The 144,179-nt window shown below is 29.4% G+C and overlaps 7 protein-coding genes across 11 annotated transcripts in view; 3 read left to right on the forward strand and 4 right to left on the reverse strand.

Moving 5' to 3' along the window:
- Nucleotides 1-30,104: 30,104 nt before the first annotated feature.
- Nucleotides 30,105-50,552, forward strand: LOC113388251. The gene is made up of 6 exons (XM_026625650.1): nucleotides 30,105-30,120; nucleotides 42,053-42,142; nucleotides 45,781-46,024; nucleotides 47,936-48,021; nucleotides 48,509-48,734; nucleotides 50,255-50,552. The coding sequence occupies exons 1-6, from the start codon at nucleotides 30,105-30,107 to the stop codon at nucleotides 50,550-50,552; spliced, it is 960 nt and encodes a 319-aa protein (XP_026481435.1).
- Nucleotides 50,553-51,381: 829 nt separating this feature from the next.
- LOC113388252 (mitochondrial thiamine pyrophosphate carrier-like) lies at nucleotides 51,382-52,615 on the reverse strand. The gene is made up of 2 exons (XM_026625651.1): nucleotides 52,482-52,615; nucleotides 51,382-51,589 (listed from the first exon to the last, which is right to left on the reverse strand). Exons 1-2 carry the CDS (start codon nucleotides 52,613-52,615, stop codon nucleotides 51,382-51,384), a joined length of 342 nt encoding a protein of 113 aa, XP_026481436.1.
- Nucleotides 52,616-54,164: 1,549 nt separating this feature from the next.
- On the reverse strand, nucleotides 54,165-56,720 carry LOC113388254 (mitochondrial thiamine pyrophosphate carrier-like). The gene is made up of 3 exons (XM_026625652.1): nucleotides 56,155-56,720; nucleotides 54,417-54,575; nucleotides 54,165-54,321 (listed from the first exon to the last, which is right to left on the reverse strand). The coding sequence occupies exons 1-3, from the start codon at nucleotides 56,718-56,720 to the stop codon at nucleotides 54,165-54,167; spliced, it is 882 nt and encodes a 293-aa protein (XP_026481437.1).
- Nucleotides 56,721-58,900: 2,180 nt separating this feature from the next.
- Nucleotides 58,901-60,215, reverse strand: LOC113388255 (mitochondrial thiamine pyrophosphate carrier-like). The gene is made up of 2 exons (XM_026625653.1): nucleotides 59,435-60,215; nucleotides 58,901-59,090 (listed from the first exon to the last, which is right to left on the reverse strand). Exons 1-2 carry the CDS (start codon nucleotides 60,181-60,183, stop codon nucleotides 58,916-58,918), a joined length of 924 nt encoding a protein of 307 aa, XP_026481438.1. The 5' UTR covers nucleotides 60,184-60,215; the 3' UTR covers nucleotides 58,901-58,915.
- An 824-nt stretch (nucleotides 60,216-61,039) lies between these two features.
- Nucleotides 61,040-67,089, forward strand: LOC113388256 (DNA repair protein REV1). The gene is made up of 13 exons (XM_026625654.1): nucleotides 61,040-61,142; nucleotides 62,125-62,364; nucleotides 62,483-62,645; nucleotides 62,706-63,142; nucleotides 63,218-63,409; nucleotides 63,579-63,823; nucleotides 64,053-64,327; nucleotides 64,414-64,736; nucleotides 65,002-65,652; nucleotides 65,745-65,903; nucleotides 65,963-66,083; nucleotides 66,520-66,745; nucleotides 66,930-67,089. Exons 1-13 carry the CDS (start codon nucleotides 61,095-61,097, stop codon nucleotides 67,087-67,089), a joined length of 3,240 nt encoding a protein of 1,079 aa, XP_026481439.1. The 5' UTR covers nucleotides 61,040-61,094.
- Nucleotides 67,090-67,873: 784 nt separating this feature from the next.
- On the reverse strand, nucleotides 67,874-108,808 carry LOC113387643 (protein bric-a-brac 1). The gene is made up of 13 exons (XM_026624999.1): nucleotides 108,481-108,808; nucleotides 97,541-97,814; nucleotides 93,946-94,110; nucleotides 77,726-78,052; nucleotides 74,265-74,534; nucleotides 72,788-72,902; nucleotides 72,276-72,548; nucleotides 70,525-70,748; nucleotides 70,267-70,444; nucleotides 68,982-69,158; nucleotides 68,463-68,565; nucleotides 68,236-68,386; nucleotides 67,874-68,014 (listed from the first exon to the last, which is right to left on the reverse strand). Exons 1-13 carry the CDS (start codon nucleotides 108,495-108,497, stop codon nucleotides 67,937-67,939), a joined length of 2,352 nt encoding a protein of 783 aa, XP_026480784.1. The 5' UTR covers nucleotides 108,498-108,808; the 3' UTR covers nucleotides 67,874-67,936.
- A 26,933-nt stretch (nucleotides 108,809-135,741) lies between these two features.
- The window catches only part of LOC113387746 (longitudinals lacking protein, isoforms A/B/D/L-like), a 207,223-nt gene continuing 198,785 nt past the window's right edge, over nucleotides 135,742-144,179 (forward strand). For 4 of the 5 annotated variants that reach the window (XM_026625123.1, XM_026625121.1, XM_026625122.1 and 1 more), the window contains exons 1-5: nucleotides 135,743-135,894; nucleotides 136,961-137,385; nucleotides 137,462-137,627; nucleotides 137,703-138,047; nucleotides 138,123-138,218. In XM_026625123.1, the coding sequence (XP_026480908.1) occupies nucleotides 136,969-137,385; nucleotides 137,462-137,627; nucleotides 137,703-138,047; nucleotides 138,123-138,218 (1,024 nt within the window). In that variant the 5' untranslated portion in view covers nucleotides 135,743-135,894; nucleotides 136,961-136,968. Of the gene's footprint in view, nucleotides 135,895-136,960; nucleotides 137,386-137,461; nucleotides 137,628-137,702; nucleotides 138,048-138,122; nucleotides 138,219-144,179 lie in introns of all 5 variants that reach the window. The other variant, XM_026625119.1, reaches the window with a different exon arrangement.

The raw sequence follows: 144,179 nt of genomic DNA on the forward strand, positions 1-144,179 counted from the left end.
TGGAAACAAAATCTTAATATATCTTAAATAAGGTGACCACACGTCCCGGTTTGCCCGGCTCCTGTCCCGGGTTTTTCTAAAAGGAATATTTGTCCCGGATTTAGATCTTTTGTTCCGGTTTTTCTAAAATTAAATTTCAAATTAACAAAAATTACGAAAACAAACGAACAAGTGTAGTTTTTTTCAAATTAATTATGAAGAAAATTGAATAGAATTTTAAACAAGGCTCAAAAAAAAACAAGTTACATGAACGTCCCGATATGTGCAAATAATCGACATAATCAATAACAAAAACTTAATTTATGAGTGATTAAAAGTATTCCGAGTGGATTTATTACACATAATTGAAAACGAACGAGCCGTAGGACTTTAATGGTTTAGTATATTCATTAAGACCAAGTACTCTCTCGTTATGCTAAGTAAATCGTCAAATTTTAATTTTAAAAAACGTCAAAAAAACTACTCATTTTCTCATACTTTGATGAATTTTCAAAATTAAACTACTTGTCGTAAGACCGTAATATTTCAGTAAGTTCTATAAGACCATGATATATATCGACACAAAAAGTTTCATAATATAGAAACAAAAGTCCGCAATTTTGATTAATAAAAATGATTTATATAAAAACCCTTTTTTCATTGTATCCTTGTAAAGCATTTTTTATTTTAAAGACACCACCCCCCCATCCCGGATTAGCATAACTAAAAATTGCCGTCCTGGTTTTGACTTAAAAAATATGGTCACTTTACATTAAATCAAACGAGAGGTGACTCGAAAAACCTATAGAAAAAAACAATTTGAAAAACTGTTTCAAAAGTTGTCAAAGTTGAGTAGACATTACAAAAAGCTATTAGATCACCTTAATCGATACATATTAGGTACAATAACAAAAAAAGTAACGACTAAAAAATTAAAGAAAACTTGGATATCTGATTCAATGTGCATCCTCAATAAAAACCAAGCAAAATCTCATAGATTGGATAAAAAATATTCTCATAATTTATAAAATTAAAATTTTTAAAAAAATATGAGTACGAAAACAAGGATGTAATAGGTTTAACGTTTAAGCGTTTATGAAGACATTTATAACAATTTTGAACTTTCGCTGTAATCATTGATATTCCGACCTTTTAGCAATTTATAGGACCCAGAGCAAAGCATACATCACATAAGAAATCTATATTCAGAGCCCTTATTCGGTCGCATGGGCACAACCGCAATAAATTCGTATCGCAAAGGATACGATCCGGTTTCATAATAATAAACATTTTTCTTTAACATCTTCGAAGACAATTTATTTCTGTAAACCCACAGCATTTTCTCTATGGCGTAGGCTTTGAGTTCCGTACAATTCTGGCGTGTGGGAATCAAATGACCGAACGAGAACAATTTTGGTCATGTTATTATTCTGGAAGAATAATTTCACTCTCAATTGACGGCGGTAGAATGAGAGTTAGTGTACAATTGTCTTAATTTTTTTTTTTATAATGGCATACATATTTTTAAATTTAATTATTGTTTATTTTTAAATCTAATTATTGTATATATTTTTAAATCGAATTATTGTTTATTTAAATATGCAATCTCATGCTCAATAAAAATATTTAAGAAATATTCTGAAAACATAAAAAATATAACTAATTGAAAGCAAGTCGAGCATTCTTGAAAGCTGAAATAGTTTGACCATATACATTTAATTTTTCCAACATAAATTATATTAATTGATAGCTTTATATTAGTGATAGTAAACAATTGATTGAATCTTTATTATTAATCAGAATATTATCAGAATATATTAATCAGAATGCAACGAAAAAGAATATTCGTTATTATGTAGCCAAAAAAAGTTAATTGTTAAAGTTGTTATTAACTTTTCATAGAGTAAGTTATAGCAATTGCAAATAAAATGAAAATTTTTGTATATCTTTACGTTTCAGAGGTTTCTGAACATTTTTGCTTAGAAAAAATGGATGTATGTGTCTGTGTGTATGTTTGCATACAATTTTTTGTCCACGGATCATCCGATTGGAATTATTCAGAAAACATTTGATTCTTACTGATGGGAAAACGTGCTGATTAGTGATCACAGTTAGATTTTCTGCTAGATTTTAATACTAATTCAATATTTGTATTAAGTATTTTATATATTACTTGCTTTAGCCGATATTATATATTTTTCTATATATTTATTATATATATTCATAAAATATCTATAAAACAGAAGATAATTATTATATATGTTAAATATTTTAACAATTTTAATTATTTACGAACTATATGAAGTGTATTTATATAAATTTTGATTTAGATTTTTATTTGAATTTAGATACCTGAGAATACTATGAAAATAATAAACTATGTTAAAATACTTCAGAGTTAATAATTTCAGTTAGAAAGGTGTTGGCTAATTATAAATAAAGATTTATAGCAATCATCCCAAAAGCCACTTTTTAACTTGTTGATACAAGTTCAATCATCAGAAACATGTAATTTCGCAAAATATATAGCAATAATAAATATTTATTATTAATAATATTTAATATTTAGTATACATATGCTGTCGGTCTACAAACCTAAACTATGTCGTTATTAGGTCTTGTTTAAACTAGTAGAGATCTGTGTTAATTGAATGGTAGGTGTCATAGAAACCGCGGCATCACATTGAGGACCGAATTTAGAACAGTTGTCACGAGACAGGAGTTCAGAACATACTAATTAAAAAATTAAATAGTTTATTATTTACATGTTTTCACATTAAATAGTTTATTACTTATTCACATGTATTTATATTATGTTTTATATGATATATTTATTGTTATTGAGCATTTACAATGTGATTTTTATAAACAGTTCGTTATTGTATTAGTCTGTTCATCAAACCTGATCTTTTCCTTTTCGTTTATTTAGTTTATTTCGTAAGTTGTAGATTATATACCTATAGTTAAGAGCTAATAATATTTATAAAAAAATACCCAAAATAATTTAAACCAAACATTAAAACTTTTCAATATATATGTATAATAAAGGAAACATTAAAAAGGACCAATTCAAAGGATCGATATGAGACTGGCACGGATTAAGTAGAAAAAAAGAATATAATTGTAACAATCAAAGATTGAAGATCTTCAATTTGAATCAGCAAGGACATTGCTTTGAAACAGCACTTAAAATTAATATGAGCTAAATAAATATGATAAATGATTGAGTGATAAATAATGATATTATAATATCAATATCGATCATTTAAATCCCAGTGTTTTATAAAGTATTTTAAATCCCTGGCTTCATCACAAAATTTTTTTCACACGGAAACAATTCGTTGTTGTGTGGTGTCTATTGAACCGCACACCCATGCCTATTATAGTCAATCTTGTATTTTCAACGTCGGAATATTAGCAAAAACATTATGTCTATATGAATATCGATAGCATATCAAATGTTCAAAATTTATAAGATGATTAAATATATTAACAAAGTTATACGTTTTTGCAAAATGTAGTCAAAAATGGAAGATGAAATTAATATAGTACTATGGAGTCAGTGAAAAATTAGATCATAAGGTAAACGGTTATATAAAGTTCATTCAGATAAAGATGAAAGAGAAAATCGCCACTTGATATAAGTCATAAATTTTCCGGATGAATATTTAAATGACTTAGTTATTACTTATAACAAAAAAGTTACGTTTACATTATTACCAATAAAATATTGATAATATTATTTATAACGAATGGAAAAACAACTATTGAGTTGTTTTTCCAACATGTCACTATAGTATACAATGTCGCCATTATGGATGACAATGGTAAATTCCACAAATTTACTAAATGTCCTTAACTAGACAATTGTAAATATACGAGTGAATAGAAAAAAAACTTAATTGTCAAAAACATAAGTCATTTCCGACATAAATTAACTAAATTATTTCTTTAAATGATTTATATTTTTTCTACTCAATATCTATACAATATATTCTATATTATGTAATCTATATTATATAATCACTAAATAGTAGCACAAAATTGCACTGGTCATTTAATTCGATACTGTTTTACATATTATATCTTGCAACATTTTTTCTATTTAAAGTCGTTTGAAATATAGATCTGATATAATAGGGATAAATTATATTATCAATCATTGATTTAAAGCATTAGATTACGATTTAACTTCCTCTAACTATGCGCTGATCCCTTAGATTTAAAGGATTTAGTACTTTGGCAAACTCTACCATAAACTTATGTAGAATAAGCTTACGTGGATTAATTGTGATTGATTGCTCATACCTTTAACCCAATTCAGATATAATTCAGATATATATTATGTTAATTTTCTGCTTTTTGTAATAGAAATATGTGAAAGGTATAAATAATTTCGTAAAATTAAATAATGAAATAATTATACAAAATTAAATATCAAATCTATCATATGATTTTCTACATTTTTATAAAATTAACTTGTAACTTTCACTTTTTGAGACAATACTGTCAAAGAATTTAAATTTCAACTTCTCTAAATGCTATATGAATTTTATAATCTTTATAGTATAATACGATACTTTAAAAAGATGCACATCCAACCAATTGGATTTCTATTGGAATAGCATGTTTATTTGCTCTTGGTATTTTGCAGTTTTAATATATTTTGCTATATTACTTTTTGATAATAATAGTTCTCAACTTTCTTCCAGTTACTGATATTTAATTTAAATTATTCGATTTTATCGCAACTACATGGATCTACTTTTCTGTTTGTTTTATTTTTCATGGCAATTTATACAATAACTACATTTAGCTACAATTGAAATTGAAAAATAAAACTACAAAAGAAACTAGTTAGTATTGGTATTTTGCCTTGAGGTAAGTTACATGAACTTCCCGATATGTGTAAATAATCGACTTAATCAATAAAAAATAAATTAATTTTTGAGTTATTAAAAGTATTCCGAGTGGATTTATTACACATATTTAAAAGCGAACAAACTCGGAGTATTTTCTAAAAGCAAATATTCAAAAATCAATAATTTTTTTATAATTGAACCAGTTTCCATAGAAATTTAATGGTTTAGTATGTTCATTAAGACAAAGTACTCTATCGTTATACCAAAATCGTCTAATTTTAATTCTAACAAACGTCAAAAAAACTACTCATTTTCTCAAACTTTGATAAATTTTTAAAATTAAACTACTTGTAAAGCCGTCATATTTCAGTAAGTTCTATAAGCCCATGATATATATCGCCAAAAAAAGTTCCATAAAAATCGGCTTATTTTTTTTTTTTCAACGGAAAACTGACAAACGATAGTCCTCATCGAGATACATCGAATGGCTTTTAAATTTTTGAAATCGGTCCAAAAAACGTCGATTTACGGTAAAAAATCTGTTCACACACACACACCACATACTTTTTAACTTCCCGTAGGGTAAGTTATTGTAATGGGCCGAAAATCGGAATTGAAAATTTTTACATTTCTCGACGTTTTGAAGGTTTCTGAACGTTTTGGCATACCTCAGAAAAAATGGATGTGTGTGTGTGTGTGTGTGTGTGTATGTATGTATGGATACAAATTTTCGTCCACGTTTTCGGGCGTACGGATCAACCGATTTGAATGGTTTAAAAAACATTCGATTCCTATTAATAAGGAGAAGAGCTGATTAGTTTTTGGCAAAAACAGGTCCAGCAGTTACGGAGATAAGGAGCAAAGAGTGCAGAAAATAGAAATCGAGTTTTTGAGAGAACGGAGCATCCGATTTGAATGATCTAAAAAACATTCCATTAGTAATGATTGGGAGAAAGGGTTATTAGTTTCGCGCAAAGGCAGGCCCAGCCATTTCGGAGATACAGAGCTAAATGTACAAAAAATGGCAGTTTTTGTGAGAACTAAACGTCCGATTCAATTGATTCAAAGAACTTTCTGCTTGTCTTAACAAAATAATTGATTTTGGAAAAAAAAATTTGTACCATTTTTTTTTTTTTTTTTAAATTTTTTGTATATCGAAAATAATTCAGATTTTATTTTTAATTCTGACTATAGTTCTAATATACTTTAAACAAATAATTTCAACTCTGCAATTCAGTTTATATAATTATTATAAATATTAGACAATAATACAATATTTATAATAATCTATTTGAAAACATTCAATATTCCTCGAACGTTTCGTTACGGTACGGGAAGTTCCAGCAATTTGCCTTAAGGCACGATGCCACCCACCCCACTAGTTCCAAATTTGGTCAGAATTCAAATCGATACAGAATGGCTTGAAACGTCAAAAAAACATAAAATTAGCAAATCGGATTTTTTGATGAAAACATAAACTTCTCCTTCGGGAAGTTAAAAATCATAGGCTAAAGTAGTGGCCTAGTATTGGTCTTCTAGACCATTGACTATTGACCATTTTCTGTAAATCTGTATCAATAATATTACAATATTTTAGATTGTATATTAGTTTACGATTGTTAAACTTTAACTATTATTAGTTAGAATAAAGATTTGTTTTTAATCATCAAATAGGTTTATAATTCACTATCAAATATTTTTTGAAAAATAGTTCACTTTTACATTATAATATTATATACAATCATAATTATTTATTTTTGATATCAACTATTAACTATTAACGATTTACTTCAAAACTATTTCGAATGATTTGATTTTATTATGTGGAATTTGGAACATTAATTAGGCAATCTATAAATTAACAGGGTTTTGATCAACATGTTCTTTCACCCTTAATAGTTAATAAGATTTTACAAATTATGTCAATATTGTCATTTACTTGAATTTGTCTGCTCTTGATATTGTACTCTATTTTAGATACTGATGCTTCGTTCCCACGGATCAGAAAAATAAAGTGAACGTTCATAATCCTGATGCACCGCAACAATACGTGTACGACGAAGTTGTCTCTTATGATAATGGAATCGTAATGATAGAAAATCCGCTTGATTAGTCACAGTAACGATTCAATTCAAGCACTCGGCCACTGCCCGCCGATTGAATCGGTATCGATACTATCGATTTAATTCCGATCTTCGAGAATGGAATGAAATCTTGGCTTTTCGTACCGCAAAAGCATGGAAAATGCTTCGAGTCGTTGTTCCACAAGTGTTATTCATCACGCTTGATCGTGAACTAAAATTTCTGAGCGGGCAGTACAGAAAACCAACGATGCTCAAGTATATATTTCATAAAATTTCATAAAATCGTGCCTCAAGGCAAATTGCTGGAACTTCCCGTACCAAAAATTCAAATTTTTTGAAAACTTTGACAAAAAAGATGAGATTTTTGATTTCTAAATTTTTTATATATGTACTTTGAATTTTTCTGAACCTATTGATTTTTTTTAACTTCTCGTAGGGCAAGTTATAGTAATCGCAAAAAAATCAAAAATGAAAATTTTTATATATCTTTACGTTTCAGAGGTTTCTGAACATTTTGGCATACCTTAGAAAAAATGGATGTATGTGTGTGTGTGTGTGTGTGTGTGTGTGTATGTATGTATGTATGTATGTATGTATGTATGTATGTATGTATGTATGTATGTATGTATGTATGTATGTACGTGTGTGTATGTATGTGCGGATACAAATTTTTGTCGACGATTTCGGGAACACGGATCAACCGATTTGAATAATTCAAAAAACATTTGATTCGTATTGATAAGGAGACGTGCTGATTAGTTTTTGGTGAAGGCAGGTCTAGCCGTTCCGAAGATACGGGGCAAAAAGTGCCGAAAACGGTAACTCAGTTTTTAAGAGAATGGAGCATCCGATTTGAATAATTCAAAAAACATTTCACTTGTATTGATAAGATGAAGAATCGATAAAATTTTCATGAAGGTAGGTCTAGCGGTTTCGGAGATATGGAGGAAAAAGTAAAAAAATGAGCCATTTGGCGGTCAAAAATGACCATTAGACATATGCACATCAAATTATCAGATATTTTATAGAGATTTTAACAATAAGTATACATTTTGTTAACATTCCTATGGGTTCCGTACCAATGTTTATGCGTTAGACAGCAGCGCGGCGCTTACGCGCTTTATATTTTGTCCCTATGCAGTTAAAGCAGTACGATTGCTTTGAAAAAAAAAGTTCAGATCTTTCACAATATGTCAAAATAAAGAAAAATTTATTTTTTTCAAAAAAAAAAAAATAATAATTTTTTTTTTTTTTAATTTTTTTTTCAAAAAAAAGTAATTTTTTGTCCAATTTATAGTTTCTCAAAAATCTTATTTTTTCAAAGTAATTTTTTTTCAAAAATGTTAATCGTTTTTAAAAAAATAATAATTTTTGGTACGGGAAGTTCCAGCAATTTGCCTTGAGGCACGATGCCTTAATTGCCTTAAGACAGAATTCCACTTACAGCTAGTTTTTCAAAGCAATCGTGCTGCGTGTCTGTTTTAGAGAAGAAATATCGAAGCGCATAAGCGCCGCATCGCATTCTTACGGATAAACATTGGTACGGAACCCATAGAAATATAAAAAAAATTCATACATATTAATAAAATCTTTATAAAATATCTGATAATTTGATGTGCTTATGCCTAATGATCATTTTTGACCGCCAAATAGCTTTTTTTACTTTTTTCTCTCGATCAGTGAAGCCGCTAGACCTGCCATCGCAAAAATTTAAACGGTATTTCATTTAGTTAATACAAATACAATGTTTTTTGAATTATTCAAATCGGACGCTCCGTAAAAAACTGAATTACCATTTTTGGCTCTTTTTGCCCCGTATCTTCTAAATGGCTAAACCTGCATTTATCAAAAACTAATCAGCACGTCTCCTTATCAATACGAATCGAATGTTTTTTTAATTATTCAAATCGGTTAATCCATGTTCCCGAAATCGTCACACACATACATCAATTTTTTCTAAGGAATGCCAAAATGTTCAGAAACCTCTCAAACGTATATATAAATATTTTCATTTTCGATTTTTTTGCGATTACTATAACTTACCCCACGGAAAGTTGATTAACATTCTGATAATATTTTTCATTTTGAAAATAATATTCAAACAAAATAGCTAAAATATCGTACTAAAAACTAGTTGAATATACTTTATAAAAATAAATTTCAGTTACTTTTCAATGAACTTCATATACAGCAACCTGGTAAGGTTATTTAAAAGCTGTTCCTCAATTTTACTGGTATGTACACTTGATATAAAAGATCATATACTTTTTAATGAATTTCAGGTATAGGTACTATTCGTATATAGCAAGCTGGTGAGGATATTTCAAAGCTATTCTTCGAATCTATGATAACATTGATAATAAATATTTTCTCAAGTTTTTAAATTTGAAGTTATATTCATGTTTAGCAATATTATAATCTCTTTCTTAACTAAATTACCTTATGTACGAGTATATTATATTCACTCAATTGTTGTTGAATATTTAATTCATTTTAACCTCTAAATGCTATATTTGCTCTAACCACATTTAATTTTCTCTATAATACATCAATGTTGCCTTATCGAACTATATTTAACATGTAATCGGTGATTATTTTATATTTCTTTTTTTTTTAATAGAAATACCTATTTTATATCTAAATACCAAACAAAACTAATGAATTCCTACTGTGGACACACAGTAGTAGTATTGTAGTATTATAAAAAATTTAACATTTAACAGCAAAATAAGAGAGCAAACGAATAGATGAATTCTCAAAGTCAATGAAATAAAGTTAAGAAAACCAATCAGCAATAAAGGGAGACCGGTGTTGGTTATACTAAAGCATATTCAGTTTAAGGTAATACTCAGTCTTTTTTACGATCCATAATACTGTCTCTATAAAATATAAAATAGATAATTTATATTGTTTATTATTAGTTAATTCAATTTTTTAACCGCACATCGGTGCTTGTTGCTCGAACTCCGAAATGATTCAATATTCTTCATCTTAATACTTTCTTAATTAATAATACCTTTTCTGGTAATTAAAAAATAATTACTTAATCCTCAATATCTTAGCCTCTAAATCTAATATTATTAACGTGTATAATTATATGCTATGCACTTTTACAAATATATTTTTATAATCCAACACAATATTATTTTATTACAATTCAAAAATTAATGGTTATACAAATATTTGACAAATTTTATCGCATCATTAGTAGTTTCTTTTAAACCACAAGCAAGTATTTATAAATGTTTAACTAATTGCCAATGCTTCATAATTAGAGAAATAAAGCAAATTAAGAATACAAATTGCTTTAGATCCCGGAGATGAAATCATCATCAAATCAGTAGAAGTACCTATACCTACTACTAATTTCCAGTGTTCCGTAAAAGTGTTCTTAGCAATTCCACGTAGCAGAATGATTAGTAATTATTGTTATTTCTCATACAATTATAAGTTCTTTTGACATAGTAGCACACAAGAATGCTTTGTCGGAAGCCTTGCGCGCTTCAAGATTAATTCAGGGTGCTTGAACGTACCTACGCAGGTCTAATATCACGAGAACAAATCAAGGAAATGGTTTTCTACCTACGAGTAAATAAGTTTTGTTACAAAAGTAATAAATGACGCTTATGTATGTCATTAATGTCTTTTATATTTGTAATGACTATATTTTATTTGGAGAAATTAAAACAAACGCTGCCAAGTTGTCAGAAAGCTGTTGGAATCAACTTGGCAATTTGAATGGATTCAAAAGCTTTTTGTTCCAAATCTGTGTTAATATTTCTGCTATAATTCAAAATGTGTAAAATTGAAAATAACATAGTTCAAACCATATAATTTCTAAAGAAAAGTGTTGAAGCTTATCTGTAATATACAATCTTTTAAATTCTGTATTATAAATTCAATTTAAAAATATAACAAATATTAATCAATTATCAATAAATCAAATTTCTTCATTCAAAATCCCGTAATATGCAAATGCATTTTCTTGCCCCTATAATTGTTATAGGGGCAAGAAAGAGGCAATTATTATTGTTCAATCCTTTATCATGTACAAATGATTGAACAGTAAATTGGATACATATCCAATACCCGCATTTTTATTTGTATGAAAACCAATCCATAGCAGGGAAAAATTAGTATTTAAAAAAAAATTTCATAATTTCAATGGATTCAATTCCATGGATTTTCTCTAAAAATTGTGTTAATATCTAATATATCTACTAAAAAATATCTGAAATTGATAGTTAAGCAATAGGACTTCAAAGTATTTAGAATGTGTTGGTGCTTTAATAAACCTCACGCAACTTAATTTTAGACATCGCTCTCAAATATTGTCAATTTAGCTTATAGGAATCCTTATGTATTTCTGATCGCTGAATAAAACAGAGTTAAAAAAAACTTAATTTTAAAACTATAATATTCACAAAATTATTGACAAATATTTTTCGATCATTAATAATCAATTTCCTCTTATAGCAATATTTCGATCATTAATAATCAATTGCCTCTTATAGCGATATAAATGTTATATCAGATACCCACATTTTTATTACTTGCATTTTTTATTAGTTACATTGTTATAACAACAAATGAAAAGCAATAAAAAATTAGACATTAACAAAATCATTTATATTTATGGAAACTTTCATAATTGTGTTTATTTTGATCATTCATTTAACAAATATATGTATATACATATCAAAAACGTTTTTATTTATTACTTTCCTTTCTAATCGCTCGTAATTAGCCATCATTACTGACCACAAGTTTTTGAAGATGTATAATTAAAAATAATTATTTTCTTGAGAGATTTCTCAATGCTTTGGAAATTTACTGGTATTTAGATATTATTATATCCGATAAGAATATAAATTTAACTAAATTTTTTGTTTCATGTAACAAGAATGTATTTTTGAATAAAAAACTTAGCTACTATACACTATGCTCTTAATAAAAATGTAAAACAAGCATCAATCTACATCTACACAAACAGCAGCAAAATCATTCAGACATGTTATTTGAATAAATAAGAAAATTCGAATCAAAGAAAACATATGATATAGATGTTTTGCCAGACATGAATTTTTTTTTCAGACACGAAATTTCTCGACAAAAAATTTAATATTTAGCAAATAATGCGCTTGGGTATTACGAATTTTTATCTCATTTCGTAAATGATTAGGTTTCTGAAAATTAGTAACTGTAAAATTATGTTCTGTAAAAACGACTTGAATAAGTTGAAGATTTTTCTTGTTTGGTGAATTTAAAAATGAAGAAAGAGTTACTAAAGTAAGTTACTAAAGTAAAGTACTTAAAATATTAAAAATGTATAAGAAGCATTAAAAAGATTGTAATATTTATCATGCATTTTGGTCAAAATAATATATGCATATGAATATATCTCTCTTTAATCATTCCTACAAAAATGTTGCTGCATCACTGTTGTGATTCACCAATACTCATTTCTATATTGTACATTTTCAGAACTATTCTAGGAAATGACAGTTTTTGTCCGGATTCCCATCTCGTTTATTTCTTCTGCGGTAGATGCGATGATGATCATTATTTGACCCATGAAGGTTGAATAGAGCCATATGGGCAAGAAAACATAATATGATAGTGTTATTTTTTCATGTTTTATGCATCTCATTATTAACATCCATGCGTTAAATTCTCATGTGTACACAATTTTTATGGCATAATTCATTTAAAAGACTGTTAAATTTTTCGTAAAAAAAATCTGGGCTTTTTATGGAAAAATATAATGCCTCGATAATATGGCTTTGAAAAGCGAGCTATTTACCAACTTATTCCAGTAAATAATCTTCATCTGATATTTAATATTAACTAATGGGGTGCATTGCATCGTGCCTTAAGGCAAATTGGTAGAACTTCCCGTACCGTAATTAAAAATCTTGGTACGGAACTCAACAAAAATTACACAAAACGTGTACACATTATTGACCGCCAAATGACATTTTTTAACTTATTTTTATTGAGAGTCCATAACCGCTGGAACTGCCTTCCCAAAAATTTAATCAGTTCTTCATCTTGTCAATACAAGTAAAATGTTTTTTCAATTATTAAAATCGGACGCTCCGCTCTCTTAAAAACTGAGTTACCGTTTTTGGCACATTTTGCCCAGTATTTTAGGAACGGCTAGACCTGCCTTTGACAAAAACTAATCAGCACGTCTCCTTATCATTACGAATCAAATGTTTCTTGAATTATTCAAATCGGTTGATCGGTGCTCCCGAAATAGTCGACGCAAATTGGTATCCGCACTCACACACACACACACACACATACACACACGCATACATGATTTTTTTCGAAGGTCTGCCAAAATATTCAGAAACTTTTGAAACGTAAAGATATATAAAAATTTTCATTTTTGATTTTTTGCGATTACTATAACTTACCCTACGGGAAGTTAAAAATCTTCAAAATAAAGATTTTATATCAATAATATTTCCATTGTATTTGACTTGATATCTTTATTTTGAACAAAATAATTCAAAGTCAAAGTCAGTCAAAGGGAATTTAACCTTCAACTCCGGCCTTCTTTCTCTGACATTTCCGAATTTCAGTCATTATTTTCTGTCCCGAAACTACTTCAAGTAATATTTCCCAAGAGTTTATCTTCATGACAGAATGCATTATTACATGATTTGAAAAAGAATCCGCTAAACAGAATACTTGAGAAGATACGAACACCGTGGGACGCCGACAGTATATTGAGATAAAAACAAAAGGATGCGAGGCTATTTCACTTTCTTATGTTACCGCCTGGTTTGCAATGAAACTGCCATCGGAAATTGTTTCAACCACTATTATTTACAACTTCCAACTGAAAATTGTGAGAAAGGATCAATGGGTTTAGTTGTGCAGAACACAGAACTATCTGTCTGTAGAATGAGTAAAGAAAATATTTATGGTAAGGATTTATATTTGAAAAAATATTGAACAATATTTTTCTTTATTATGAAAAAAAAATAAATAGATTAGTTCTGCAGAACACAGAACTGCATCATGGAAGACTGGGTACATTTGTGTCACTTTTTTCTGATCAGCCATAATTTTGATAATTTACCAGTTGGCTGAGAAAAAAGTAAATTGAATGGTAATTTGTACATTTATCTATGTGTAAATATTAAAATACTGTCCTTAAATACAATGGATTAGTCATAAAACCAAATCATACAAGAAAAGAGCGACATCCCAAAGACGGTTTTGACAGACATAAAAATGAAAAAACTAGTGTGGTGCATGGCATCGTGCCTTGAGGCAAATTGCTGGAACTTCCCGTAAAAATTTACACAAAATGTGTACACATTATTAAAATCTCTATAAAATTTCGGATAATTTGATGTACTTATGTCCAATAAACATTTTGGACCGTCAAATGGCATTTTTTTAACTTATTTTTATTGAGAGTCTATAACCGCTGGACCTGCCTTCAAAAAAATTTAATGAGTTGAAAGTTTTTCGAATTATTAAAATCGGTTGATCGGTATTCCCGAAATCGTCGACGAAAATTTGTATCCGCACACACACACACACACATACATCCATTTTTTCTAAGGTATGCCAAAATGTTCAAAAACCTTTGAAACGTAAAGATATATAAAAAAATTCATTTTCGATTTTTTTGCGAATAATATAACTTACCCTACGGGAAGTTAACAATAGGCATAAACACCAAAATGTTTTATAACGACCATCATTGTCAGAAATATATTGTAATATAACCATTTAAACAAAGCTTATAAATATTAACAGTATGTAACAAAATATATATTTTTTATACAAATATAACAAGAAATCTTGATCAAGCACAGACTAAACAAGTACAAATATACTTAAAAATCAACAATAATTTAGTAACTTAATCAAAATCAAACATTTTTCATTTTTAATCTCTGGATTCGTTCGAAACTTTCGCCATTGTAACTGAATTTGATCGATTTTAATTCAATCCAATGCAAAAATATATATTTGATTAAATAAAGTGGATATTACATGATTGGCACATAAGTTCGCTACTCTAAGCTTTTATACTTTTAGACTATTGTTTGTTATATAACACAGTACATTTACATACTCGATCAATTTCTTGTTCAAATATTTAATATGTATGTCATGTTACTCTAATATAAAATCGAATAGGCTAATGCATTTTTCAACTTAAATTATATACTTATAAATTTTTAATAAATTTGTGTCTTTTAATATTATGTTTCAAAATATTTAAATCGAAAGTTTTAGTTTTTGAAAAAAAAAAAGATCACTCGATAAAATATATAAGATAAAAAATGAGCTTTTAACTAATAATCATCGACTCACAATTTTGAACCAAATAAAACATTGTTGACATAATCTATATCAACGCATTGAGCCAACAATTCGGATTAAAATAGAAGAAAACAAAAAAGATTTGCAGACAATTTCGAATAAAAATTCCGAATACTTACTTATAAATGAATAAAATTAATCTATTAGTCAGGGCTCGCGTGTATGTAAGCCGTTAGGAACGACAGGACTTGATTCAGAGGTCCAGGGTTCGATACTTCGAGCAGCCTGTTGTCAGGCAGCAGTGACAACGATTTTCACTTGGAAATATAGATAGCAATATGTTTCCAAGTGAGAATAGCCCTTAATCAAATATAGATGGATTAACCACTGGGTTACCATCTAAGTATACGAAGTAAGGAGAAGTTTTAGCTTAACAGCTTATAAGAATCAAAGTTCTGATTGCTGTTAAAAATATATATGAAAAAAAATCTATTAGTCTAATCAAACTAGGAACAAGAATACATGCGTAGAAAACCATTCGTTTTAATGATATTTTATTTTAGATGACCAGCGAAAAAATCTAAGATCCTATATCGACAGCAACTGCAAAGTTTCTTTGCTATCCTTTAGTCGTTGTTGAACTTATTTATGAAGCAATTTTCAAGATTGATCAGATTAACATCAAGGTCAAGGAAGTATAAAGTCATTGCGGAAATGAATACAGATACCAAATTAAATTCAACAATAAAATTTATCATGTTGAATCATTTTCCCATTTAGGATGACAATCGGTTCTCGACAAAACATTTATACATCGTTTTATAAATACTTAATGGGACATTTTCACAACTACATGGTAAAATGTGCATGGTAAAACTCACACGAATATTTAAGAGTTAAAGCTATTATATTATCATAATTCGCAGTGTCGCGCCTGAACGTCCATACGAAATTTTCGCAAGGTTTTATAGAGAAATAGCCGGTAAGATTTTTACTCAAAGCCCAATTACAGTAATATTAATTTTACCAAAAATCGATTTTAAATGTCTCATTTATTTCTGAGAAAGGTGTGGAATAATATGTTATCAATTTATGTTATATTTTCGTTTGTGTTGCATTTCCGTCACAAGATAAGGGACGCAAACGCACGTGGTGTAATAAATATCACTGAAAATTGATAAAATAGTAACATTTATTTGCATTCATCTGTATCTATTTATATATCATTACGTTTTAAATAGAATATTATTTATACGATAATTTTATCAAATACTTTAATTACTTAGATTACAACAGGTCATGATCAGTCACACTTTTAAAAGTGACTACTTCATTTTATCAAAACTATTATAGCATATACCAAATTTTGGAATCCGAGTACTAATATCAAATGCAAATTACACATATGTACTTAGTTGTGCAATTTCAACCGCCACAATAGGTTATAATTAAAGTCAATCAATTTAAAATTTCCTATTCGTATTCGTACTCTATAAGTCACAATTTAAATAATCACGACATATAACAATAAACACAATTCAGGAATACTTAGAAAATATTATAATTACTTAGATTATTAAATTGAAATTAACAAGATTTACAAATTGCTAGCTGTTTTGTAATTTGAATTACTTATATACAATCTAAACAAACTTTTAAATTGCACGTAATTATTTTAAAAATACTTCACAAAACAAACTTAATAATTTTAACTTTTAACGCCAGATTTTGAATCTGGCTAATGTTATTAATATAACTAACAAAACTTTTGAATTGCACATCATTATTGAGAAAACAATTCTCAAAATAAAAAATAATTCTAATTTTATTTTGAGAACAAGATCTCCGAAAAATCAATTGGTTAATAATATTAGTATATTTTACAAAAATTTCGACAAGATCTTCTTCCATTAGATGTAGAATTGAATAACCGTGAGCTCGGTCGTCTGTCTCATTGTCAGACCAGACAAAATTGGAATTAGCTTTTAAAGAGCCCATTATGCTATATAAATATAGAATAATGTCACTAAATGACCTGCGATTACCGACATCCTGACAACCGTCAAATGGTGAGCAGAAACGTTTTGCTCCGAAGCAAATTATATATATTTGTTAAGTAGAGGCATTTCTGTTAAGGGCAAGGCGTTTGATTTATTAATAAAGGACCAGTCAATCTAAATTTCACCTAACATTTATACAAAATTTAATTAAAATTATTTAGTTCTTACCACTAGCAAACGTTTTATAGTTATTTTTATATTAATATAGTTATATATTAAATTGTAGATATTATATTTATTGAAGTAACTAGATTATTGAGAGTTGGTATAGTTGTTAAAACTATGGACTACCAATGAAAAGTTTGATACCCGCTTCGGACAGCCTGATTTCAAGCAGTAGTGAGAAAATATGCATACCTATGTGTTTCCAAGTAAAAATAGCCCTTCTTGACATTGCTGCATCAATAAAAACTTCAACAAATAGAGATAGGCGACTATTGAGTTGGAAAGAGCCATAGCTAAGTCAAATGATTACAAAAATTTATTGCAAATATAAAATGTTGCATTAGATACAAATTGAATCAAACTAGTCTCGTGTAAAATATTTAGATAAATTTATGCTTAAATCTGATTATTATTAAATTGTATAAAATCCAATTGTTAAACTGTCTTTTATGCATGAAGACCATTTATTTAAATCTGCGCGTTTATAGCAGCCCATATAAAACGCACCTAACGTCACACATGACAAGAGCTAGAGTACGCCCAGGCAAAAAAAACGGCCTAGGATGGATTTCATAGTTGTTTCTGGTCCGCTTGTTTCAAATCCCTTCATTCCCGTTGACGTGCCATTTGAATTGCAAATATATAATGAATATTGCAGATGTTTCAGCACAGTGGCGTAAATATCCCCGTAATTCAAAGACAAGCGTAATTCAATAAGAATAATGAATGAAATAATGCGATATAGGGGAGACTGGGTGCGGTTGTGTTAGGGTGCGGTAGTGACAGTCGTCATGACAGCTAAATTATTCTGATTATGAGATAGGGTCCAAAGCGAGAAATATAAAGTATGTTTGTTCGAACAAGTTTCCATTATTTGCTTTCAGTCAGTGCCTTGATCTTTAGACAGCATTGCATTTAAAGAGTCAACTGTTATTGTATACAGATAGATTACTTTGTTTGTTATTTTGTGGTAAGTTGAACATTAGTAGTTATTTACTAGCAATTAGTTTTTGCTTAGATAATTTAGCTCAGTCATAATAATGATTTGTTTTCGAAAGTGTGCGTTGGGTTTGGTTGTGACAAATTTTGGGTACGGCTGTGATATGTATTTCTTGTCCTTTTTGGGTGGAGATTAAACAGATAAAAAAATCTAACTTAACTAAGACAAAATACGAAACAGTAAAAAAAAGGAAAATTCAATACCAAATTAAAAAATTTCACAAAGAATTCTTGTTTACTTTGTTTAAAAAATTATGTTTTGGTATCTATTCTTATATTTTATTCATAAGCTTTGTTTAAATGTTTATATTGTGTGTTGTATTACATATTATTGTTATTAACGGCAATAAAAGTCGTTATAATTATAAAGTCGTTATAAATCATTTTGGTGTTTATAGTTATTATTTTTTAACGTATATTTATACCTATCACAAACGTCCCTCAGGTGTGGACAGTTGTCTAATTAGCAACGTTTCTTGGCTAATTTGACTTTATGACAAATCCATCGAATTTAGAAATAGCTTTTCAATATTGATCATTAATGATAACCTCCGTATCGAGTCTCTTCTAATATGTTCGTTTTTAGAATTGTTAATGCTTATCAAAAGTATGATTAAAATTTTATAAGATTTGATGTTTTAACTAGTGGTGTATGGCATCGTGCCTTAAGGCAAATTGCAGGAACTTCCCGTACCGTAACGAAATGTTTGAGGAATATTAAATGTTTTCAAATAGAATATTATAAATATTGTAACATTGTCTGATATTTATAAGAATTATGTAAACCAAATTGTAAAGTTCAAATTATTTTGTTTAAAGTATATTAGAACTAGACGGAATTAAAATTAAAATCTGAATTATTTTCCTTAAACAAAAAAAATTTGAAAAAAAAACGAAAAAAAATTAAAACAATTTTTTTTTTCAAAGCAATTAGTTTGTTAAAACAAGCAGAAAGTCCTTTGAGTCATTCAAATCGAACGGTTGTTTCTCTCAAAAACTGCCATTTTTGCACATTTAGCTCTGTATCTTCGAAATGGCTGGACATGCCTTTGCCAAAATCTAATCAGCACATCTCCCTATCAATAGGAATCGAATGTTTTTTGAACCATTCAAATCGGTTGATCCGTGCGCCCGAAAACGTGGACGAAAAAATGCTGACATACAAAACACACACACGCACATCCATTTTTTCTGAAGTATGCCAAAATGTTCAAAAACCTTCAAAACGTGAAGATATGCAAAAATATTCATTTTCGATTTTCAGCCCATTACTACAACTACCCTATGGGAAGTAAAAAAAATGTTGCATTAAATAACTATTAATTTTCAATTTCTTAAAAACTTGTATAATTTACTTTTACAAAATATCTGTTTTAGTTATGGCTTCATCACTTGAAAGTTTTAAATTCATATTTATGTAGTGTATTAATGTTTTTATTTATTTTCAATAGTTACAGTACTTGTCAAATTATAATATATAATAGAGATTTTAATATATGCAAAATCAGGTTCCAAAAATGGTATGTATTAAAATAGTACTGTGCTATAAGAAGTGATTTCAAAGGTTGATGTAATAAAAGCAGTTTCATGTCTCCCATGAAGGGAGCAGTAAAAGCGACGGATTGGCGTTTCTGATTTTAATATTATAGGAAACTCCCTCAGAACATGTAAACCTTAAAGTCACGAATTAAACATGCATTTTATTTAATTGTGTCTATAAACAACTTGACATGCGATGAAACAATAAAAATTAACACAGAAAGCGACACATCGCGCGTGCTCGTAATTTCTAACGGTACAGAAATTAGCTTTTCGTTCGCGTCCGAAGTTCTGAATTCTCATTCCTAGGTTAACCCTTCGCTAAACTTCCTGGTTGCTAAATCATATTGGGAATTGCCTTGCTAAGCACGGTTAGAGAGGAAATAAATTTAATGGAAGGTGGGTATGTGGGAGAGGAAAACCGTCATATAAGATAGGTAATGTCAATTTAGATTAATATTACTTGGGTTGGCAGAGTAGATAATAAGAGATTTTATATTTATCGGGATATGATGTCAATAAAAATTGATGATTATTTAGTCAAACTAATCAAAATTGTGTAAAATTATGCTAAACTTTATAGTGGACTTAGGGTTGTCCGTGGCTCACTGTGAAAAGCTTTGATCTTGTAACCACAAGGTTCCAGACTAGGTATTGAGGGACCTGATATCAAACACTGGTGATTTAAGTTTTATAGATCTATAAATATGTTCAAGGAAAAACAAAGCCTTCTTCCGCTGCATCATATTGAATATATGTCATCAGTATTTTGTAGAAATTTTAATACATAAAATATATTTAAAACACAGATGCAGCAACCGTTGAGTGTCTTTTGAGACTTTGGCATATTAAATTCTGTAAATTATATATGTTTACAAAAAAGAGTGTGCGTAAGGTTCATGCGCGATTGAAGTAAAACTTATTTGCTACTGTACAAGATGGCCTATTTAAGTAAAAATAAATACATCATATAACAATTTTGAATAATATTTCTTAGTAATATGGTAATACTGGTGATGCACATATTTATTAGTGTCAACCATTATACACATTTACATAATGTGTATAAGTATGGCCTTATAGTTCGAATATGACATGATCGGTTTGTCATTGTAATTACCATTTAGAAATGAACCTTCATTAGAGAAATGAAGTAATTGCTGATTAATAACTTCTATAACATTTGTTCACATAGTTAAACAACGCCTAAACAAATATTGTTTTCACAATTTATTATATAATTATTGTGTTTGAAGAACTTCATGTAAATAAAATTAGCAAACATTCATTGACTGCTTGTATTTTTTTTTTACTTTTTCGCTGGCGATATAATCTCATTCTTTGAACAGCTGTAATATCTGTCTTGCCTAAAAAATATTTTCCATTTTAATGACTTCGAAGTTTAATAGAAACTACGAATAATATAGAAATGATTTCTAATCAATAAACTTACGTTTAGTACAAATGTTTAATTGTTTTATTATTTTCAATATTTTAATGTTAATTGTTTATTTACCTATCTATGTCGATTTCCTTGTTGTACAACGTTGACGCCGCTACGCATACAACGACAGATCTCTATTCACATACGCGACGATTAATCACAATCGACCCGTATAAAAATGATATCATCGAGAGCAAATAACGAATCATTGGCACTCGACTCTTATCTTATCTGCCGTAACGCACTTCCGTTGCATTTGTACGGATTTACACCCTAGTTGCGCCTAAAGAAGTTTTACTTCAAAAAGTTATTGAACAAAACCTAATCAATCAAATTTAAAATAAAGGACATTGTCTAATATTTTTAAGAATTATGTAAACTGAATTGCAAAGTAAAAATTATTAATTTGAAGTATATAAATGAGTTTTAGAACTTTAGCTAGAATTAAAATTAAAATCCGAATTATTTTCGATAATTTAAAAAAAAAATCTTTTCCAAAAATCGTTTTCTCAACACAACCAAAAAGTTTTTTTGAATCATTCAAAATCAATTTATTTCTCTCAAAAACAGCCATTTTTTGCACATTTAACTCAGTACCTCCGAGCTAATCACAACTTCTCCCCGTCATTACAAATTGAATGTTTTTTGGATCATTCAAATAGGATGCACCGTTCTCTCAAAAACTCGATTTCTATTTTCTGCACTCTTTGCTTCATATCTCTGAAACCGCTGGAAATGCCTTTGTCAAAAACTAAACAGCACATTTCCATATCAATAGAAATCTAATGTTTTTTTAAACCTACATACATACATACTTACACACACACATCCATTTTTTCAGAGGTATGCCAAAATGTTTAGAAGCCTTCAATACGTGAAAAATTCAAAAATTTTCAATTTTTGAACGATTATAGTAACTAACCCTACGGTAAGTTAATAAAATAAATGATTAGGAAACAAAGAGGTTTTATATTCTTCAACCAAATAATTCCAAAACAGATAAAAATCAGGTTCCGTGCACCAACCTAGTGCACTAGTTTCAATCTAAGTTCTTAACTTCAAATGCAAACATGTACCATAAAGAATATACATCTGGATTATTGGAGCAGCAAATTGCTCTCATTTATAGTTCAGGGTACAAATCAATTCTCCTAGATTATTGCGCCGTCGACGTAACGAGGTCTAATGTACCGTAATTCAGGCAACTACTAAGACCAGGACTTTGGTTATCATTAAATAACACTGAACTTGATCTGACTAGACTGATTATTAACGCTGTTAAAACGCATGTTAAAAGCACTTGGATACGTCGAATGTGGCCGAGTTTACAGCTTGTGGAATCTAGATTGATGTGAAAGAGATCATTGCTATAGATTGATGTTGATCTATGGTAATAAATAAATGATGAATATTAAAAAATCATAAAACTAATTATATAGTTTTATATTCAGTATTCATATTACATAATTTTGTTTTAGTACGAACGTAATATCAATAAAAAAATATTTCATTGAATTAATGGGCCGATTCTGCAGCCCAACAGAACAATGTTATGGCAAGGCCATGTAGCGCTCCACTTCCATACATTATGCTACTGAATCATACTGAATACTGTCAAAATGTCATATTTGCTGTGCATTCAGGCTTTTTACACATAAACTGCAATGTAACTTGTATGTTAGGAAGCTGGGTCAGAAAGACCCTGTTATCTAAGATCGTTTTTTGAACATTTGTGCGGTTTCTATGTTATAGCTGACAACTTGAGAAAAACTCCTGACTGCACTGCAACCACATGGCTTTTAGCAATATTGATATGGAAAGTTCTTCATAACATAGCCTTGCCATACCATTGGTCTCTTGTGCGGGAGAATCGATCCATTAAGATCAAGTTGCAAAAAATATGTTGAATACACAACAAAAAACTAAAGGCAAAGGTGTTAGTATCGAGATGTCACTAATTCAAAATTTCTTGAAACCACAAATTGGATTCTCAAAAGATTCTAGAGCTTACATCAATTCTCAATTTCCGTGAAGTTGCAAATCTCAGTGCAAATCATCGACGTCGTGCATGAAATAAAGGTCTAAGTCACTTTATTATATATGATATGCATAGAAACACGCACTGCATTCAAATAACGGGATGAAGAAACGGTCAAATGCAATTATATACATGAAAATACCACACAAGTTTTCATTGTTTCACCACCCAGATTTCTAAAGCAAAAGTGTTAAACGAAAAACGACAAATAAAAAATTTAATGCATTAATATATAATTAACCAATTCGCATTTTAAATTGAAATATAACTTTGGAAATAATATTAAATATGAATTATTCAGGAATATTAACAAAAACGTAGACGAACAATACATATTTTGATAGGGTAAGGAAATGATTAATAATGATACATTAGGAAAAAACATGCATTTGAAAAGTTTTCACATATTTTATGATCAGATAAAAGCACTTTCGTCGAATAGAATTACAATTAGCTTATTTTTCATCGAATAGAATGTCCGTTCTATATTAAAACTCTTAAGCTCAAAAAGTCCATCAAGTACCATGTCCCATGTTGCTCATAGAACTTTCTACTGACTTGCGAACTTTATCTCCATTGCGACATTTAACTGTTTTACACTTGTACCCAAATGAATATTTCCGCTGTTAACTTTCCACGATGGAAAGATATAAAAAAATGTATATAAAATGCAGAGCAGGTATTAAATATAATTTTGTTTTGAAGGCGAAATGAAAAATTAAAGCTTGGGTGAAGCCAAGTTCCAAAAACTTACCGATATGCGTTATAATCAATTAATAAAAATATAGATTTAGAACTTTTAAAATTGTGATATTGTATTGAAATTTTAAAATTTTGATATGGTTTATTATTCAAACCTTTGAACACATTTATAAATAAATCACATTCCGTAGACCTATAATATTTTAGGATTCTCGCCAAGGGCATATAAACTAGCAATATACAAAGTTTTATCAAAATTTGACCAAAATCTTTAACAATAGTCAGAAGATTTTGTATTTTTAAAGCCTTTTTTAATCCTACAGTTTTACTTTTTGTCCATTTCAGGACAGGTAATGTAAAAATTACGATTCAATAAAAAAAAATCCATTCTCCAGCTAACTAATCAGCTTCTCCAAGTAATACTTAGTTTGTCTTTTGGATTTCCAAAATCGGTTCAGGATTTTTGGCTAAAACCTGAACAAAATATTTCGCACTCATCTATTAATTGTACAGAAATGTTTCGGCTGATCGCCTGGTAAAATTAATTAATTCGAGTCCTTATTGAGTTTAGTTAAATTTTTAAATGCTTTTAAATTAAATTTAAAAATCAGCCACAGAAACGATAAAATTTATTCTAACTTGTGTGCAATCGCATTTGACCGACCTACTACTATTCTTTTGAATGAATTGCTCAAGCTAAAAATTTGAATTCTTTAAGATGTAAAGAAAATTTTCATTACTAATACTATAGGATAGGCGGAAACAAAGGTCCAATTTGACTTTGAGCAATTATATTGTGAACTCCAAAACAATTATATCATAGCAAATAACACATATCAAACAAACAACAATCTGACTATATTCAGTAAAAATCTCAGCTAATTCATCATTCTAGAAATGTGTTTTTTTGCTGTTTTACAAAAATTTGAAACCTGGCTCCATAGGCGGGGTAAATTGAGACGGCCAGGGTGCAAACAGTTCCAATGTTTTATTTTAATTTTAAAAGGTTTTTACAAAATAATAGCTACATTATTCAACTAATGCAAAATATAAATTTCATGAGTTTATTATTAAATTTCATTCATTTTTTTTCAGAGATAACACAGTAATGAACATTGATCAGGTATTTTGTCAGAAATATTCATCAACCAAGTTTGAATAACTATTTATGTAATTTTTTACACCTTTGCCAAGGTCAAGGTATAGTTGGTCTCTTTTAACCCACCCAGGTGAGAGCTTTTATAAAAGTTATAAAAAAAACTGTTCAATATAACTTAAATTTAACACTACTTCTCATAAAACAATTAAATAACGTATACTTAAAAATTATGTTAATGTTACAATTTATGTTAACGTATACTTTAAAATTATGTTATGTTACAATGTCTGAAAAACTAAGCACATAACTCATAATCAAAGGAAATAAAATCGCAAGAAAATACTTTTGTTATGAATTTTTAAATTGCCGTTTTTCTCCCGATAGTAACGTCGTAAAAATCAGGGTATCTGGATATACATCTTTTACCCTCTACTTTCAAATTTCAATAAAAAATTCTTAGCTTTACTGATTTTTGTGATATCAGTGGTAGACCTTTTTACCCGCGGACTTTTAAACTACCCTATGCCTGCTCTACCCTATTCCTGTTACAATAAAGTAGTAGATATTGTCATATCAAGTTTAAATTCAACTATTATTTTCCATTTGACTACATTACAATGACAATTTCTTTCTCCGACAACGGTCATCCTGTGACAGTGTCATCTTAAATAATTTTTATTGCATTTGTGTTACTTACATCGACTTCTTGCAAACGGAATTATGTACGGAAGCATGAGGGAATGGGAACAAGACAACATTAAAACTGTGTCACATTCTGCATTTACGCGACACACGATGCGAGAGACTTCAAGTTGATATAAGGCGAACGCGCTTAGTAAATATTTACCTTAATTGTCTAAAAGGCTTCTGAGCCGGTTCACGGAAGTAGTCGTACTAAATATACTCTTTGGAATACTTGTCTTTGGCCAAGATCAAGAAGATACACATTTAAAAATTTAATACTTATTACTTTCAGTTTTCAATCTTATATTACTCGACTATATTATCGATTATGATATATTTACATTGCAGAAAGATGTCCATGTCACCCATAATTTCTTAATAATCATATCAATATCCATATTATCCAAAAAATTATCCGTGCAGGAATTATCCAAATCGGTTTATCCGTGCTCCCGAAAACGTGGACGAAAAATTGTGTCCATACAAACACACACAGATAAATTAAAGTTTCTAAATTAAAATCTGGGTAACTACGAGACCGTAATTCGTTATTAACATGAAAGTAATAATGTGATAATATACCACAAGATATTTAGATATTTATATTTTAGAAAATAGGTGATACTTGGTGGCTTTTTGTACATGTTGTAGATGTCATTTGTAAATTATTTCATAAATTGAATAAAAACAATTCGTAAAGCTTTATAATACTAAATTTTCACTTTTAAATTTACATTGAATATGTAAAAGATCTCCGTTGTAATTTATATTCAGCTAGATATTTAGATATTTATATTTTAGAAAATGAGCTTGGAAATTAAACTGTGTTTGAATATTGTTGAAGAAGTCATTTGTGTATTCTTTAAAAAAGAATATTTTCTCATAAATCGCGTGACAAATTAATTAAAAGCGATTCGTAAAGCTCCAAATACTAAATTTTCACCTTCTAATTTACATTGAAAATTTAAAATATTTCGGTTGCATGTAAATATGTTAAGGATAGAATAATGTATATTGAAAAATAATTAAATCGCGCAAATTAACCGCAGATTATACAAGACATTCAAGAATTGCTTATTTAAGTTTTTAATTGGATTTAATTATTTTCATTTTCCATCATTATTTCAATAATATGACAAATTAATTGAAGATGATAAAAAGAATTAAATTTGAGAAGCACAATACTAAATTCACACTTTATAATAGACTTTAAAAAATTAAAAAAAATGTTTAGAGTGAAAAATACATATTAAGAAAGAATTATTACAATAATTAGGCATTCAAAAATTGCATATTTTAATCTTCATATAGATTCATTCATTTCATTTTATACCCATTATATTTTGCAAATGATGTTAGATTATATCCTTCTCATAACTTTTATGATAGTTAAATATTTAAACGAATGAGCATTACTGAGTGCAAATGCATAAAATTAATTAATACTTCTTATTAATATCAAGAGCTAATTTAAATTAGAAATTAATTCTATTAGCATCATTATAAGAAACTAAAGTAAATACAGGTGCAGTGAAATTTAATATCTACAGAACAACGTATTTGCTCACTGCGATGTTGATCAAGTAAAAAGTAAATACGATAAACTCGTAACACTTTTAATAGCCATATTTTTTGAATTATTGAAAAATAGCACTCACATTAAATTCATAACACGTGTAAAATTTGGTAACTCATGTTTTAGCTCTGCAATTTAAAAAGTATACTAATTTATTGATCAAACATAGTTGAATTCACTCAGCTTGGATGAATTATGAGAAAACTACAAATTGTATAAAACTTATATAAAATAAAACTTATTCATCATTTATTGAATAATAAAATACTCCTAGAATGTATAAAAATGTATTAGTTTTCTCTTTGCAATATCTGAAATCAAAAAATTAATGCTCTCGTTAACTACATTTTCATATAAACTGAAATGTAATATTTAAAATATGATCCTTTAGTTCAACCATTTTCCACGATAACTTAGGATGATAATGATAAAAATACAGAATCTGAAACTATTTCTATTTTATTAATTAAATCAATTTAGTGAAATAAAATTGGGTATTGCTAAAGCATATATTAGAATATAAGCGGTAGTGCAACCTATCACACAAATCCACAACTTCATCATACGTTGGTTCGTAGAAAGAATGACAAAAGTCTTTAACCTTGATAAAAAATTAAAATTAGTTTTATAATAAAAGTTGTTCAAACAATTTTAAAATGTATGAACTCTAATTGAATTAATCACAAATAGATAATTACTTTTCTATAACGATCTGTTTAGATAAGAACAATAGCTAAACTTATACGATTTTACCGACAACCAGGCGCATTATATATTAAAAAACTGATTATTGAAGAATGTTTTTTATTAATATTTAGTCAACCAATTATTATAAAACACATAGAATTGTTGCATGTTTTTATAATTTTCCAAATACATGCTTTTAACTAAAAAAAACTCAAACAAGATTTAATTGATTTCAATTGATTATTTTGAAATAAGACTAAATTTCTTCTACTGAAATTACAATTATCTAATTTTTAGTAAAAGAAACAAAATTTTTTTTAACTTAAAAAATTCTTATTCAAAATATTTTATTTCCAATTTTAGTGGAATGCATATAGTTTACAAAATTACAGAAGCAAAAGAATTCTATGCATTTCAATCATTTTTAGTGAAGAAATACATTGCAAATTTCATAGAAAAAAATATATTTACTCTTATATTAGTGGTAATCATTTGGAAGAAAAAACAACAAACATTTCTCGTGCAATGGATATTTTAGTTGCAATGAAATATATCTTCTCTCTTCACGTATAAAGTCTTCAAATATAATCTTCTCTCAACACGTGCATCAACTGAATTTAATTAATATTAATTAAACAAAGCAAGAAACAATTGAATAAAAGTAATTAGATACTATTACGATGACTTCTCACAATTTTATTCAAATTTGTTTAATATCTTGAACAATCAATTTTTATTCGATAAAAACGTTAATTTGAAATGACCAGTCTCTAAGTAAGTAAATATGTACTGTGCATATATATCTTTGAGAATATGAATATATCACACTCTTATTGCACTATTTAATTAAATGATGCTTAATTATAAAACGTTTCGAATTTATTAATTTGTTAGCCAGTGTAAATATAAATAAATTACTTTAATTATATAATAATTTTTGCAGTATAATTGTTTAAAAATGTTACTGCTGCAATATTGAATAACAAAATTAATTATAAATGAGGATATTGAAAAAAATATGCATTGTTTTCATAATCAAGTTTTAATATTAGTTCTCGTCACAACAATTTTTGTAATTGTATACATAATTAGATTTTGCACACCCACAATTAGCTATCAAAAATCTTATAATAAGATAATAAAATCTTCAAACATTATTGTGAGTAGATGGTATAAAAGGCTCTATAAATATGTAGCAATCTAAACTAGCAAAAAAAACGTTGTTACTATATTACTTTGGCTCCCACATAGTTAGAGCAATGCCATTTCAAACTGAAGTCCTAGACTCGATACCTGCCTCGGCCAGCCTGATGTCAAGCAATAGTCCCAGATCGACGACATCGGTTTTCATTTGGAAATATAGATAGCAAAGTGTTTCCAAGTGAAAATAGCCCTTCGAGGCATTGCTTTAATATCCTAATTAAATATGTGACATGAGTTTTCATTTTGAAATATAGATAGCAAAGTGTTTCCAAGTGAAAATGGCCCTTCGGGACGTTGCTTAGTATATCGCAATTAAATATGTACACATCAGATTCATTTTGAAATATAGATAGCAAAGTGTTTCCAAGTTAAAATAGCCCTTCGGGCGTTTGCTTTAATATCCCAATTAAATATGTGACATCAGTTTTCATTTTGAAATATAGATAGCAAAGTGTTTCCAAGTGAAAATAGCCCTTCGGGGCGTTGCTTTAATATCCCAATTAGAAAAACAACGGTGAGGTTGTCCGAAAACACTGTTTAAAAAATATATCAGATAGTAGTGAGGCAGTAAATAGATTGCCTAATAATAACGTTGTCCCTAGTAATAATCTGTGATCAATACTGCTCATATAGAGCATGTAATTGATTGCTGTAAAATATCAAAAAAAAACCATACTTCTTCGTAACCATGACAGAATTTAAAGGTAAAGTTTACTATCAAATCTTCCTACAAATCCATTATATTCGTTCTCCAGCAAGCGATATCTTCCATAAAGTAGTATGAAGCAATCGGCGAATCACTCACATTAGAACTCTATTCTTTTTGCGTTTTCGCGTTGTTTCAACAGCAACAATTCAGACAAGACGAACGCAATGCAATCGTTGTTGTGATATTTCAATAGCGGACATCAACTCGACATATCACGTCATAAACAAGCTAATAATAAAAATAACGTAATATTTTATTGTACCAAAACACAAAACAAGAATGCAACTTCGTAGTAAGCCGAAAGCGTCCAGCCAGACATTCAAAGGCTCTCAAGGTGCAGATATTTAAACCTCTGTTTAATAATTTCATTTCATATTAGTTATTGGAATAAGCATATAGTTATTTATTAATAAATCAAAAAATATTTGACGAAATGTTTATTAAATTATGACTTATGTTATATAACAAAGTTAGAAATCAAACTAAATTAACGAGAACGCGACCTTTGCTAAAAAATAATTAATACTATCAATCAAACTTTGGCAACAAAAAATATGATTTTACAAAGTGGCACCTAGTACCGGACATTTCAAAATATCCAGCATAGAATTAATATGTATCCATCTCCACACTCTGGAATGTCTGTACATGTGTGTTCGACGAATATTCTTAGATATTGCAAAAAGAATCACTATTTATCTACCCTTTTGGCTGGGCCACACCGATGCTATCAGCTGGAGCATTCATCATAAGATTTTCATTCTTTGACTAGGAAATACAAAAAATGGGGGTATGTAGTGACCGTTAGCACTCACACATAACAAAGTTAAATAATTAGAATAAATTACGTCCATTCCCACAAGAAATATCAATATGTTTACTGTCCGGCGCTAAGGGACGACTTAGTGCCCGGTACTAAGGGACAGGGCATGTTCGTTCATTTGGTGGTACCTACTAAAATTGTTTAAAATATCTAATAATATTCTACCATTTTACGAATAACCATCAAGTACTACTTTCATCTTCGAATGCTACTCAAATGTAAATGCATAAATATACTAGAATTACTTTCATTGATATATAGGTGACGCCGTGATTTTGTGCCTAAAACAGCAAACGGTTCCTCCCGCCGTGGCCGTGTGCGTCCCAGATAAGTCTTGGCGCGTGATCCTACATCTGTGTGCCCTCCGCGCCCCTTTCACTTGTATATTAAAATAAAAAAATTTATACTCGCTTAAATAATACGTGTTAAATAGAGTGTACGGTGGTAGGTGCCGTCCGGCGTTACGGGACTTCCCCCTGTAACATTTCTAATATATAATAAAATTTAAAGAAAAGTCCGTTTACTGTGATATGATTGGATAATCTCCATATAAAGGCAAAATTATTCATAAAAATAATTTTCACTGTTTTTTATATTTATTAGCAGCGAATTTATTACCCAAAAGTTGTTGTATAGAAAGACAACTAATGTGTTATGATTGTATGATTCCTTTCTAATTGTGATCATATTTTCAAATCGTTGAAGCAATGTCCCTTGTAATTGCGAGGCTAAATCTCTTACTAATAAACCACGAAAAGCAAATGTGTTTAAGCTAGGTATAAAATATAAAAGAAATGACATTAAAAAAATACATTCAAATTATTTATTACCTCGTCAAAATTGTAACGTTTTTGTATCTTATGAAATAAGATCAAGCAAATATATAATATTTTTTTATTATCTTGAAAGTCTAATATCAAAGAGAACTTGAATCTGACCACAGTTTTCCTGAAGCTAATTGTTATGTCCAAATATATTATTAAAATTTGAAATTAGAATGGATTGAATTTGAATAATAATCATAATTATTCCCATATTTAATAATTATGCTATGGTAATGACTAATAATATTTAATAATTTATGGTAATGACTGAATTCAAAGTTAATCTCAAAAATATTTTCGGGCTAAATCTCATGTCGTTAAGAAAAAATCGATTCTGACTGCACAATTTTTGTGAATCAATGACTAAAAGTCAAAAACCAATGACAATCTCATGTGGTTAATAAAAAATCGATTCTGGCCGCACAATTTTCGAGCATTAAAGAGATAAAAGTCAAAATCAATAACTAAATCTCATGTCGTTAAGAAAAAATCGATTCTGGTAGCACAATTTTTGAACATCAATGACTAAATGATGACTAAATGTCTAAATCAATGATTAAATCTGTTGTCTTTAAGAAAAAGAACATTTCTGACTGCACAATTTCGAGCATCAATGATATCCAATTAAAACCAATCTATTTATCTCAAAGTTCACTTATGAGTATGAAAAGCAGATAAAATTGTTCATATTTATTTAAAACTCGTTGAGCACCACTGAATGTCATTTGCGTTAGTTTGGAATACCATAGTCTGCGATGATGATTGCAACACAATTTTATTAATTCAATTATGCAATGGGAATAAACAAAAATAACAGACGATACATTGTCCGCTCAAATTTTTGGTGAATATATTTCACACTGCTCTCATTTGCAATTTATTACATTGAAAATTAACAGAGAAAGACGTTCATATGAATTATTTATTAAAAATTCGGCAACAATTTGCAAAAAAGATCATAATCTTTATGCATAATCTAATGTCACAATATTAATGATAATTTGCTTAATCGAATGAAAATATATTCTATCCAAATATTAAAATTTGGTACAAAAAGATTTCCCTCTGGTTTACTTAGGATTTGTATGAAACTTCGCATGGTGATAGAATTAATAGTTAAAACAGACCTATTAAAATATTATTGCTTGTGTGAAGCGATTTAATTATTTCGAACATTATGCAAATAGCGTTGGTAGAGATATTTCTGCTTATGGTTCTTAATTCATTTAATTATAATTTATTCACACACTTCAAATTAGAATGAATTCCGTGTTTAATAAAAAAAAGCCTATTTAAAAATAAATGTTTAATTAAACCCAAATTATATGACCTTTACTAAACTCTACAAAATTAAAAGTATTAAATAAGTCATTTAGACACTTTTTCATATGGAATTCCCACTTATAATAAATATTTTTTCCAAACAATAATCGTAATGTTGCACTTTCTGTTTCTGTTTTCACTCATGTAATATAAACTCTTGCCATTGTTTATGTGAATTCAATTTTCAAGTAAAGATAAATAAAGCGTTCAGATATGTATAATTTTACCTACTCAACAATAAGAAATATTACTTGTCTAACAAAAGCGCATTATGTAGTATATGATAACTGACAATAATAGTATAAACGATATGCTTTCTCATTGTTATGAAGTTCGTACTACAAACCTAAATTTCAAAGCTTTATTTTAAATGATAATCATGCATAATGGACTTTAATGCTAATGCAGTTCATCATGAGATCATTCAACTTTAGTATTTTATGATCATACCTCATTTGGGCTCACCATGACTCACTTGGTAAGAGATTTGTCCTTCGAACCAAAAGGTTCCAGTCTCTATAACTCGTACAACCTGATACCATTACTAATATCGGCTTTCAACAAAACATGGATGATAATATGTTTTCAAGTGAAAATCACCATTTTCCGACATTGATTCAAACAGCAATAATCTTGATTTGATCATAATCTTGATTTCTCTGATAACAAAATATGGCAAATATATTGAAGACCAATCGTCTTCTAAAAAACCACGAGGGAAAGGAAATTACTCATCACAACAGTTCATAGAAACGCTAAGTCCTAATTTGTGTTCAAAACTTAAAAAAAAGTTTTATCAATCTGCTTACGCATTCTAAAATGTATAGTTAAAAGTACTCAAAAGTAGCTATACCCTAACCCAGTGATTCCCAAAGTGGTCCACTTGGACCCCCAGGGGACCATGACAATTTTCAAATAGTCCACGTCAGCAAAAAAAATTGGGAGAGTCAAATGAAAATGGTGCAGTGAATGACAACACACCATGCTAATAATATATATTTACTTATACCTGACTTTTTATAACTTAAAAAACAATATTGAGTAAATAAGAGGTTCATGGCTAAGTTCACGGGGTTCAGGACACAAAAAAGTTTTGGAACTTATGCCCTAACACTAACAAATGCTTTAAAATAACTGAATAATATCACTTGAATAATCTTCTGAAACTCCAATATCGATATATTGCATTTTTTTGAAGAAAATACTAAAGTTACAGCTATATACATCAAGTAGGTTTAATGTACTTGAGTTTTTGCGAAAATTGTTGGCATAATAACAGGAAAAATCGCACAATGGTACGGAAGTGCACAGACTTGAGCTATGAATGAGAATTGTTGAATAAATTCTTAGTTGAGAAATCAAGAACAATAACTTAAAATAATTAATAGTTTTAACCGTCAATTATCGCTAGATTAAATAAACACTGCTTTCGAAAATAATTATCAGATTCTGTGGCCTAATATTACAATTTATATGCTTATAAATAAGTATAAAAACGTTTATTTTTATCATTTCGTTTTCTTTCACATAAAAATATACAAAATCGTACTACTAATTGATCACTAATTGCTCACTCATTTGATTTAAAATCATTAAGACCGTTAGTTGTTTTGTTAATTTAACAGATGATTGTTTAGAAGACAACCCTGTAGTTGACCTTTCTACTTGTGATGCATTTTGCACATACCTGGATAATAATTTTTGATTTTTATTATTTTTTTTTAGAAAAGTATCTTAAAAGAAAATTCACTTGATAACATATATTAATTATATATTATACAAAATATCAAGCTGACCGATGTAAATATTGTAGTATGTAATGTTTATACATTGTGCCTAGAAACCAATCGTGAATGATATTATTTTATAATTATTGATCCTACTTTGTGAATAATGCGTTTTCTTATTTAGCCTTTTTAAAATTAAATATTATAATTAATTTAACAGAGAGCTTTTTTATCATGTAAATTTGCCTTATTTTATTACAGGGTCTTTTAATTTGATTTCAAAACTCATTAAAAGTTTAAAAGGTCCATGTAAGTTTAGATACCAAATTAGTTGACCATAAACAAGTGAAAACCAGATGTTTCGGACAAACATCAAATACAGTGTAAGTTTTGCTTCATTTTTAGATTTCGGAAACTTCAAAATATTTATAAAAACAAACACCTTTAAATCCGGATGTCAAACAATAGAAAAACTTCTACACTAATTGGAAACAACAAACAAAGCATGCATATGCATTATATTACTCCACTTAATAATCTGCAATAAAATGAAGTTGTTTTTCCATGTTGAATGTTAAAAGAATAGAATTATACATTTCATTACCATACATTATTGAACGTAAGGATAAATTACGCAATTAATATCCGTTTGATATCTTTGCAAAAATCTATAACTAGTCATAGATGAATTAAGTTAATTGTAAGGAAAAAATTACTATTCAGAGATTCATATTATTGAAGCAACAGTTCTTTTTATTTTAAGCAATATAGTTGTTTTATTAAAAAAAATTATAAAATAGAAAAATTAACGTTTCGTTTAAAAGTTACTTTTTCTTTCTCAAATGACTAAAACATTTAAAAAATTATAAAATCTTGATAATATTTATAAACAACTATAATAATTAATAACAACGATTTACACAGAAATAGTTTAAAGATTAATCAGACTAGGATCAAGTTTTATAAATAATCAATATATTTGAATCAACTTTGATTTATTTGGTTCAACTAAATTAATATTGAATAGGTACCTTAGTTTATGCATAAATAATCTAGAATTTTATAAATAAATAAAATAATGAATAAAAAATATAAAAATAGAGTAGAGCTTAAAGGTCCACGGGTAGAAAGGTCCACCACCCACATCTCAAAAACAAGTAAAGTTAGGTATTTTTTAACAACAATATCTGAAGGTAGAGGGAAAAAATTGTATAACCAGTCATTACCTTGACTCTTAAGACATACCGGGAAATAAACGGCAATGTTAGAAAATACATAACAAATGTTTTTTCTTTCGTTGTTAGTTTTTTTGGTTGTGAGCACTGTTGTTTAGTTTCCCAGCCCTCAATATAATTTTTAGGTATACGTTAATCAATTGTTTTATAAAATGTATTGTTATTTTTAAGTTAAATTCAACATTTTCTTACATAATCTCTATTAAAAGCTTGCATATGAGTGTAGTAAAAAGGACCAACTAAACCTTTACCCTGGCAAAATTGTCAAGAATAAAAAATAGTAAATGAAAAAGTAAATTAAATTGAAAAAGCTATTTTACAAGAAAATATTTAAATAAACAGTTATTCCAACGCTGCTGATGATATACAGTGTTATCTCTGTAAAAAATGTAGTTATGAAATTTATATTTAGCATTGTCTCAATAATGTAGTTAATCTTTCGTAAAATCCCTTGAAAATCAAAAATAAAACATTGGCCTTTTCATCTTATCCGCTTACGGGGTAAAAAGGACCAGGTGAAAAACTTTTAAAAATTAGCAAAAAAACAAACATTTCTGTAATGATGAATTTACTGGGTGTTTTACTAAACGTAGTCAGATTGTTTGTTTGATATGTGTTATTTGTTATGATATAATTTGATTGGTTTTCACAATATCTCAAAGTCGAATTGGACCTTTGTCCCCGCCCTGCTCTACATATAAAAATTTACAAAATATAGTATTATTTGATTCAATAAATGATCATCTATAAAATATGATCCAGTATTGCTTGGCTTTAAAAAATCTTTCCTTTAAATCATTTTATTTTATTTTTTATTTTATTATAAATCAAGATTTTATGTTTTAATTTTTGTTATAATTCAGAACTGATTAATACTCAAATAGCTTCTTAAATCAGCGTATTTCATCATTCAAGAAAATCTCAGAAAATTAAGAATTCATTGTATGTGCAGTTTCGCTAGTAATAAATACAATGAGAATTGCTTTATTTAAATTTTGAGATGGTAATACATAAAATCTGCATGTAAAATCTGTTTCAAATATATTAATTGTGTATGTAATTAATGTTTATCTATATTCTAATGTGCAAATTTGTCATAAATTTTCCTTTCTTTGATAAATGAATTAATTTGAAATGAAAGCCCAAAATAAAAGTGTAACGCCAAAACTGGTTTTAATTAAAGAAAACCTTAAAAAATTTCCGTAAAAAATACTTTGGCACAAATTTCACACCTACTTTATCACGATTCGCTATGATAGTGAACACGTTGTACGCTGCAGCATTTGAAAACGTAAGAAATATAGGGCTAGTACTGAATAGAAAGAAAAATAGAGCAACTATGTAAGTAATTATTCAGTTAGTTGAACTGAACCTATCTCATTTTCTCTTTTTCTGCAAACAATGGAAACAACAAGTGGCTTCGGGAGAACGTCGCTCGTTCAATCAGTCTTCCAAACAAAGCGTTTGAGATCGCAACGTGAAAAAAAAACTTTTAATTTTGCTTGTGTAGATCTGACACTCTATTTATTGTGAAGTGGTGCTTTTAGACAATTCCGTTCATTAGATTGCGAAGTAAATTTATTCACTAGTAAAATTTATGTGCATCTATTACCTCGATTTATTGGTTTGCCATAGAGTTACTCCGGGACATGCCCTGTTAAGGGATTTTCTCGTCTCGAGGGAGACTTGAATGAAGCACGTACAAAGCTATCGGGTTCCTTTTGACGCGTCGGAAGTCTTTAGGTCACGACATGAAGACGAATCGGTTGTTATTGAATATATTTGTTATCATTAATCTGTTTTTAATGGGTAAGTTTATATTATATACATATGGTGATTATTATAATGTAATGGTTGAACTTATGTTATTTTTGTAAAAGAAAGGAACAAATTGATTTTTGTACTAATTTCTTAAAATATATTGAAAACTCAAAGATTGTGTTGGATAAAAATGATTAAATATATAATTATAAATTAAAATTAATAAGAATGATAATAAATTATCAGATATCTTTTTAAGATTTAGTAAAGAAAATACCTGAAGACCTTATAAAGTTTAATTAAGTATATAATTCTTTCATATTACTACATTTCTGTTTTTAGTTTTTTTTACTATATTAGCTCTAGTAGATACACCACTAGGGGGTATCTATCAATTTGTAATCAACTAATTGTAAACAACTTGTCAGCATGTTCTGCTTAATGTAATTATATATACATATTGCAGAATAAAATTAAATAAATAAAAAAAAGATTTTTAAAATTTAGTTGACAGTTTCATGTTCTATCCCAAAACAAAGCAATCTTTAATTAGCTGGAATAATTTCCTATGCAAGTTTTCTAATTAAATCTTTTTATAGTCCTGATTCCATTATAATCAATCAATATTCAGAAAAAAATATTTGAATTCTATTAATTAAAAATAATGCTAATTAATTTAAATTGGTGTTATTGATCTAGGGCCTGGTTGTACCAGAAGTTGAGCTCTTGAAATTTGAATTTAAATTTTGAATTAACTAAAATAGTAAAAAAAATACATTTAGAAATCGTAACGTGAATAGAAGTGAAAACTGAGCAAAATTAGAAAAAAATGAAATTATTTAATTTTTAATTTTAATTGAAGAAGTTGACAATCTATCCCAGTCTATCAATCCTATCTCAGAATAAAGCTTTTACGATTGACCTGGAATAATTTTCTATTCAATTTTCTAATTATATCTATTTTATTCTCCTGATTTCGTAATATTATTATTATTATTATTATTATTATTATTATTATTATTATTATTCAGAAATAAAATTGACAACTATTAAGTGAAAATAATACAGATTAATTTTATTTGATATTTCTCTTAAAAAGACCAAAAGATAAACTTTTAAAATTTGATTTCGTTTATCGATCGATTTATAATTAATAAACTAGAGTTGTAAAATAATTACAATGCAATACCAATTAGAAATTGTTTTGTACTTTCCTCTATCTATTTTATAGTCCTGATGATTCTATTGAAATCATCCAATAATCAGAAACAAATTGGTAACTAATAATTGAAATAAAGCTGCAAATTAAATTTATTTTGCATTATTTGTCTTAAGCCTGTTTGCACTAAAAGATGAGCTTTAGAAATTGGCTTTCGATTAGCAACCGAATTATGAATAAAAAACTAAAAAGGATGAGAACAAAAATACAATAAAAAATTGTATTGGTTTTATTAAGATGCAAAGAAGAAAATACCGAGCAAAATTAGGAAAAACTGCAATTATTTATCAATTAATAATTAATTCTTTGTTAATTAATTCATTTCATTATATAGATCTAAATATGATATCAAGTGAATTTGCGTTTAAGAAACATTTCTAGAAAAAAATAATAAAAATCAAAAAACATTATATGCAAAATGCATCACAAGTGGAAAGGTCAACTACAGTATTGTCTTCTAAAGAGTAAAAATGGGAAGAGTGCTTATTAATTTTGTTTGTTATTTGTCCTAAAGCTTGATTGTACCAAAAAATCTGCCCTGGAAATTAGATTTTAATCAAATTATAATTAATAAACTAAAATGGTAACAAAAATACAATGCATTACCAATTATACCTAATTATATTGGTTTTATTGACGTGCGAAGGAGAAAAAATTGTGAGGAGAAAAAAAACTGCAGGTATTAATTTTTAAATATCAATGCATCTTGTTGAAATCATTCAGAAAAAATAGAAGAAAACATATTATATAATTTTAAGAAAAAGTAAGAAAGTATATCTTGCTAAATCTATCCGAAAAGGAATTAAATGACACAATAGCATATTTTCATAAGATTTTTAAATTATCATTTATTTTATTATTGACTTATCAATAGAAAATAGTAAGATAATATAACAAAAAAATATAACTGAAAAATCTTCACTTTTATCGTTAATTAAAGCAGCAGGGAAAATATTTTACATTTACACTTTCGCGTGGCACACAATCCGTAAAACAGACTTTCGCAATTCAAAGCGTGAAATTACTAATTTATTATTAGAGTACCAATGAAAATTGCACATGTTAAGGTTTCCCAAAAATAAATCTTTATTGTAAGTTCTATACATAAAATAATAGAATATTGCAAAATCAGTCTGAAATCATTAAGCAAAATTACGAACTAAATGACTTGTTTACATGAAACAGATTCATTAAAATCTAGTAAAAATTTCATATATATCCTTTCACTACTTTTTATTTATATCGATTATCAACATTCTTCTCAATTCAATTGTTCTGTTTTTCTTGTAAATAGTGTTTTTTGTATCTATCTTTTTTGCGTGCATAATTTTCGACAATACCAAACAGTCATATAATTTGCGTTCACTTTGCAAAATATTTTTACACATTGTAGATAAAGCTTCAAATTTGCAGAGAAAGAAAGTTTAGATTATATCGTGGAATACCGGCATAGAAAACAATAACAGTGATATGATTAAAAATTCTCTATTTGAAAATACTACTACAAACCGTGAGTTAATTAATCTGAAAACAAATAAGATGCGTTCATTTTATTGTCACGTAATACGCACTATTAGAGAATAGTTAAAATCTTTCAAATCTTTTGAAAATAATAAGCATACTTTTAATGAGTGCGTATAGATTAGTATATGATATCGAGTCTTAAAACAAATTGCTAACATCTTGTAACGTAATTTTTTTCTGAAAGTTTTCAAACATTTTGAAAATTTTGAAGCTCTCAAGTCGGTTGATCCATAAATGTCGAGAAATATTAAACTGAATAAGTGAACTTTAAACATTATAAATATTGGTACGGAACCTAAATAATTGGTCATAAAATTAAGATTTATTATTAAAATCTTTATAAAATATCTGATATATCAATGTGCATAGGGTAGAAATGGGCTTAAAGGTCTGCGGGTATAAAGATCCACCACCGATATCTCAAAAATCAGTAAAGTTAAAAAATTTCTAACGACAATATTTGAAAGTAAAGCGAAAAAAATGTATAACCAGACACCACTTTGATTCTTACAACGTTACTTTCGATGAGAAAAACGGCAACGTTTAAAAATCCATAACAAAAGTATTTTCTTGCATTGTTATTTGTTTTGCTATTAACTTTGGTTGCACTATTGCTTAGTTTTCCAGACTTTTATAATTTTTAATATAGTTCTTGTAATGATATATTGTTAATTTCAATGTAAACGTTATTTAATGATGTATTGTTAATTTTAAGTAAGATTCAACAGTCTTTTTTATATAACCTCTATAATAGCTTACACCTGACAAAGAGACCAACTAAACCGTGTTGTCTCTGTAAAAATGCATGCTTGTAATTTAAATTTTGCATTGGTTGAATATTGTAGCTATTATTTCGTAAAAATCCTTTCAAATCAAAATTGAACATGAGACCTGTTTGTCCCCTGACAGTCCCAATGAACCAAATTTTTAGAAAACAGCAAAAAATCACATTTAAAAAAAATTGCTGGGATTTTTACTGAACATAGTCAGATAGTTGTTTGTTTGATATGTGTTATATGTTATGATACAATTGTTTTCCACTTCACAATATAATTATTCAATATCAAATTGGACCTTCATGCCCCCGACCTACCTTAAATCTAATAATTATTTTTCACCACCAAATTGCATTTTTTTCAACTTTTTAGGGCTGCCATCGCAAAAATTAACTATTTCTTCACTTCGTCAATACAAGTGAGAGGTTTTTTGAATTATCCAAATTAGACAATCCGTTTCTCTTAAAAACCGAATTGCCATTTTGGCACTTTTTGCCCCCATCTTCAAAACGACTGAATCTGCCTTTGCCAAAAACTAATCAGCACGTCGTCCAATTTTTGCGATTACTATAACTTACCGTACTGGTTATTAAATTAATAAAAAATAATATTACCAATAATATTAGCAATTAAAAATATGTACTTCAAATAATTAAAAAATATGAACTAAATGTATAATAAATATATTAATTTTTCTTTTAATATTTCCATTTAGCATTCGCGGGTAGATATGATAGTCGGTGCAGTGCTAGATTAGAAGCTGCATTAGATTTAATGAGGAAAAGACAAGCAGCCAGATCTCAGAGCAAGGTGAGACATTTATAATTTAATTTATTTATAAAGCATTTTTCCTATATTTTTAAGTACTAAGATGTTTGTTAGAACTACTTACAAATTAAAAAAAACATATCGGTGACGAACATCCACAATTATTCACTATGTTATGTATTAACATAAAATGCAAAACAATTTCCTTATAAAATCAATATGCAGGAAACACAAGGTCTTCTTATTACGGCAACCAAGTAGTTTTTATGCAACGGTTATAAAATGCATTCATCAACTTCCTGATTTATTGAAGGTAGCATAATGCAACGTTAAAAAAGCGCCGAATCATAGCGCGAAAAAAACATTTTACGTTATATATTCCAACATTGACCTCGAAATGAATTCAAAAAGCATGAAATTAGCTGTGGAGAAAATTGGCACCGAAGGATGACGATGATAAAGTATCTGCGACAAGAAAAAGTCACACATTAATGGACAGAGATGTCCAAGCGATCGAAAATATGTACATAATAATTAATATTAAATAATTATATAAATATAATTAGTAGTACTACTTATTATTATTATATATATGGGTAGTATAGCCCTAGGGCAGGTCCGAAAACTGAGTTCAACTCCAACTCGATTCAGGAAACAATAGCGTGAGAAATTTTCCATTGCCATTGCACACTGCAGTGCCCAAAATGGGCTATTTTCAAAGACACATATTTTTGATCTACACATTCAAGTGAAATTAACATCGCTACTGCACGATGTCAAGTTGTCCAGAGCGGGGTTCAAAACCACGACCCATAGAACCAATCAGAAGAGATAATTCTTATGAAATATTTAATTCATTTTGATATGCACAAAAAACGGTTGCGTAAAAGTACTTCATTTAATGGAATAAATAATAGTTATTATGTTATAAACTTAGAAAAATAATCAAAACCATGACCCGTTATTTGGATATCATTCAATACAGTATTTTACAACAAATCGTAAAGAAATAAATTGTAAAGAAAAACCAGTCTGCGACCCGAATGATGTCTTGGTTTCGATTCAGTAATTGTTTTGTTCACTTTTGTCTTTAGTGCGAAATTTCTAGAGCACACTGATGTTAATGGTCCCCATGTAGACTAATGGTCATTAATATACGTACTAGTATTCATTATATTAAGATGCAAGTACAGAAATTATTATAATTGTGTTGTTCTTTTTATAATTATTTTGAAGTGAGTGCAAATTGTAAGCAAAGCTTTCAAATCCACCGACCTTTCACCCACCCACGTATAATTTTGTAAATTAACACGAGAAATAGGCATCTAGACAGCAAAGAATTATAAAAATACCAATTATAAAAATAGCATGATTATAATCAATTCTGTACTTGCTCCTTAATATAATCCATATAAACATCCATATGCACAGCAATCATAAAATGACAGTAATTTACTTATTTTAGAATAATAATATCATTTATAATTAATATCATTCGTTAAAGCGGAGTATAAACTTTCCACAGAGTAAGTTATAGTAATCATCCAAAAATCGAAAATGTAATATTTTGCATGTCTTTACGTTTCATTTGTCTGAACAAAGGCAGGTTCAGCGGCTTTGAAGATATGGAGAAAAAAGTGAAAAAAATATATTTTCGAGCAGAACAGATCAAACGATTTCATTGAATCAAAAAGCTTTTGATTCCAATTGAGGGTTGGAGATGTGTTCGTTAGGTTTTGGCCAAAAACGGTCCAGCAGTTCAGGAGATACGGAGCAAAAAGTGCAGTAAATAGAAATTAATTTTTAGAAAAAATTAAAAAAAAACAGTAACAAACTCGTTTCAAATTTTGATTCATTTCAGTAAAATTATTTAGTTGATGACAGTTCGTTTTATATGGTTACTGTGCATATGGAAATAGGTTTTAAATACAAAAATACCAAAAAATATCGACAGCTTTTCAAGCTAATTTGGCGATCTAAGGATGAAGACAAAGCTCTATTTAATTTAGCTAATGCTTATCTAAGGAGCTTTAGCTATAATCGTTTTTTAAGGATTTTTGGACCCCCACTTGGTGATACTTAGTGATATTTAAAATGATCCCCCTGCCCGACCAAACGTTACAAGTGGTTTTAGTACCAAAAAAAACGTATTTTATTAAGTTTTTTGGAAAAACATTGGATTTTTTTCCAAATTCAGGTAAAAAAACTAGTAGTGTATGGCATCGTGCCTCAAGGCAAATTGCTGGAACTTCTCGCACTGTAATGAAATATTCGAGAAATATTAAATGTTTTCAAATAGATCATTATAAATACTATACTTATATATCTTTACAGAAAAGTAAATAAACAAAATTTAAAATGAAGGACACTGTCTAATATTTATAAGAATTACATAAACTAAATAGCAAAGTTAAAATTATTTATTTGAAGTATTTGAGTGAGATTTAGTACTGCAGCTAGAATTAAAACTGCAGCTGAAATTAAAATTCGAATTATTTTCTATATTCAAAAAAAATTTTTTCGGTAATTAAAAAAATCCAAAAGCAATCGTTGCGTCAACACAAGTAGAGGGCTTTTTAAATTATTCAAATCGGATGCTTAGTTCTCTCAAAACCTGCAATTTTTTGCACATTTAGCTAGGTATCTCTGAAACGGCTGGACATGCTTTTGCCGAAAACTAATCACCACTTCTCCCCGTAATTACAAATTGAATGTTTTTAGGATTATTCAAATCGGATGCTCCGTTGTCTCAAAAACTCGATTTTTATTTTCTGCACACTTAGCTGTGTCTTTGCCAAAAACTAATCAGCGCACCTCTATATTAATAGGAATCGAGTGTGTCAAAATGTTCAGAAATGCCAAAATGATCAGAAACCTTCAAAACGTAAAGAAATATAAAAAATTTCAATTTCGATTTTGTGACAATTACAATAACTTACCCTACGGGAAGTTAATAAATACGCAAGATATCTTACAAGACTCTCTCCTCTCCCACGTGATATTTCGTGATTTCTTGTCAAACCGCCCCTTCCCCTTTAAGCCCCACGTGATTAATGGACGAAATAAACCCAATCAAATATTTATTTGATTGGTCCCGCATAAATTAGATAAGGGATCGTTCAAGTATTACGTAAGCAGATTTATTACAATTATTTACCCCCCCCCCATCCCCCTTGTCAGCAAAAGTAAGCAAAGCTCTTACCCCCTACCCCCATGCTTACGTAAACATTTTACAATTAATGTATTGTTTTTTTTTAAATATTGTAATTTTTAGGTTATAATTATAATTTTAAAAATAAGAAAATAGATTTAGGATGTAGAGATTTTACTGATATGGTATTCAACATAGAGTAACAAAATTATTATAATCTTTTGAACATAACAAACTTATTTTAAATTTTTGGTACTGGCAAAGACAATGTAAGGTTGCCATTCGGTAAAAAAATAAAAATACTATCTATGACGTGATCATCATCCAGACTCCCTGCCCCCCATGTCAACCCAAAATAAGCAAATCAACAACCCCTCCGCCCCCCTATAGTGCTTACGTAATACTTGAACGGTCCCTAATTTAATTATTGCTAAAAAAGCTATTTGTCGCTATATACACGCATCTTTAATTATTCAAATCACAGGAAAACATATTGTAACAATAAATCATTCACCATCAGATAGAAAATGATTTAAACCGGCTTACAATCGAGAAGCCAATGCGATCCCTCGACTCAGACGTCGTGATAAGCGAGCTGCGCGTGAGGATGCCAAGTAAGCCGTCTTGGGTTCGGGTCGATCGATGCGCCTTCAACGCCGACAACTCCAGCCTGGACACGAAGCTGCTCTTCCCCGATCTCACGATAAGTGGAAGCGTGTCGCTCAGGCCGCGTGGCGCGACATGCAACATGGTATTGCGATTGCGAAGGTACCGTATAAAGTAATAGATTCTTTACGTAATTTTAAGGTAATTTACTTTTAAATGTATTCATGGAAAATAGTTTGCACCAACTATTGAGAAGTCAGTGATAATGTAATTTTTAGATCACAAAAGATTTGGGGTCTGGATTTTATGTGAAAACAATGGCAAAAAATATAAAGAATATAACAGGGAGTCCTAATAAGTTCAATTCATTTTGACAGTGATCATTGTCTCCAAGTCTCTATAAAATTATGCAATTTAGATTGATGAAAATAAAAACAGTAACGAAACTAGTAAGTAGCATTTTGCCTTTAGGCAAGTTGGATGAACTTTCCGATTCATATACATAATCAAATTAATTTATAAGAAATTAATTGAAATTCAGCTAATTAGATAAAATATTCAACTGTTTATTACTAAAATAACATTTTTGCTTTTACTAAAAATAATACGATTTCCAATTGATGTCTCTTCGGAATATTACTTATAAAATATGTAATTGTATAAATTACTTAATTTGTTAAACGCATTGCACTTCTCTTTTTGTGGACGTCAGCTGTAATCAGTAGCTTACAAAAACACGAAATGTTCAGTCATTATAGTAAGTTCACCTCGGAATTCGAGATGCCCAGCTGTAAGTCTGTAAATACTTGTATTTTGGACCCTAAAAGTTGTCACAAAACCTACATATATTGCGTATACTCTACCATATGTAGGCTTTGAGACAACTTTAGGGTGCAAAATACCCAGACTTACAGCTGGGTATCTCGAATTTCGAAACTCTTACCTAATTTAAGCTTAAATGACTGAACTAAAACGTTTTTAGATGTTCGGCATAGATTCTGATTAGAATCGCCCAAGCTCACCACAAAAAATTCTAAGATTTATAATGTAAGCTAGTCCTAATCGAGTTACATACAATGGCTTAAATTTTTTAAATCGGTGCAGTCATTTTTGAGATAACCTCGAGAAATGATCAAGAATCAACTCACGTACACACACAAAAACTTTTACCAAAGATCTCATTTAATTCAGAATTTCTTGAAACATAAATAAGCAAATCGGATTTTCTCGCGACAACAAACTTGGCCTTCGAGAAGTTAATAATTCTTGAAAATATATAAAATGTTAACGTTTTGGAAAATATAGAAATATATAAAATCATAATAGATATGAAAAGCAATATCAATATTTATAAATACTTTTCTGTAATATGGAAGGTATTTAAATTATTGAATCCATGATTGTTTGTTCGCTAATCACATTTACAGTTATTTATATCAGTTAATATTGTTGAGTTAAATCCATTTTTAAGGGATTCATAGGTTGAGGTAAGCGCTAATTTTATAACCAGGAGTTTCGGATTGATGCCCTAATTTCGGATAGCCTTAAATCAATCAGAAGTGATAGTCGGTTTTCACCTAAAATATAGACCCAAATATATTTCATATAAAAATGGTCTTTTAAAGCAGTGCTTCAATATCATAGTTCAAAATTATGTTTTTGGATTGTCTTTAATAGCGTTAGTGGTAAAAATATAAATTCTGCTGGTAAGGACAATCATTAGATTATTTATCTAAAATATAAGTCTCTTAATTAATAATTAAAATAATAATAAAAACGATTATATGATTACATTGCAATATATGGTTACATAGCATTCCTAAAAGTCAAACGTAAAAATTCAATTTAATTCACAACAACTTATAGAACACTTATAGAACTAGTTCTATGAGTAGATACGCATATATTTCAGGCTTGTTCAGCATTATATAACAAAAATTGAGTTATATAACTTCAACTCAGATGTAATTTTAATTGCCATTGTATTAACTTCCTAAATATTTAAGCAAACTATGTATGAAAACATTTATTTTAAACAAATGCAGAGTATAATAAAAAAAATTTGTTTAACAGAGCGGGAATACGTTTCACAACTCGACCATTGTCGCGATCTGAAGGAAGCGTCAGCGTTCGTACGGATTCTCAATTCACCGAACCAGGTATTATATAATTTTAAAATTCATAAAGAAAAAATAATCTATTTGCTTGTGCAAAATCTTAGTAAAAAAGTGAACTACAAGTTCTCTACAATTTTATTTTCGATTGATCATTTATAAGTAAGAATACAAGAAATGATAATGTGAGAACTAACCAATTAAAGGTCATTGTTATGAAGGTATATCTCAGTATTTCCTGAATTTTAGTAAAAGTAAACAATGTTAATATAAAAAAATCGAAAGTGCTGCTAATAATTAGCACTGAATAAATTTACATTAACCATTATATTTTAACTAAAACTGGCTTTTGAGTGTTATTTTGATTCAAAGAAGATATATCAATTTCTAATTATTCTTCTCTGCCATCTGGTATATTATAATCTCATGCAAAATTTTACTTGCGTTTGATTTATATTTTTGATATGTGAACAGAAAAGTGTCAGACCAATTGAATGCAATTAAATTTAACTAATAATTTAAAAATTGCTAGGTTTCCTAAGTGTTTTTGCTCACGGTTGTGAGGTAAGAAATTATCACCAGCACAGAAGAAATTCAAAGTATCTATTTCATGGTGCCAACTATGATCCATTCTTGGATCGTGATTTTGATGGAAGAAGAGACAGAAATGGAAAGTACAGATACGACTCACGTTATTATAACGATAGAAATGATTATCAAGATGAATATTATGACAGGCAGCATAAGAGTCACGGAAGGTAAATCTATCTTGCTTTTGTTCAAATTGAACTTGCTTTTATTTATAATGTGAATTTGTAAAGTAATGTAAATAAGTCCATTCAAAAGAAGTAAGCTATTCTTGAATAAACAATTAATATTCCACTTTGTTATATTTATATACTATTAAAGTTTATAATAAACTAGTTGGTATTGGTATTTTGCCTTGAGGCAGTTACATGAACTTCCCGATATGTGTAAATAATCGACTTAATCAATAACAAATAAATTAATTATGAGTGTTTAAAAGTATTCCGAGTGTATTTATTACACATAATTGAAAAGGAACGAAGACATCAAACGGAGTATTTTCTAAAAGCAAATTTTCAAAAATCAATAATTTTTTAATTGAACCAGTTTCCATAGGACTTTGATTTATTACGTTTATTAAGACCAAGTACTCTATCGTTATACCAAGTTATACTCATTTTCTCAAACTTTGATGAATTTTTAAAATTGAGATACAAGGCATTAATAATTCAGTAAGTTCTATAAGACCATGGTATATATCGCCAAAAAATATCCATAAAAATCGGATTAAATTTTTTTCAACAGTTAATTACAAGAAAACGGCTCGGTAGAGTTTTACCGAAAACTAATCAGTATCATTCCCAAGTAATACCTTTCGAACAGTTTTTGATTTTTGAAAATCGATTCGGTAGTATGAGCTTAAATGTGGACGAAAAGTTTAACACTTTCTTCCAAATTTCAAAGAAACGGCTCGGCCGATCGTCGCACAAAACTGGCAAGCGATAGTCCTCATTGAGACATATCAAATGATTTTTAAATTTCTGAAATCGGTTCAGGCGTTTTTGAGCAATCATCGATGAAAAGTCTAATTTTGACAAATGCCAAAAAAAACGATACTAATTTTTGCAAACTTTGGCAAATTTTTAAAGCTAAGCTAGTTGTCGTAGGGCCGTAATATTTTAGTATGATCTAGAAGACAATGGTATCTACCGTCAAAAAAATAATAATAAAAATTGTCGAAAAAAAAAATTTAACACTTTATTACAAGAAAACGGCCGATCTCTACTAAAAACTCATCAGCACGATTCCCGACCAATATCTTTCGAACGGTTTTTGAATTTTCAAAATCGATTTAGAACTGCGGGCTAAAACGTGGACAAAAAATTTTTCACTTTACTGTTATTTACAAAAAACGGCTTGGCTGATCGTCGTGCAAAATTGATAAACGCCTCATCGCGATACATCGAATGGCTTTTAAATTTTTGAAATCGGTCTAGCCGGTTTTGAGAAAACGTCGATTTACGGCAAAAAATCTATTCACATACACATACACATACATAATTTTTCCAAATTTGGTCTTTTTCGATTCAGAATGGCTTGAAACGTCGAGAAAACATAAAATTAGCAATTCGGATTTTTTGATGAAAACATAAACTTCTCTTTCGGGAAGTTAAAAAACGGAATTGATTTAAGAAGTCAAAATTATTACTCATAATGTAATATATTATCATTTGACTTTATATTTTATCAGATCCGGATTAGGAGATGATCGATTCACTGTATACGACAACGAGCCTGAAACTCGACAATCCAGAATATTCGATGTATTCGAATCAGATTTCTACGGAGATACAACTGATGATGGTGAATTAGAACTTGGTGAAGATTTTGGTGACGATGGAGGCGGCAATGAAGTAACACGTGAAATGGAAGATATATTCTCGAAAGGAATTCGAGGATTGCTTACATCCTACATGCAAAGAGCTCTACAACCGGCAATTAAAGAAACATTGATGTCCAGCATGGGGTACACTATATCTTATGGTTAGAAAGTGTATGAAGAAGTAGTAAAATTGATTAAGATTGTTTATATATAGTGTTTTCTGAACAATTTATGTCTGCCTCAAGGATAAAATGTAAGCTAATTATAAAAAGGTAAATTAACCAGAAAATTCGTCCATTATTATACGAATTGCTGTATGCATTTCCAATTCAGAAAATGTAAAACTAAAGCTTATGATAATTAAATTCAAACTAAAATGAGCAAACATTTTAGAAAAAAATCTCCTAATGAAATTTAACACTTTCGAAGATTGTAATTGAGAACCATTTGAAAGCTACATGTAATCTTTATAATATAATATTATATAGATTTATGTATAAAGATATTATATAACGATGTTATAAAGAACAGGATAAAAAAATCTCTTCGTGTTAGAGCGTAAGACATTATATATATTTAAGTATAGATAATATAATATATAATAATATATTTCAAAACCAAATATGTAAATTAAAATTATTATTAAAATAATTGCTTTAGTAATACATACAGTTTATAAATAAATATGCAAATTGAATGTTAGATCACTCATAAAAATAATTTCAAATGTGTGGTCACACTCACCTCATATATAATTTCAAACTTCAAGTCAAAATTTCTGCATGTTCATTGAGTTGTTACTAGTTTTGATTGCATTGTTTGGGATATAGAGCTAATTATAATATTTATTTTAAAACGTAATAAATATAAATATTTTCTGTTTATTCAGACTTTTTATGAAATTCCTATTCCTTACTAATATAAAAACATACTATAAAAAACAAAGACAATAATAATTATACACAATCACAAGAAAACATTTTCAAACAAAAGTATCACACGTCGCCATCAATAGATTTGCGCACAGGTGAATATATAGCTAGAATAAATTCATAAGTAAAAAAATTTAAAGTTGTTCCTATCATGGATTTAATAGCGGATAACATGAATCCTTTGTAATAGCCGGATACACCTTCTTTTCGAAATATTATCTTCAAACAGTGCCAAAACCCTGCACAGACGTAGAAGGATCCAGTGGGAACACTGAGGAAGGAAAAAGGATGAGGAAAAGGATAAAGATATAAATTAATCTACAAAAAGGTATTAACAACATAATTAACTCTTTCCACTCGCAAATTCTGCTTGAAAAGGGTTAATTTAATTAATAATTCATAAGTAGCAAGCAAAATATGAGTTCAATTAAAATTCGTAAAACCTTATTTTATTTAAATTTAATACAATTATATTTATTTACGATATATATGTAGTAACGTAAATGTTACGAACTTTGGTGTCAATTCTGTAAAATAGACGATAACATTGCGTTGTTATGGCAACGCTCTGTTATACTTGCTTCTTGATACTAAAAACTGTGAAAATGCGTAAATCAGACGTTTTACACATAAAACCGTATTATAAATACGCATCCCAATTTTTTATGTTTATGTAAGCAAATATTAGGTAGCATTTTCACAAATTTTAGTACCAAGAAACAAGTATAACATAGCGTTGCCTTAACAACGCTGTATTATCATCTATTTTACCGTAGAATTGACAGTTATCTATTTCGATTCTTTAATACTTGACTCCAAATCAGGAGAAAAAACTATAGCAAATCAAATTGCCCAAAGAGAAATTTCGTTTCAGTTCTTCAAAACAGTTTCAAGAAAGTTTATCATTTGATATATGCCTAATTTTCATACTCCATAAATTGTGCATTATCTATTTGACGAAAAAATAGTTCGAATCAAATTCAGTATGATTATGCTTATTGAAAAATTTCACATGGCAAAAATAATGTAGAATATAAATCTGCAATTTAAAAAATTCAGCGTAGACTTTCATTTACTAAATTTTTGTTTATATGACTTATAAACAATCAATTACTTGTAACTTTAAAACTTTAAATCAATTATAAAACATGTCAAAATCCTACCTTGCCACGAGTGACGAACCCTGAACTTGAAGCATCCTCCTAATCAGTTCCAATGGGTAAAGGACTGTTTTGGACAGTGAACCTGCACAAGCTCCTGCACATGCCGCACTGGCCGACTCGTTCATACATTTCATGTTTATGAAACAATCGTAGAAAACTCTGAAACAATATAATAAAGCACATATAGCAATTGAATATTTGAAGCTCTAAAGCATATTTTATGTAGTTTTATCAGCTATCAATGTTTCCGAGTCAAAAATATAAGACCCCATTAAGTATCAGAGCATTTTATTAACTATATTGATGAACCTCAAGCTCTTAATATGTTAACATTCAGGACCTCAAGGTCTTTCGAACATAAGTTGTGATATAATTTTCGACAAAATTATCGAAACAGTAAATTCAGTCCATTTTAATCAACTGTGCCAAAAAAAAACTATTATTTTTTTTTATTAAAATAATGTAAAGCTCGGTGCATACGACGCCAGTTTTTCTTGTAACAGGACTTCTGTCAAGTTTTCTGGTAAGGTGAGCAAGTATTTTGCGCCAAATGTTCACTTATTTTATGATTAATAAATAATAATAATTTTGTGCATTTTCAAATAGATTATTAAAAATATATACTGTGAATTTCAAAATTCATATTTTATAGGCCTAAAATGCACTAATGCTTATAAGCTAATATATATGCATCGTATTCGATTAGGATGCATCCATAAGATGATTTAAGCTTATAGTCCAGTCATTTGGTCGTTTTGCCGGTACAGTACTCCGGGAATTCTGAAAATTGGTAATCTTATAGATTTCGAGGTGCTCTTTACAAAAATCAACTTTGCCACCTCAAATTTGGACGGCAAGTTGCCGCCATATTGAAAAAATGGCGTCAAAAAATAGCTTTTTTAAAATATCTCCTTTCTGGCTCATTCTACGATAAAAGTATCTATGTACGAATTAAACTAGAGAAAATTTCCTACAATTCTTCAGAAAACCGTTTTTTTTGTAAAATTGATAGTTTGAGGGTACGGCCGCCTCAAAGTCTTTGCTGCTCTCGCCGTAGTATCAAATCTGTCCATACATGACAGCACTTTGAACTTGACTACATTCCTTCTAATAAATAAATATTTTCAATGTTAAATTAAGCGAATAAGATCTAGAAATAAAATAATTCAAATATTTTTCTGTTTTTTGGTGATTTTTTAACGCTGGGCAACGTTTATGAACAGAAATTATGTTAAGGATACTGCCGTTGTGAATAGAGAGCGTAAACGTGAAATCTGTCAAGCAAGATCGTTAATTATGATTTTTCATATCGTTGCTAGGTAACTGTCCGGCATGCACTAATCAGAAAATCTGGCATGGTGTGCATAGGGCTGCAGACTGTGGGGTCAGTAATATATATAAAAATTAAATGCCTAAAATATTGAGCATGACTTTTGTCGTTGAAATAAATTTGTATATTACAGTTTACACAAATATTGCAATAACATTGTTAACTTTTATTTATCTATTAAGAAAATATTCTTAAATGCTAATTCATATTTTTGATTAAATTAGAACATAAATGAAAAATTGACAATGACGAACCGATTTTATTATTTCCACAAGGACTGATTGAAAACATTATATAATTAGGACAAGAAATAACATATCAAAAATTACAAATGTCATTACAATGCCGAAGGGTCATGTTAATTCCTCGTAAATAGTGAATTGTAAGGCAATGCAGATGGCCGACTTTAAAGCTGCTATTGTAAATCCTCTGTAGAAAGGGCGAATTCCACCATGCGAGTAAATAGATTTAGCACAGCTCCAAATGGCGATGCAGTCTGTTTGCACGAATCTACGAAATTTTGAAAAAGGCTATGAGTATTTATCTTAAGCTCAAATTTAATAAAAATGTTTTCAAATTTCGTGGTACAGCAAACAGAACCGTACCTTTGGCCTTGGATCATTTGCCTTTTCCGTATCGTGTCCAAAGGATAAATAGTGCTTTCAGCTATAAAGCCGGCCAATGCTCCAGAAAATAAATATGATGATTGGGCAGGAACGCCAGGCATTGAATCTGTCAGTGACTCATATAGTTCGACAGATATTCTACAAGAATTTGATAGGTTTGATAGTGAAACAAATTTAACAAAATATTTTCAAGAGATCAACAAAATTTTCTACGTCTGTCGAGATTGACTACATTGAACACGATACATAAGCTTGTAGCGTTAAATATTTAATTTTATATTTTACAAAGCTTGGCTTTGAGAGTAAGAAGCGCCTATTTATAAAACTTCTAACAAATTAGTTTTAACAAGTTCAAATTATAAATCAATTTAAAAAAAACTGGTCGATTATCTAGATAATTACCTAGGTAGATAATCTACATAAATTTAAAGTACGAATTCAAGACGGATTGTTGAAAATTTTGATCAATAACAATGAAATAAGAAAAATATATTTAGTAAATCAATGTATTTTTGCCAGTTTGCCAGTTATATTTATTCTAGGCAGCACACGAGGCAAATAAGTTAAAAGTTAATGAGTAATAATAAAAAAGTTAATTTGTATGTATATATATATATATATATATATAAATATAAATTTTACTTCATACATTTTTCATATATATATTTCATCGTTTGCATCTTTGATGCAACATTTTCTAATAGGAATTCAAAACATTCTAATAGGAATTATGAAAAATTCCATTAAAGTCAGTGGTGTTGTCAAAAGGAGCGTTCATTAATCACGTGAGCGAGTTTTTAAGGATTTTTGGACCCCCTCCCCCTTGGTGATACATAATGATAGGGATCGTTCAAGTATTACGTAAGCAGATTTATTACAATTATTTACCCCCCCTCTTACCTTTGTCAGCAAAAGTAAGCAAATTTCGTACTGAAAACCCTCCCCAACCAAACATCAGGTGTTTTTTTAGTTACGTGAAAAAACGGTAAAATTTTTGAGTTTTTTTTTTTTGAATATTTGATTTTGTTTTTAAATCAGTTAAAGAATAAATACACGTGATATCTTACTATACTTCTTCCTCCCCGTGATATTTCGTGATTTTTGGTCTAACCCCCCTCCCCCCAAAAACCTAATGTGATTAATGGACGCCCCCCAAGCCGGAACGCGCCGGAACGGCGTTTTGGTACTTCCTTTTTAGACCGGAACAAGCCGGAACGGCGTTTCGGTACTTCCTTTTTAGACCGGAACAAGCCGGAACGGCGTTCCGGTACATTGTTTTTATGCCGAAACGTGCTCCGGCAAAAAAAGTTTAAAAAGGAGTGCTGGATTTTTTTTCTAATTTTTGTCGAAATGCAAGCGGCCCACGGACCGTACGTTACTCATCCCTGGCATAGTTTATTGCCACCAATAATCAATGGACCCAAAATTAGCACTAAAACCGGAACATGTATGAGTACCGGTTTTCAAACCGGTCTTAAAAATTCGGTTCCGGTAAACAAATATTCCAACACCACTGATTAAAGTCAAAATATAATTTTCATAATCTATGAGTTCTTGAAACTTTATTGCAAAAGTACTTGATTTTTTGCTCTAATTGCTTTTACTAAAAACAAGTATTTCCTCAAAAATATATAAAAACGAATGAGTAAGCCATGATGTTGTATATAAACATTAAATTAATCTCTTATACTTTTAAGATTAGCCAACATATGCTCACCGATAAAACGAGAACTGCAATCCAGCAAGAGGCGCTCTACTGAGGACTCCCGGAACAGTACCCCTAAAAAAAGCTTTTACGCCTTCCTTTCTGTAAATATCCATAGCCGTTGGAAACAATCCGCGATATTTGATTCCAGGAAAGCCTACAACTCGTGTTCGTACAACATCAGCTGGGTTTGAAAATACTGTTCCCGCTGCCCCTGCGACACAACCGCAAGTGAAGTCTATCGCTGGTAAATATTTTGCATGAGGCTCATACGATCCTGTCCATTTGGACAGTAGTTCATATGTTGAAAATTGTGCTACTCCATGAGATACGGACATCAACTGTGCAGGAATATGACCCTTCCAAAATACAGCTACTCCTTCTTTTTTAATCATTGTCCTAACCATTTCCGAAATTCCGTAGTTGATGTCCCGAGGTAAAAGTTGTATGCGTATTTTGAGGACATCGAAGGGGTTAATCAGACTCCGGGACACCGAAGCTGATAAGCCCCCCGCTACAATGCTCATCAAAACCGAGGTACCATCATTAGTGCCGGAAGGGTCATACCCGACGACCATCCCGAAGATTTACTCAGTCAAGAAATGCTTGTGCAAAAATCGTGACGTACTTAAGTCACGTTTTCGAAAGCTGGAACCTATTTTGGCCGTCATAATCGTTAAAAAAATTTACAAATGTCATCCAACTAAATTTCCAACCTTAGAGTATCAACATGCCGCTTTGGTGAAGTTTTGTTTCAAAATGTTTTTATATTTTTCTATTTAACTATTTTTATATTCTTCAATTTTAGTAAATTATTACATGAATTATTCTTGTTGTTTCATTGTTAAAATGTTCTTCTACGAAGAACATTACTGAGAAGTAAGACTACTGTAGATGATACAATTTTGCTTATGTTACAATCACAAACTTTTTCAGAAATTGATGTTCACTCTAATTTGGTCCACCACTAATTTTGGAAAATTTACACACGCATAACGAACTAGCAATTTGACATTTGATTTTGAAAACATTCATGACTTACTAATCGAATTCATAAGATAGATGAAACAAATGAATAAAAATAAAATTGCACTATGACATTGAACTGTAATCACAGTAAAACTTAAGTTTCTTTACCTATAAAAGATAACAATAGCATGCAACTTCCTTAAATAAAGATTTAGGTTTCTTTACACGACGGCAAGGATTAAGAAGAAAACTCGATAAAACAACAAAAACTTATTGAGACATGAAATATAATATCAATTTCCAACAAAGATAATTTTTGAACGATCTTTAGAACACTGCCAATGCGGCCATTTTTTTTTTTGACATATGGATCATCTGTCTTTACCGATAAATGATATTGATTCAGTGGCAGGATCAAAACATTCATTTAAGTATTTTTATATACTTACCATATCGAAAATTTCAATAACTTGTACCGCATACTAAATAATAAATTCAAGCACTTGTAAAGTTTAGAAAACAACTAAATTAGCACATAATTGACACAATTCATATTGAACTTTTGAGTACTTTTTCAGCACAAACGTCAGACGAGATCCTAGTCAAGTACGAATCTAAACGGTCTTACCCGATTTGCGTTTTTGGGCCAAAACTAAATGAGAATCATATGAGAATTATCTTTTTTTTAATTATTTTAATTTTGGTAAAAATCTAGATATTATGAAATCAATATTATGCAGAAATGCATTTCTAGTTTTTCTTTTGATAAAAATATTTTTTATTTTGATAAAATAAAAATTGAATTAACGTAATAATTAAGTATTATTAAGTTTATAATCATTTTCTTATCTATGGTTATAATGAACCAACTTCACAGCAGTGATATTTGATTGAAATCAGTTATGTTAACACTTTTTTAATTAATAATTTTTAAAATATCAAAAATTATTGAAATTTAATTACTTAATTGCTATTGATGTTCTAAATATTTGTCAACACTTTTTTAATTAATAATTTTTAAAATATCAAAAATTATTAAAATTTAATTACTTAATTGCTATTGATGTTCTAAATATTTTTCATATTTGATTTATTATAGAATGCAATAATTCAGCCTGTTTCAATTTTAGAACCCAATTCGTATTTGTTACCCTAAATTTATCTGGAGCATTTCTAAACATTTATAATTGTATCAATAACATTAATAACTATATGCGTTACAATTATTTCAATTATTGAAGAACAACATTTCTTACGTAGATGAGATCATACCACAAATATTTTATTTCTTTGCAATTACATATTTTCTACATCATTTTTTTAATTTTGCTTCATGTACACAAATCTTATAAAATGGGATTATATTTCAAGTATTGCAAAAATAAAGAAATTCATTTTACACAAAATGTTTTTAATAAATATTATTCTTTTCATATGATAAAAAATCATATTGACATTATTTTCAAAGTTTATTGCAATCTTTACTTTATATTTTTTATATGAATATTATAAAATTTACAATATATAAATATATTATAATCATATTGCATAAAAACTTTTTCATTGAATAGTATTCAAATCTTTTAGCTATTCTAGCTAATAAATATATATAATGACTTCCATTCAATAGATTTCTATTATATCAGACTTACAAATCATACTACTTGTACTACCTTTTATAATAACACTACATGATGATTCAAATAATACAAACAATAAATAATAGTCAGACTACAAGTCTTTCTGATCAGATATAAATGAGAACAATAAAAAAATTTAAAATCCATTTCGAATAATTAAACTATCATAAAATTTTATAAATTTCATCATACAGACAAAAGTGCAATGCGGTTGTAGTCATTGATTTTATAACACTTGGGGTGAGTCCTTTAAATAATCCAGACATACCTTCTATGCGAACTATATTTTTCAGACACTGTATTAAAGTAGGTGCAACAAAGTGTTCTCCAAAAGTTTTCCTAAAATAATGGAATAATCATTTAAAATATAGTAACATTAGAGACTTCACTTTATTCTGAATTTGAAATATAACAAAAAAAGAGATGTGGTCTAACACTTCATCGGTATCTTAAAACCAAATTCAAGGTAAAAGAGACTGCAAAATAACTGTTGACATGTTTTTCAATATTGTAAAATATTTGTTTATAGATTACATAAATTAAATTTAATTTCTTTCTTTCAGTATATGTGTATTTGTTTAAATATATCAAGATTTTTTTCATAATAATACTACTTTTTCAAAAATATGTCAAAATTTTATCATTCAAGATAATGAAAAGTACTTAATAAAATATTATAATACCTGTGCATATGAAATTCTTGTATTTGCAATCTTTTCTTCGCCAAATCTAATGGATATACAGCAATTTTACTGGTGAAACCTGATAGAGCACCCGCTGATATAGTAGCAAGAACAGGAAATTGTCTTTCTTCAGTTTCTGTCATTTGACTATAAAACCGCTTAAACATTTTATAAAACATAAACTGCGTGCCAGTCTGTGGTCCTATTTGAATAATTGAAGTCCAGCAACCTCTAAATAATCCTTTTGGCCCTTCTAAAGTCAGAATTTCTTTAAAGCCTTGCACCATATTACGGTAACCTCTTGTTGAATCCTGAGCGACAAGTCTTGTTCTAATTACATCTAAAGGACTAGATAAAATAATGGCAGCAGAACCTGCTAAGGTTCCAGAACTAAAATCTATTACACTGGGCCATAGAAATGATCGTAATGGTTGAGATAAATGATTGAGTTGATCGTAAGTCCAAAACTGTACGCTACCATATATTATAGATAAAGCTTGTCCAGGTACATGTCCTCGCCATAAAACTTTGATGCCTTCTTCTCTTAGCATACTCCCAACAGCTTGAGGTAATGAGGTGTATTTGGAGATTTGGGACCCAGTATGTATGGGTTCCACTTGTAATTGGAATCTTATTTTTATTACATCTAATGGTTGACAAAGGAATCGAGTGATGGCCCCACATAATGCCCCAGCAATTGCCGGTTTACTTGATGATTTTTTGTCGTCTTCAGTTTCATTTTCAAACATAATTTTATTAAGAGCATTTGACTTGGTTATCTTTAAACATACAATGTTTTGAAGGACATTTCACGTGCTCTCGAAATGTCATGTTGACAGATAAGAAGAGCGGGAAAATATTTATAATTATGAAATTTAAAGAAAATGGTTGCAATAATTGTTTTATTGTTGAATTAATACAATATTATTTGTCGCGAAGAAAGTGTTTTAACAAAAATGTAAGAAATTGGTTCGTATAATTCATGTTATTCTAAATGCACATTTTTAATCAATTAATTTGATGGTGGTATACAGAGTGGTATACAAATTGAATTATTTTAATTTATCTGGAGATTTGTTCAATTAGAAGCATCAGTTACTAAAATGAAATAATAAAAATAATTATAAATTCTTTAAACTATAAATTTTTAATCATCTTAATGTTAATCTTAAAAATCAATCATTCAATCACTGTTACATATAAAATTAAACAAATTGATTGCATTCTACAATTATTCAAAAAATTGGCTTACAAATTGACATATTGTTGATTTTTTCGAAATTAGAATTGCTAATATATGTTTAATTCATTATTGTTAATTTGCTTAAGAACAAAAATTTAAATCACAGTTGAATGAAATATATATTTAATAGTTTTGTGTTTATAGTGGCTGTATCAATAGTTGTGCTGTTAAATATAGATAAATTTTCAAATTTAATTACTTTTTAATAGTATGATTATCTATTTATTCAATTTTTAGAATATCTTTATACATAAATGAAATTTTAATTTAATTTGTTCGAACATAACAAGAATAATTAGTTTAAATTGTTAATTCAACATTATGCAAGTATATTAATATTTTTTAATTTCAGAGCACTGAATTGCAGATAAAGGATGTAAAAAATTATGTAATTATCTTTACAATAACTGGATTATCATGAAGCGAGCAAGAAAACATGACGAAGATAATGGATTTGGAGCATGGGTAATATTATTGTTATATATTTATTATAGTTGCTTTTTAAAATACAAAAAACACCAACCACCTCTTACAAAGCTTGACACAGTACTAAAACATGTCAATAGATACAGAAATATTTTAAACAAATCTTAAGTATCGAGATGAAGGGACGGATGGATTGAATTGGTGGTTGATATATTGGGAGGTATGTTCTGGATCACCAGTACGACCAGGAATTGTAATGATAGGCTGGACCCGAGCGGTGAACAGTTGAATAGTTGTTGAAATATTATATTTGTGATGTGGACTCTCCAGAGTCCACTGGTAGTGTGAAAGGCCTTTAGTACGAACAGCGATTTGATAGTAATTTGTAAACACACTTCTTACTTTGAATGATACTTTTATTATTCACTATTTTTACAATCTATAATTGTTGATAACCTTTTGGTTATCATATCAGCAAAGACTACATTTTACTGAATACTATGTCTGGCTCCAAGCTTCTCTCCAGGTTTGACTGACTGTCTAACTTTTGTCTAACTCTTATATACTAATTTATTGTTTACAACCTATTTACAAAATCCAACAGTAAGCACTTCCGATGTCCGCGTAACCTACATATAACTAGCAACGCGTTTTGTAATTATTAAACAAAATAATGATTCGAATTGTTATTACAGTTCAGGATGTAATCACCAAATAAGGTGTGTGTTGAAAATCTGAGTGATGTATTATCTGAGTATATTATATATCTGAGCATTGTTTATATTTAACATTTAACATTCGTTCCACTCATATCACAAAATTCTATATATAGAATAAAAGAATAGCCACAATTGAAAGAGAATTTTAAATTAAATTTAAAATTTGTTAGGCACACTATATATTATTGCTTACTTTAATAATTTTATATACCCTTTATAATTGCAATAGATAATTATCTATTATTATTATTATTAATATTATCTGTGTGAAGTACAATTTTAAAAACTTGTTTATTATTTAGGGTGGTTATATGGAAGCTAAAATATCTAAACTTGAGGACCAATTTCTTGGAGTTACTACTAAACAATCTAATCAATTATCAAATATTTTTAATGGCGTATCAATATTTGTAAACGGGTACACAAACCCATCAGCAACTGAATTAAAAACTCTTATGGCTGAACATGGAGGTATATTTCATCATTATCATAGACCAGGAAGAACGACATATGTAATTGCTTCAAATTTACCTGATGTTAAGGTAATTTTGTGATACTTTTAATATATGATTGATATATTATAATTTTTATATATTACAATATTAGAGCAGATCTATACATTATAATTCAAATAAAAACCACAATTCATTTATTTTACAGGTAAGATCTATAACATCTTGCAAAATCATTAGTCCTGAATGGGTGACAGATTGCATAAAGGCAAATAAATTAATAGATCATACTAAGTATCTGTTGTATACAAATCAGAGTAAAACGCAACCAAAACTTGCATTTGCATCTAATGTTGTACCAAAAACTGAAGGTATAATTATTATTTCAAATCTATATATTTGCATAATTTTACATGAGTTGTAACTTTCAGAAAAATCTAATGCAAAATCTGATATAGATTTACAAATATCTCCAGATTTATTTGATTCATCTGGGGAATCATTTTCTGAACAAATTATTAAATCTAATGTTGCTGAGAATGAAGAATCTTTATCAAACCAATTAGCACCTGAAGTTTCAGAAGCAACTTTAGATCAAATCTTTAATGATATTACTTCAACAAATAATAAGATAGATAATGAAACAATAGCATTACCGGAGTCTTCAAGCACCAGTAAGAAAAACACAATAAAAACAGCTGTTGATCCAGGGTTTCTTACTGAGTTCTATAATAATTCAAGACTTCATCACATTGCCACACTTGGTGCTGGCTTTAAACAATATATAACTGATCTTAGAGAAAAATCTGATGGAATATTCCCTGGTATACAAATACTAAACATGATGCCAAGAACTGATATTTGTAGGGTAATCTTTAAATTGTGCCCATACATGTTTACATATCTGTGTGTGAGCACTATTTTTATTAAATAGTATTTATAGGTAATTTCTGGAACTCGTATCATAATGCATATAGATATGGACTGTTTTTTTGTGTCAGTGGGGTTGAGAAATAGACCACATTTACGAGGATTACCAGTAGCTGTAACTCATAGCAAAGGGGGATCTAAATCTCATGCTAGACCTGGAACTGATATTAAGCAGGAAATAGAATTATACAAGCAAAGAAATCAGGTTTGTTTTATCTAATTTAATCAATAGAAAGTATTTAATTAAATTCTGTTTATAATATCTTTTGAAACAAATTTGAATGAAATATATTTAATTTATGTAGCATGTTTTGTAAGCAAATGTTTATTGCTTTTAAAATAATAATATTTTTAATATATATTCTTTCCTACAGTTAAATTCAAATGATAATGATTCATCAAAGGAAATGTGTGAAGTTGAAAGACGATTATGCAATTTAAATGAGCTAGATTCACTCTCAGAAATAGCTTCATGTAGTTATGAAGCTCGAAAAGCTGGTGTTACAAATGGAATGTTCATGGGAGCTGCTTTGAAGCTTTGTCCAAATTTAAAGGCCATACCTTACGATTTTGAAGGATATAAGGAAGTAGCTTATACACTCTATGATACAATTGCTAAGTAAGTTTTGTATTATGCAAATATTTAAAAAAATCGAAAATAAAATTTACCATATAGGACCAAATCAGAACTATAGCAAGTTGGGCATTATGTTTTTTATTTGTTTATGATTTTTTTATGTACGATTAATGTATAATTCTACTACTTTGTAATAATCAACTAAGTAGTAGGTTGCTCTCAACATATTTGCTTATTATAAATATATAGTTCATTAAATAATTTATTATAGATATACATTGAATATTGAAGCAGTCAGTTGCGATGAAATGTTTGTTGATTGCACAGATTTACTAAAAAAAACTTCAGTGACTGTTAATGAATTTGCTGCACATATTCGTTCAGAAATAAAACAGAAGACATCATGTCCGTGTTCTACTGGTTTTGGAAGCAATAAACTTTTAGCTAGATTAGCTACAAAAAAGGCAAAACCTGATGGACAATTTCATTTAGAAGATCATCATGTGGAGGAATATATAGATGACATACCAATATCAGATCTTCCAGGTAATTATCAAATTAATTGAAAAGGTTATTTGTCTCATATTTAGTATGTTATTTTTGAAATTATTACTGTATGAATCAATTGTAAGGTGTTGGACGAAGTACCATGAGCCAATTGAAAACATTAGGATGTCATACATGTGGAGATTTAAAAAACATCACACTTCTGACATTAAAAAAAGAATTTGGAAATAAAACTGGAGAATCTTTATATAAAAACTGTCGTGGGATAGATGATAGAGCATTGGTATATGAACAAGTGCGTAAATCTGTGTCAGCAGAAGTAAATTATGGAATACGTTTTAAAAATATGGAAGAATATGAAACATTTTTGCAAAAGTTAGCTTTTGAGGTGCATACGAGGTTGAAAGAAGTTAATAGGAAGGGTCGTTGTATAACATTGAAACTTATGGTGAGTATTAGCAAATAATATTTTTAATTGCTTGCAAAATATCTTGCTACAATTGATTGAATTGAAATGAAATGTATTAATCCAAATCTAATATTTTATTTGGTATCTGCAAAAATTGCTTGCAAATGAGGATAACTTATAGTTTTTAATTTATATTTAAGGATGCATTGGTATTTGTTATAAAAACAATATTCTTAAAGCTCTTAATTACATCATAAAGATTTTATGTTACTTAAAAAATTTCGCATTTTCTTTAATATTGTAGATTCGATCAGAAGAAGCTCCTAAAGAAACAGCAAAATATATGGGGCACGGATTTTGTGATAATATGAGCAAATGTCAAACACTTAATTTTGCTACAGATGATGTAGAAGTGATCACAAGAGCTGTTATGAATATAAGCAAAACTATAGATATTAAACCCGAAGATCTTAGGGGTATAGGAATTCAAATATCAAGACTCGAGAAACTCACAGCAACTCATGATGTTGCTAAAGGTTCAATAGTAAAACTTTTCAAAAAAGTAGCAGAAAATTCTAAGAATAATAAATTAGATGATGCAAGTAACAATGCTTCGACTTCAACATCTGAAAATGATACAAGCAGCAATAACATACCAACATCGAGTAAGACTGTAGAAAAATCAAAGGGTTCAATAAAAACATTTGTAAAACCATTAGAAGAGTTAAAAGAATCTAATGATGAAATCAGAAACCTTAACTTTGAAGTTAATGCAAGTTCTTCAGTGTCCAAAGAATATAAAAAGTTAGATGATACAGTGCCTGCTGCAAGAATATCTTCACCTAAGAAGAAAGATACTTCCAAAAAAGGAAAAAAACTTGTGAAAAATAAGAGTAATAATACTTTGGAGAAGTTTTTCGGTGAAAGGAAGACCTACTCCAAAACTTTGGGACCAGTAAGTTATTAATAGCAGTTTAGCAAAGAAATATTTAGCATAATTTCCTTATTTACATTTAATCATATATCCAACATTTATTTTAATTTTAGGAAGATCTGCGTTCTCTTGGAATTGATCCAGAAGTATTATCTAGTCTACCTGAAGATTTACGAAATGAAGTAATTAGGGATTGTCAAATTAAAGCAGAAAAACTTAATAAGCCAGGACCTTCGAAAGAAAACACAACCACCAGCAGATCAATAATTGAAGTGAGATGATATGATCTAGCAAAAATCTACTCTCTATTTAAATCTTACATGTATTTCAGGTTGACACGGAATTTTTAAATGCAATGCCTGATGATATTCGTAAAGAAATTGAAGCAGAAATGATGGCAGAAATTTTGTCGAATAATAGAAATGATACTAATTTGGTCATGGATCAAAATGGTGAGAATAAAGATTCAGAAAAATATCTAAATAAATTCGCAAATATTTACCAGTTTTCCACTATTACTAAAATTTGTATTCATCTTAATTATTATTAAAATTAATTCAAACTCACCAAATATGTTGAGCTTTAAAACACTTGTATATGATAGCACTGTATATGTAGACCTGAAAAATTAAGTTTTTAATATAATTACATATTTAACATCTTCACATAAAGTTATAAATGATATTTCATCTTACTTGATAAAAATTATGATCCATTTGTAAATAATCTGAATCAGTGCTGCTACCAGTATTTTTGTTCTACAATTGTGTTTCACGTTTGAATATTAAGTCATATAATATTCTTCAACAAAATATATTTGTTCTATGATGAGTTTTCAATGGATTATGTATAATGCATGAGTATATTAATAACAATTAATTTATGTAGTTGAAATACCTCAACAACCGGATAAGCCAAAATCCAGCAGTGTGTGTGGAGTAGAATACTCTGCCATTTTTGGTGATATAGCTCAAACAAGAACATTAATTAGATCATGGATTACTAAAGAAATGTGTCCAAAGTTTTGTGATATTGAAATGCTCAGGAAGTACTTGATGGAACAAGTGGAAGATGATATTCAAAATGTTTACTACATTGTGAAATTTTTACACAGGTATTAAATTATATTCAAATTCCAATTTGATATTTTAAGTATAAAAATTCTTATATTAATAATAATTATTATACTCATTTTATCATCTTTACTATTATATTCTACAATTAAAATTCACTGAAATCATTACCATCAATTCATGAGCTTATGATTTATAAGTAAATTTTACTGTAATTTTTTTCAGATTAATTTCTGAACAAATATCAGATGATGGCAGTAATTGCCATTGGCATAAAGCGTATTCTCAAATATTAGAAGGCGTTCAAGAAGCAGTATTAACTTTCTACGGCAACAAATTGTTTGTGGAAAACAATTTTAAATGTGATTATTGTTTTGCTATATAAAAAGTTTAAAACTATTTTAGTTTATGGTATTTTTTAAATGAAATATAAATTTTTATAGTATGAGATGAAGTTATAAAGCAAATTACCCAAAATGTTCTACAAATACTTTGAACTTAAACTTAAAGTAACAATATTGCTAAATGATTCTTTTAAAACTTTGAATATAAAGTTCTTTGATTTATATTATTGTAATTATTAGTGATGAAAGTTCAAATTTTTCTAGAAAGTTATGTGAAGTTTCAATTTATACAAGACATATTGAGTAAATTGTTTGCAATCACTTGCACCAAAGGTTGTTAAATTTTATATGAATTATATGAAAAATATTTTTTAATTTTTATACCTAGATTATATGTTTCTTTATGAATGGAATAAAGTTTTGTTTATATACAATTTCTTTATTTTGTATATGCTGCATATATAAATGGATTTATATAACATGTTATTAATGAATAACTTGTAATAAAGATAACTTACGCATAATGAAAATTATATAAAAGAAATCTAATCACATCACATTTCATTATTAATGATAACTTCAACAAAATCACTTGAACACTTCTAAATAAAGTTTAACCATAATATTGATCAATGTTCTAAAACAAATGTCATTTGCATGTATGTCTATTGCACATTTTTATTCACTCTAAATTAATTTGGCATTTTAATTCACTAACACTAATTTGTAGTCTTCATTTAACTAAAGTCCTTTAGTTTCTTTTTAATATTAAAACTTTTCAATTGTTTAGTAGTAAAGAGTTATGATAAAAACGAATCAACGCTTTGTGTATTATTCTACTATTTACAGTTATTACACTAAATAATATTTTATATTATTTTCATAGCTTCAACTGGAATGGTTATGGTAAGACTGAGGTGAATCGTGTTGGTTTTGATGTTGCATCTGATAGTTGCCAACCAGCCCCTGAAAAATATATAATGATGATTTTATAATTTTTATAGCATAAAGATGCTCAAATTTAAAAAATGAGTGATTAAAGATTCAATACAACGCTATGCCTTGCAATATAATTACAATCTTTAAATATGCCTTAGATACTTATACATAAAGACATATAGAAGTAAATTACTATTTTTTTTTAAATTTTTTTTTAATTTTTAGGAATAAAATATGAGTTCAATTACCTCTGGTGAGTCTCCCTCAGCGTTCATGTTGCCTCCGGAAAGTGAACCTATTTGTTCAACATCATATTTGCCTCGTTTGAATCTTCCATATAATGAAGAATAAGGCAGATTATAATGTATAGCAGCTTGGTTAATGGACATTTGACCAATTCTAAAAAAAAGTAAGTACTATATTATATATCTTTCTTTTATTATTTATTCAGATTTTTTTAAAAAAATATTTGTACCTGACTGCTTCCAAAGCTTCACCCATTGCGTCTTCAGACCATGGTGTTGGATTTGACCTCGACAATTCAATTCCTTCTCTTTTACATCGGCCATATAAAGTTCCTTTAAATGAGATGGTAATTAAATATTGCATACATTTATTCTACTAAATTAAAAAGGAATTTATTAATGATTCTATTCAACAAAGATAACACACACTAAGATTTGATATTAGATACTGAGATTATAAATTAGTGCTTAAATAATTTCCAGCTGAGTTATTAAATAATTTTAAAAAAATACAGTGAGAGAATAATATAATTTTTTTTTGCAGTAACACCATCTCGATGTTTTATCATATTATGAAATGAATAAAAAGAAAGCAAACAAAACTATCTAAGGAAAAATTCTATAAAATGAGAAACAATTGAAAATGACTTTACAGATTTTACATGTATCTGCTATTTTATTCCGAAAATTATTTGTATTTTCATTCTAATTATAAATTTATCTCATAGGAGATTTAAATATTTATTCACCTGTAGGTATTCCAAATTCCGCGCTGGCTCTCTGAACACTTGTCTGTCCAGTTCGGATTGCTTCTAGTGCTCTTTCTAAATCTTCAGGCGTCCAGGCTGTTGGTGCAGCATTGAAAGGAGCCGCAAGGCGTATTCCTTCGCGACGAGCTATTTTATACAAAGTACTACTCGGTATACCTGGATAAAAAAAACATTACTTGATTACTAAATAACATCCATCAAACTTGGTCAGTTCAATAAGATCTTGACTTTTATTATCTAGATTCTTTACGATCTAGATTCTTAGATCGAAGATTTGCTTGAATTTTGATTGAATTGAATCATGATATAAGTATTTATATTTATGCTTTTTATAAATTATGAAAAATAATTCACTGAAAAAACTAAACTGAATTTTCAAATATAATTAACTTCCCGTAGGGTGAGTTATAGTAATCCCAAAAAAATCGAAAATAAAACCAGAGGGGCGCATGGCATCGTGCCTTGAGGCATATTGCTGGAACTTTCCGTACCAAAAATTATTTTTTTTTAAAAAGATTAACATTTTTAAAGAAAAATTACTTAGAAAAAATTAGATTTTTGAGAAACTGTAAATTTTTGACAAAAATTTACTTTTTTTTGAAAAAAAAAAGACTTTTTGAAAAGAAATTTATTTTGAAATATTTTGGAAATTCTGAACTTTTTTTCAAAGCAATCGTACAGCTTTAACTGCACAGAGACAAAATAACAAAGCGCGTAAGCGCCGCGTCGCCGTCTAACAAATAAACATTGGTACGGAACCCATAGGAATGTAAACAAAGTTTATACTTATTGTTAAAATCTCTATAAAATATCTGATAATTTGATGTGCATATGTCTAATGATAATTTTTGACCGCCAAATGGCTTTTTTTTACTTTTTTTTACTAGATCTCCGAAACCGCTTGACCTGCCTTCATGAAATTTTAATCAGTTGTTCATCTTGTTAATACAAGTAAAATGTTTTTTGAATTAAATTATTCAAATCGGACGCTCCGTTCTCTTTAAAACTCAGTTACCGTTTTTGGCACTTTTTGGCCAATATCTTCGGAACGGCTAGACCTGCCTTCGCCAAAAACTAATCAGCACGTCCCCTTATCAATACGAATCGAATGTTTTTTTAGTTATTCAAATCGGTTGGCAAAAAGTGCCAAAAATAGTAATTGATTAAAATTAAAACTTTCTTAAAAATTTTAATTTTTAGCACGGGAAATTCCAGCAATTTGCTATTATTATTAACTTAATATGTTACAAATATTATCTACTACCGTAAGCTTTGCTCGCTTTGTTGGCCGAAATAGTCCCTGTCCGTAAAGCTTCCAGAGCATTATTCAAACTATCTTCGCTCCAACTTTTTGTAGCACCTTCTTTCTTTGGAGTATCAATACCTAGACGATGTGCTCTCTGCCATAAAGTTGTTGATGGTATGCCGTAAGTTGCAGAGGCCTGTGAGGAAAAAAATTATTAAAATATAAATTCCTCACTAACTCACCTATTTTATAATTGTATTTATTTCATATTATTACCTTCGTAAGACTCATGTTATGGTTTCTCAAAGCATTCAACGCTTGGTCCATATCTTCTTGAGACCAGGTCTTGGGGCCGTTATTCATTCGATGCATTCCATGTTCCGGAGTAGCGCTTCCTGATAAATTACCGCCGTACTGGTTCATCGATCCGTTACTATTGAATTTGTGGGGTTTGATGTCTTCATTACTACCATCGGACATCATGTCACCATACATCATATCTGGGGAAAAATATATACTTTTGAATGTTCATTCATTAACAGTTTTAGAATACTATTAATTAGTAAAAAGTTGGTAAAGTAATGTCTTTTAATTATATGAAATATATTTTATAAAAGTTTAAATATCAAAAACTTCATAATTAACTTCCCGAAGGTATAGTTTATGTTTTCAACAGATTCGCTAATTTTATGTTTTCTCGACGTTTCGAGCCATTCTGAATCGAATAAGACCAAATTCGGTAAAAGTATATGTGTGTGTGTATGTGAACAGATTTTTTGCTGTAAATCGACGTTTTCTCAAAAACGACTGGATCGATTTCAAAAATTTAAAAGCCATTAGATGCACCTCGATGAGGACTAGCGATTATCAGTTTTGTGCGACGATCAGCCAAGCCGTTTCTTTATAAATAGCAGAAAAGTGAAAAAAAATTCATCCACGTTTTAGCCCGCAATTCTGAATCGATTTTAAAAATTCAAAAACCGTTCGCAAGATATTGGTTAGGAATCGACCAGATTAGTTTTGGTAAAGATCGGCCGGGCCGTTTTCTTGTAATAAAGTGTAGTAAAGTGAACCGATGTCAGAAATTTAAAAGCCATTTTATGTATCTCAATGAGGACTATCGTTTGTCAGTTTTGTGCGACGATCTGCCGAGTCGTTTCTTTGTAATTTGGGAGAAAGTGTTAAACTTTTCATTCACATTTAAGCTCATACTACCAAATCGATTTTAAAAAATCAAAAACTGTTCGAAGGATATCAGCTGGGAATGACACTGATTAGTTTTAGGTGAAAATCTACCGAGCCGTTTCTTGTAATTAACTGAAAAAAAAATTTAAGCTGATTTTGATGGAACTTCTTTGGCGATATATATCATGGTCTTATAGAACTTACTGAAATATTACGGCTTTACGCAAGTAGCCTAATTTTAAAAAATCATCAAAGTTTAAGAAAATGAGTAGTTTTTTTTACGTTTGTTAAAATTTAAATTAGACGGTTTACTTGGTATAACGTTAGAGTACTTGATCTTAATGAACCTACTAAACCATTAAAGTCCTACAGAAACTAGTACAATTATAAAAATGATTGATTTGTGAAAATTTCCTTTTAAAAAATACTCCGAGTTCACGTTCACTCGGAATACTTTTAATCACTCATAAAAATAATTTATTTATCATAGATTTAGTCGATCATTTACACATATCGGGAAGCTCATATAACTTGCCTCAAGGCAAAATACCGACACCAACTAGTTATATTTTAAACCTACATTGAGTACGCGGGTCCTGAACAAAATTCATGTTACAATTATATAATTTGAATTATAATGTGATGATTCGAGCTAGTTAAAAAAGACAAAAGTTTATTACAATCCTTTATAAATATAAATAGAAAGAATAATAGGGAAATAACTAAATAAGGATTATTGAGGCGGAAAATTCACGCCAAATGTTATTTATTAAATATTTTACCATTTTATTTTTGTGCTTGTGTGTTGCTTAAATTATAAAAGTTTAACATCCTCCTTTTACCTGAAGGACCGCTATTTGGTAACAGTCCCAGCAACTCAGGTGTAACGAGCATGCTGTGCGAAACCGACAGGTGATCAGTCGGATCATAATGATCTCCATCGCCCTGATGATCCATGGAATGATCGGAATGCATAGAATTATGAGAGTGCTGAGACATTTCCATATCGATATCAGCAATTCTACTTTGGTAGTCATTGTCTGGTGACTGCTCGATTGTTCGTAATGTTTCTAGTTTTACTTTGACATCTTCCGTTCCGTCTAGAACTAAAGTATCTAGAAATAAGAAAATATTTAGTTTAATAATTTATGAATTATATTTTAAAAAATCTAACAACTATACTGTATGTTAACATACAGTATAGTTGTTAGATTTTGCAATTGCGATATTGCAATTGCAATATAAAAGTAAAAACGAATTCAAGTATATGTGAAGTCTACAAGAAAAAAAACAAACATAGCCATCCTAATTTCGGAGAAAGATGTCATGTATAAGAAAAAAATATTACATTTACCTCCAGAGTCTCCACGATGGTCAAGCATTGTATTGTGTTCTGTAACAGGTGTAGCCGTCGGGGCGGGTGGTTCTGGCGCGTACTCATCGCACAGGGCTGTACTGTGCAGGAAATTCTAAAAAAATATAAGATTTTCAAATATAAGGCATAAATTACCGTAAACTAGATAAGCAGGAAGATAAAACATGTAAAAAATAAATCGGAAAAAGTTGCAAAGTAAAGTTTAGATTTATGTGGTTTAGATTTAGATAAGGATTGCTCTTCGTACGGACAACTGTATGTTGCCTATTCCAAAGCCGGGAAACCAGATAGTCTTTACATCTACGCAGCCAGTGAAAAATATATTGTGTACCCACAAATATTGATAAATTATTTTTTATGGAATTTATTTCTTATTAACTTCCCGTAGGGTAAGTTATTGTAATAGTCCAAAAATCGAAATTGAAAATTTTTGCATTTCTTCACGTTTTGAAGGTTTCTGAACATTTTGTCAAACCTCAGAAAAAATGGATGTGTGTGTATGTATATATGGATACAATTTTGCGTCCACGTTTTTAGGCGCACGGATCAACCGATGTAAGTGGTTTAAAAAGCATTCGATTCCTATTGATAGGGAGATGTGCTGATTCGTTTTTGGCAAAGGCAGGTCCAGCCATTTCGGAGATACGAAGCAAAGATTGCAGAAAATAGAAATTGAGTTTTTTTATAGAACGGAGCATCCGATTTGAATGATCCATAAAAACATTCCATTTCTAATGATGGAGAGAAGTGACAATTAGTTTTTGGCTAAGGCAGATCCAGTCATTTTGGAGATACTGAGCTAAATATACAAAAAATGACATTTTTGAGAGAAATAAGCATCCAATTTGAATGATTTAAAAAACTTTCTGCTTGTGTTGACGAAACGATTGCTTTTGGGAAAAAAAATTAATTCTATTTTTTTTTATTTCCAAAAACAAATTTATTTGAATATCGAAAATAATTCGAATTTTAATTTTAATTCTAGCTAAAGTTCTAAAATTCACTTAAATAATTAATTTTCAACTTTGCTATTTAGTTTATATAATTCTTATAAATACTAGACAATGTCCTTAATTTTAAATTCGATTGATTAAATTTTGTTTATTTAGTTTTCTGTAAATATATATGTTATAGTATTTATAAAAATCTATTTGAAAACATTCAATATTCCTCGAATATTTCATTACAGTATGGAAAGTTGCAGCAATTTTCCTTAAGGCACGATGTCATACACAATTAGTTCTGTTTCTCACATCTCACCAATTCATAATGTGCCACAGCGAAATGCAGCGAATACAGCTAATGTGTTATTAATAAATAAATCTTAGAGCTAGGCCTATAAAACTTTAACCTTAAAATATAACGTTTACAGATTTTATCAAAAAAATGTCATATGTGGAGTAGTTTTTTTTAACATTCCTGAAAACCACATATGTATTGTGTTTTTTATTATTACCTGCGACGTATATACCCCAGGGTTTATACTCTCCGAGAGATCATGCCCATTGGCGGCAGAACGCCTCGTCTCCAACATGACCAGCGACATATCTGCAGATTTTTGCTTATCTTTGTCCGAATTTGGTGTCTCTTCACTATTTTTGCCTTTTCCGGCGTCTAAATCACCACTATCCGTGTCTCCCGTCGGTTCCAGTTTCACAACTCCATTTCGAGTTGGCTGTTCCGACTGATGCTTACGCACCAGGTTCGACGGCGGAGACTTGTCCTCCTGAAATAGACAATGAATTCTATGTTAGGCAATTAGATAAGGTGACCTATGAATGGCACAAAAAATCTTTGATAAACCACTAGATAAGAAATCCTATAATTTACACAAAAAATCTATGTTAAACTATTAGATAAGGTGAGCATATTTCCCGATTTGTCCAGGACAGTCCCGGATTTCCACCTCTTGTGTCCCGGGTTTTTCTAAAAGCAACATTTTTACCAGATTGTCTTTTATCCTTGGTTTTCGATAAGTATATGCTTAAATTGAATTTTGAAACTACTTGATAATAAAATTACAAATGTCCTTAGATTATCTGAAAATTATAGATACTACGAGAAGGTTCATATAAAACTACACGTTATGTGTGAGGAAATTTCCGAATGCAAAATTTCAAAAGCAGATTGAAATAGACTCATTAATTCAGCGTTTTCCAAACTGTGGGGCGCGCCAGGCTGTTCTAAGGGGGGCGCGTACATCTGTTTCCTGAATACTATTATCGACAATAACCCAACATTTTTGAAATGATATTAAAACAAAAAATAATTAGTTTTTATGCATATTTTTACATAATATTGCACATTAATTTGTAGTCTGATAATCTCAGTTGTGTATTTATAAAATTAAACTGTTGAAAAAAATAAGGGAGGGCGCACCAATTTTTTTTATTAGAGCAGGGGGCGCGGTAAAAAAGCTTGTAAACTATTGCATTAATTATTCAGAAGTTTCATTTTCAATTTGGCAAAAATTATAAATTCGAACTTTCTGCTTGGCTCACGGGCTAATTTTACTAACAATAAGTTTTATGAAGAAAATTGAACAAAATTTCATTCTCTCAGCCTCCTCAGAGAGTCACGACGTCGTTACAAGAAGGAATGTTTGAAAATAAACAAAATGAAATTATATTAAAAAATAAACGAATAAATTTGATATCAGTTGAGTATTTAATAAAATACTTGATAAAATTACATAAAATTTTTGAAAAAATTAAAAGGGGCGCGATATTTTTTTTTGCTAAAATGGGGGGAGGCGGTGCAAAAAAGTTTGGAAACCAGTGCATTAGAGCTTCAAAATTTTATTAAGTAGTACATGAATATGTAGCATAACCCGGAAAAAGTTCCATAGTACATGATCGATAATATTTATAAACTATATCACAAATGCAAAAACATATCTGTACCTAATTCTAAATGGATAAGTCAAATCTGACTATTTTAACCTAATTGCTATTCTATAATCACTAATCAATATTTATATTTAATTCTTGATTGATCAACCTATTTCTTTAAGATATAGAGAAATTTATTACAGTTTGAGTTTTTTTTTACTTCTATTTTCAAACCTAATTGGGGAATGTTGAAAATGAATACTATAACTATCATTTTTCAACAAAACTTTATGTTGGAAGTCAAGTAGTTTAGCCTGAATAAGTAAAATTCTTTTTGAGATAGAGAAATTTATTAACTTACAGTTTGAGTTGTTTTCACTCCTATTTTCAAACCTAATTAATAAATGTTGAAAATGAATACTTTAACTATTATTTTTTGATAAAACTTTAAATATTTATTTATTTATTTTAGAAGCCAAGTAGTTGATCCTGAATAAGTGAAGTTCTTTTTGATATAGAGAAACATATTAACTTACAGTTTGAGTTTTCTCCACTCCTATTTTCAAACCTAATTACGAAATTATGAAAATGAATACAATAACTATTACCTTTCGAAAAAACTTTGTGTTAGAAGAGAAGTATTAGGCCTGAGAAACTGAAAGTTTAACTGAATAGTAATTTTATTAATAAAACGACTAAGCAATAGAATTTAACGAAATGGATAAAGAATTTTCGTCAAAGACTTAATTTTCAACTGAAGTTGATTTAACGATTTAACGCTGCCAACATTAAGAAATTGAGAGTTTCAGTATTGCCAGCGTTGAAAAGACTGCTTCGTTGAAATTCGATGATGTGAAGTTAGCTACTATCAAATGTCAGTTGATTGATGAACAACAAGATATAAAAGTTTAAATATGCTTACATTATTTATGGTGCTAATAATTAGTTTAATTTTGAATTATTTTATAAATGACTGATCATTTTATTAGTTTATTTTCATTGACAAAACAGCTGATTTTCAACTAGTTGTTTCGTTTCGACAAAATGTTTGATAGAAGAAAAAATCAGTTGACAAAAGCCGTTAGTTAATTCAACTTCTCTCATTACTAATTAATGGAGGATATGCATTGTTGTAAGGAAAACAAAATATAAACCTATGTTTATGATTATGTATTTAAAAAAAATTATATAGGAGAACTAGGGGCTATATAACGGGGGTAACGTTGTTCAATAGGATCTTAAAAGATATTAAATTTTTTTTTGTCTCGATTAGACATGTAAACCGTCCTGCATAATATTATCATAGCTACTGACTCGTAGGCCGATGCAATAAACAGAAGTGTGCAGGTGCGTCGTTTTTGATTTATGATATAAAATTGAACTATCATAAAATTTCCACTATTATCGACTAAATTACGTATGATATAGAAAAACATTTCAAAAATTATTTTTGAGCTTCTCCTTTAAATTCTCATTAATTTATTGTACAAAAATATGTTAATTTTCAAAATAATGTAAAATGTACAATGCAACAAATTATCACTTTGATTACAAAATTATAAGATTCATGCAGGAAAATTACTAGATCGGAGATTCTGTCGTTTTTTTTTGAAAAAAAATCAATTTTTTTCAATTGACTCTCAATTTTGACTTTAGACTCGTGTTCAACGGTAAACTATATTGGAAAACATTTTTTCATTTTGTGATAAACCTGTGTTATTGTTTGCCTTGATTTGTGAAAAGAATTACTCAGAAACAAGAAAATTTTCCTAAAAATAAGTAAAGATTGAATCAGAGAAATTATTAACGTTTTCTTGTCATTACTACTTGTCCTATAAAACTAGCCCCAAACATTGAATAAGTTGTAACACCGCACTTTTCCTATAAAATGATTAATTGTGAACTAATGAATAACAGTTGTGAAATTATTTTTACTAGATTCGGTGGAGGAATAGTTACAGCAACTATAAATTATTATTGCGTAGAAATGTAATCTATGGAACTCAAGATATATTGATTTGAATAAAACCTGTTACAACCAACCCCTAGCTCCCCTACATGCTTTAATTCTATACCAAAACCTTACTTCTAAATCCTCTTCTTCGTAGGCCTCATCAAGGCGTGTGGTGTTTCCTGCAGCAGTTGGTGTAGTATTTATAGTAGGACGGAAACGTCTTTGGCGCTTATTTGGTGGTCCACCAGATCCCAATCGATTATTGGAGTTCCCGAAATTAATTGTATTGGTAGTGTTAGTATTTGGCCGTCCGAGATGACGAAATTGTTTAATTGGCACTTTTCTGGACGGTGGCGATACCTGCGCTGAATTAGAAAATTCTATGTCATCTGGGCCTGGATTGGATTCCACCTCACAAAGCCCTTTGATTTTTAGTTGATCAGCTGTTCGGAGTAACGACTGTAATGGAAGTGAAATTTAAGGTAAGTAATTTGTTAAATTATATATTCATAAATTAATATTATAATTATGTACTATCTTTTGTGGAAAATTTTTATGACTACATTCTCATTCAGTGCATGTTCTTAAACATTCCTGATAACTTCGGACAGAACATAATGAGTTTTATGATTGTTTATTTCTGCAATTGTTACGAAAACGATACAAACATTTCTTTGCCATGGACAATAGGGTTTATATTGCATGAATGTTATTGATTCAGTTCCAATAAACTGATCCCAATACAGTACTAACAATACAAACTATTGTCCGATATCATTGACGATATTTACAATACACGGAAACATAAGATGTTTTCCGAGTTCGAACAATAGATTTTTAACGGTTATTAAAAAAAGCAGTAAAACAACTAACTATTGAATATCAAAATCATATAATCAAAAAACTCAGGAAAGCTTTTCGTCATCAAAACGTAAAACTAAATTACTATTAGACTTATTTATATGGGTATCCCAGAACTCAACGTCAAGCCGAAACGGGGCGATAGTATTAATCAAACTATCATGAAAAAAAATTTAGAAAAATTGAAACCTAGAAATTGTTAAATTGTTGAAATTGTGACCATTTATCGGCTATTGTGGTTAATTTTTATTAATTTTGTTTATTGAAACTTTGAATACGTAACCGTAAATAACATGTTTAATTCCATAGTCAAAAATAATGACACAATTGCTCCAAATTTTCAAAAATTAAGATTGTTTGTTAAACTATGATTCTAAAATTTTCAAACTGGATTTACTTTCAGAGACCAATTCTTCAAAACTACTCTACCCTTCTTTAAAAAAGATATACTAAAGTGTTTTGTCAAATTCCATCAATAGTTTGCTCAGAATTGTAAAATCGCTAAATACTTGATAGTTAAAAAAAATCGAGTGAAAGAATAAAATCCTGCCATTAATAGCTAATTCATCATTAATACAAAATTAATAAGAATTAACCACAATAGCCAAAAAATGGTCACAGTTTAGTGAAACTAGATTCTTCTCTAGATTCTTCTCTAGATTGAACTTTTGAAAGCTCATTCTTTTCAAGCTACGTAGAATATTTTTTTCAATTTTTTTTTCATGATAGTTACGATCTACGCTATCACCCTGTTTCGGTTTGACGTTGATTTCTGGGATATGATATTTTTTGTTTGAGGTTGAAATTTATTATTCGAATTAATTAACGGCCAATGCACAAAATCAAATTATATTCATTTTAATATATGTTCATACTTCACGAGAAATATTAGTGTGTAAATATAATAATGAGAACACAATTTTAATCAAATTCTTATATGAAATCGTTTTACATTTCGAATATTTCGATATAACCAGAGATTTTTTTTTAATTACAATATTTATTACAACTGTTAAATAATTTAACATCTAGTAATAATAACGAACAATAACATAAATTTAAATAAGAAGAGTACAAAGGATTAAGAATGCAAAACAAAAAATCTAAGAACCAAAGTGATAGACAAAAATCAATCACTCATTAAGTGATGGGACGTCCGTAAATCAGGTGAGGTTAAAAAAGGTAAGGCGGGTTTGATAAAAAATCAGGATATATTACGCAGGGTGAGGGTCTAGTAAAATATCAAGTGTATTTATATTTTACCTCAATTTAAAAAAAAAAGACAAACATTTTTCGTCATCAAGAGTTTTTCCAAGAACTAAAAAGACACGTGTACTTTGGTGGGAAAGAGGGTGGTAATTTTAAATATCACCACGTATCACAAAGGAGAAGGGGGGTCCAAAAATCCTTAGAAATCGATCACGTGATGAATGGACGCCTCCTTTAAAGTAGGTTTTGCAAACAGCAGAAGAAATGTCTAATAATGAGAAATAGTCGAAACATAAAATAAGACAGTAAATGGTTCAATTGTTTTTCCCCTGAGATACTATAAAAAAATAATTTGATATGCCCGAGACAAGGACTAAGAACAAACCATATTCTGCAGACTTCAAAAACCACAAAAAACTATATATTGAACGGAGCCATAAATAGAGTAGTAAATAGAATAAAATGAAATAAAAACTAGTGGAGCGCATGGCATCGTGCCTTAAGGCAAATTAACTTAAGGCAAATAAGGCAACTGGAACTTCCCGTACTAAATAATTGTTTTAAATAATTTCAAATAGATTATGTATTATAAATACATACTATAAATTTATATTTTATTTTGGGCAACGAACGTATTCTACAAACAACTTATGTGTATGTTTATAAGAATTTTTTTAAATTTATTTTTTTTGATAATTTTGAAATTTAAAAAAAAATCATTTTTTTGAGAATTTGGAATTTTTTGAAAATGCCCGATTTTTTTTTTTTGAAACTTTCGAAATATTCTCAAATTTTTGTAAGAAATCGTTGCCTATGCTAAAAACTAATCAGCACGTCTCTTTATCAATACGAATCGAATGTTTTTCGTCGACGAAAATTTGTATCCGCCCACACTCTCACACACACACGCACACACACATATATGCCAAAATTTTGGAAGCCTTTGAAACAAAGATACATAAAAATTTTCATTTTCGATTTTTTTGCGATTACTATAACTTACCCTACGGGAAGTTAATAAAGTGATCACACGTTTATGAAAGAATTGAAGGAATAGCATCATAAGTTTATATCCTGCTTTTTCACTTTCTTATATTCATTCTAATAAATTTATAACGTTAAAATGCATAAATCAGAATGCATGACCTATTCACGCGAGTTTCCACATTGTATCGTTTATACCGCGACCCGATTTTATTGAATGAGAGAAGACGGCGGCGCCTCTTCGCTTTCGCGGAATACGAAGGTGAAGGAAAAGCAGGAAGAAGATTAAAGACAGCTACTACCGACCACGTGTGTGTATCCTACTGATCTAGATACGCTCAGGAGATTTTATTACCTTGCCATGCTTTCACTAATAGGACAAGAAACTTTAGTTTATCACGTTTACATGTACTTTCAACATTTATGTTGTTTTGCATGCAATTTGGAAACCGTGATAATACTTTTAATTGCTCTGCTAATTATTGTTAGTAATACTGCCTAATTAAAATTTGAGAACGTTTTGATATTCACACCACAGTCTTCGAGGAGATCAGCCTTACCTTCCAAGTTTAATACATTAATATTGCATTTTCTACTTCTCATTCACGCAGAAGAGTCTGGTATGAGAGATCATACAAAATGTCTATAAATAGTATATATTCATTTACATGTCATTATTATATCTAGAATATGACCATTTCAACATTTAATAGTTTTCATTCAATTATTCTACATTCATAAATTGGTCTAATTTATTGGTCTAATCTATTTATGGGGCTGAGTATAAGCTAAGCTAATATAATGAGATATTGTATTTATGTAACGTAGTTATGGAATTTATGTAAACTCTCCTTCGATACTCAGGTTGTTGGGTTATAATTTAACCCTTGTAGCTGTGGACTGTATTAAACACTGATTTGTTTGTTTATTATGTATTTGTTGCAGTTCTAATTACAATCACTGATTTGTTACTAAGTTATAATGAAAGAAGATATATTTATTGGCTATTTAGTATACATGTTGTTTCGCGGACTTTACTTCACTTATAAGTGAGCAATTAGTTCCATTAAAACACTCCGCTACCCCTCTATAAGGGATAGCAACCATTCCGTGTAAAGCTTAATGCCATGAAGGTTGTCATGGCCAATATAATAAAACGAAAACACATCCTAACAGATATATAGGCCGATTCTGCCGTAAAATGTGAGACCACTGTTATGGCAAGGCTATGTTATGTAGCAGTTTACATACAAAGTGGTACTAAAAACTGTCGAAACCATGTGTGGTTGCTGTGCAGTCAGGCCTTTTAGATAGAAAGTCTAACCAAGAAAACAAAAAAAAAAAACGATGATATCATATATGGATCTTTGAGATATAGCTTGCTAGCATATGAGTGCAATTGCATTTTATGTGCAAAATGCCTGATCTCACAGAAAATACATGGCATTTTGACAGTTAGTCCAGTCATTATAGTAAGTTCACTTCGGGATTCGAGATACCCAGCTGTAATTCTGAAAATACTTGTATATTCACACTAAAAAGTTGTCTCAAAACCTACATATGGTAGGGTGTACCTACTATTCTTATCTAATTTAAGTTTAAATGACTGGCCTAAGTATTTAGTAGCATTTTGTATGAAAACTAGAACATAACATAGCCTTGCCATTGGTCTATTTCACGACAGAATCGGCCCATTTATCTCAGCTTATAATATTATTTTATCCTATTTTTAAATTTATACTTTTCTTTGGTTATCTTGTTAAAGTTATTTAATAATGTTACATATTTTCGCTAGATTCATTATCACATTGAAATATGAATCTTAAAAATTATGAATACAATAGTAAATTATCCGTACCGTACAATATTCGTTAAAAAAAAACAATAATAAATAGTATTTTAATATTAAAGTTATTGACAATAGTTGTTTTTTATTTGGCAATCAGAACTTGTCAGAGTTCTGGAAGCTATTGTACTAGGATTGATTGTCTATTCTGTTTGTGATGTTTTTTTTTATTAAAGGCAACTCATTGATTGTCCTTTTTCTACTGAAGTTCATTTGAAACGCGATTTGTACCCTGGATTTTGTAATTAGAAAGCCATACACTTAAATATATATTTATAACGACCAAATTAAAAGTTAAATTGAATAAATAGGTGATCGTGTTCTCATGAATAATAATTTACTACTAATTAAATTTAAGTTTTCTTTACATTTTCAGTGAAAGAATCATAAAATGTCGTTCTCATAAAGGTTATACGTATTAACCTGAGTGAGTACATGAACTCTTGATTTTTAAATAGAACATTTTATTACACATTATATTGATGAAATTTGAAAACTTGCAGCAATATATTAAATTATATGAACTCATTTTTTCTGATCTCATCTGAAAAATACAACAAAATAGTACTAGGTAGAAAGTAAACGATGACAAGGCTTTTTCCAATACAATTAATAATAAACTGAGCGAAGAAAAATTGTTTGTAAAAATTACTACTTGAAAAGGACAGAATCAAGAAACTTGTAATATGGAGAAGAAATTTGATTAGAATAAGATATAAAAATAATGTCAATAATAAAAAAAAGAAAAAAACGGAGCAACTTACAAGACAATGTTGTACGTCAGATCCTTGGCCGACACAACTTTGTCAAAAGTACACAACAACGCATATTTTATGTAAATACATGTTTGTGCAATGCATATAAATGCTTGCATAAAATATAGAAATAAACAAAATTATTTGTGAGAATGATCTTCAATAATTTTAGAAAATACATGTTTCATGTTCCGCAAAAAATAGAGAAAATATCAGATGTATGCGTTTTAAATATATGTACTCTTATTATGTGTTGAAATATATTGTTAAATATGGAATAAATAGTTCAGGAATACCATGGAATTAAATACTAAATGTATTTGCTAGAACAGAAATTAAGGAATATTTTAAGCAAGTTGGCTCCAAAAATGAGAATTTAAAAATCAATTAAGTCACTGAAGAATTTAAAAAAAGTGGTTTGAATAGCAATGTATAAATGACATACTGCATTTTTTCCGCAATCAAAGATGGGGAGGGTGGTTAAAAGTTGGAAAGCGTCCCAAGTCCCAAGACGATTTTGCAATCAATACGCGACGATGGTGGTACGCACCCAAGATCCGAGGTTCAAGGACGGTTACGAGAATATCGTCTCTACTATATAAAATAGCTCTATGAATCGTGCGGCAAAGTCTCTTCGTATGCGAATCAGACATGAAACGATCTCCCCAGGATGGGCTCTCCAATACATACTTGCCATAAGATAATAGAGCACTATGAAACAATCAGAAAGAATATTGAAAGACAACATTTATATTAATGTTTAATGACGACTGCATTGAAGTGCAAAATTCATAGACTTATGTATAGGATTAACCATTAAGACTCTTAATTTAAGAGGTTGTATTGGTTACTTCATGATTGAAAAGCTATCTCTTCACAGTTGCAAATTAATCGTTAATATTTTACCAACTCCAAATATAAAACACATATGAGTTATTTGATCTATCTATTAATTTTTATTATATATTTAGACATAGATATCGGAAAATATTTTTAACTTCCCGTAGGGCAAGTTATAGTAATCGCAAAAAAATCGAAAATGAAAATTTTTATATATCTTTACGTTTCAATATTACGCGCTTCGATATTTCGTCTCTATGCAGTTAAAGCAGTACGATTGCCTTGAAAAAAAGTTCAGATTTTCCAAAATATTTAAAAATAAATTATTCTTCAAAAAGCCTTTTTTTTCAAAAAAAGTAAATTTTTGTCAAAAATTTATAGTTTCTCAAAAATCTAATTTTTTCAGAGTAAATTTTTCTTGAAAATGTTAATCTTTTTAAAAAAAAATAATTTTGGGTACGGGAAGTTCCAGCAATTTGCCTTAAGGCACAATGCCATGCGCCCCACTAGTTATACACAAATAAATAGTTTATACAAAGAGCTTAAAAATCTTAAGGAATGAAAAAGAATTAATATCATCAATTTGAATATGATAGAAAATGAATGTGCCAAATTAATAGCGGATAAAACGCATTATAATTCACCAAAATTATTAATCTAGAAATACATTATATATGTAGAACTGCTTCACGAGTAAATGGGGAAAAAAGTTCAGTCATTAATTACTGAATGACCGGCAAATACCCGTAGGGCAGGTTATACTCATCGCAAAAAAAAAATAAAAATATTTTTTTTTGCATATCTTTATATCATTTTAAAGGTTTCTGAACATTTTGGCATACCTTAAAAAATGGATGTATGTGTATGTTGTGTATGCATGTTTGGATACAATTTTTCGTCCACGATTGCGGGAGCACGGACCAACCATTTTGAATGATTCAAAAAACATTTGATTTGTACTACGGGTAGACGTGTTGACTAGTTTTTGGCAGAAGTTTTAGGCCGTTTCGAAAATACAGAGCAAAAAGTGCAAAAACAGCTTTTTTCGAGGAAATGGAGCATCCGATTTGAATGATTCAAGAAATATTTCATTTGTATTGATGGAATGAATTGATTATATTTTTGAAAAGGCAGGTCCAATCGGTTTCGTAGATCCGGAAAAAAAAGTTTAAAAAATGCCATTTGGTGGTGAAAAATGGTCATTGGACATATGCATATCAAATTATTAGATATTTTAATAAATTGAGTACAAATTTTGTTTTAACTCTTTGAGTTCCGTATCTAGTAGCATCCGTATTTTTTTAATTTTTAAAATTCTCAGAAAAAATCATTTGAACCTTACAAATATTAATTTAAGAAACGGGAAGTTACAGCAATTTGCCTCATGCCACTAGTTCTGACTTTAAATTAAAACATAATCTCCATCTTTCAAAAATGTTATTTTTTATTACATACATATGACTGTCTCAATTAATTACCCTAAATTTCATTAGTCCAAACTTGTGTAGAAATCTTACCGTTAATTTTATAAGACTTCCCGCCGTAAACTGGAATCTTATGACGAAACAACTGGAGTACATCAAAGAGACTACGTACACATTGCTAAAAAGAAATGTCAAAAAGACTCAACTTGCAAGACTTTCATTGCGTAAGAGATTCGTACGTATAATATAAAAGATCTGGCAACATTGGGGGTCTTATCGCACAGCGAAACTAAACAAAAACTCGCGCATCGCATCGCCGGGTACGAGGTACGAGCCGAAGCCGTGGCCGGGGCCGCCGCCGCCGCCGGCATAGCGCTTTTGCAATTATACATCTGTGCGCGAGGAATAAAATCTTATAGGTGGAAGGGGGCCTAGAGGGCGAAGCTCCAACCCGAGCCCCCCTCGAACACGACGCACAGGCCGCCTCGCCTCGTCTCCCAGTACCGCCCGCATGCCGGTCGGCGTGAAATCGATTTTTCATCTCACAGCGCGAAATATTCTGTCAGCGGAATGATATAACCGGGCACCGCACCCCTAATTCCTAGCAAAAATCATAGAAAATTTACGCAAGCCGCCAATGGATCGGAGTCGCAAGGGTAAACGATGCTTTACGCGGAAAAGTCCGCAAGACTTAGGTGCTGGTGATATGAAAGCGAGAAGAAACCCGAGGAAAGCGAAGAACTTAAAGGAGAATAAAAAAAAGCTCGTATATATAAATAAAGCGTATAAATAGATCGTGCATTTATTTTTAGAATAGATTATATTATTAAATATATATCTAGAATAAAAATATTATATGAACAAATTATGAGTAAAACAATTATTAAGTGATATATATAAGTATTAACAAATTGCTGGAACATCCCGTACCGTAATGCAATATTCTAGAAATTTCAATTGTTTTTAGCCTGAATTAAAATTGAAATCCGAATAATTTTAGATATTTGACAGAAAAAAAAATTGAAATTTTTGAATAAAAAAATTTTTTGCCGTCCTCAAAAACTATTCATTTCTTCACAATATCAACACAAGCAAAATATTTTTTTGAATTAGATGATTCGTTCTTTTAATAACCGCTATTTTTTGCTCTTCTTGGTCCGAATCTCCAAACCGGCTAGAACTGCCTCTAAAAAATCTTATCAGCACGTCTTTCCTTCAATACGAACCGATTATTTCTGATCGGTTTCGCCCGGTTTTCGCAAAAACTTCGTTTTCATTTTCTGTACCTTTCGCTCAGTATCTTGGAAACGGCTGAAATTGTCCATGCCAAAAACTAATTATCGCGTCTCCCCATCAATAGGAATCGAGTGTTTTTTTTATCATTCAAATCGATTGATTCATGCTCCCGAAAACGTGAACAATAAATATTATCCACACATACATACACACACACATACACATCAATTTTTTCTAAGGTATGCTAAAATGTTCAGAAACCCTGAAACGTAAAGATAGGCAAAAATTTTCATTTTCGATTTTTGGATGATTACTATAACTTATCCTACGGTTAATAAAATATTAGGAAATATTTAATACGAATCCAGTAAATAATGAGCAATATTTAACCAATCAGGTTAATAATTAGTTAAAATATTTAATATATTAGTTTTATTCACATTTTTTATCGAAAATATTGTCAATTGGAGATATTTGAGTTAACTGATTTAAGTGAACTGAGTTTTTAAATTGAGTAAATGGACTTATTATGTAAATATGTAGTATTTTTTATTGTATGAAGGAGATATAATTCAATATTTCAGAAAAGAGTAATCAACAGAATGAGCATATGTTAATAAGGGTATTGCAAGAAATATAAGGGTTTTGCATTTTGAATCGATAATGTTAATATGTTGACTAAAATATTGTAGTATACAAATATTAATATTTCAAAATGCAAAATCTTTATGAAGATGCAAAAGCTTTAGAAATGATCAGCCTGGAGAGTAAACGATTTTCTATTGCCTCTCACACCGCAGTGCCGGGATACATTTTTAGGCTAGATGTTCGAGCAAAAATTGACATATATAAATATAAAGTACCTTGTCATATATTCTCATTGAGTAATGAATCCTTCAACGTATATTAATATCAGAAATACAATCTAATTAATAAGCAGGGCCTATATAAAATCATTTTATCAAAAAAAATGTTGAAAAATCTTAATTTTAATTAACAAATTTCAAAGTAAAGCAGACTTCTAACGTAACATGCAAAAAGTTTGAAAATAAGCGTACAATAAATCATTATTCGGTAATAATTTATATTGGTCATTTGAAACAAGAGGATACAATCATTTAAATTCTTAATAGTTGTTTTATTACTGTGCACCAAAAATCGATTTGTAAAATCAACCATGTAATATTATTTACCAGAATATATTATTCATAGATTGACGATATAAAATACAATTCATTCATTTAAGAATGAAATTAAATATTACTTTGAATAAGCATTAATTGTCTGCATTATCAACGATCAATTATTTTAATTGTAATATACAACGGTGTTCGGTTCGATCGAATACGAGTTTGAATACGATATTAAGTTATTGCGCTGAATATCATTGATCATGATGTGCACAAAATGTACACAGTGATTAGCATTGATTGCGATATATAGAAGATTTTGTAAGAACTTTTGTATTTGGATGAAATTACATAAAGGATAGAGGGCAAGTTAAGCAACCCGTCGACACAGTGAAATGAAATCGAGAGTGATCCGCGCACAACGATCCGCGTATAAGAGAGCGAAAGTAACGACAGAACAGACGATCAAAACATAGGACGAACATTGAAAGCCATGCACGTAACGTAAAACAGTCGCGTATAACGTATAACAACAAACAACACCGCACTACGTCTAAGCTTAGATACTCACATGTGACAATTTGATATCCAAAAAACACTAAACTGCAACAAGCACTAATAATAATACGCGAAATTCACTCGAGTGCGCGCAGACAGTGCACGGACGGACTGTGTGCGAGAGGCACAGGGCACACACGTTGAATCAAACGCAAAGCGAATATTCGGCGCAAGTGCATCGACCTTGACTTCGAAAAAAATTATTCGCTACAGGTTCCGAACGAAACAAGCGAGTTATCAAAAGATTAAAAATAAACTTTCGTTCGCGGACAGACCGCGGTTGTCTAACCCGAAATCCGTCCGATAAAGACAAAAGAGTGCCCGAATTCAAACCTCGCGTATACTATGAGTCCTCTCGCGAAAATACGCACTCATACAATTGCACGGAAAGCAGGCGTGTATTTTCAGCACTGTACAAGGGCTTTTCCGTGTGTGTTCGGGAGGATATACACCATACACTATACACACCAGCCACGTCAAAGTCAGCGACAAGTGTACGCGGATCTCGCCGCAACGGCTGCCTGGAACTGGGGTTGAAATGCGCCAGAGTAAGATGGAAAAGGTTGTCTGCGCGCCGCTTGCATGCCCAAGGAAAGAATCATGCACACACAACCGCACAGGAATCGTATCGAAACACGGACAATACTTCCACATACCCACAAGCACAAATCCTTGCACAAACACACGCATACGCAAATGTTGTATATGGTATACAATCGCAGAGGTACTAAAATATTTTCATCCCTGCTTCAAAAGTGAACCTATGTATCATTCGAACTTAACGCTTTTTCAAAATGGCATCAATTACATGTTCATAAAATTTTGAATTGCCACTCAAAAAACCGCCAATATCTTAGAAATAATAATTATAGGACGAATATCGAACTTAACGCTTTTTCAAAATTGCATCAATTACATGTTCATAAAATTTTGAATTGCCACTCAAAAAACCGCCAATATCTTAGAAATAATAATTATAGGACGAATTTCTCTTTGTTATTTTATTTTCAACAGCAATCGGAATAAACAACAATCTATGAGTTATTTTCAGTTAATTTACTAATACTTGCACATGAATTTATTGCACTAAATTTTTGTAAATCAATAGTTGTCACTCCAATGAGTGATTTAGCTATTCCGGGGCCGATTCTGGCGTAAAATAGAGCAATGTTATGGCAAAGCTATGTTACGTAGCATTCCTCATACACAATGGTACTAAATACTGTCAAAATGCCATGAATTTGTTGTGCGATAAGGCGTTTTACACATAAAATGGAACTTTATTTATACGTTATTATGCCACATAAAAAAGATGCAGTTATGATAACATTTATTTATTTGACATTTGTGCGTTGTCTAGGCTACGTTTTCTATTGAAACCGCATAGCAACCACGTGGCATTTTGACAGTATTTAGTACCATTTTGTATGAGAAGGGCTACGTAACATAACTTTGTCATAACATTTGGTCAATTTTACGGCAGAATCGGCACTTCAATTCAGGACTCCAAAATTGTTGTGGAGCTAAATCGTTTATAGCTTGAATATTATCTTTTGGAATCTTTTTCTTCAACATTCTAGAGACTGGTGTTTCAAGGAAAAGGAAGAAAAGTTAAAGTGGCATTTTGATAGTATTTAGTACTATTCTGTATGAGAAGCGCTGCGTAACATAGCTTTGTCATCACATTGGTCTATTTTACGGCAGAATCGGCTCTTCAATTCAGGACTCCAAAATTGTTGTGAAGCTAAATCGTTTATAGCTTGAATATTATTTTTTTGGAATCTTTTCCTTCAACATTCTAGAGACCGGTGTTTCAAGGAAAAGGAAGAAAAGTTAAAGTGTAAATGGTCATTGTCATATATCTCGCTGCGAAAACTTAATAATAAATTTAATTTTTAAAATTCGGTAAGTGTTTACAATTAGACGATAAATTTGTTTGAACTTCCGAATTCAGAGGGGAAAGACCAACATTAACGATTATTCTAGACTAGATTGTTCTTGACAAGATAGCATTTTGTGACATATGATTGTTATATTAACGGTGTTATAGATTGTATGTCGGCTGATAAGTTAAGCTTGTTCCAAAAACCAAAATTTTTAAGGATATTAACTGTTCAATTCATAAAAATTAAAAGTAGTTATTTTAAGAACTCAAAAATGTTTTTATTTTTATTTGATTTGTGATAAAATAAATGTTCTAAAGAATTTTTGGGATGGGACAATAAGGTTTTGGAAGGTATTTGAAAATCATTTCTTACATACGGGAACGGTAGTCGAAATTAGTCAGGTAGATATTTTCGTAGCCCACGTTTAAAAGCACCTGTATCACCACAGTTTAATAAACGAAGGATGGTTCGCCCATCGCATCGGATCGAGAGGGTACACGAAGTACATGCCGGCATGCCTGCCGCCACGCTCGCATACACACAGCCCAACGGCTTGAACACATCGAAAACCCGCTGGTACTACAGAATGAGACGGGAATAATAATTTTTGACTTGACAGCGCGAAAAAACACTGTATTCCAACCTGCGAACCTAACTTGTTGTTGAAGGGAGATCAACGTATCCCAGCCAGCTTCGTTGCTTCGGAAATTAAACTGCCGCCTTCATTTAAAAATTCCTGTAGAAAAAAAAATCGAGCCGCGCGTCCCGTGCAGCACGAGCATACAATAGTGGATGCGATGCGAATGCTAGCCACGGGACCGCCAACAGACCGACTTTCTGCTTTTGTTTTGTTACGATGACTGCGAGTCCATCCTACTACTCTCTGCGATCGTATTTGATTTTAAACGATTGCATTTGATTTCAAATGATTTTAGGTGGAATTGATTTTTAATATTCAAATCATTATCAACAAATAATCACCCCAAAATAGCAATAATTTAATTCAATCCAGATATACATATTTTGGTTTTTAAAGTATGAGAAAAAGCTAAGAAAAATATATTTAAAATATTGTCAGTGAACCAGACATTTCGAAATATTCATACAAGCTTACTCAAGTTCGCAGAAAGAAGTGAACAATAAATTGTTAAAACACATCAGACTTTATAATGAGAATGAGAAAGATAACCATTAAAAACCATAAGCATAGAAATAGATTGAGAATTTATATCATCCATAAATTTAATTGTGCTTGCACTGAACGTATCCAGAATTTTGGTAGTGAGGGTTGAAATAAACTCTACTAACATTTCAAAAAAATTCAATTAAGGTTGAAAATGTTGTTTTGTTACGATGACTGTGAGTCCATCCTACTCTGTGATCCTATTTGATTTAAAACGATTACATTTGATTGATTTTCAAGAGGAATTGATTTTCAATCTTAAAGAAATTATTAGCAATTAATTAGTCTAAAATAGCAATTATCTAATTTAATTCACATATATTTTGGTTATTAACATGAGAAAAAACTAGTAAAATATGTTTAAAATAACACCAGTGAACCAGACAATTTAGAAAAGCTTACTCAAGTTCGCAGAAAGAAGTGAACAATGAATTGTTAAAACACTTCACAATGCATTAAAAGCAAAAACGATCAACAAAAAGATAACAATTTATAATAATAAAATAGAAATAGAATGTTTTGAGAAATAATAAATCATTTATAAATTTAATTGCACCTTCACTGAACGTATTCATAATTTTAGTCGAACCCTACTAAACATTTCAACAAATTTCACTTAAGATTAAAAATTTTTAGTCATTGTTTATTGAATGGGAGATTACACCTACTTAACAAATATTTTTTTAAAACAAAATTATTGAACCAATAGTAAAAAATTTGAAAGTAGTGAAACCCATAAGATTCTTTTATTTCAGCACATCAGAGGTAAAATGACATCAATATTCAGATCACATTTTAGATTAAATTACCAAATTTATTAACAAAATGTGAAAATGAATTCAAGTAATTAATTAATTATTCAAGTTTTTTTTGTGAATTTTATTATTATTATTCACTACATTAACAAATAAAAAACATTCAAGAAATAAAAATAAATATAAAAAAATCCAAATTAAATCGACATTTTGGAAGTGAATGTTTAAAGATTGTGAATTTTTAAGTTTAAAATTTAAAATATTTCTCTCTTATTGGTTGTCAGGTCAGCAACCTGTTAGTTTGTAATTTTAAAACAACATTCAAATTGTTTGAAAAAGTTCTTATTAGTATTTTTAAATCGCCTTCTTTATTAGAAATAATAGAGCTTTTATAAATATGCTCTGGCTGTGGGCTCTTGAACGAATTGAATTAATCAATACGCTATTTTTCGGGGTATTTGTAATATCATTTTGGATGAAACAAACTTATCATTTTTTATATTTATATATTAAAAATTATAATCAATATTAAAAATACTCGGTAACAGATATACGTGCAGAAATTGTAAAAATTCAATGATCGTTATCGAAAATACATCCCGATGCACCAGGTTTAGAGATAATTTCATTTTATATCGTGCTTTTGATTGTATTCTCTATGCATCTAAATATGTGGCTGAAATAATAATGCGAATAAATATAACTATACATTGTTCTATTAATTACCTATGGTATTTAAGTTTTCGTTTGATATGTAATTTATCACAATTTTTTATTAAAACTATCTCTTTTTAACAAAATAATTTCTTTGTAAAATTCGTGGATTATTAATTTCCGTATTTTTCTACATAACAAAAATTTGGCCTTGTAATAAAATACTTTTTTGTGAAATTCCTTTTCCAAATACTTTTTCATAAGTTTCTCAAATAGTTGTTGAATTCTCATATTGGACAAAAATTATTGAACAAATTTAATATCATATAATAATAAAAATATGGGTACAAATACAAATAACTCATATATTTATAACATAGTATCAAATATATCTACATCAAGCATATTCTAAATGTACGAATTAAGTTCCTTGGTTTCATTCTTTATTCTTACTTCTTATTTTCAAAATTCATCATTTGTAATAATAATATTTTCCATTTGAGCGAGTATATTATATTACTATGTCTTGAAGAACAAAATGCTTTAAAAGCGTCGCATTTTAAGAACCGCTTTATTGAAGATCTGACCGAGCTACAGGTGGATGTTTAAAGAAGGTAGCTTTAAAGCTTGAAACCAGTTTGATTCAGAATAGAGGACCATCAAAATATCATCCATCCATAGCTTTCGTACATTTATATATTAAGGTAGACTTTGATATACTTCAAACATCGTATTTGACCAATAATTAAAAAAGAATTAATTCTATAAATCCGATTCTTCTTAAATATCTTAGTTGTTTAGAAACTAATTTATGTTTGAAATTATTTAAATTAATTAGAAGTTTAGTCGCTTTTATATATAAAAAAGAAAAAGCTCTAGCCAGTAAAGCTTTCAAGAGACACATGTAATTAGTTTAATAAAATTTGAAACAAGTAGGTTACTTCAACGCGGGGAGAATTATATGCTTATATATTATTATATATATATATATATATATATATATATAATTTGAATATTTTAGAATAACTTACCTGTAATTCATCCTGCGATACATCAATTTCTCCTCTATAGACGAACTCAATTATAAATTGTAAATCCGAAAAACAAATATCTGAGGGCATAATTATCGTAGGATGACTGCATGGATTTTCCAACAGCAATTTTTGAAAATAAGCAGAACATGCAGAAAGCACTACCTGTTAAATTAATTAAAAATAATAATATAAATATAAAATTGCATGGTTTATATACATACTCGTATATGCAAAAAAATCATTGCGAATGCAACATCTTTAAAATAACTAAATACATTAGTTTTTTCCCAAGTCTTCATAAAATTTCTTAAATTATTTAACATTCATGGAATTTTGAGTAGATCGATTATTTTATACTAGTTTTGTAAAGATCAAACCAATCTAATTGCAAGATTAACTTATTTTTGTGAAAAATATTTTTATTGAAGGATAAAACTATCCTCCATATCCATATCAATGATCATAATAAGGGTTTGATTTGCTGGATTAAAGTTAAAAGTAAAAAGTTCAAATAAAATACTCGGTAACAGATATACCAGAAATTGTAAAAATTCAATGATCGTTATCGAAAATATAAAATAAAACGCCATAAAAATAAAACGAAAAAAATAGATAAAAACCTTACTCTAAATAGTACTTGAATCTTGTACTTTAGTTGGTTTATTAAATTTCAAAATTTATTTACAATTTTTATGAAGGCTTCAGTATAAGACCTATAGTAGCTAGGAAAATCTGTGGACTATGTAATAAAACAAAATAAATAAAATGAAATAAGTAAATAAATAAAATAAATCCTAAATTTTTTGTTTTAGCTAAAAATGTTGAACCGATAGCTAAAAATGTTGAACCGATATGCTGATTAATTCTTGCTGATTAGTTTTTAAAAAACATCGGCCGAACAGTTTCTTTATAGCTAATTGTTCAATTTTTTGAAATGGTTGATTTGTTGAAATCGTAGCAGAATAGATTATAGAATTAAATGAAATTAGTGGAAGAAATGGAATTAAATTTTCCCGTATTGTGAGTTATAGTAATCGAAAAAAAATCGAAAATGAAAATTTTTATATATGTTTACGTTTCAAAGGTTTTTGAACATTTTGGCTTACCTTAGAAAAAATTGATGTGTTTGTATGTGTGTATGTGTGTGCGTGTGTAAGTATGTATGTGCGGATACAAGTTTTCGTCGACGATTTCGACATATTTTAATAATAAGAAATAATTTTGTTTACATTTCTTTGGGTTCTGTACCAATGTTTATCCGTTAGAGTGCGACGCGGCGCTCACGCGCTTATATAATTCGTTTTAACGCAGCTACCGTATCGCGATTGCTAGCTGAAAAAAAGTTCAAAATTTCAAAAATTCAAATTTTCAAAATATTTCAAATTTTTCAAAAAAGTCAAAAAAATTAGAATTCGCAGTCTCAAAAAAAATTTGAATCTTTTTTAAAAAATTTAATATTTGATGCGGAAAGTTCCAGCCATTTTCCTTAAGGCACGATGCCATGCACTATTAGTATTGTTAATATTTAAAATGGTTTTGATGTTATTCTCATTATTCAGTGTATGATTTTCTACTAAAACAACACGGAAACTGCAAGATTTTGTTTGTATATTTCCTTCTAGATACCTATAGCCGTTGGTGCAAAGCCCAGTCAATGGTTTGAAGCTATATCTTTCGCATTATGGAGAATCTTTTCTAGATGGCGTATAATGTACCGAATTTAACCATAATGCTTCCTATCAATTATATAACATATGTTATTTTTCTACTCAATAAGTGCCTTGAAGGTCATGTTGCAAAATACAGGTGTCTTTAAAATGAAAAAGCAAGTAATTATAACTTGAAATGCTTGAAAAATACTATGCGATGATGCGAATTGAACTGCTGCAGATATTAAAAATTCCGATATGAAATATTAAAATTAATTATCATTGGGATATCATTTTATCACATAATTACGGAATACTTATAATTTTAGATATTATATCGTGTAGCTCTATTAATATTGTTTATAACTGAAGATAAGCGATTTCAGTTGTACAATAAATTCTAAATTTGACCAATATGATTTAAGTATATTTTTACTATAAGTAGTTTTAAAATTAAGTAATTATCATGATCATTTAATATGATTTGGGAAATTAAGAAGCTTCAAAAGATCTATTTGTTGATTTTTGGTTTGTTTTTTTTTTTGGTGATAACAATACCAAAAATAAGAGACAAAAATAAGAAAAAAGCTAAAACGATTCAACAGTTACAAAAAAAATTATGCTTTTTTGAACTTCCCGTTAGGTAAGTTATTGTAATCGTCCAAAACTTGAAATTGAAAATTTTTGCATATCTTCAGGGGTTTCTGAACATTTCTGCATACCTTAGAAAATGTATGTGTGTGTGAATTTGAATGGTTCAAAAAATATTTGATTTCTATTGATAGGGAGATGTGATGATTAGTTTCTGGCAAAGGTAGGTCCAGACGTTCCGAAGATATGGAGCAAGGAGTGCAGATCGAGTTTTTGAGAGATCGGTGTAACCGATTTAAATGACCCAAAAAACATTCAAATCGTGATGATGAGGTAAAGTGGTGATTAGATTTTGGCAAAGGCAGGTCTAGCCGTTTCGGAGATATGTAGCTAAATATGCAAAAAATAGCAGTTTTTGAGAGAACTAAGAATCCGATTTAAATGATTCAAAAAACTTTCTGCTTGTGTTGATAAAACGATTGCTTTTGGGGAAAGAATTTTTTTGCATTTTTTTTCTAATTTCCAAAAATTTCCAATTATTTTTCGAATATTTCATTATGGTTAGGAAATTTGCAGCAATTTGCATTGAGGCACGATGCCATACATCACTACTTTTATTTAGAACTCTTTTTCAATGCTCACTTTTTAATCTTATTTAATTAGCAATATTTTAATAGTATTCGAACAGACGCAGATAATTTAGACATTAATGAAAATTATTTAAAAATTGTATAAGAATCTAACTCTCACTCAATTGCAAAAAATCTGTTTTTCTCTCTGATACAATATTGGCATATTTTTTTAATATAATTTTCTTAATACAAATGTGAAGGGCTCTATTACAATTGGTATTACGGTGTAATATACCATATATGTAATATGTTTCAGTATTGAAAAAATAATTTTTCTGACACTTTCTTATAGAAATTTAATCTATAATTATGAACTCTGTATATTGCACATGGCCAGTATATAAAATATTTATTATATTATTGAAATTACTAACTAAAATTACTGCTTTATTAAATTGTTCTTACTATTCGACAACAAACCTATTATGGAATGAATATTATGGATTTGGCAATTATTAACTGTTCAATTTAATTTAAAAAGTAATGATTAATAATATTCCATTATGTTTCGCAATAGTTTTCTAATAATTTTTGATATCGTATCAAAACGCCCCAGGTGCCCAATCAATCGCAAACCATCGAGATTTCTTCTAAAAATCATTGCAAAATAAACAAAGTAATAACTCAATAAAAAACTACGAAATTCAAAATACTGATAAAGATAAATTTGCGGTTTCGGGGTTAGTACATCAAAAGTTTTCAAAAATTCTCTCCACAAACCTTGTGCGCCTTCAGGGACAAATCATTGCAAGCAAGTGTGACATCCACAAACGCCTCGTTCCTCAGGAGCTGGTGGAAGACCGTTGTCATATTGCTTTGGTAGTTGTTCCATCTTAAGCAATAGTGTTGTTGGTCCAGATGATCTTCAGATTGGACCGGAGACCGACAGCCCTCTGATAAGTTATCAGGTACCACAACCGCAGAAGATGGTTCAGTCTTCATGACGATTTGTGGAGACTGTCGATGTCTGTAAGGGAAGCGAGGATCTCGGTAGCTGAAATTGGATAAAAAATCAATTACCAAAAACAATTAGTAAAATTGAGAAGAAAAGAAAAAATTGGTTGATTCGTGTTCCCGAAATCGTCGACAAAAATTTGTATCCGCACACACGCACACACGAACACACACAAACATCCATTTTTTTAAGGTATGCCAAAATGTCCAGAAACTGAAAAAATATAAAAGTTTTCATTTTCGATTTTTTGGAATTACTATAACTTACCCTACGGGAAGTTAAAAATTATATCAAAGATTTATGGTTGACGACACGTAGATTTTGATACGAAATAAAAAATGATTAGGAAATTAATGCAAAATATAATGGAATATTATTTAGTCATTACTTTTTAAATTAAATTTAATAACAGTTAATAATTGCCAAATCCATGATATTCATTTCAAAATGGGTTTATTGTCGACAATTAAAACAAATTATTGAAGCAGTAATTTTGGTTAGTAATTTCAATAAAATAATAGATATATTAGATACTGGTCATGAGCAATATTCAGAGTTGTATAGATTGAATTTCTAATGCAAAGTATAAAAAAAAATCTTTTTCAATACTGAAACATATTATATGGTATATATACAACATTAAATTCATTATATTTGTGATTACTTATAAGCAACCTTTGATATTTAATCATTTTAAATAAAAAGCTTTGGAAAACACGAAAGCTTTCTTAATGACATATTTAAAAAACTTGTTATAGATTTTCATTATAATAAAAATAGTAAGATTAAAATATAATTATTTTAATAATAGAAATAATATATAGTAATAAATAATTATTGTCTTATATTACATAAGCATTAAAATAAATAATTCTTGATTCTAAAAATTAGGATTTAGACTGAAATATTAAAAACTCGTGTTTCATTGATTTTGGATTGAAACGTTATGTAATCACGCATTTTCAACTTTCAATAAGTAAAATCAAATAATTGTTAAATATTTTATGTTAATTATTGTAATATTAAATATAAAAAATTGGCGTAAAAATTAAAAACAAATAATTATAAATTGAGAGTTCTATGTGATAACTTATATCATTTATATCTATAAGTATATATTAAAAATGATAGGCGCAACTATTATAATTTATAAAAAAAGATATAAAATGTAACATATTTAATCTTTTAATTCTATTAAAATTTCTCTAATACGCTTATATCCATGATATAATATTTAATTTAATGCCGGAGAATGGCTATTGTCACTTGGACACACAACTTAACTCTATAGCTTCAAGTGAAAATGGGTATCAATACTACTTGATATCATGTTGTTCCAGGTAGATATTGAATCTGGAAACTTGTGGTTGCAAAAGTTATTTATTTAAAGTAGTTTATTCATCAAAAATAGTGGAAAACAGAAAATAATGGTAGAAAAGCTTAGGTGACTAACTCAGTCCTAAAGATAAGCAGAACGCAAATAACATTTGGTATAGAAAGCTAAATAATGAGCTAATGTGTGATGTAGATAAGGCTAACAATACGACAAAAAGGAAAAAATGAATGTGTAAAAATCTTGTCAAACCTAACACTTTCTATCTAGGTAGTGTTTCATGACACCGATGATTGCAGATCGAGATTGGATTTGAAACAAAACAAAGGATCTTAAAATATTATAAAGTTTCCATATGTTACTAGCAAACCCGGCGAACTCCGTTTCGCCACTAGATGGTCTCGTGAGAAAGATGACATTTTTTTTGTTTTATATTTGAAAAGGAAATGAGTTTCTGTCAAACATGTATCTACAGGCACCATCTACTTAAAATATTGGTTTGTAGTACATGCTAAGTATCAGAGATGATGCTGTATGTGAAAAAGGATTTATCCGCTTTTCTGTTGAAATTTTTCTTCAATTTTCTTTGCTATAAAACTCACGGAACCCGAGACCTTTCCAACGAATGCAAAATTGTCAAAATCAGTTCGTGCGTTCTGGAGTCATATCGTCAGGAAGGAAAACCCGACTTATTTTTATATAATAAACTTAATAGCCCTCTAAACTTGTTTTAGAATGAAACTCAACGGCCTATTTGTTTTTGATTACTTTATTATTAGGAAAACGCTAATTTTAATAGTTTTATATAGGATATAAAGGTCTAACCACTAATAAACGGAAAATTGGAGAAAAAGAGATGAGTTGTTATTAGAATGATTTCAAATATTAAGCATTAGTTTCCTTTTAAAGAAATTGTTTCTATCCACAGTCCACTTCGAGTCTAATCGAAACTGATTTAAAATCAATAAATCAAAGTAAAATTAAATATAAAATCAGTAGCAAATCTAGTATTGTATTGTGTACTCTTTATCAGAATATACCAAGGTTATCGATTTGATATCAACAATATTGTATTCACGAACGTGAAACACAATGGAAACAATTAATTATAAACAGGCAGGCAGTGTGCAATGCTGATCGTGGCCCAATTCGGAGGAATGATTTCTTTAATATACATACTATTTTCTTTATATTGTTGGATGCGTCTTTTGTTTAAGGATTATTGACTTTTTTCAACAAAAAATAAATTAATCAAGTAAATTATTCATTTCATTAATAGCAAGAACAAAAAGAGATTTATATCTATTATTAGCAAGAGCCGCCAGAAAATGAACGGAAAATGAAATATAATTTGAACATATATTAACTGAATAAAACCTGCAGATAGAATAGCGTTATAAATTTTAACTTCGTAGGGAATGTTATAGTAATCGCAATAAAATTTTAAATGAAAATGTTTATATATCCCATTTTGGCATACCTTAAAAAAAATGGATTTATGTGTGTGTGACGTGCCTGCGCTCGCGTGTGTGTGTGCGGATACAAATTTTGGTCGACGATTTCGGGAACACGGATTAACCGATTTGAATAATTTAAAAAACATTCGATTCGTATTGATAAGGAGACGTGCTGATTAGTTTTGGCATAGGCAGGTCTACCCGTTTCGAAGATACGGGACAAAAAGAACCAAAAACGTTAATTCAGTTTTCGAGAGAACGAAGCGTCCGATTTGAATAATTCAAAAAATATTTTACTTGTATTGACGAAATGAACAACTGGCGAATTTTTGTTAAGACAGGTCCAGCGTCTCCGGATATCCAATTAAAAAAGTAAAAAATAATGCCATTTGGCGGTCAAAATAAATATTAGACAGATGTACATCGTACTATTAGATATTTTATAAAGATTATAATAATCAGTATAAATTTTGTGTACATTTATATGGATTCCGTACCAATATTTACAGGTTAGACAACTACGCGGCGCTTACGCGCTTTGATATTTCGACTTCAAATCAGTTATACTGTCATACATTGCTTAAAAAAATATTCAAAATACAAAAAAAATCAAAATATATAAAAACTATTTTTTCAAAGTCATTTTTTTTTAAAAAGTTCAAAAATCTCATTTTTTTTCAAAGTTTTGTAAAGTTTTTTTTCTAATAATTTAGTTTTAGGTACGGAAGGTTCCAGCAATTTGCCTTAAGTCACGACGCCATGCAAAACTAGTTTTTTACTAATTTAGAACATGGAGTTTCCCATTGATTAGAAGTTAGACCTTATGGATTTTTAGTCAATCGGAAGTTCTGCGTAGGACAGCTTGAAATCAAGCGGTAGTAAACTTTGTTTACTTGAAAATAGGGAAAGAAATATGTTTTCTAGTGAAAATATTCCTTACCCGATATTGCTGAATCCAAAATAAGCCATCAGTATAAGAGTAATTCTAATAATAAATCTATCAAAAAAGTAAGGTGTAAGGTGAATTATTGGGTTGTCATCTATAAAGCCATGTCATAAGGAAAACAGCATAAAAAGCTTATAGAACAAAAGCAAGCAAAAAGAACTATTAGTTCTGTTAATAATATATAAAAATAATATGCAAAAAAATTAATACCGGCGATGCTTTACCATAAAACATTAGAAACATAAACTTCTTCTTCGGCAAGTTTATGACATTTTTTGCTCTATTTATAGATTTATCATAATTTAAGATAGAGACTGTGTTTCATATTTCATGTATATGTTCATTCCGTATCATTTGTTTATTTAATAAAGTTTTGTTAGTTGCACTAACCGTTAACGCTACAAACATTTTTTATAATAGTATGTATATATAATGTTTAAAAGGAAGAATCGTGTATTAACTAATTGATGCCTAAATGAAAATGGAAAAAAAATGCATTAAATTAATTCTGTTATTGCAAATGTTAATGTTAATTTATGTGAACATTCCAAAATTAAGTTTAATAAATTCAAATACAAAATGGGGTCGAATTATCAAAACAAAATACAAGGTATAATGATTATTTTTGTTAAGTATTATTTTGAAAATTTGCATTTAGCAATGATAAAATTGTTTTATCTTTTTCTATTCGGAAAATGTAATTGATGTATTAAAATAATAGCTAATTAAATAAAGAAAAAATAAAAATTAATAACTTAGAGTAAATACATGAAACACTTATGTGTGGGCGAAAGTGACTTGAAACCTTTAGAGAAGATATATGAGTAATAAACATAATTATGATGTCATTAAGCTTATTACTACTTCACACTGTATAAAATTGCATACACATAATCGATTAAATTGACCTCAATATATTTCGATTTACATTCCAACTATATTTGTTGTAAATACATTAGCTAATCTAAATCCTAATCAGTTCACAGTTTTTCAAACCAGTTATTAGTTTATTGACCATAACTTATTAAACCAATTAGTGTTTAAACAATTTGAACATTTACTAAGTTAACAAGATTAATATACTTAAGATGTTATCACGTTAAAACATGTTATTAAAATGCGATTAATTTTAAATATCTATTTACTAATTTTCGAAACTTGTTAATAAATAAGTCGATTTTTTTTCAATCCAGAATATTTGTATTGATAGTACTTAAGAATAATCATATACTATTGTCTTGTGGTAAATTAACTAATTACCAGAAGATTATTCATGAAATATTAAAAAATCAGATAAAATTATCATTTGATACTAATTTTGATTGCATCGTTTAAAAGAGTACGTAAAACTTTTATACTTCTTACTAGTTGCTATTAAATTATGTCAATATTTCTACTAATGAAAAATGTTTCAACATTAAAGCGGCCTAGAATTAATCAACACAATTTCCAACTGAACAATTTCAATTTTTTTTTGTAAATTTTGATAATCGGTTCATGATTTTTTGTGAAAACGTTGACTAAATATATTGCACTTATTCCTAATAATCACTGATAGATAATATCCTAATCTAGCAAATAGATTAATGGAACAATTTCTATAATTTTTACTTAATCATCGAAATATGATAGTTAATTTAATGTAATTTTTTGTGTACTATTTTTATATTATTTTATTATTTATTATTATTATCTATTATCATTATTATTTATTACTATTTTTAAGTTGTTATCTTTATTTATTCTTTTTTAGTTTTTTATTATATACATCTTAGCATAGCAGCAGCAGCTCTTAGAATGTAATTACTGTTCTGATTGCTGTATAATAATAAATAAATAAAAAAAAACTTATTCCTAATAATAAAGAAGCTAAACTATTCATTGCGAATCTAAGTTTCTGAAATCTGTGCACTCGTTGATGATACATCAAATTTTGGCTCAAGTGCATACATACATACTTTTCTCAATTTTGGTGTCAAATGATTCGGAATGATTTGAAACGTCTATATAACATAAAACTAGGAAATCGAATTTTCCGGCAGAAAAATTCTTCTTCCATAAGTTAATAAGTAAACTATGAAAGTATGTATAGTTATTTCGCATACATTGACATTCAATTTTAATGGCATTGATATAAAATACATGTAACGGCAGTTACGAAGCGATTTTCTACTAGTTTTGAACGTGGTACGTATCTGGAAAAAATCACTCTGGAAATAGTGTATTACCAGATGTAATGCCAGAAAATTATAGTAATATTGCCAGACATAGTTTTAATCGATCAAATTGATGAATAAAATATTATTATTTTAAATTAAATTGATGAATCAAAAATATTTTATATGTACTTCCTGAATAATAGGTAAAAATGATGGTATTATAACATTAGTGACGAGATCATATAGTGAAAAGTGCTGGAGCATTTCTAGCAACAAAGAAATATAGCCAAATATGAGATAGACTTCTTATCTAATCACAATAGCAAAATTTTTCGCAAACAGAAACTCTTAGAAGCAAATGATAAGGAATTACAATCATTCGATGCGCATCATAAGCATCCACACGATTTTCTTAACTTTGAAAGCTATTTCTGCAGTAAAAAACATATGTTATATTATATTCGCCAGATGAATTAACATTTCACATCGAGCACATTTTTTATGCAGATATAGAAATTAGGAAAATTATCAACACTTTTATAAGTAGGCTTAAGAAACAACAACCTGTAGATCTCATATAAGGAAGTAGAAGTATCTCACTGGAGATCTTCTACCAAGCCAGAATTGATCCCTGATATAAAAATTAAAATAAAGGAAAATAATCTCATATAAGGAAGTAGTTGTATCTCACTGGAGATCTTCTACAAGCCAGAATTGATCCCTGATATAAAAAATAAAATAGGGATGAAAATTATATCCTAATGGCTTATAGAATGTAATTGTCTGAATTCAATATATTTACAAAAAAATATCATTATAAAACTTGATGACCGCCAATATTAATTACAGTTCAAACACCTTTATTTGCTTCTACTAATTATTAATTTCCCGTACGGTAAGTTAAAGTAATCGCAAAAAAATCGAAAATGAAAATTTTTGCATATCTTTACGTTTTAAAGGTTTCTGAATATTTTGGCATACCTTAGAAAAAATGGATGTACATGTGTGTGTGTGTCCACGATTTCGAGCGAACGAATCAACCGATTTGAATGATTCAAAAAACATTCGATTCCTACTGATGAGAAGACGTGCTGATTAGTTTTTAGTGAAGTTAGGCCAAACTGTTTCGAAGATACGGGGTAAAAATGCCAAAAATCAATTTTTGATAGAACGGAGTTCCTGATTTAAATTATTCAAAAAACATTTTACGAGAAAAAAGTAAAAAAAATGACATATGCACATCAAATTATCAGTTATTTGATAAAATTTTTAAAAATGTGTACTAATTTTTTTGGGTTCCGTAACAATAATGTTAATTTTTAAAGTTTACTTATACGGTTCAAGCAAATTTCAAAATTTCCAGCAATTTTTTTTTAATTTTCAAAAATATACAAAGTTTTATACATCAAATACCAATTTTAAATTTACAATTCAGTTTAAATGGGCGTCCATTAATCAAGTGAGCGAGTTTTTAAGGATTTTTGGACTCCCTCTCCCCCTTGATGATCCATGGTGATATTCAAAATTACCCCCCCCCTTCCCCGCCAAACATCACGTGTAATTTTAGTTACGTGAAAAAATTGTACTATTTGTAAATTTGTTTTGAAAACGTCTGAACTTTTTAAAAAAAAATAATCAAAAAAAATAAATACACGTGATATTTTACTATACCCCTCCCTCCCCAAGTGATATTTCGTGATTTTTTGTCAACCCCCCCCCCCGCCTAAAAACCTCACATGATTAATGGACATCCCCTATATGTATTTCAAATGCGTTATTCTAATCGTAAGAAATTTATCCTCAGAAGGATTTATTCAGCAGTTCTTGCTATTGTAAACTTTCTCAAGCGTTTTGAGCGATAAGATCGTCACTGTATCCTTTATGAACGGTAAAATATATAGTGATTATTGAAAATGTTTAGAACAATCGTTGGTAATCAATGAACAATATTTATTGATTACTGATTGTTTTTCCTCGAATATTTAATTCTGGTACGAGAAGTTCCTTCAATTTTCAAAATATTTAGTAATTTTGAAGTTAATATAAAAATAAGTGTAGAAGTAAACTCATTCTCTATTGATGAATTGAGTTAAATTATGCGTCACACGAACAAAAACGAAATTAATGTCAATAATCTGAAAATTGACTGCCTAATCAATATTCCTCCATATTATCGTATCGTATTGCAGAAGCATGATGCAGCGATAAAATCGTTATTGCATGTTTACCGACCGACAAGTCTCATTTGCAATCGAAAAACATTTACTAGGAACGTGTTTGAGCACATTACATGACATTTATAAGAATTAAATTCTTAACTTTAATGAATTGTTGATAACGAGAAAATTTTTGTGAAGAAATAAAAACCGTATGGTTATCTCTGCTTGGTCCCATCATTCATTGTTATCTATTGCGGTTACTGCTTGGTTATAAGATTATAACATGTTATGACAGATGGTTAAGTTAAACAAAAATTTATTAAAGTTTAAATATAAAGTAAAATACGTGTATAAACTGAAATATATTTGAGAGAAAATAGTCGAATGAACTAGTGAGGCGCATGGCATTTACCCTTAAGGCAAATTGCTGGAACTTCCCGTACCAAATATTATTTTTTTAAAAACGATTAACATTTTTGAAAAAAATTTACTTCGAAAAAATTAGATTTTTGAGAAACTAGGAATTTGCCAAAAATTACTTTTTTTGAAAAAAAAAATTTTTTTTGAAAAAAAAATGTTTTCTTTATTTTGACATATTTTGGAAATTCTGAACTTTTTTCAAAGCAATCGTACTGCTTTAACTATATAGAGACAAAATGTCAAAGCGCGTAAGCGCCGCGTCGCCGTCTAACGAATATTATTGGTACGGAACCCATAGGAATGCAATCAAAATTTATACTTGTTGTTAGAATCTCTATAAAATGTCTGATAATTTGATGTGCATATGTCTAATGATCATTTTTGACCGCCAAATGGCATTTTTTTTACTTTTTTCATTAGATCTCCGAAACCGCCAGACCTGCCTTTATGAAAATTTGATCAGTTCTTCATCTTGTCAATACAAGTAAACTGTTTTTTGAATTATTGAAATTGGACGCTCCGTTTTCTTAAAAACTGAGTTACCGTTTTTGGCACTTTTTGCCCCGTATCTTCGGAACGGCTAGACCTGCCTTCGCCAAAAACTAATCAACACGTCTTCTTATCAATATGAATCGAATATTTTTTGAATTATTTAAATCGGTTGATCGGTGTTCCCGAAATCGTCGACGAAAATTTGTATCCGCACATACATACACCCACGCACACACACACACACACACACACACACATACATCCATTTTTTCTAAAGTATGACAAAATGTTCAGAAACCTTTGAAACGTAAATATATATAAAAATTTTCATTTTCGAAGTTTTTGCGATTACTATAACTTTCGGGGAAGTTAAAAATATTATTGAATTCACGTTTAATATTAGAAAAACTACTTTGTATTTTTCTATTCAAGGATGTAAACATTGCTGTATAATTGGACAAGATTGTTTTGGTTGTAAGATCATTAAATAGGTGTCATCTTTCAGCAAGCAAAAAGCATTGAAGACAAAATAAATATTAATATAAGTAATATCAAATTTTTCAAAATAATAATTCCGTTAATAATTTAATATAAAAATTCTTATAAAAATAATTTTGTCATTTGCTCACCTTAAATGCATTTTTGCTATCGACTATATATAAACACTAATTAAAAACAAAGTATAAAAACAACGATGCTCTTTGTTTTGGTATTTCACACAGACTAGCTTATACACACAAAAAATTTAGTTTTGATCATAAAACGGCAAGTTTCCATCTGCATATTTTCATCATAGAAGACTAAGAATTCGTAACTGTGGCATGCATTTTGCACTGCTGTGTTTTGATAGTAAAACAATGAAAATGTTATTGTAGTATATTATAGTGTTTATAATTTTTAAGATCTTTATTTTCAAAGATTGAAAACGTGTATACGAATACCGCAAAAAACTGGGACTAGGTGTATTTAAATACAATTGTGCTGGACATTCAAGAGGTATTACAATTACAACTCCAAAATTGTATGGCGACCGCCTGTTGCCATAGTTTACATTTGCGAACCATTTGCAAAAATGTCCCAGAACACGCCGAGCAAAAAATCTCACGGTTTCGCTTACGAATATTTTTGGATTAATACTGAACTACACGTCGGTAGCAGTATATTAATAATATTGATAAATTCTTTCTTCCCGAAACATTTTGCTAATGATATTGGACACGATCAATGTGTTTGATAAATGGTGCCGATACCACATTCCGATTCAGCGCGTTTTTAACACTTTGTTGACCAGCAATGTTAATGAAAATCTCAATGTCACCGGGTATTGAAAATAAAATTTAATAAATCTTATTTTATATTCAATTCTTAATATTTTTTGGTATGATAAGCAGTATAACAATCATCTACATGTGATGGTATCAAACATATATAGTTTCGGTCAGCAAAGTTGGGCTATAACGCGAGTCAACTTGTGATCGGTCAACAAAGTGTTAATAGACAACATAGAAAAATAAATAAAGTATAAAAATGTGTGATTAAATAATGTTGTTATAATTAATTGTGTGCAAATAATTTACAATGGCAAATGTTTATTAATATTATAAAACAATTAATAATCAATTGCGTAGGTTTGCAATTGCATAGGCTATGTGTGAACAACAATCGGTCGATTCGAAATAGCGAAAACAACAAACGCAATTCGAATTCGCACAAGCATCGTAATTAATGGACGATCTTACATCATTTTCCGTCTCATATTTGCTATGAAGAGATACTTGTTCTGGCAGCAGCTATGCGCACTTCGTTTGGCCCAGTGACACACTCGTCCTCGAGTCTACGTACGAACGCCTCTTCTAGCCGCTCCAAAGGCAGACCACATAGCGGAAAAATCGGAAAAACGAATTCGGAAAACTCGCGAAAACACACATCAAGGAATCGTGCTAACAGCTACATAAGCATAAGCAATTACTATCGACGTAACTGATGACTAAGTTATTTATGCCTTCTCACGCGCCCGTTCCGACTATAGTTTTATTTCGAAACGCACGCCAGTTTAGCGTCTATGATGTTTCGTTCTATTCTATCCGATGTTTTCTATGGCACTGCCTTCACTTTACATACATGCGACCGCTCTTCTCGGTGTATATTTTGTACTCACACAAACGCTACCGATAACAGAGACGTTAATAATATAATCGTTGATAAAAATACTGACTGAACGAACTAAACGTACGTACGTTATGTACCGGCTACGTGATACACATAGGACACCAGAATATGTGCATGCGACGTAAGTCTAAAGAAGAAACCCACAATAGATACGAAGGTGTGTAGTGGAACAGTGGAAAATTTTTCGGACGTATCGGAAAATTGAGAAAACTCACTCACTTATTTTTCACGTATCTAAAGTATTTTGTTTTTGCATAACAATCGCTAATGATAATATCAGTTGGAAAATGAAAAAATATTTTATGAATTAATTAATAAAACGAATTTGAAGATAATAATTGATATTTTCAATTTCATTCATTTATTTCCGCTAATATTTTTAGTGAAAAATTATGCTTATCTTATAATTAGTGTTTTTGTTTTTTAACTTACGAAAAAGCAATTTTTTCCATTGAATGAATGCTAGAACTATAGACGAAACGTATGGATTTAAAACAAACTTTTAAACGAATTCCTTATTCTTATTGATTTATGTCTGTTATGATTATTAGATTCTAAGGATTAGTAGTACTCTAGAACTTGTAAGTTATGATTCCTTGTCAAAAACAATAAAAAATACTTTGTTGATTTTTATTTCGACTATTTGGCTCCATATAAACATCTTAAGATTATGTTTAAACGTTGAACAGAAAATCAAAAGTTTATACATATGCCGTAATAGACCTATGTTATGGCAAGGCTATGTTATGTACCAAATTTTATATAAAATGGTACTAAAAACTGTCAAAATCCTATTTGGTTGCTGTGGAGTCATTCATTTCACATAGAAAACCTAACCTACAAAACGCACGAATGTCAAACAATTGTTCATATGTTATTAGGCCACATCACAAATACCCAATTATGATAACATTCTTTAATCAATATTTATGGCGTGGCCTAATACCATATGGGTGAAGTTGTATTTTGTGTGTAAAACGCCTGATCGCACAGCAAATATATGAAAATTTGACAGTATTTAGTAGCATATTGTTTGAAAACTGGAACGTAACATAGCTTTTCCATAATATTGGTCAGAATCGGTCCTTCTATATGTATAAACTTTAAATTTTGTGCTCGCCATTGATACATTCCTTAAGATGTTTAATTGCAGCCAAATAGTCGAAATAAAAGGCAATAATTATTGTTTATTGTTTATGAACACCGATCAGAACACAAGTGTTTTATAAGCTCTTAATACTACGTCGATTTTACAGATGACAACCGAAACATATGTCTCATTTCTGTGGGATAAATTTTAATAGTACAATTTTTATAATAGAACAAATATTATGTTGATGGAGCAATGCCGGATGCGGACTAATTTCACTTTGGAAACATGTTGCTATCTATACCTCCAAGTAAAAACCGATGTCACTACTGCTTGACATCAAGCTCCTCAAATCGGGATCGAATCCGGGACCTCTGACTCAGGTCCAGTCGCTCTAGCCACGAATGAGCTCCATAAATAATTAACTATTTATTATGTACACTTTGACATTAATTATGTATGTGTGTCATTATTCAGCACGTTAACAAATTCTGGACAATATTTTACAAAGTTTATAACATTACAAGATTGCTAGAAGATATAACAAATTTAAAAAACATATTAGTCCATACCAAACCAGGAAAAAACACACAGAAATTTAAAGATATTATTTAATGAAAAAAATAAACCAATAAAATAAAATAATAAAATAAAAGGTAAAAAATGAAATTATGTAGTTAGGTACATGATTAACAAATTGTACATGAAAAACGAAATGCGAAAACATGACTTATAGAAACAAGGGGGTTCACAAATGCTGATCCAGGATTGAATTTTGGGAAGTACTAGCTGGTTGGAAGTATGGTGAACCAAAGACGAGAAAATAAAACAAAGCATTAAAAATATTAAATATTTTATTCAACTAGCTAGTATTTCCAAGATTCCGATCCTGGATCTGCTTTTGTGATTACGTTATAATCTCATTATTTAACTTTAGTTCATTATTTTATTTTATTGGTTTGTTCTTTCATCAAAGAATATATTTAAATTCGTGTGAGTTTTACTGGTTTGGCATATATTTTTTATATTCGTCAGAACTTCTAGTAATATTGTAATTTTATAAACTAGAAACTTGAACATTTATAAACGTAAAATATTTTTTGAATTTGTTGACATACCGACAGGTGACAACATACAGTGTCCAAACGTAAATAATAAATAGTTAATTATATGTATATAGATACCCCCCCCCCTTGTATTTTATTACTATTTTTCCATAATTTTTACACAAAATTTTATAACATTTTACACAAAATTTTCATTATTGGCCACGTGCCAAATATGCAAAAAACACGTGCATCCACCACACATGTACAATCTACATAAACCTGAGCATTCACCTTGCTCCCTTTCATAAATAAATATTAATATGTATAGGTTTTTTGGAGAAATATTCAAATTAATCTATTTGAAACGTAATGCTTGATAAAGCAACAGTGTGTATAAAGAATATCGATTAGATTTGCCCAACATCAACCTGAAATGGTTTTATGAAAGTGAATACGTAGAAGTAAAATTATGACTCTTTTGACTTATCTGTTATTGATTGATATTTATATTTACTAAATAATAATGGTGTTTTGGAAAATCTGAATGAAACAATTCTCGATCGATTGCCACACTCAATATATTGATCATACTAAAAAAATCTTTTGCTGATTCATTCATGCATGAAAGTGGAAGCCATTTTTTCCAAAAAAATGCAGCCAAGTAATTATAATTGTAAATTATGTTTGTGAAGCCGATGCATCGGATTTTGAAATTTAGCTCATAAAATTTTAAATGAAAAAACACGTCGCAAAAGGAAAAAAATGATTAAAATTACTAAGTTGCTGGAGTCGGAACATTTGTCATGAAACGTAAAAATTTGCAAATAATGTAAAAATGTAAAAATAATGAATTACTAAAACTATCAATACGTTTTTGTTTTAAATATAACAATTTACACATAATATACGCAAAAACACTAAACTTTTAAAACTATTGTTATATATATTAATATTCATGTATTTATAACTTAATTTAACAAGTTATACACATTAGTTTATCGAATGCATATTTTTGCAATTTATTGCTATCGTAAAATTGTTGTTTTGGATTTGAATAAATTTTGAGCACTAAATATACAAATGATACATACAAAAATGAAACTTTCGTTCTACTAGGTAATAGACTACTACAGTAGAACCCAGTTGAAATGATCAAGCTTAATAAGATTTCTCGCATAATACGCCACATTACGCTGGTCCCTGCACTTTTAAACATATTCTTTCTCGCATTGACCACGTTTTGGACCAGGTCCATGGAAAATTGTCTCAACGGTGTTTTACTGTATATTTTTTCTTTGACCATTACGCATCATTCAGCAGTTATGTCAAATGTTTCTGCATTGTTGTTTCAAATATTTCTTCTTTTTTTCATGATAAATCAGCAGATCTTTGTTAGTACAAACTTAGAATGTCTAAATCGAATACCAATCCATTGATTGGGCGACCAGGTATGGATACAAAATTGATGAACGTAACCTTTTTTAAGGAAGATCGTTAGAATTAAAATTAAAGAAAACAAAGCATAAATAGTAGAAAGTGGGAATACAGTAAATAATAGCCATTGAATGGCTATGAATAGATGAATGGTGAATTTCTACTTGATAAACATATTTTGTAATCGTTTACTATTTCAAAAACAGAGGGGTCATGAGTCCACATTCCGATATTACTCCTTGCTTTCGTTGTACGTATGAACAGTACAAACCGCAAAGTTTACATACACTACATGTGCATACTCCATAGGAAGACCACTGGTATATCGTTTACTCAAATAGTGTAAAACCGTTAAGTTTTGAATATACATTTTTACAAAAGGACACTCTAAATACACACACACACACACACATATATATATATATATATATATATATGTGAGTGTAATAATTTTTCCAGGTGTGGATAGATATGTTGATAAAAATAAAATACATCCATCATATGAATCCATCCAGATAATAGAAATAAAAGAAACTAAATTATATTTGTAAAAAATATTTTCAATCGATTCCTATACGTTTCGATTCCGAATTTGACTCTTCCTTAAGTGGATAAAACACACAAATTATTTGGAAGAGACAAATCGCAACGACATATTCAATGAAACAGTAACAGTACTACTTGACAGTATTACTTGAGCTTTCGTTATATTATTAATTTAATTTAATTTTTGAATTAAATATTCTATTTTTTTCACTAAAATGTTTGTTATTAACGTGAATATGCTTTTATGTGTTTTGCAAACGTATGGCAATGGATTAAACATATTTTTTAGAAACTTAATTTTGATTTCTTTGTATTTCTTTTATCTAGACCTAGATGGATGCTTGATTAAGAATTATTTTGTTTTTATCATTATATATAAAAAAAAACTAAAACATGTTTCTAAGAAAAATTAAATAAAACTACAATGAATGATATAAAAATAATATTTGCACTAATTTTTTAAATTTATAAAATATCAATCAAAAACATTATAAAGTAAATAACAAAACTAATGTTAAAAAATTGTGCCAATCTAATAATATAAATAACAGATGACATAAAAATAAAATAAAATAAAATATAAAAAAAATATTGTTTAAAAACACAAAAACCACATTTAATGAAAAAAATACTCTAAAAACAGCCAGATTAGTGAAATAGAATAAAGAATATTTAATTTGGAAAAAAAAAATTAAAATTAATATATAAATAACGTCCGTTTTAACCGAAAGTTCGTAGCCGAATAAACAGTAAACGTTTCCAAAGAAAAACGTGTATATAAACGTTAATCAATAGCAGAATTTGAACCAGTATTTTCACACTTTTGTTTCCGTTGGTGATTAATTCTTTTTAAGAATTTGAGTAAATTTTTTAGAAACAAAATTTAATTTGTTTTTATTATCTGTCTGTTTAAAAGTGCTCTGGATAGCTTGTCTTATTTAAGATTTGATTTTTTTATCCAAGTGTCTTCTTTTTTAGCCTTCCCAATTTAAAGTAGTCTATGATTTTAATATATTTTAAAAAATGGTTCAACAACTTCAAATAAAGAATAATATTTTAATAAATGATTTTCATAGTTGAATGTGGCGGGCATAGCTCAGACAGTAGCATGCCAGACCCACATGCTAGGGACACTCTGTTTAAGTCTTAGCATTGACTTAATATTTCTATTGTTAAATTAAAAACTAAAGAATTCGTATAGTTGCGCCGAATTAGGAGTAAGAAGAAAAAATATAAAATGATACGCGAAAGTAAAAAGAAGAATGAAGATTTAAAGGAAGATAGGATTTGAATAAAATTAAAAGTTAGAAGATAAAGGCAAGATTAGAAGAGAGAGAATGAAGAAGGCAGTTCAAAAGAAAAATTGCATAGTATTGGATGTATATATATATATATATATATATATATATATATATATATATATATATACAAAGAGATTGTATATGAAATAAAAGTTAGTATAGAATGTAAAAAATGAAATATATGTGGCTAAATGCTCACAGTAAGCGAAGCCAATACTGAATAAATAAATTGCTGAAGCAAAAGGTGTACCGGAGGCTTTTCTAGTATCGCGGTACATTATATACTGATACAGATATGTTAGGAATGATAACGAATATAGAAAATATGATAACGGCCTCGCACACAAAGAACGAACGAATGATATAGTACGCGCGTGAATAATTAGTACTCGAAAACGATGTGAGGATAACAAATTTCGATAATAAAAACAGATTTTCCTAGATTTTAAACATGATTTGTATTCATTAATCAATATTCAATTGTTTCGTATTTTACCGGCATTTGATATGATATGAAATATTTTTTTAAGAAAAGTACTTAGGAAAATTATGTTCACTGAATTGGCATTAGACATTTTTCAATGCCACCAAAAATTTGTTGATGTTCCAGTGAAATAGGAGCAGATATTAAAATATTTACATATAAATAGGGTAGAGCGGGGCTTAAGAGTCCGCAGTTAAAAAGGGTCCATCAACGATATCTCAAAAACAAGTAAAGTTGAGTTAACAAAAATATTTGAAAGCAGAGGGAAAAAGATCTATAACCAGCCATCACCTTGATTCTTACAACGTCGCTATCGGGAGATAAATGGCAATTCTTGAAAATTTATATCAAAAATATTTTCATTCGACTATAGTTTTTTTTTGTTGTGAGCACTGTTGTTTAGTTTACGAGACCTTAATATAATTTTTAAATAAACGTTACTTAATTGTTTTATAAGATGTATTGTTACTTTTATGTTAGATTTAACCATTTTTTTATATAGCTTTCAAAAAAACTAACACGTTGGGGTAAGAAGGATCAACTAAACCTTTACCTTGGCAAAGGTGTAACAATAAAAAATAGTAAATAAACAGAGTAAATTAAGTTAGAAACAGCAATTTTACAAGATTAGTTAAAAGTTAAATAAATATTTATTCCAACCCTGCTGATGATTTTTTTTATGAAATACCACATCAAAGTTGTATACAATATTATCTCTGTTAAAAATGTACCCGTGAAATCTATATTTTGCATTAGTTAAATAATGTAGCTATTATTTCGTAAAATCCCTTTGAAATTAAAAAAAAAAACATTGACCGGTTTGCCCGTCTCGATTTACCCTTTCTATGGAGTGAAAAGGACCAGGTAACAAACTTTTGAAAGACAGAAAAATGACATATTTTTCAAATGTTGAATTAGCTGGGGTCTTACTAAAAATAGTCAGATAGTTGTTTGTTTGATATGCGTTTTATGTTGTGATATTATTGGTTTGGTTTTCAAAATGTAATTGCTCAAAGTCAAATTGTAACTTTGTGCCCTGCTCTAACTTATCGCTGATGGACCCTTTTACCCGTGGACCATTATGACCCGCTCTACCAATAGCTTATCCCAATTCTTATTCATTAAGTCGATTGATTATTTACACATATGGAAAAGTTCATTCAACGTATCAAGGCAAAATACCACTTACAAATAAAAATATAAAACTAGCTGTAAGTGGAATTCTGTCTTGAGGCAATCATGGCATCGTGCCTTAAGGCAAATTGCTGGAACTTTCCGTACCGTAACGAAATGTTCGAGGAATACTGAATGTTTTCAAATAGATTTTTATAAATATTGTAATATTGTCTAATATTTATAAGAATTATATATACTAAATTGCAAAGTTGAAATTATTTGTAAAGTATATTAGAACTATAGTCAGAATTAAAAATAAAATCTGAATTATTTTCGATATACAAAAAATTAAAAAAAAAATAAAAAAAAAGTTGGAACAAAAATGTTTTTTCCAAAATTAATTATTTTGTTAAGACCAGCAGAAAGTTCTTTGAATCATTTAATTCGGACGCTTAGTTCTCTCAAAAACTGCCATTTATTACATATTTAGCTCTGTATCTTCGAAATAGCTGAACCTGCCTTTGCGAAAAACTAATAAACACTTCTCCCAATCATTACTAATTGAATGTTTTTTAGATCATTCAAATCGGATACTCCGTTCTCTCAAAAAGTCGATTTCTATTTTCTGCACTCCGAAACGGCTGGACCTGCCTTTGCCAAAAACTAATCAGCTCTTTTCCCTATCAATAGGAATCGAATGTTTTTTGAACCATTCAAATCGGTTGATCCGTGCGCCCGAAAACGTGACTGGAAATTTGTATCCATACATACATACATACACACTCACACACACACACATCCATTTTTTCTGAGGTATGCCAAAATGTTCAGAAACCTTCAAAACGTCGAGAAATGTAAAAATTTTCAATTCCGATTTTCGGCCCATTACAATAACTTACCCTACGGGTAAGTAAATTACAAGATTTGGTATATTTTAAATAAAGAAGCCCTTCATGAGAGTTCAGTTTGATACCCCTGACATAAACATTCGTAAAATATTTCTAGTGAAATCAGCCCTTTGCATACAAACAAAAACGAAATACAAATTAGCAAACAATATTCTCAAGTAACTCACCGCAAGTGAGTAACGGTGTCCTCCGTTGTCCTTTGCGTATGTTCAGCTGTAGATGCTTGGCGTGTTTCGGCGTCGTTAACGTAGTAAACGATACTTATATTTAACCGATATTTTACTACTAACAATTAGCAATGCCATTATAAATAGATATAAAACCGAATAGAAATTGTTACGTTACGTATGCTTTTCCTTCGTGCACAGACGAAAGACTAGAAGAAACCATGCTTTCGCGTAGCTCAGAAGGTAATAATATAGATATATAAGGAACATGTACATAGAGAATACGAGACGAAGAAGGTGGATAAAAGAGAAGAGAAAGGAACGCTAAACCATGGGAAAAGGGAATAGAACATGGACATAATGAACGGCGGACAAGGACGGACGAACATAGGAGGAACGTACGGAGAGAAATCAATACCGACCGGGGGCTGCTTCTCAATGCGTATGAGTTCGCTAAGAAAAAGATTCGAAGGGAAAAACGACTGACGATTGTGAGGGCTAGATTGAAAGATAGTCAACAACGGGTCCATGGATCATTCTAGCATTATGCATTTTAGTTTAATTTTGTACAATGCATTTTACTTTTTCGAAGGCCAATCTTTAAAAATCTCAGCAAAAGTAATCCAGTAAATGTGTGAAAATATTATCTGCATAATAGTGTTAATTTATGCTATAAAAATTATAAGTATTACTAATTACTACATTACTAAGTATTACTAATTAACCAAAATTACTTACTATAACTTATTGAAAATAATGGGTAGCACTGTCCTGTGGCAGATCCGTATGGTGAGTTAAACTTTAACTTAACTTAGGCAAGAATGGTGTGAGAGGTTTCGCATTGCCATTTCACATCGCAGTGCCCGAGATCAGCTTATTTTCAAATAGAAACTCATTTTTAACTTCCCGTAGGGTAAGTTATAGTAATCGCAAAAAAATCGAAAATGAAAATTTTTATATATCTTTACGTTTCTAAGGTTTTTGAACATTTTGGCATACCTTAGAAAAAATGTATGTATGTGTGTGTGTGTGTTGTGTGTGTGTGCGGACACAAATTTTCGTCGACGATTTCGGGACCGATTTGAATAACTCAAAAATCATTCGATTCGTATCGATGAGCAGACATGTTGATTAGCTTTTAGCGAAGGCAAGTCTACCCGTTTCGAAGAGACTGGGCAAAAAGTGCCAAAAACGGTAACTCAGTTTTTAAGAGAACGGAGCGTCCGATTTTAATAATTCAAAATAGATTTTATTTGTATTGGCAAGATGAAGAACTGATTAAACTTCTGGGAAGGCAGGACCAGCGGTTATGGACTCTCAATAAAAATAAGTTAAAAAAATGTCATTTTGCAGTCAAAAATGTTTATTGAACATATGTACATAAAATTATCGGATATTTTATAGAGTTTTTAACAATGTGTACACATTTTGTGTAATTTTTTTTGGGTTCCGTACTAAGATTTTTACGATACAATGTCTTCCTGATCTCGGGCTTAAACTACTGACCCTGACTGCTGACTCAAAGTCAGCGCTTTAACAAGCTACGCCTCGAAAGACCCTGTAGGTTAGAGTAATTTTTTTTGGGTTCCGTATAAGATTTTTAATTACGATACGAAAAGTTCCATCAATTTGTCTTAAGGCACGATGCCGTGCACTCCACTAGTTAATTTATATTTTCAAGTGAAAATGGATATCGCTACTGCACGATACCATGTTTTCCAGAGCTAGGGTTCGAACTCGTGACCCTTTCCACGCAAAATCTGCGCTTTAACAAGTTACGCCACCCTATATGTTATAGTAATAGCAAAATAATCAAAAATGAAAATTTATGCATATCTTTACGTTTCAATGTTTTTTGAACATTTTGGCATACGCTAGAGAAAATAGATATAAGTGGGTGAATGTGTGTGTATGTATGTGCGGATACAATTCGCAATAAAATCGTCGACGTTTTCGAGAGTACGGATCAACCGATTTGAATGATTCAAAATATTTCGATTTCTATTGACAGTGATTATTGATCCAACAGTTTTGATGATACAGAGAAAAGAGTAAAAAACAAATGGTATTTGGTGGGAAAAATTACCGTTAAACACATCATTATCATATATTTCATAGAGATTTCAATAATGGGTGCTAATTTTATTTTAGTTTTTCTTTGTTTAGTTTGTTCAGATTTTTAATTTTTAAAGTTCACTTATATGGTTTAAATGTCAGTTTGACGTAGTTTTTTTTTTCAAAAATTGATGAATTTTCAATTTTAATTCTTCGATTGTTTATAGGAAGTTTCAGCAACTTGATTTTTTGGGATTTATTTTGAAATGTGCATCCTGTATCGATTCTTTGTACAAGTTGCCTCGAAAATTTTATTACTTTATTCAAATATAAAATTATTCTAATATCTTATAAGTAGTAGTAAAATATAATTAGCTAATTATGATATTATTAAATGGTTTTCTATTAGAAATATTATTTTCATTTAAGACTAAAATAAATTCAAATAAATTTAAAATAATCGCATAATTCACAGTATCCTCTAAAGTCAATGACTTTAAATTCAAACTCGATCACGCGCCGTGATAATGTTTCTGTTCATTGATCAAAATTCATCATAAATTAAATAATATTATATCGATACATGGACGTACGGATAAATCAATTTATCCATGATGGAGATATTGTAATGACATGCCAAACCAAATTGAATCTAGCAAGGATAATATATAAACGAATTCAATCTACCAACGGTCAGTAAAAATTTTAAATTTCAAAAAACGATACATTTAATAAATTGTAATCGTTATAGAATTTATTGCAAAAAAAATCATCATTGTTTTTTGAATCTCATAAATTTTAAAGAATTTTAATGCCATAATTAGAAAAGAAAAGCTGATATCTTTAATGATCAGCGGTTTATAAATATATTTAAAAATCTATTTATTTTCCAAATATACAAAAAAAAAATATGTATATTTATATTCATAAAGTAATTTCTTATCAATTTTAAATTTTATATTACTTTTGAATGTGTGATTAGATATTGTTAGTTTCTATTTCATATGCAAACCGATTCGTCCATCGAAACCTTGGCAGATGCCACTACCTGTACCAAATCGCGTTAGATACTTTCAAAATTTGTTCATAATACAGTAAATTTTATTATAAAATTTATAGAACAGATACTATTATTATTATTGATCATTATTTTATCAAATATATAATTATATACTAATTACTTAAATTAATTTTAAATCAGTACATTTTACAACCGATATTTAGTTCAATAGATGTCTGCAGCTGTCCCGTTTTTGTATTAAATAGTCTGTAGTCACGTTTGCTATAATTCAAATGATAGTGCAGGAATTATCAGTAATATTTGCTGAATAGCTGATATTGAGTCTAAATATATTATTGTTACTAAATACCAATTTCAAGAGATTACATTGTTGTGCTGATATTTTCTATATCATGAGAACGTTTAAAATTCGAATTTCTTAGAATAAATAATATTTTAATTTCTTTTTAAATATATTTAAATTTATTTTTCAAGTTTTATTTTATTGAAATTTGATGATTTGTAAAAGTCAATGTGCCTAGTAGTTTCCATTTGCCACCAATTTCGCTGGAGCCGATTTTGACCACCTAGTTGAAATTTGGTTGGCATTGATGATCCAACCGTTCCATCATTGTTTCTCTTTTATTTTGCGTTTTTTGTACCTATGTGGCAATTTATTTTTTCAAAATTATTCAATAAAAACTTTATAGAAAAGTATAAAACTGTATAAAAAAATGGTCATTCAAGATTTACTTAAGCGACATCAACATTTTATCATACATTCATAAAATAGTCTTGTTATTAGTAATAATATTTTAAATAATTTTGTATATTTCATTATTGATGGATACCAAAATTTATTGGGGAAATCTTTGACTCTCGTAGATTTTGCATTCCCAAAAATTATACAATTAAATAATATTTTTATAATTTTATTCTCTAGTCTTCTGAAAAAACTATTTATGCTTGCTTACGCCTACTTTTTAGGATTAGGATTTTTGCTAATGTAAAATTCTATTCATTCTACTCACAGGTAACGGTTCAAAATCGCTTTGGTTTTTCTGCGATATATATGGAAATATGTTATGCTGGATAGAAAAATGGCTATAATAAATATGTATATGTATATATTTTCATATACATATTTCATACCATACGTAGCATGTATGATAATGCATAATATGACGCTCATTCGAGTAATTTGATGTGCAAGTGCAAGCATATGCATTGACTCATACTCAACAATTTGCCATAACTCAACTCGAGCGTCTAACGACTTTATATGGCATGTAACTTCAAAGATTCAGATGAATGGTTTTAGAAACAGCCATATACTTCTTATAGTTTCGTATTATAATAAAACTCATAGAGAAACCTGGTTACTTTTTATAATGCGGATCTATAGTTCCCATTCTGGCGTTTTTTTCTCGACGCGTACGAGCCAGGTTAGCAATGGAAGTCAAGCTAAACTGTTAAAATATGCTGCTTTAGTACCGAACTCGAAAAGTGTAAATGGTATGGTATACATCGCAAATATTTATTATATATTTCCAGAAAAAAATATTAGGAGCTTCAAAATAAAGGAAAGTTAATTAGCACCAAAACTTGCCGTTCGCCGGCATAAACATAGTTAAGAGACATCTTTTTAAAAAAATATTTTTACTATAACATTAATTGAACTAATTCTGAACTTTATACCCATTTTTTATTGTTTTGAAAGAAATTTGGAAATACTATCTAGATAAAGGATATTTGTGTTGCACAGGATGTTAAGATCATTGCGTTTATTTATTGCTTTATTGTTGTAAATTATTAAAAAAGATGCTTCGTACATTCGTTTTTAATATAAATTTCCTCAGTCGAGTTAAAAAAATTATATTATGTTTCAAATTGTTAATGTGTTCTTTAAGCATAGTTTTTAATTGTCTGTGATTATTTTAATCATTTTCATGTAGTTCTAGTCGTTTTATTAAATTCTGGCTCGATTCTCGAATATAAATTAAATTGCAATCTACGCAATTAATTTGACAGACCATATTTCTGCGATGGTCATGTGCGATGTTAAAAGGGATTTTTGTTTTAGTAAAAATAGTGTTAGTCATTATGCTAAAGTTGTTGACAAGTCCTGATTTAGTCCTTCCAAGAAAAAATAGTTCTTTAATGTATTAAGATAGACATATGACACCTGAGTGAGTATCTAAGTCAGGTAAATTTTTATCTTTAGTGGGATTGTTAATATTATTTAAGGGGTATGTAAAGCTGTATAAAGGGTAAGAGTTATAGACTCTTATTATCTTATATACATAGAATAATATCAAGTTCAAAAATTCTTACCGATAACCTAATTAAACTTAATTAATTATCAACATTGGCAAAGCACTTATCATTATTACTATTTTACAGGTATATAAGCAAATAAAATATTACTCAAAATACATTTTCGTAAATTTTTATAGTAGTATACTAAATTCCTAATGTTGTAACAAATAAAATTCTAAATCTTATAAGTGTTTTAAACTGCAATAAATGTATTTCAGCGTAATTAAGGAAACATTCTTTGATTATAGGAAAATGAATTAAGATTTCATAGTATCATTCCGTCGAGTAGTTTATTGAAGCGAACATTTGATAGCACCGTGAAAAATCAATAACGGCCGCCGCATCAAGTAGTATCTTTTAGCAACATTTTGCAGATATTTTTGAAATATCTCATAAAATAATTGACCAATTTATTGAACAAGACTCGAACTGATATACTCGAAAGTCAAAATAAAATTTGAGTTTGTTATATTGAGTTAAAAATTAAACCCAAAGCTGTAAATTTTTACACAATGCTGATAAATTTTATTAATTAAAGAAACCCATAGAATGTCGTCGTATCTTTAAAAATTCTTATGAAATTTTTAATAGTGAATTGTGAATACTATCGATCTCATTGTCAACAAAAACTAATCAGCATGATTTGCAACAAATATCTTTCGAATGTTTTTTTAACGTCGATTCAAGCTTTACATGCTAATTACAAAAAAACTACTCAATTGATCATACGTAAATTAATCTAAGCAAAGCAAATTAGTATTGAGTGCTCATTTTAAATTTTTGTTCCAATTACAAATTGCATTTTGAAATTAATCGATTATCATGTAAAACTAAACAAAGCGATTCATTACTGAGATTTTCTTTTAAATTTTTAGCCAAAAATGACAACAAAGAGCTCAGTTTGCGTCATAAGTAAAATAGATTTATCATTTTTGCTTACATACATTTCTATTATCTAATTTTTAAATTAGATTATTTAGTCATTCATAAAAATTTGCAAAACCGATTTTCTGGAGATTATATCCCCTTCTTCTTTGGTGAGTTTGTTTCACTGTTTCATTGTATTAACTAATTTTGCTATTCTTTGCAAATTTTTTGGTGTATACACATTAACTTTGAATTTAATTAACAATTTCTTTGTACATGATATGACATCATAAGTACGGTAGGGCGGGGCATAAAGGTCCAACTTGGCTTTGAGCACCAAACTAATTATACCACAACAAATAACACATATCAGCAAACAATTATCTGCTATGTTAAGTAATCTCCCAGCTAATCCATCATTGTAGAAATGCGTTTTTGTCTGTTTTTCAAAAATTTGTCACCTGTTTTTTTCTAGCGCATAGTCGGGATATAATGGGATGGCCATGATTTTTAATTTTGAAATATTTCTACGAAATAATAGCCACATTATTCAATCAGAGTTTTACAGAAATAACATTATATATAATTCTGATCTGGTATTTCGTCAAAAATATTATCAGCAGAGTTGTAATCAATATTTATTTAAAATTGTTTTTTTAAACTTATTTTTTTTATTAACTATTTTTTATTATTTACATCTTTGCCAGGGTAAAGGTTTAGTTGGTGCTTTTTACACGCTTTTGCTTTGCTTTTACTTAAATTTAGAAATGTATTATTGAATCTCTTATATATTTTGTGTGATAAAAATCGTTTCGACTAGGAAGCACGTACTGCCTCGCCTTGAAAAGCTTACAAACACTTTCCTAACCTATTCAAAGCCAACATTTATTGGGGCAGGATTCAGAATGAAAGGGTGTTATACACATCTCATTAATGTATTCCTAGTAAATTGAATAAATGTTTTGGTTTGCAAATTCAAACCTTGATGAGAGAAAACTGTGTTCGAATAGGGTAGGGCCGGGCACAAAGGTCCAATTTGACTTTAAGCAATTATTCTGTTTAAACCAGTGATTCCCAAAGTGACCCCCAGGAGTTCATGACAACTTTCAAGGAGTCCACGTCAACGAAAAGGAACTATGGAGATCGATGATAGCAACACACTTTGTTAATATCTATTTTATTATTATTATGAAGTCAATTAATAAATGTCTTGGATTAGTGTCCTTACATTAAATGTTTAATACTAGACGTTAGTACAAATACAAACTTGCAAAAAAATCGATATCGGCTAAATAGGGGTACATGGGATTCATGGCGAAATCTAAGGGTTTGTACACAATACAAACAAGTTTGGGAACCTATGATATAAACCAAATGAAATACTACTATCAAACTATGTTCTCTAATTGCCAGTTAATTCATAATAATAGAAATGTGTTTTGTTACTATTTTTCTAAAATTTGTTATCTGTCTCTTTTTACCCCATTGATTGAGTAAAAAAACAGCCATTGGACAAACAGATTCAATATCTTTTTTAATTTTAAAGGTATTTTAGAAAATACTGGCTAAATCAATTAACCAATACAAAATTAAAATTATATAAGCACATTTTTTACGAAGCTTACAACGAATATAAACTTGAAATGGTCAGAAATTTCGTCAAAAATATTCATCACCAGAGTTAGAATAACTAATAATTTAATTTGTGAAATTATTTTTTTAATTGATTAACTTTTTTATTTACTATTTTTTATTGTTTACAACTTTGGCAGGGTAAAGGTTCAGTTGGTTCTTTGCACCCAATTGTACCGCTTTTTTAGAGACATCTTGATACTTTTTTACCCGCGGACCTTTCAGCCCCGCACTACCCTATACCATATTTTCAACATTTTGTTTATCATTCTGAAACTGTATTTAAATAATGGAAACAAAAAATACTCTTAATTTTCCCAATTAAAACATATATGAAACATTGCATCCAAAAAATATTTAGCGAAAAAAGTATTTTATATAAAATATTGTTTATAAAATCTCCGACAAAAATTAGATAAAATGTACTGAGAATAACATATATATATCATATGTATGTATGTATACGAATTACATTATTAATTTTTAACGAAATCAAATAAATTTTGAATGTGTTTTCATCTCTACCATAATACCAAAAGGAAATAAAATAATTCCTTAAAAATTCAGTACGACAAAAATTTTAGACGTCGATAATTTTCATTTGTCATACGTAAATGTCAATACAGAATATACATTAAAATAAATACACAAAAAATATTGATAATAAGCGTATAAAAGCTCACCTTTTAACCCGATTATTCGTTCAGTTTATAACTTCTTAATAAATTTATCGACTTAATTTGAAGATTTATAATTAAAATTAAGAAATTTTATCATGTGTTATCAATTATCGTTTATCGTTTTTTATTTTACGCGACTCTCAGTTTGTCTGATATTTTGTTTTGAGCAATTTTTATGTTGTCAAGTCGTCTGCGCATTTGACCGTGCGGAAACTGATTGGCTGAATTGAAAAATATAAAATCAGCGTTGTCAGGTTTTTCTGCTGCGAGAAAAGGCCAAGATAATGATTCATTCTAAAATCAATTATAATATATTAAGATAATGCGATAAGAATCCATAAAACTATATACAATAATATACATTTAGCACACACAGGTAATATAAATCAAGATATGAACTATATTGTCCCAAATTTTTCATTACTATTATATTCGTATATAAATATGTATACATATGTATACAGTAAATCCTCCTTAACGTTGCTTTGTTTAACGCTCTTTTATTTCAGGCCGTTTATATTCACTTCAGCGCTCTTTTATTTCATCCCAAGGGTTCTTTAACTAATAGTAAAATTTTGGAAGTAACAATGGAATAAACTGTTTAGATGAGGTAGATGTGGAAATGGTCGAAGAAATAGTTCTAGAAACAGCAGTTAACACCTATTTCTAATGACGATCTTAGGCTATTAACTCATCAAGAAGAAAATAAAAATATTGATAGTAGTGAATTCAAAAAAGAGCAAAAGGAAATTTAAATTGTGTTCATAAATAGATCTGCGACCAGTATGACTAAAATTATGAACCAATTTGTTGATAACCAAAAATTAAAACGAAACGAAATGTTCGAGTATATAAGTGAGCTCTAGATCTTTAGTCAGAATTAAATTTAAAATCTGAATTATTTTCGATATACAAAAAAATTTTTTCTTTGGAAAAAAATATTGATTTTTTTTATTTCTCAAAAGCAATTATTTTGTGAACACAAGCAGAAAGTTTTTTAAATCATTAAAATCGAATGCTTAGTTCTCTCAAAAACTGCAATTTTTAGCACATTTAGTTTTGTATCTTCGAAATGGCTAGACCTGTCTTTGCGAAAAACCAATCACCACTTCTCCCAATCATTACAAATTTAATGTTTTTTGGATCATTCAAATTGGATACTCTGTTCTCTCAAAAACTCAATTTCTATTTTCTGCACTCTTTACACCGTATCTCCTTAACGGCTAGACCTGCCTTTGCCAAAAACTAATCTGCACATCTCCCTATCAATAGGAATTGAATGTTTTTTGAACCATTCAAATCGGTTGATCCGTGCGCCCGAAAACGTGAACGAAACCGAATGCGGATACACAAAACACACTCACACATCAATTTTTTCTGATATGAGGTATGCCAAAATGTTCAGAAAAAATTTCATTTTCGATTTTTGTCCCATTACTATAACTTACCCTACGGAAAGTTGATAAATTTCAAAAGCAAGTCCAGGTATTATAGTAGATGCTCTTTTGACAAAATGGCAAAAAAAATATAAATTCAATAGACTGAAAAATCCTGCCGAATTAAAATTGTATTGGTTTTTATAAATATATTCGTTAATATTTTATTTTTGTATGATATAGATCTTTGGCTTTATATTTAGTCAAAATGAACTGAGTTATTAAGTTTAATGCATATATAATTTTCCATTTATGCTTTCCTGGAGTCCAATCACTAGATTGGCATTCGATTTAGACATTCTAAGTATGAACTATCAAAACTTTGCTGGTGTTCTATATGAAATAGGTACAGATAATAAAAAAGACAAAAAAAATGTTTTCCTAAACCCCGTTATTTACATGTTGATAGTGCTGTTCTGCATTAGGCTTGGCTCTACTATGATGGAACGTAACTCGCGTTTAGGGTTACGTTTCAAAAAAAATCGTTTTTTTAAGAATTTTTAGAGAAGGAAATAAATGTTTAATTCTGACGAAACTTTCAGGTTTTATTGTTACATATTTCAACATTCTTCTCAATTTTTTTTCATTGAGATATATGATAATTATGTCGGGTATAAGCATTTTGCCGTTGCGCTACGAGCGTGCAGGTGTCATTTGGCGGGAAAGATGCAGGTCACAATTTCCATTTAAAATAAAAAAATTAAAACAAATATATATTTTCAATAGTATATTCAATAGTAGGTTTTAGTTGTACCTAAAAAATCCAGAAAAAAGTGAGAAATTGACCAAATTTCCGCAGCTGGAAATAAAAAACATGTTTTTTGATACAAAATTTCACTTTTGATTGCTTAAAAAGTGGGTTAATTATAACTTTTTTCAGATTCAACTAGAATAGAATTTATTCCTTAATACAATGAATTTTGTCTCGTTTCGATAGGACATTTAATTTTTGTTCTATCTTTCTCGCCAATTAGGAAGAGAAGGGAATTCGCGGGTCGAAGTTTTCGTTCCCCTTGTAAACATGCTCGACGCTTGCTCACTATTTCTTCTGTAATTCCGAAAATAATTTGAATTTGCTTCTGAAACTTTAAGGATATATTCTTGGATAGTTTTGGAAGACATTTTTACAATAAAAAATCGATTTTTTTAAGCCTCTAAAGCAGACTACCCCGTAAGCGAGCTGTTACTGTATGTTGACATAAATATATGCATTACAAAATACTATGGGCCTTTTCTTGCACTGTATCGGCATTTGTTGCATCGATATGATATCAAGAATGTGTAAATAAAACATGAAGAAGAAAAACGTTCTAGAATATTTATAAACACATATCAAAAAATTCGATCGATTTTCTTCGGGAATATTTTATAAATACTCCAGCAAATATAGCTATCGCATTATTCGCAATGTTTTGTGCGCATTTTTATAAATTGCCCCTGCTTAAATCGCATTACTGAAGAGCTCTATTGATTTTCCGTTGGAACAAATTTTATGGAGGGGAAATATTATTTTAACCGTTTCTTGCTATGACCAAACCAAGCGTAGCAAAAAACTGTCTGCGTCGCCATTAAACCACTGCAGGGAATATGCAACCTCCGAATATATATTTCATTATATGAGCTAAGTTCTATTTATTGAAGAAATTTTTGCAAGTTTATTTGATATCCACACGCTTTCAAAGGAAATCAAGTTTGATCTTAATAGTAAAATAGTGGTCCATCGTGCTGCAATTTTTTGTACTAAAAATTAAAATTTAAAGCTTTAACATTTTTTGAAAATTTCGAAGAAATTCATATTTTGAAATATTTGATAATAATTGACTTGCTTCAAAAAAAATTGTTTTTTTTATTTTGATTTTTGATTTTTTTTAAACAAAATTTGTACTAATTATAAAAATCTCTATAAGATATATGATAATTTGATGTTTATATCTAATGATTTTTGACCGTCAAATGATGTATTTTTACTTTTTTATTGGATCTCCGAAACCGCTGGATCTGCTTTCCCAAAAAGTGATTAGTTCTTCATATGTTCAATACATCTAAAATGCTTTTTGAATCATTTAAATTGGATGCTTCGTTCTCTCAAGAACTGAATGCCTAGTTTTGGCCCTTTTTGCAACGATTGGACTTGCCATTGCCAAAAACCAATCAGCACGTCTCCCCATCAATAGGAATCGAATGTTTTTAAATCTTAGGTTAATCCCGTCCTCGAAATCGTCGACGAAAATTTGTACACAAACATACATACATCAATTTTATTTAAGGTATGCCAAAATGTTCAGAAACCTTTGAAACATAAAGATATATATATATATTTTTCTTGCGATTACTATAATCTACCACAAAACAACACTGTATTATAAGGAATGAGGATGATTTCCCATTGATATCGATCAATTATTTTTTTCTTAAACGATGCTGTCAAATGTCACAAGACAAATAAAATAAACAAACAAAAAATTAATATATATTTCATTTAATACAAATTTTATGCATAGGTTTTCAATGTTCATTACTTAATAAATATGTATTTCAGAATGTTGAGCTATATGATAGTCCACTCTATCTTTCATGATTGTTGATAAAACCGTTATAAATTCTTACTGACATTACAACATTCATTATGCATTCTGAGATAATCACACTTCCTAAATCAAAACTGGATAAACAAAATTATTCTTTTCCTTTAACTTTAAAATGCGTGCAAAGTATCTAGAAAAGATAGAACACCTTTGAGAAATGGGGTAGTTAAAAAAATTTTATTTATTTTAATATAATATATTACTTTTATTATATTATTTTATTTATTACATCATAATGAATTTATTACATAATATGAATATAATATATTGTATATTTAAATTATTAATTATTAAGTTGAATATACATAAAATGTTCTTAATAATTATTGACACTTGCATTGAGATACTAAATAATATAAAAATAAATTAATTAATATTAAAATACTTCAATCACTTTCCTTACCAAATTAGCTTCCCGTAGGGTAAGTTTATACTTGTTTATCTATGGGTAAGTTACAGTAATTGCAAAAAAATTAAAAATAAAAATTTTAATATATCTTTACGTTTCAGAGGTTTTTGAACATTTTGGCATACCTTAGAAAAAATGGATGTATGTGTGTGTGTGTGCGGATACAAATTTTCGTCGACGATTTCGGGAACACAGTTCAACCGATTTCAATTTTTCAAAAAACATTCGATTCCTATTGATAAGGAGACGTGCTGATTACATTTTGGCAAAGGCAGGTCCGATTTTAATAATTCAAAAAAAAATACTTGTATTGACAAGATAAAGAACTGATTAAATTTTTGGAAAGGCAGGTCTAGCAGTTTCGGAGGTCTAGTAAAAAAAGTAAAAATAATGCCATTTAGCGTTCAAAGATGATCATTTGACATCAAATTATCAGATATTTTATGGGTATTTTAATAATACGTATAAATTGTTTACATTTCAAAGGGTTCCGTAACATTGTTTGTCCGTTAGACGGCGAAGGGGCGCTTACGCGCTTCGACATTTCGTCTCTAAGCAGCAAAATGAGTACGGTTGCTTTGAAATAAAGTTCAAAATTTCCAAAATATTTCAAATAAAGACAACATTTTTCTTCAGTTGTTTTTTCAAAAAAGTAATTTTTTTTCAAAAAAAATTATTAGTAATCTAATTTTTTCAAAAAAAAATGTAGTCTTTTATAAAAAAAATATTTTTGCTACGGGAAGTCCAGAAATTTGCCTTAAGGCACGATGCCATGCACCACTAGTTTTTATGTAATTTTTTTTTTTTTTTAGACATACATATATTATAGAGAATAATTCAGAAATCTTCATGCTTATATTAGATTCGTTACAGGATAAAATGCTACATTTGCAGGAAATATAAAATCTTTCGGCTTAACCTTCTTGTGATACTTACCTCATTATCAAATTCTAAACATCATGTCTTTATTTTGATTGAGTGAAATTAATTATAGTTTTTATTAACTTCCCGTACGGTAAGTTACTGTAATGGGCCGAAAATCGAAATTGAAAATTTTTACATTTCTCGACGTTTTGAAGGTTTCTGATCATTTTGGCATACCTCAGAAAAAATGGATGTGTATGTGTGTGTATGGATACAAATTTCCAGTCACGTTTTCGGGCGCACGGATCAACCGATTTGAATGGTTCAAAAAACATTCGATTCCTATTGATAGGGAGAAGTGCTGATTAGTTTTTGGCAGAGGCAGGTCCAGCCGTTTCGGAGATACGGAGCAAAGAGCGCAGAAAATAGAAATCGAGTTTTTGAGAGAACGGAGTATTCGATTTGAATGATCTAAAAAACATTCATTATTCAGTATTCCTCGAACATTTCGTTACGGTACGGGAAGTTCCAGCAATTTGCCTTAAGGCACAATGCCATACACTCCACTAGTTTTGAATGCAATCCAATTTTTATTAGCAGATCAATTAATAAACAGCAAATAAATAGCTGTTTTTATTACAATACTTACATTAAAAAATATTCTAGTAATAAATTGTACATCTACAAATCAATTCAAGCAATTTCCTAAACTTAAATTTAAATCAGCACATTATTACATGGACTAGCAAATGATAAAGGCCAAATATATATTAAAAATTTCATGCATTAGACATATATATTCGCTCTACTAAATAAGGTAACGAACGAGAATGTAGCATTTAACTGTAATATTTACAACTTGTCCGTATAGAGAGCATATACAACAGTTGACTTATGTTGCTTTATACCAATCGCTAAAATGGCCGTTCAAGGTGACGTGCTACAATTGTTAAAAACGAGGTTTGGTTGAACCTACGTTGTATTAAGAATATAAGAAATACATTGCAAGCTGAACATTTTCTCATTCGAGTAGGCAAACATACATATTCCGGCTCAACAATACCAAACTAACGAATTTGTTAAACCCGGTGACGCGTCAGCATTCGTACGCTGGCTTTGCCTTTATTTTTCAATGTTCAGATAAAAAGCCGAGTCTTAAGGTACCCATCCACTAGCAAGTTTATTATGGAATGAGCAAGAGGCAGATACAAAATAGAGATGAAACATGATGCCATGAGCAATATTTTCGAATTCGCAAGACATCGCCTATTATATGTTTCAACAAGCATTATAAAAAAAATTAACAGTACAAAAGAATCATTAGCGCCCGGCTTAAAGATTTTTATGAAGATCCGTAGTAAAATGATGAAAATTAATAGTTCAAGCGACTAAAATGATGTTCGCAGTTCTGGCGGACATCGGAGCAACCAGATTTTACCTGTATATTTTGCCAATTTTATGAGTCGAAACTAAACCTTTTTTCATAAAATACAAAAATATATTTTCAAAATCACGTAGGTAAAAATATGTAGGTGAAATTCTATATTTATTTGTGCATAATATTTAATATTTATTTATATTTGAAAATTATTAGAAATCCATGCGTTTCAGATAACATCCTTGCTTTTATTCAATTTATTATACAGTCAAGAATTGAAAAATAAAACATAATAAAAAATGTTTTTTACTCAATTTATTATAATATATATTTATAATATATTATAAATAAAATCTTAGAAATGAATATAGTAAGAACGGTAATGCAATGTATCATTATCTATTAAAAAACTTTTATATATACTACAAAAAATTGATTATACAGGGAAAATACATACATAAAGTTTTCCACATTTTATTCATGTGAATCAAAAATTGGTTTTTAAATTGTGTTTTTTCCTTCAAAAATAAATATAATATTGAATTTGTTTTAAAAATTGTCCGTTTTTATTGCACCTCAAAAAATATGAGTCATTGGATTGGAATTTAATTTCACTTATGAAATTCACATTGCACGACCCTTTCTCGTATCTGCATTATTGTAAATGTAGACGTATATTCCAAGATAAAGGCCATGTTTCAGGTTAAAATTAGGTTCTAATATTAACTATTAATATTCAGTAAATCGTGAATAATTGGTTATAAAGGCTATTGGTCTACGTTTGAACAATATTTTGAGCTATATATTTGCGACAAAATTCATTCCAAATTCATCTATTGCAAATGTACAACATTAATTTAATATGAATAAGTTTAATATGAATTTTATATAAAAAATAAATGTTTAAACAAAATGAAAACGAACTAAAATTTGCAGCAGAAGTCGATTTTATCTCATTTCACGTTCGAAATATACATACTTTTATCTCTAATGTTCAAGAAATATGAATGAAATTTTGTTCGATCGCCCGAGACACCGAAAATTTATACAACTTGACATTTATTGGTCATTTGGTCATAAATTGCTCGGTTGCCTGGTTGCCTAGTGGATGGGTAGCTTTACATTATGTTCAGTACGTACAAATACATACGAACTAGTATAACTCTGTAGTCCAGAAAGCGGCGGCAAATGGCGGCAGATGTGCGCCGTTGAGTTGGGTTTTGAGCCGAGCCGCCGAGCCGCCGAGCCTCGTACAGGGTCCGGCGGTATTGAACCGTTGCCAGCATGTTCGTCCGTCTGTCCCCGCATATACCCGGTTCAAACGAAACTTCATTTTTAGCTGAACAGACTAGCCTGGTTTGTGCGCTGCTTTGGCCTGACGGCCGATGTTCCAGGAATCGGCCATTTCATGATTCTTCATCATCAGCCATATTGGCACTAGAAAATATTATGTAAATTGCAATGAATTTCAATAGCAATTTGATGGCACCAATTTCAAAATTTGGCCAAATTTAATTTTTTGGCCATTTCAAATAACGGCCACACGTTTCGCCTGATTTCTAAATACATAATTTTAAAGTCTGAAGAAAATTATAGAGATAACATAATCAATGATCATTTTAAAATACATTATTTTTTTCAGTTTTATTGTTAGTTTACATGTTATTTAAGATAATATAACATAAATATATTTTATCTATATAAAAATATAACATAATTATATTATATTTATGATTATGTTATTATTATTTTTCAATTACCCTACTCCTAAATCTAATTTTCTCTTAAATTTGCCTATTCTACTTATGTCCTCTAACTTTAACTTAATTAATAATGAAATAGATATTCACAACACTTCACCTAGTCAAATAATCTTCATCTGCACAAGTTAACCTTTTTATTTTCTTTTCAAATAACTCATTATTTTATCTTATTCTGTTTATAAATAATATTGTTACATTCTGCATTATATGTAATTTTATGTTAAGTATTTTATGTTAATAACTATATATTGTAATTTTGTATATATTTCAATTGTTATTCATTATGTAAAATAAATGTATTTTTGAGTCCCCTTGGAAGAAATCTGTGGGCTATATATTTAAAATAAATAAATAAAATAAATAATTACATTATTATGAGACTCATCCAAGCAATAGATCACTTCATTTTCACACACACACACCTTGATATAAAGAATTATGTATTACAAACATCAATATAGGAGTGACAAAATCTTCAGGACAAAAATTAAAATTAATTCTTAATTTAAATGACAAGATTTGAAATTATAAATATATTTTAGATTTTTGTGAAAAATTAGAGTATTTGGAAGCAACCAATTTTAAATTCCACTGAAGATGACATCAGATAATATGTCGAAACGTGTGGCTGTTTAATAAAGATTTCATGAACTTCTACAAGTTTTTGCTTGATGTCCTAAAGATTTTATAGTACACATTTCAAAATCAAAAATATTATATGAAATAAATCAACTATATATTATGTCATATTAATTTTGACACTTTATTGCTTCAAGTTATAAAATCTATCGAATTTATTACTTCAATTTATTTTTTTATTAATCAGTTATTGCAATCAACGCAAGCATGGCGTTGATTCTTAAACAATGCTAAAAAATAAAAATATTTTAGATAGGAATTATTTCAAATTATTTCCTATTGTGCAAACAATGTTCAATAATGTTTTGAAATCTAAATTACAAAAAACAAAGATTTAAATAGTTTTTCATAAATAAATATTAATGAAAATCTTTTATCAACTGCAAATCGTTGAATAAGCTGAGATAGTGCATTTCCTTCTTTAAATAATACTAAAGATAATAGTTTTTCATATGGTAACTATTTAAAAAAATAATTACAGACATTGTATATAGTACTAAGTACCAAGAAAAAAAAATTAAACATTTTTTCTTAAATCAATAATTATCAAAAATCTTATATCAACTGCAAATCAATCAATAAGCTGAGAGAGGGTGCATACTCTAGCAAAGCATCCTTATGAATCACAAATAAATCGTTTTATTTTTTTATTTTTCAGAATGTCTTTTGAACAAAACTTTAGGTAAAATGCATTAATAAGACACATAATATAATTAATAAGACACATAAATAATTGATTGAATTGACATAAATAATCAAACACATAATGTGTTCCACCCAACCCCCATGAATTCGCAAATTACCAGAAGCTAAATGACAATTTTTTGGTATGCAAGAATCAACTATACTATTTATTTTCTTTAATAATAATATTGAGATAATAAATTATAATAGATAGGTTAATGGCTGCGAAAAACCATTGCTACCATAAACTTGCAATAAACTTTTATTAACTAATATTAAAATTTGTTTTTACAGTACGGCATAATAATATACGGGAGATTTTTCATTTATTTTGCTTTTATTTCGACTGTACTATGACCGTAATTTCCCCTACTGCGTAGTTGCAAGCTGCGCACAAACCAAAACTCGTCTACTGCGCCGCTTCGGTTTGGCTCGTTGAAGCTATCCGAGCTGGCTTCAGAAACAACGACGATAAACATAAGCGCGGAGCGTGCACACGCTAGTGAAAAATATTTTAGTTTATTATTAACTAGTTTATAATTCTATTGTGATATTTTATGAAGACTGTGACGAAAGAGGTGAGTAACATGAAATAATATTAGTTTATTTGAATATAGTGCGTATTATCTGTATTTAAGGCGTCATGACCTAATTCGAAAAACATGATCGTGTTATTTTGCATTATATATACGGTTCCATATCATAGTTCTATAGCCATCAATAATATATGGCGTCCGCATTGTTGTTTTAAAGTTATTTTATTGTAATTTGTTAGAAGTCGGCTTCTTATGCGCTATATACGCATTTATTCGGTAGTCGCATGTTTTCGTATCTAGCTTCGCTCAATTAGTTAACTACAAACGATTTATCTATTTTTAAATTTTTCATATTGTTTAATGACATATTCTTTTATTATTTTTTTAATGTCTTATAATCAATAATCCATTATTACCCAAAATGCCTTGTGTTTTTCGTCGCGAGTGCTAGAAGGAGATAGCATCAATTCCTAGCTTGTTCTTAGCAACAAGTTGGATGCGCGCGCCGTAGTTTCCGATCCTTGTCCTACGCTACTTTTGCTATGAGTGAGACAAGGACAAGCTATATTTTCCCCGAATGCTTTGCGTTTCCGGTCACAGCCCAAGCCGTGTTGGCCGATCACATTCACTCCATTTTAGCTCGACTGTTTAACACGGAGGAGTAGTCCTCAAGTAAAATGTGAAAATAATTAGTGTTTCTTTCGTATTTAATTTAAAGTGTTTTAAAAAGACTGTGATAGTACTTAATAGAAATTGTAAGTAACATTATTTATCATTTTATTCCTTCACTGTATATATTAGATATGATGAAATTGTTCGGTCGACATGGAGCGGTCGGCGGCCATTATGGCTTCATTTTCAGAAACTATGCCAAGCCTGTTTTTAATTAAAGCATATCGGAAATCTACTTTCGTTTTATATTTTTATAGTTAAATGATTGAATTAATTTTGATGTTTTAATTTTTACACGTACACTTAGTCTATTTGCATTAGGCGTTTTGTTGTGGTCGGCCATTTTGTACGCCGTTGGCCAACACTTATCTTATGTTGCAACATTTACTAATTGGTTTTCATTATGTATAATTAAATTTTTATTTCTTTTTTTCAGTGCGCGAGATGGAGGATGACCAACAATTTTGTTTAAAGTGGAACAACCATCAGTCGACACTGATATCTCAGTTCGACACTTTATTAGAAAATGAAACGTTAGTGGATTGTACATTAGCGGCTGAGGGAAAGTACCTGAGGGCGCACAAAGTAGTTTTATCTGCCTGTAGCCCATATTTTGAATCCCTGTTAAGGCTTCAATACGACAAGCATCCTATTTTTATATTGAAGGATGTTAAGTATCAGGAACTTAGGGCAATGATAGATTATATGTATCGGGGCCAAGTGAATATTAGTCAAGATCAATTAGGAGCACTTTTAAAAGCCGCGGAGACGCTGCAAATTAAAGGCCTCTCAGATAGTAGGACAAATGAAAAGAAACAGCCTGAACGTGTACCTAGTCCACCTCTTCCTAGTTCAACTAAGGTAATTTATTTCTTCCGCAACGCTATCTGATTTCTTATATTGACATTTTATAACTTACATATGATTTTATTTGCAGTCTTCTGGTCCTACTATTAGTAAACCAATAGTCAAACCTCCCCCGCCTGATGACGACATAGCGGATCAAAACTCACCTGCCGATAGGGAAACCTCCTCTAGCCCAACCTCTAGGAAACGAAGGAGGAGTAGAAGGCATAGTAATGATGAGTCTGCCGTGTTACCTGGTAATTATTACTATTTATAGTTATTATTGAATTATAACATTTATATTGTTACTAACGTTTTTTGTTATGTTACAGATAATCATGAACTTAGTAATTCAAGTACCCACTCAGAATTTGTTTCTCACCTCTCTGCCCAAACTTCAATCAACCGACCCAACGTAACGGACCGGACTGAAAACTCTTCTGATACATTCCAGTCTCCCGCCATTGCCAAAACCTCTGAAAAAATAAACGTTCCTAAAATCAAAGAAATCCGAAAATCAGAACAACATAGTGAACTAATACTTGAACCCAAATCTGAATATGTTGACGAAGAAGGCAATGACTCTGTTGAAGACCTAACACTTGAAGACGAAGAAATGGATGATATGGACCAATCACAAGCCGGACCTAGTCATGGTGGTGAAGGATCCAGCCAAGGTATGTCGACATTGATCACATTTTATTTTTTGTTTGCATACAATATACAATACAATATTTGCTCTTTTTCTTCAGGTTTTGCTGGATGGCATAACATGGGCGGTGATAGGACGCAAGATGAAGTTTTCATGGCAGCACAGGACGCAGCGGCAGGACATCGTGACTCACAAGGTAAGATTTTGGGTTTCAGTTATTTTGGGTCGAGTCCTTCATCTAGTGAAGAAATGCTGAATTACAATTACAAGTCATAATATTTTTAGAATATATATTTCAGATAATATTGATCAAAGCATAACTTTAAAAATATAGTCAAATATAGATTAATGAAATTGTAGTTAAAATAATATTGATCAAAACATAACTTTGAAAGTTTAGTCTCAATGAAATTGAAATAAAATATTTTTATTTAAATGCAGTATAAAAAACATATTTTCAAATACAAATATCAAACTTCACAGGCCATATGGAAAAGATACACAATTTTGATTTTAATTTTAATTTAGTATAACTTAAATACAAAAATGGCCCTAGTAGATTGATATTTTTTTCTGTTCAGTACTTCTTAACTATTAAAGTTCTCGACTATCAACATTGTGTTGAACCTGATAAATTTCGCGATCAAAGTAAAGCCGGTCTCTGATCACACTCATGCTTACACATTTGCGATGGATATATGCATGATTTTGTTTTGAATCTTCTAAGCTATGATAAAATTAATATTCTTGCATATATCTATCACTTACATTTATTGTAGTTTATTTGCTGTGATTAATTCATCATTACACAACCTTCTCCTCCATGAATCGCTTTCGTCGAAGATCTACCAACGCTGGATAGATAGATGTTTTGTAACTTTTCGTGAAAGTAATGCATGTTTATTTATATTCTCGCGATGGTGTTCAATTAGTTAATTATATTCAGCAATTCAAACATTAACAATTTTTTAATGCAAATATTTTACAAGTACGGATTTTATTACAGAATTTTATTATTTGTCAAACTCGATAAAAATCTTTTAACTGTATAGTGCATGCAAACGTTATTTTTTTATTTTAATTTTTTTTAAATACAGTCTCTGATAATTGATAATTTTTTCAATTCTTTTGAAAGTAAGGCGCATTTTGTGCTCAACGATGGATTACAAGGTAGGAGGGGGAGAGGGATTCGATTAAACGCAATGATCCGCGTTTGAGCTTTTATAACAATACGTTTAAATATCTTGCGTTTAATTGATTTTTTTTATATATATCAGAGACTGACATTTGCTTTGATTTTTTAGTTGCTTTTTATTATTTTGCTCATGATTTGCTGCAACACGCAACACTCGTTTTAACTTCATGAATTAACTTTATTCTTATTCAAGTTATACTTGAATTGAAAAAAAAATCTAAAATTTATTCGAATACAGTTTATCAAGTCTTCACAATGTTTCATGTCATCATCTATGTTACCAAAATATATTTTTTGGGAACAAAGATTTCAACAATGTGAAATTACAAGGTCGTTTTTTCCAAATTATAGATCTTTTGGTTTCATATTGTTTTTGTCTTATTTGTTATCTATATACATGTATCTATAAAACTGGGTTGTTGGCATTTCTATCATTTGTACAAACTATTTTTCACACTTATTATCGGCGCATGTGTGCTTCATTTGATATTTTATCATTTATTTTTTTCGCGTTTCGTTTTGGGCTTATCAAACCTATCTAATGATATGGAATCTGATGTTTTAATTGCATTGGTATACATAGAAGGTAGTTTTGATAGACCTCCGGTCGCTTTTTTTTAATCAGTGAATTTAAAAGTGCATCAAGAAATCAAGATGACAAGTTGCTTCTGAATATGTCAAGAGAAAATTGACAGAGTAGGTATATTTTGGTAAGGTATTCTCCACATATGGGTAAGGTAATATTTTTTTACACATATGGGTAAGGTAATATTTTTTTTTTACACATATGGGTAAGGTAATATTTTTTTTTTACACATATGGGTAAGGTAATTTATTTATTTACACATGCGGTAAGGTAACTTTATTTTTTGGTAAGGTATTTTCAAATCTATATGGTAAGATTTGCAAATGCAGCAGTTTTCAAGAATTATATCAAGATTTTTTTGGTATGTATGTTTTGGCTAAAGGTAAGGTAAAAAAAATATTTTCCTGCTGGTAAGGTAACTAAATATTTTTTCACGGTAAGGTAACTAAATATTTTTTCACGGTAAGGTAACTAAATGTTTTTTCACGGTAAGGTAACTAAATGTTTTTTCACGGTAAGGTAACTAAATATTTTTTCACGGTAAGGTAACTAAATATTTTTTCACGGTAAGGTAACTAAATAACATTCTCCTGGTAAGTTAATATAATTTTTTGTCGGTAAGGTAATATTTTTTTGATGGTAAGGTAATAATTGTTTGAAGTATATTCTGTTAAGGTAATAACAGAATGTATTTTAACGGTAAGGTAATTTCAAAGATGTGATGTGCCACTACCTATTGATGTCGGAGTTGGGCAGCCTCATTTTGGCAAACATTGTGAGTATAACTTTTCTTTCCAGCGATACCTTAAAAATTGATCATTCATTGCAGCATTTTTTATATGGTAAGGTAACAATGTCTTCGGTAAGGTAATAATTTGTTATATATTATCTTGATAAGGTGATGTTTTGTTACCTTATGCTTGGTGAGATAATTTCTTTGCTAAGCCAAATTTTTTATTTGGTAAGGTAATTTAAACTAATCTAATTAATCTATCTATGCTATTCGGTAAGGTAATCTTTTTGTTTGCTTGGTAAGATATTTTCTGTGATTGTATTTGGTAAGGTAATGATATCTATGATCCTGTTCGGTAAGGTAATCATTTCTATGATCCTGTTCGGTAAGGTAATCATTTCTATGATCCTGTTCGGTAAGGTAATGATTTCTATGATCCTGTTCGGTAAGGTAATGATTTCTATGATCCTGTTCGGTAAGGTAATGATTTCTATGATCCTGTTCGGTAAGGTAATGATTTCTTGATCCTGTTCGGTAAGGTAATGATTTCTATGATCCTGTTCGGTAAGGTAATGATTTCTATGGTCCTGTTCGGTAAGGTAATGATTTCTATGATCCTGTTCGGTAAGGTAATGATTTCTATGATCCTGTTCGGTAAAGTAATGATTTCTTTGATTCTGTTCGGTAAGGTAATGATTTCTATGATCCTGTTCGGTAAGGTAATGATTTCTATGATCCTGTTCGGTAAGGTAATGATTTCTATGATTACATTCGGTAAGGTAATGATTTCTATCATGATTATATTGTGGTATCATTTCTATCATGTTACTTGGTAAGGTAATTATTTTTATTACTCGGTAAGGTAATTATTTTTTTTTCTTGTACTTAATTTTATTATGCATATTATTCGGTAAGGTAATCATTATTTATATTTTTCAATTCTTTTGAATATTGAATTACGTAATTCAGTATTAGTGCATTTCGGTAGTGATTCCCGGTAAGGTATTGTGAAATGAAGAACAAAATAAATTCACCTTTGGTAAGTTTTCACAGGTGAGTGTATAAAATCTATACATGGTATCGTTGTATAGATCATTTTTTTTTTCTTATAAAATATATATAATTTTACATATTACATATATGTGTGTACGTACGCGATGTTTTTTTCAGGGTGTGTGATAAGTGCATAGCTCTGACATATGTATGATATGTATTCAGTGAAAAATGTTAATCAACATTGCGCATGCGAATAATAGAACAATTGCAATCGTGTAAATAAAAATGTTGCGGTTTTATTAAACGATTTGCTATAACATAAAACATCTCTTACAACAGCTGTAAACAGCATGTACAGTCGCTTTAATAATAATCGCGTTTATCTGCTTTTTAAACGAAAATAATACGGTTGCTGCGCAGCAATTTTTTTTTTTTGTCGTTTTTAATACTGTGCGTTCACGACGACTGCGTGGATTGATTGATTCAATCTACTACTACTCTACCATCTCCAATAATGCGCGCATATTCCTATATTCCTGGAAAAAAGCATTCCTTTCTCCTATCCATTAATCCTTTCTATATCCACTACATCTGGATGGACATGGACTTTTGGATCTTGACTCTGCGATGTGGAATGAAGAAGGCCCCCGGACCACCTTGCATGGACAAGAAACTAATGCTGCCACAGGAGATACTTATACAGGAGTTGAGGGACTTTAATTTCGATGATGGCGCTAATGGACCAACTACTGCTGGATGATGTGGACTTCTCTCTTGGCTAAAGGTGCTATCTAGAATAACGGCTGCCTGGCACTCTCATCTGGATTCAACCTCAATGTAAGTATAATTGTTCATTACCATATTCATATTTTTTCTTCAAATTGTTTTTATTTCATTGAATATGTTCATTCATTAATTTACTTAAATCCCAAGTAAATACTGCTTGAATTATTAAAATTAATTTTTATCCCAAATAACCTCAATATAATGATAAAAAAAAATATTTTAATTAATAAGTTTCTTTTTCTATTGTTACAGTGTTTTGCCCTTCGATGAACTCATGTCTTGGTCACTCTATAACTGGCTGGATCCAACTTCGCGATTATTATAAATGCTGTCTATCAGAATTTTATAACATTGAAGCCAATAAATGTTATTTAATTTCACATATTTTTTCATTTATCATTAAGTTTATTACTTTACAGTTTCATAAGCGCCATTAGTTTTCTTGTTAAAATTTTCCATCAATTGCACACTGGGCGTATCTTAATCAATTAATATAAGACTTTATTATTAGACCCAGATTTTGCTAAAAATCATCAAAAAGTTTTCATAATTTTCATAAGTACTTAACTTAAATGTAACATCTAGCAACGCCGATTTTTAAATTTTCTTAATTTGAACGAAAAGCCCAACCATTTTAATTAGTCCGAGCATGAATGTTGTGATTTTATAGTGTTTTGTTCTGATGTAATATAAAGGCACAGGGTTGTATACTAGATGATTGAAAACGTATTTCAATACCGATTTTATAGGCAAGAAGATGTCTGCACAAGTCAAGCAGCATTTTGTATTTCTTCGTGCTGGGGCTTACAATTTACAAAACTCTTCACTCCCAGAATCACTACAGCAGTCCTCAAGCTCACTAGATGTGGATCTTCATTACTGCTCACTTTGTGGCAAGGCGTATAAGAATCGATTTTTGCTAAAACGTCATACCACATATGAGTGTGGTGATGCTCGTAACAAATTTTCATGCATAACTTGCGGTAGAAAGTTTTCTAGGCCTGATAATTTATTACAACATGAGCGCATTGTTCACTTTAAAAGTATTTCTTAGACAAATTAGACAATACTGAAACGAGATGCCAAAACCTATTTTTATAAAATATTCAAGGATATCAGTAATTGATGCTCTCAGAAAATCTACTAGATTTAGTAACTTTGAATAACATTGCTGTGCATTAAAACTTACATTTATATCTGTGCCAATTTTTTTTTTTTAGTCTTTTACATCTAGTCGGCAAACTTTAATTGCTTTTGCAATAATTCAAACAATATTGAGTATTGTTCAAAAAAGTTTTATTTAAATTTGTAACCATATTTTTATAGTATAACTATTTTTTAAATTAAGATGTTTGAATCGGAAATATATTATAATAAATGTGAGTGAGTCATTTTCATTACAATATTGAAATTACAAATTGAAAGTGCCATTTCTTTTTTTTTTTCGCAACGGTTGAAATATGAACTGTGGTTGGTTGTCAATGTGCCAAATTTTGCTCGATGCACGTTTTCAAGAAGCAAGTGTAGAGCAACCCAGATTTTTGTGAAACAAAGATAACGATTAACTTAGTTATTTAATTTCAGATATCTTCAAAGGTTCCTTATGTGGAACTTATAAGCACAACAATCAAATACATCAAAGGATCAATAATGGTCTTCGACCACATTCTTATTCAACTGGTAGGAAGAATATGAATACTCTTGGTTCAGGTTTAGACAATCATTTTCGTTGTGAGGGATGTGGTCGTTTATATCTTCATAGTGGCAATTTAAAACGCCATGTAAGATATGAGTGTGGTAAACCTGCTCAATTTGAGTGCCCAATTTGTAATAGAAGATTTTCGCAAAGTTGCAATATGCA

Source organism: Ctenocephalides felis, unplaced genomic scaffold (genome assembly GCF_003426905.1).
Source record: "Ctenocephalides felis isolate EL2017-DRISC unplaced genomic scaffold, ASM342690v1 CF-g0.4_SCAFFOLD_03572, whole genome shotgun sequence".
NCBI classification, from domain to species: domain Eukaryota; kingdom Metazoa; phylum Arthropoda; class Insecta; order Siphonaptera; family Pulicidae; genus Ctenocephalides; species Ctenocephalides felis.

Bases quoted from the DNA above. Each gene is read 5' to 3' on its own strand.
- LOC113388251 (XM_026625650.1), top strand. The intron at 42,143-45,780 runs GCAAGGTGAGAC...ACCATCAGATAG, and splicing joins ACAAGCAGCCAGATCTCAGA to AAAATGATTTAAACCGGCTT. The intron at 48,022-48,508 runs GTATTATATAAT...AAAAATTGCTAG, and splicing joins TTCTCAATTCACCGAACCAG to GTTTCCTAAGTGTTTTTGCT.
- LOC113387643 (XM_026624999.1), bottom strand. The intron at 94,111-97,540 runs GTTTGTGGAGAG...TTAATTTAACAG, and splicing joins TGTCCCTGAAGGCGCACAAG to GTAGTGCTTTCTGCATGTTC. The intron at 72,549-72,787 runs GTAAATGTAATA...TCTTATTTCTAG, and splicing joins CCATCGTGGAGACTCTGGAG to ATACTTTAGTTCTAGACGGA.
- LOC113388254 (XM_026625652.1), bottom strand. From the start codon at position 56,720: ATGGTCGTCGGGTATGACCCTTCCGGCACTAATGATGGTACCTCGGTT. The intron at 54,576-56,154 runs GTGAGCATATGT...AAATTCTTGTAG, and splicing joins TTGCAGTTCTCGTTTTATCG to AATATCTGTCGAACTATATG. The intron at 54,322-54,416 runs GTACGGTTCTGT...AAAATTTCGTAG, and splicing joins CAAATGATCCAAGGCCAAAG to ATTCGTGCAAACAGACTGCA.
- LOC113388256 (XM_026625654.1), top strand. From the start codon at position 61,095: ATGAAGCGAGCAAGAAAACATGACGAAGATAATGGATTTGGAGCATGG. The intron at 63,143-63,217 runs GTAATCTTTAAA...TAGTATTTATAG, and splicing joins CAAGAACTGATATTTGTAGG to GTAATTTCTGGAACTCGTAT. The intron at 66,746-66,929 runs GTATTAAATTAT...AATTTTTTTCAG, and splicing joins ATTGTGAAATTTTTACACAG to ATTAATTTCTGAACAAATAT.
- LOC113388255 (XM_026625653.1), bottom strand. From the start codon at position 60,183: ATGTTTGAAAATGAAACTGAAGACGACAAAAAATCATCAAGTAAACCG. The intron at 59,091-59,434 runs GTATTATAATAT...CCATTATTTTAG, and splicing joins CAAGAATTTCATATGCACAG to GAAAACTTTTGGAGAACACT.
- LOC113388252 (XM_026625651.1), bottom strand. From the start codon at position 52,615: ATGAAATGTATGAACGAGTCGGCCAGTGCGGCATGTGCAGGAGCTTGT. The intron at 51,590-52,481 runs GTAGGATTTTGA...TTCCTTCCTCAG, and splicing joins GGTTCGTCACTCGTGGCAAG to TGTTCCCACTGGATCCTTCT.